The 144179-nt window shown below is 38.2% G+C and overlaps 3 protein-coding genes across 3 annotated transcripts; 1 reads left to right on the top strand and 2 right to left on the bottom strand.

Annotated features, from left to right (window-relative positions):
• Positions 1-8424: 8424 nt before the first annotated feature.
• On the top strand, positions 8425-19273 carry LOC104560407 (T-cell receptor-associated transmembrane adapter 1). The gene is made up of 6 exons (XM_061988696.1): positions 8425-8531; positions 13534-13644; positions 14734-14770; positions 16086-16144; positions 17450-17508; positions 18586-19273. The coding sequence occupies exons 2-6, from the start codon at positions 13542-13544 to the stop codon at positions 18850-18852; spliced, it is 525 nt and encodes a 174-aa protein (XP_061844680.1). The 5' UTR covers positions 8425-8531; positions 13534-13541; the 3' UTR covers positions 18853-19273.
• Positions 19274-24905: 5632 nt separating this feature from the next.
• HJURP (Holliday junction recognition protein) lies at positions 24906-46614 on the bottom strand. Its single transcript, XM_062007322.1, has 11 exons — positions 46537-46614; positions 45264-45330; positions 43155-43219; positions 41780-41807; positions 33322-33383; positions 32165-32263; positions 31426-31486; positions 28931-30495; positions 28331-28391; positions 27070-27157; positions 24906-25047 (listed from the first exon to the last, which is right to left on the bottom strand). Exons 1-11 carry the CDS (start codon positions 46612-46614, stop codon positions 25008-25010), a joined length of 2214 nt encoding a protein of 737 aa, XP_061863306.1. The 3' UTR covers positions 24906-25007.
• A 17292-nt stretch (positions 46615-63906) lies between these two features.
• Positions 63907-101277, bottom strand: GUCA1C (guanylate cyclase activator 1C). The gene is made up of 4 exons (XM_010203596.2): positions 101074-101277; positions 71839-71988; positions 68994-69081; positions 63907-66001 (listed from the first exon to the last, which is right to left on the bottom strand). The coding sequence occupies exons 1-4, from the start codon at positions 101275-101277 to the stop codon at positions 65871-65873; spliced, it is 573 nt and encodes a 190-aa protein (XP_010201898.2). The 3' UTR covers positions 63907-65870.
• Between the last annotated feature and the right edge of the window lie 42902 nt (positions 101278-144179).

Here is a 144179-nt window from a genome sequence, read left to right as displayed (position 1 = left end):
TGATCCTACTCCAGGATAACAAACATCTTCATCTCTGAGCTACAGTAAGGCAGCTGCCAATTAACTCAGTCTCAGCGTGCTGGTGAGAGGAGGGAGGGATACAGCTGATTTGTACAAAAAAACCCTGCAGTACAGTAATACAGGATCCCTCTGGCTGTTGAAGAAACTAGTTCACTCTAAGAAGTGCAATTAGCACAGGTGACATCTCACTGCTTGGCAATAATTTTCTAAGTTTTAAACATTTGCATATCCTTCGATCCACCTCCTAACAGGAGGCATCAGTGACATACTGCTAAAGGCTCTTGCATGCAGACAAGCCTCTGTTCTTTCTCTTCTTAGTGCTGCCAGGTTGCTCATATGGAGGAAGACAATCTTTCCCAACTGTCTCCCATCACAGGTAAAGTCTTAAGAGCTTTACCTAGTGAATTAGTGCAGAAGAGACACTCAAGCCCTGAGTTACAGCTAGGGAGGCAGGTCATGACAGGAAAGACAGTGCTCAAAATATAGACTGGCCATAGCAAACTACTAACTGTGCAGTGCAGGGTGGGAGTCTCTCATGCACCTCAGGACGAGGATGATGAAAGCAACAGGTGTGACATGGGTAATGCAGAGACATAAAAGGATGATATTGTAAGTACTGCTAGCCGCACATTACTGAAATTCCTTATAATAGTACTCTGCTCCCCACCTTTACTTCTCCAAACCTGAATTTTAACCATCTAAATCATCAATATAACATCTTTAAAAACATTGTCATCAAAGTGAGAAGTACTGGTAGTATGTCATAGTTACTTTTTCAGACGCATTACAAGCACAGGGAAATATTACTGATTTGATACGTAGGTGGTGTTATAAAACACAAGCCTGCTAGTTAGGGTAGAAATTCTCTCACTCCAAGAATTTTAGAAGTACTAGCCTAACACCCTTCCTGAAAACTTGGACACATTTAGTTTTAAATGCATTAAATCTGCATATTTCTCCTGTGTTAAATTAGATGTGATTTAGTGCTTTCATCAAGTCGTTGGTTGTCTGAACTTGCAAATATAGTAATTTTTGGGGGGAATTCAAAGCCAAGACTGTGCATGTGTACCATAGATCTGTTTGCACAAAGAGAAAAAAGTATACGGAGGAAACTGGGTGCGACCACTTTACTCAGAAGACAACCAGCATTCCTCATCTGATCGCATCCTTCCATCATGGCTTTAAACAATCTCACAGAGCTGCTGCTGCTGGGCTAGAGGTATATTCTGTATCAGAATTGACTGCAATTCAGTGTTGGGTGTATGATCATGCTGTGTATGATGCACGGCAATTTTCGTTTTCACTTTATAAAGTGTTTTGATAGGTTTCAAGTGTTTTTAGGTTTCAAGGATAGACTGTCCTGTTAGAAGTCTTTTATATTAAGACTTCAAAAGCACTTCAATACAGATTCATTTTCGTACAGCTTGTCTCTGGATTTCAGTATTGCCCAAGCTGAGTTGATGGGCACATTAAAATATAGAATTCCATTACATGATAGCAAAGAAAAAAAATTAGCATCAAGTTATGACATTAGAGTATGAATCATGCATCCAGTTATATGTGTTTAACTAGTGAAATAGAAACTTTTGTGAGCTACAAGTGGCCTCAGTAAATTTTTTTTCCTCAATTAAAAAAATTAAAAAGTTATCAACAGTTTCTTTACAAGAACCTCCTTACCCTCTAACTATGGAGAAAGGAACTCTGAGTTTTGCAGGTCAACACTGCACGTTTGTTTACCAGTGCCATTGGCGCAAATTTTTGATGTAGACTGGAAGTTACCAGTGGTTAAAAGAAAAGCAGTCATACACATATGGAGAAAATTCTGGCTTTCCTTTGCACTCCACAGTTTTGTTACTGCTACTAAGTTGTGGCACAACTCCAGAAAAACTGGTGGAAGGCACATCAGAAGTTACCATCTCTGTGACTAAATAACTCCTTGTAAACTGTCCCACGATGTAAAGTCACAATGTGTATGCTTCAAACACAGAATACAAACATTTAGTAGGAGAAAGCCACAAACCAGAATGGTCAGCCTTTACCACCATTTTTTTCTCAAGTAGCTGCAATTCCCAGGATGTGACTGTTGAGCTAAAACAGAGCATTGTTTCTGAGAATCCTATCAAGAATTTTATCAAGTTTCTGAACTCTATTTTACAACAGCTTTATTTTTAGCAGCTGCAAAGCACTGCCTAAGGAGAATTCTATGAAGTATATAGTTTTAGCACACTTTCTGATAAAATGACAACCAATTTTAAAGACAGAAATGCTATCTGTTTCTGCAATGCTCACACAGAGGGGTAAGCACTGCTGGCTGTTTTGGCATCATTCAACTCTCATCCCATTCACAATGTCCTTGCGCCTCCGGTCATATCCAAATGAGAGCTGAACTTATGTGGACATGTACATCGATGTAATGTAGAAGGATCTGTGGTTTTCACTCACCAGTTAAATCAGCATCTGAACAGAAATTTCTAAATAGCAACCAAATCACACAATTGCCTATCACCTTTAAATAGTATTTAATTTTGTTCTTTAGATTATAGAAGAAGAGAAGCCACTCATACAAATGTTTCTGCACCCCTGGATGTTGCTTCAAATCAAGTACTGACTAAGCAACATCAGCAAGAATTTATTTGCACTGTTAGTAGCATACAGACTAACTCTTTCCTAGGCATCAACTATGGAAGTGACAGTTGCAGACACACAAAAAATGAGACACTAAGTCCTCCTAAGTAGGCTGTTTTCATAAGAGAAAAAAAAAAACTTTCTTAAGTAGTCAGACTCAAAATAAGAGTTATAAAGCACAGGACATGAATAGAGAGACTGTAGTAGCCTAGATAAGAAGCAAAAAACCCAAATAATATATAAAAATCTAAGTCATGGGATTATTCTGGCAGTTTATAAATTTGAAGTAGCAACGAGAGAATTTGCTTACTGTCTGGCAGTTTATCAGCAATGCCATACTTTGGAGAGAATATGGGGTTATTAGCCAGTAATCTTGGTGAAACATGCCATGACACTTCTGTTGGTAAAACTCCTCCCACTGAGGACGCAGCATTTGTGCATGAGATTTAGGCTGCCCATGATACCTAATATGGTCCATGGCTGTGTTTTTCAGCTATCATATGGAGATAAAAGTTCAGTTCATGTTCTGCCTTCTCCATGCACAAACTTTAAACCCATGCTCTCATGCTCAAAGAAAACATTTTAAATATATACAATACTTACTTCGGCCTCTGAGAAATGCCAAAATGTCCATGTCAATGTAGAACAATCACTTTATAGTGATTGTTACAACATTTTGTGGGACAGGACTTTTTCCATGCACCTGTGCTCTTTGTTTCCACAAATGCTAACAAGTCACTGACAGTTCATGCTACAATCAAATTAGCACACACTTTGCGGCACCCAAATACGCTGCTGAACAGGAAGTAGTGAGAAAACAATGTTTGCGTACAGTGAATGCGGTGAGACGAGCACTTTTATCTCTTTGCAAGATATTTCTTTAAATAGAGATTCAGCTACCACACAGTTAAGCTGAAAGGTTCAGTAGAGTAATTCAGTTCAAATTCACTACTCCAATGTGTACCTGACCAATTTTCAAGGGTTAGCTTCACAGTCATTATTTCAAACCTTCATCTTAACCTACCCACACACTAATTATGTCTAAGTGGTCATCCAGCTGCACTGCAGAGATACTGTAGCTTGTTGGTAAATATGCAATTATAGATTAAGTTGAGGTAGGCTCATTCAGTTTTTAATTTCCTTATCACTGCTTACTTTGCAGTCATGTGCATGAACACTGTCCTTGACTCTCTCTGTGTGGTTCTCCTGCTCTTCTCTGGCTATTGTGTCATGTTAGGGGAACAGTGTTCCTCTGGGATGAAATGCAGAAAGGATTTTAGAGGAGAAAATCATGTAGCTCAAATGTTTTTTACCAGCATTGCCATGGTAAAGGGAGATGAGAACCAATACATACACAGCAGAGTCTGACTTCTAACAAGAACCACCAAGACAACCTAACCCAGGTCTCCAGAATCTTTTAAAGACCTCAGAAGTTCTGTTGTGTCCACAAGGACAGGCTGTGATAACATAGGCTTAGAGAAGTGGTGGAAGAAACTTAGAGTTCAAATGCAGAGATAGCAGCCTGAATTATGATGATTCATTAGCTGCAATGTCAGTCATTCACTAGAATACAGGTATTGTTTTGCTCAAAGCAAGGGCTATTTTCTTTCCAAATTGTATTGAGGAAAACTTCACTGAAAGCAGAGACATTTTAACTGATTGCAACAGCAAGGACAAGCTTCTTGTTCTCACTTTCCCTTAGCCAAGCACCAAAGCCAGAAGCAATGGATGAGAAACTCTTCCATGAAGGCTTAGCCAGTTAAAGGACACACTGCAGAACTGGAATCAGCTTAATGATTTTGTCAATAAGCACAGTTGAGGAGTCAAGTATATTAGCTCAGCCTTAGCACTGTAGGAAGGAACAGACTGGGGATATTCTCCACAAGGCTCCAGGCCACAAACACATGTGTTTGGGTTTTCTATGCCAGCTTCAACACAGCCAAATGGACATGCTTGCGGTAGTCCCAAGCAAATTTTAAAAGCATAAGCTCAATATTTTAGGGACACTATCTCGCTCACAAATCATTCTTGCACATTGGTCAAAGTTGATAGAGTTGCAGGCTTGCTGCAAGCACAGAGTGGGCCCACTGGCTTCACTAGGGTGTCTCACATGAGGAATAGTTGCAGGATCAGGTCTTTGGCTATCCTGCAGAAAAATGTGTCCACACTCTTTATATAAGTGCATCAAGAGGAATTTTTAAAATCCTAAAACAAAGTAAAGGAATTATAGCAATTTTAGTAGGAAATTCATTATTGTTGTTGCTACTGAAAGAAATACCACTAGAGCTACATCTCTCCCAGGATATAACATGTATCTGAATAGAAAATAAAATCCACTGAAGTCAATGGATAGGCCACACTTTGCTTCTAGAGGTTTTGGATGAAGTGGCATCTGTTCTGTTTTCTCTCTACTAATGATGCAGAGACTGCTCAGCTATCTCACAGCATGCAACACAAAACTCTCCACCCAAAGATGCACAAGTGTGCAATGTTAGTTTTCAATGGAAATTTTGACAGTGCAGAATTACGAAGATAAGAAATTTCCTCTTTACAGTCCTTGATAATAAGGTTCTGCAACATTCAAAAAAAGCTAACCCCTGTGGTTGCCCCACAGGAAACCCATGTTACTGCTTGTACTAGGAGCCGTAATTTCAGGGGTAGTTAATGAGATTGCATTGTGCTTAACACTGGTTTAAGTAAAACAGTAAAATTCAGGACTTTGTCTACAGTGCAAAATGACATTGATTGGGTTTTTATTTTATCGTTAAATACAACTTTCACTGTAAGAGTCAGAAGAGCTCTCTGCAGCATTTGAGAGTGGTTTGAAAGGCCTCACCCTCTCTGGCAGCTATTTTATGCCAACCTCTTCTGTAGCATCGTTGCTCATTTATGTTCACAATACAAGGCACATCAGCCAGGTCTGCACCTGCAATCTAAGCAGAGTGCCATGTGCTAAACTTAAAAGAACAGTTCTACTTTTCCGATGAATTTGTGAGATTAGAACCAGAGCGGCCTTCACTTCAGCATAAGCTCAGGTGCAGGTGCTTTCTCCAGCAAATCCTAAAAGATTCATTATTTAAAATATATTCTGACTTCAAACAGAAGTATCATTTCCATCTTGAAGGGATACCTACACTTTTCAAGACTTACTACAGTCTCTCTTTCATTCTTTGCAAGGGGGTTTCCACTATACCACTTACCATTGAAAATTACATCATTTTCAAAGAAAGGTTGTAATTTGAGTGGTGATAGAGAAAGTAGGCCTTTGAGGCCTGATTTTCTTGTCTATTGCACAATATATTTCATCTTCAGGAAGTTAGAATAAATATGCATTTTGCGGTCTTAGAAAAGTACAATTTGCTGGCAACATGCATAGAGTGCAAAAATATACAGAACTAAATGACTTCTTAAGTAAATAAGAGATGTAGGTTTATTAAGTCAAATGCATTGGAGACTTGTGCCAGCTGCCTGATAGACTTGCATTTTCTCCAACTACATTTGAAAAATGTAATATTTAGTTTTAATACTCCTTTACTAAGAAATAGTTAAGGCACTCCCCAAAAGTCTTCTTTTAGTGGCATAGCAAAGACTTTCTAATTGGAAGACAAAGGAGAAGGAGTCAAGAGAGCTTTTCAATTTCTTAATGTGGGGGAAACGTTGAAATTACTTGCAGGTCAATAAGGCCTACAATTATTTTCACTTGAGCTTTCCAGACATGTACAGCAAATTCTAGGCTTGGAGACTGCAAGAATCTGCTAAGATATTATTACCTTTCTAGGAAACCACAGTAAAATGTTCCACCCTGGCATGGTTCCTCGAGAAGAGAAAAGCACTTTAAATATAAAAATACTAGCAATGGTCTTGCTCTTGGAAACTTGGTGACCTCCTCTGTTGAGGACTCAGCTATATTATATAATCTTTCTTTGGTCAGTCAGTGTCTTAGCTCTATATTCCATGGAAATAGTCTGCTATCTCATCACATAAATTATATATATAACACATATATCTACTGCCACTATCTCCTTCCTCAGAAAATGAGTATAAACCTTCCAATTTCATATATACCAAAATACAAGTTGAAGGAATTTCATGGTAAACATCAGCTACTGTGTCCTAGAACATGATTACTTAACACAGGCACTTCCAAGTTTTCCAACTATTCCATTCTGCAGATAGTATTGCACATTTTCAAGAAAAAAACAACCCTGCATCCATAACATACTTCCTCCCCAGTAATAGCAAGCCTAGGAAGACTCAGCTAAGCCCAAAGAAAGAAATTCAAGATCAACCCTCTCCCTTTCTAAGTATGGCTTCCATTCCCAATGCTTACTTTAGGATGCTTCTGCTCGTCTTTCCCTAAAACAACAAGCAAAATATTACTTTATAAGTTCTTCTTTACTTTGTCAAGTGATGTCTCAGTCAGCTTTGCTCAATCATCCAATTTCCTCTGCCAAACAATACTATTTGTTTGACTCCACAGACTTACTCCTTCATATACGTTCGTGCACATCAATATCTTCTTCAAGAACTTGAATAGCAAGACCTATTCCCAGTCTAGTCAGAGGTCCACTTGACATGGATTCTTATCTTGGAGAAAAACAGAAGCATATATGTACCAAAGATCACATAAGTAATTAAGCATTTAGTGGAACTTTCCCAGAATATGCAACCAGTAGTTTACAGCTTGGAGATTTTCAAAAGAAGATGAAACATCTTTGTACACAATAAATGTAGATGGAGTAGCATTACCTGATGTCCTATCTTTCTGAAATTAGGCATGATTTGTCCTTGTCTTTGTTATCCTGAATAACAGCCCTCTAAGCAGACTCCAGGCTCACTACTTTTCTAATGTAGCACTGATAGAAAGAATAAGAAAGAAAATTAAGTCTTTCATATTCATGATGGATTTTGCAGCCTGTAGCAAATAATTTCTTGCTATCTAACAGAGGCTTCAGCCTGTTGTAGGCTGCCCTAAAACAGCATACCAAGCTCATGTCCAATCCAATAGACTTTGCTTCTGCAGCCAGTCAAAGCTGATACCGTACAACGATTTGCTCTTGGAGAACAGATTTATTAACTCACAACTAGGACTACAAAGAAATCTCCTGCTGAATTCTCAGTGTTCACCTTTCCATTATGCCCCTAATTATCTCCAAAGGAGTTTATTCCTTGTAGGCTTCTTGTTCAGGCTGATAAACATTTTATTCTGAATACTCTGCAGATCTGAGATTTACTCTGAATTTTCATGCTCTGAGCTGAGAAACTAAGCATCCGTCTCTGTTTTTACAATGCATATCTCCCACTCTCTCCATCTTCTCTCAGTTCGGGATCCTTCTTTGTCTTAAAAACTGTAGACTGTCTCAGCAAAGGACTTTCAGACTTGATTTAGAAACCTCAAAAGATAAAGAGTTAAATAGCATTTCTGGGTAAAATAGTTCCATAACTGACTTTACGAGGTATCTAAATGCTTTTGTTGAATTCAACATAACATCACAAACAGGAAGACTTAAGAGTATGGGTCTCATATGAATATTGCAATATAGTTCTATAATACAGTTCCACAATATTGTTCCACTGTTCTGTGGCAAGATGAGTGGATAATAAATGCAAATGCGCACATAAATATTTTATCCCTCTCTTGGTGGCAAACACTGAGGAAGAACTGTCAGTTTGCTAGCGAGGTTGTAAAAGCCTGAACCACATTTCCTGTTTGTAACAAATCTGGTGAAAAAAAGGAGACTGGAGACCTTTAAGACTGACAGTAACTGTAGAGATAGATTCATGCTGCCAGGTCCGAAACAAAAGAGCATCTAAGGTCCACCAACATAACCTGATTTCCTGCTGGATAAAGGGGTGGGGAGTATTCCTAGAAACAACAAAAACAGGTAAGCCATATCTTTTTAGTATTATAAACTTGCAATCAAAGGAGCAGTAAAAACACATTATGGTAGATTATCAGTCTTTAAGTGGGTTGCTCAGGGCTCTGAAGTAAAATTATTAATAATAATCATAACAATGAGTCATTGTCAACAGCTTAAATCTCAGTTAATTAAGGTTTGTTAATGAAGTCTAAGCACTGGCATTAGTTTTGTGCTTAAAACGTTTACTGTGATGAGGGCTTCTTATTTTATAACGCACTGCTTCCCTTCTGAAGTATTAAGTTGATATCTTACACAGCAATTACTTGTTCACTAATTAATTGCAATTTAAGGAATCCTTTCCAGAGAATTAATCCTGTATTAAAAATTCACATAGGTGAAAGCATCTTTAATGCTAATTTAACATTCATCAGTCTCTTAATGAGTTTCTTTTTCTAAGGGTCATTACTACAGAATATTATTTATCTCACCATTTAATAGGAGAGGGGGAAAAGATAATTTTATCTCATCTTTAACAATTTTGGAGACAGAAACAACAGGAAACAAACCATTTTGTGCTCCAGATCATCATCTTAAATCTGGTAGTGACCAAAGTAATTAATCGGCTTCTATGAATAATAAGTTGATACCATAAATGGCCTGTCTATCTAGATATATATTCCCCACCTTATGTTCCTTTTCAGTAAGAAGATCTGGTAGGAGTAATGTATCTTCCTGTGATACTTTGTGATGGATTCTCTGAACAAAATATGTTGGTTCAAGAAGGAACAAAACCTTAGTACTTCTGCTACCTATTCTTATCCTCCTAGGAAAAATACATATTTCTAGCCCCAAATTGTTAAATCTGCCCCCTTTCCCCAAAGGTACATACACGATTATGACCACTCCTTTGAGTTGCAATAATATTGAATTGCAGAATACCATACAGGAAAGACTAGAATGGTTTGGGGGAGGTGGGGGGGTTTGTTTGGTTCGCTATTTTTACTTCTCCCCTCTCTGATGACAATAGAATGAACTCTGCAAAGACAAAACTCAAGAACAGGTGACCAAAAGTCTATCTATTCCCACTTCTTGTTTCTGTTGGTGGAGAAAGCTGTCAATAGACTTGAAAAGAAAAAATCCCACAGTTAACTATATCTTTAGAAATGTATTTGGTTGTGTGGATATAGTACCCTTAGTTTATAGCAGTGCAAAATATACTAAGAGGAGGCAAATAATATCACCCCTACAGTCAGAAAACTAAAAACATCATCCAATTTATGCTGCTAGTTACATAAGGTAGATGTTCTTCTTAGGTGCAACTCTAAGTTTGACCTTGTTTCTAAATAGGAAAGAAGGAACAGGAGAATAAGAATGTATTGTTAACACTTGAAAGATTCTGGTATTAGGTATTCAAAATACTGCTGTCTTTTAATTGATTAAATATAGTACTTCCCCCACTCACACATCCCAACTTCTTCTAAAAATAAACAAGAGTAATTGTCCTTCTCATGAAACCTTTGCCTGTACAACAAATCCTTTCACGGAGGAGCATGTCAGTTTAAGAACAGCATCAATGTGATTTCTCACGATCAAACTACTATCAGTCTTGAGTTTTCCCATAACAGGTAGACTACCACAGGAAATCCTGATGCAATTCGAATTTATATTATAATATAGTGCATTGTTCCCAGGGGCCTTATTTTTTCTTAGGATTTTTTTCATGGAAGATGTAACAAAATTTAAAAAAATACTCAGTTTGACAGCAATTGAGTGAGAATGCCCCTAGAGTCAGTGCTATGGGTTCTTTGGAATAAATATGTAATATGTAAAAAAAACCAACAAAAAATATGGTTTTGTTATATTTGCCAGTAGACGACTTGGATAGGAATTAAAATTAGAGAAGAGAGTTAACTACTCTATTTCAGAACACACATAGTTAGTGCAATACACTTTTTCTGTTTGTTTCTCACTCTCCATGCACAATCACTTTATCAGAACCAGTTAAATGTAGCAAGTTTCATCAGCTATTGTACATATAGGGACAGAAGTGTAATTATCTGAGGAGGCAAATTTACTCTTCACACAGGTATTCAGCTTGTCTTCTACTGCTGCTGTTGTCACGTGGCAAATATTTAAATAATGCAGTTATAAAGATAAATTGCTCGCATATTGCCAATGATAACCATAACAGTAGTGCAAGAACACCTGGAAAAGAGCTGGGAGTTGCATATCTGTAAAGGTAAAATTTGTAATAAAAGTCTCTTGTATTTTGTACTTGGAAGGTAAGATTAACTTGAAACTGACATTAGAAAAGCATAGAGCACTCAGAGAAGCACTAATGTGTCTCTGATTATTTGCTGTAGTTTTATGGGGTAAATGAAAACTTCTCTGATTTCCGAAATATAAGTACTATTATCTGACAAACAGCCCATATTGCAGAGACAAACAAAAAAAGATACTCAAATCACATGTACATTTGTATAAATTCTACTGAAATACAAGCAGATGTTTCATAGAATCATGGAATGGAATGGGAATCTATTATTACAAAAAAAAAAAAGATTAAAAATCATAGAATCATAGAATGGTAGGGGTTGGAAGGGACCTTTAGAGATCATCTAGTCCAGCCCCCCTGCCGAAGCAGGTTCACCTAGATCAGGTCGCATAGGAACATGTCCAGGCGGGTCTTGAAGATCTTGAAGGAAGGGTACCAGGGAAAAATAGGATTCCTGAATCAAGATAAAGGACATCATACATCATCAAGAAAAAGGTACAAACTTGGGTTGCAAATGTACTTGAGGTATCTACTCACTTTTTTTTTTCCCCCTAATGAGTCACAGGATTGTAGTTTCCATCAAGTTATACGTGGTTTCCTTCTCTTAGGCCAAAATACCGCTTTTACTCCCCAGAAAAAAAAAAAATATTTGTAGGAAAAGAAATAAAAAGTTAACACAAGAAAAATGGAAAACAATCACGTCAGTAAAAAAGGATGGAGAAGGAAGAAGGGTGACTTATTATTTAGGCACTACATTGAAGACTTCAGTTTTTGTCTCTGACACTGACTTCTTGTAGTGTTGGACAGGTTGCATAGGATGCAAAAGTTGAATGACTAATTGTAGAGTAACCAGGTTCCAAACCCTGGTGGTTGTTGATGTGGACCAATAACATCTTCTCAAGGTACAGTCTCCCTTTAATTCCTTCTCTGGAAAACTTGAATATATAGCTGCCTTGTGGAGGGGTCTCTCCTCCTGAATGTAAGCATCTCATTGCAAAAAGGTGCCACTCAACATGAGAAGTGTTGCAGCGATCAAGAAACCTCAGACATCTTTGGGAAAACTTCAATAGGAGAAGAGAGGGAATGGAAATTGGAGATTTAGTTTAAAAGGAAGGATAAATGGCCGCTGGAAGTACTATGTGCAAAAAGCAGTTAAAAGTCTGTCAGAAAATTGTAGCTTACTTGCTCTGTTTTGTTCCTTTGAAAATAGAGTTCTGAGCAGGAAGGAAACCTGCATCACAGAAGCCCGTGTGATTTGTGTTTTTTTACTTACCAAGAATTTTCACCATCATCATCAAAACATCTGTGGCTTGGAATAAAGCAAAACTTTATTCATAACTTTTATTCAAAAACAAAAAAAGGAGCTTTTGGAACATCAGCATAATTAGGGAACAAAATCCATAAGTGGCTGTTCCTAAAAAAAGCTGGAGCCAGTCAGACAAGGAACAAAGCTCTGCCTTCTCAGTAGGAGCAAATGCACCTTGCCCCACCGCTATCTGCAGCTGGCATTATGGGAATGTGTATTCCTCTTTACCCCAGATTTTCTTTAAGAAACACACAAAATATCAGCCTCCTGAAGGAATCCAGCTACAACAAAACTAAACGAGTGTATTAAAGCCCTGCTTAAATCTCTGAGAATATCATCCAATCTTTCCCTTTGGCTACTCTGCTCCAGCTAGGCTTTTTTTGCCTGTTATTAGTGGAGCTCATCAGTTTTGGCGACCAGGCTTTATTTCAAACTCTCCAAATCTAGAATAAAGTAGAATATGCTCCTGGGCAATGGGAAAAACCTAGCTTTAAATTCCTTTCACTCATTTATTTGGCTCAGCATTTCCTCTGTCAAGGAAGGGTTTCACTGGCCATTTGCAGCAGCGCTGATCATTTTGTCCATTAGACAGTCAGAGACAGACTTCTTTCTTCAGTGTGGCTTTGTGATGTAAAACTTGTATGATCTAGGTTAATCAAAGAATTAATTAAATGACAAAATGCATTAGGTATAGGGAGGCTCCTTCTTGTGTTTCTAACAAGATTCCAAGGAGAGACAAGTTCAGTGCAAAAGGAGGCTTTGTTCAATTAAGTTTATTCACCTTTTACTAAGCCATTCTCCAGGAGCTGTTTGGGTTTTTCTCTGCAGTAGTTCTGGGGGGTTCACTGTTTTCCAGTTACTGCTTATAATTTACCACTATATCCTCTGTTTTCTTAGGAAGGAGAGTGAGGATATGAATATAAGTGATTTTCATACGAGATGCAAGAAAACATATAACCAGACTTTGAAATTTTTTGTAGGAATTATTAAAGCTTCATGGTCTTCGCTATTATTCAGAAACATTTCCAGTGAAATAAATTGCTTTGACTGAAATAATTTTCAGAACTATATTAATGAACTCTAGAATTTAGCCAAAAATCTACTGCAAATAGTAATTTAACTAATTATGAAATTATTTTCAAAGCTATTCCCTAAAAGGATATTTTTTTCTTTCATAGTTTCTGGTTTTTACTGCATCTTACAGGCAAACCCACGGAGTAAAGTTTGTCTGAATTCCTATGAAACAGTAGTTCTGCTAGCAGTTTATTATGTTGCTTTCTTATTATTATTCAGAATCTGGTTTTTATTTATTTAGCTTGTATAGCAATGGCTGTCACAGAGTAAATAAAAAAAGCTTCAATTACAGAAAACAAAAATTAAGAAACTACAAAGAATATACAGCAAAACTGTTAGACAAAACAAGCTATGAAATTATTTTCTTTCAGCTACAGAAATGGACTGCCATTTTTCTGTCTGGGGGGTTCTGGCCTTTCTGAGTTTGGCTCTGGTTGTTTCGTTGGTACTGAACATTTGCCACTATACAAAGAAGAAGCAAGGTAAGTAAAGTCCCACTATAAAGAATGTTTGAACATTTAAAGTGTCTGCAGAGAAAGACATAAGTGCTGGGAGATTTCAAGCAAATAAATTGATTCTTTTGAATCTTGAAGTCATCTTCTGGCAAGGACGATTCTAGGAGAGAGCACGTAACTTTTAAAGATGTTTAGGAGAGTCAGGTATGAATACAGAATGATTGCTTGCTGACCAATCTGCTGCTAAAAGCAGCTACCCAAATACATTTTCTGAAGACAAACCAACACCATGTGTACAAAGTGAAGAATTTAGTTCTGGTTAAAGTTTTCTATTTAAGGCATATTATTGACATCAGTAATTTATTTTTTTAAGTGCATTTTTCATGTAACTGGTTATTATTTGTACTTTAAATTTTAAGTAGCTGCACTGGTACAACACTTTAGCAAATTTTCTCCTCCCCAAATTTCTGAATTTTAGATTTCATCCATGTTTTATACTTAATCAGTTTATCTGGGGGAAAAAAAAAAAACAAACAAAAAAAACCCAACCCAAAATGTTATTGGAGCTTACTGTGGTAAATTCTGGAGTTCTAGAGCAGAGGATAGAAAGTCAGGAATTCCTGAGTTGTTAATCAAGCTCTTCGTAATTATCTCTTTGTAATCATCATGCCTCTGCTTTAGTTTCTTTATCTTCATGAATCACAGGGTGTCTCTCTTTTAGAGATAGGAGCAACAGAACAGAACTAGTAAAAAAATAAACTCTTTACTTTGTACTATAAACACATGATAAACCTCCCTAGGCAGAGAAGAAGATGAGGTAGAAGCAGAAAGATGAGGAATTAAAGAATTAATTGCACATGTTAATTTTTAGGGTCTTGTAAACTATCATAGACTTTGCAGCCACAGCACAGGGTCATAACATAAACATTTCCTGGAGAAGTCAAAAGTATTTGAGAAAAGCAGAGCGACAACTGAAAGGCAAGAGAGACAAGAGCTTTCAATTTTACTCTCTGCAGTGAAATCAAAAGTATGTCAGTTGAGAAAATTATCTGAAGGGTTCAAAAACAGCATGCTTCATTTTATCTTAAGTCTATATTTTTTAACATTTTTTTCCAGCTAAAATGTATAAAGACTATGAAGACAACTGTCCAAGGTAAGTTCGATGAAAAAAACTTTCTTTCTTCTAAGGGTAAAATAAGCAAAAGTTTCTTTCTAGTAAGGGTAAAATAAGCAATAAATGACAGATAACTTTGGAGGAATGGCACAGAGGAAAATCCAGTATCTCCTGCAGCCTGTCTGGAAATGTCAGAGGGTGGGATGATTGTAGAAATAAAGTTTTTCAAAGAAAATGGGGGAAAAAAAATCACGCATACTTCAGTTATTTCATCAACAATGAAATAATTGTATGCTAATATAATAATTTTATATGCTGAGGTGCAAGACATTGACTTAAACCATTGTTTACTATCATTCCAATTCAAGAAGTGTAAAACAATTTTAAAATCCTCAGAAAACAACAGTAAGTTTTAGTCTGATATTTACTACTTGTGGAGCAATGATTTATGTTTTGTACCTTTCTTTTACACATGACATTCAAAACTGATAAACTGGAGTGTGTTTACAGCTGGTGGATATCTGATGATCTGATACAAATCTGTTTCTCTTATTCCTTATACGTCTCTTGCCGTTTAGAAAACAAGGATGGAAAGGGTCTCACCTCAACAGAAATATAAAAAAACCTTTGAAACAAAAATCCAAATGCAAACTCCTGTTCCCAAAATCAATCCTCAATCACAACTTTAATGATGTTGGGAAGTTTCTATTACTGCCTGTTCAGCTGAAAAATACCACTGAAAAAGTGGTGTTAGATGGCATTAGTTCGTATCCTTGATGAAGCACAATACAGTGATGCAATAGAAACAAAGTTACACAGTGTTTATTGCTAACAGTTGCCATCTAAAAACATTTTCAAGCAATACCAAGTGATGAAATATACAACACGATTAAAAATCCAAAGCTGAACTTTGCTTTAGTCTTCTCTGGTTGTGTTGACTAAGTATTTTAGTTAAATCAAGAATGGTCTTTATATGAACATCATCTCAAAAGACTCATTTAGTGCTTTAATTCATATTGCAAAGTGGTCTCAGATGATATAAACTGAGTTTCTCTTGATGAACATTAATATTTCTAGAACTACACCAATCAGTATCTTAGTAGTCTTGAGATCAGCTTTATACTTAACTAAATAAGAGGACAGAAGGGTTCAGTTCTTGGTCAGAGAAAAAAAAAACGCTTTTCAGAATACAGCCATTGCTACATTTCTGCCCCTCACCCCCAGTATTTTTTGTCTTTTAGATTACATACAATCAGCTATTGCTGTATGGGTGTAAAATGTTTAGAGTAGAATAGTGGGGTCCTAAATAAAGCTTATTATGTGAATGAAAAATATTTTTCCATCACCCTTCTAGCTATGACTATTACACAGAAGATGACCCAGTTTATGGCAATCTCAATCAACAAATTTTAGGTAAGAGTCTCTTTAACATGTTTGTTCAGAGGTTATAAAAAATCCATGGTTAAAAGCAGACTAACCAACACTGTCTGTGTTTCTCAAATAGCAAAATTGAGAATCTACATGTTTTCAATTGTTCTATTGAAAAATTTCTCCATTTTCAAAAGTTCTATCTCCTTGGGACAGAACGGCACACCATCATACTACACTATGATCTGTAGGACCATATCTCATCTGGAATTTGGGTTTTTTTACAGTCCAAATGGCCCTGTTCAGTCAAATATCTTAAACCCAAGAGCTCTTCTACGTGTAAAGCTGCATCAATTAAACTAATAGCTTGATCCATACATGTTAAAGCAATCTAAGACAAGAATTCCTCACTTCCCAAAGCTGGCAGAAACAAACATATATCATTTCTCTCTTGTGGCTATCCACAGATCACCAGTCACATTGACAAATATGCCGAAACAAGTCCAGTAGCTGAATGGTGGGCAGATGTAGTTTTTCCCTGCTTTACTGGGCTAAAATTGTTAACCCTTGCCAGATTAAGAATTAAGGTGATACCACAGTAAAGGCAGTAGGATCACAGAACTTCAGATAGAGACAGATATGCTGAGGGTGAGTCTCTTGAAGCCCACATGGTGTTAAAATAGTATTTAAGTAATATGAACACAACCATTTTATCAGCCTTATTTGGGGTTAAGCAAAACTAAAATAAAGTACTTCAACTGTGGTGAAAGAAATCCAAATCCATTTTTTTTTTTCACATAGGGTCTGCATAAATTTAACTAAGACCACACATAGATGCACTGAGACTACAAAAGTCTGAAAATTGTAAGGAAGTAATCTGTTTTACTGATGCCTAAAATGAGATATGGGATGAGAAAATAACTTGCACTAAACTTACACACAACCTAAAATAGGGTTAGGAATAGAATTGAATCACCGGCTGCTGCATCTCACAGCCTTTTTCTCAGAGAAAGCAAAGACGTCCTATGTTGAAAAATACACCAGCATGTGGTTACACCCTAATTGCAAGATGTTCTCTTAGAAGTCTAAAATGGTGTCCAACAAGTGAATAATGAGAATCTTTTCATCCGTATAAACAGAAAATTATTTTGATTTTCACTGTGTGTGAATTTCTAAGCTATTTGCCCCTCTATAAATAGGAGAGATCTCTGAGTGATTTCAAAACAAAATAAAGTTCTACCAAAGTAAACTAGGAGTTAGTTCTGTAACAAATTTGTTGATCTGATCTTTGAGAAGACTCACTAGTCTGTCGTATTAACTAAAGTATTTTTCTACTTTGATAAATTATAGACCAATGTTGTTATGAACAGATGAAGTCCCAGCCTCAAAGGCCGGTTAACCAACTACAGGTAACTTTATTTCCGGATTGCTGAATTAGGGTAATGTGGTCTGTCTCAGAGTTTTCCCATTTATCCCATGACAATACATAACAGAAATCTTCATGCTGCTCAGCATCAAATTTACCATGTGCTAGTGTCTCATTCCACACAGACTTGACCTTTCTTCAATCTGGGTGACTTTAAGCATGAGAATTATAGACAGTTGATTTCAATCCTATGGCATGATAAAGCTCAGTCATAGGCATGCAGTTAAGTCTGAATTAAGCCTACATCTATTGTCATAGCTTATGTATTGAATTTATTTATTTTTATATCAATCAAGTGAAAACACAGGCTGCATCACATGATAATCATGAATTTGACTCTCTCCTGCCCAGCACAAAATCTATATGCTGTAATAAAGAAAGATGACTATCTTTCAATTGATTTGTATTTTGTCAAGATGCCTAAAAGCATGCAAGTTTCAACTGAAGTTGGTCTGCAATTTCTGTAATTCCAGCTCCTCTCTCAGGATACTTCCAGTAGATACAAATATGTTTTTCTTATCTAGATATTTGCTTTCATTAACTTCACAGAAACAGAATAATCTGTGAAAATCCCAATGTCAAAAGTGCCTGACAATTAGACTTGAAAAACATAGAGAGTAGCAGGAGAAAGACATGTAAAGCATATATTTAACACTGGAAATGAGATCATATGCACAGACAAGAATCACACATCTTTGGTTTTCTGCCTGTGAAAAATATTGTTGCTATTTTTTTTTTTTTAACTGGGGAAGAAAATATCAAATAATGTTTTACATAACTTGAGCTAATTATATAATATATAAATTCCATAGAGAATCTTTCCAATAATATCTTGATGAATTTTTCCTTACTACCACTATTCTTAGAACATTAGCCATTTATTGTTTGGCTGTGCTGCCACAGTTTAATCCTTAGCACTTTTACTGAGTTCATTTACAGCTAGTTTGGGTAAACTTCAGCTACTATTGTGATTACAGTGTAGACATACTCAAAGTCTTTGATGGAATTTTAAAGCAAGCATAACTACTGAATGTTAAATATAAAGTAAATTTCCTTCTAGGTGGAGTCTGCCAATCAGATGTGTTATGCCTCACTTGATCACAGTGTCAAGAGAAAATGCAGAAAAGCGAGGAGAAAGAAAGACCCTTCGTTAGAGGAGGATGAAGACGAAAGATCATCAAATCACACCATGATGACTTCCAAAGTTAGCATTTACCTCAATAGTGAGCAGCTGGCTGCTGAAAACACGGCAAACATAGAAGCTGTTCATGATGATCCCATCAGATTGATGAGTTTGATTCATACTACAGCAGGCGAAAACATTTGAAGTGGCTTTACACTCCAAATAGATAATCATGAAGTGAGATCTGATTGTTCATTCTGGAGGAACAGTGAGTGATTACAGATAATATCCTGGCAAACTGACTTACCAAACAGTGGTATAAAAGAGGTAAGTTAGGTGTTTCAAAGTGTCTTCCAAGGAATATTTATGCACAAAACAAGAAATAAGTATAGATCCAGCCTGACACTTTGAAGGACATGCCCCTGTGAAGACGTTTTGAAATAAAGTTGTAGAAGGTGCTATCTCAGCATTCACATGACAAAAATTAATCCTCTGTTCAAAACAACCATCAACTTTCAAGCAGTCTGACATGCTTGTTGTTTGTAGAACTCTAACAGTACAACTGTTCTTCTATATAGGTTTTAACAATACTTCTGGAAGGAAATCATCTTTCATACCTGCACATCATGATTTAGCTATTTTCCCAATTAAAAATTGATTTGCTATTCAACTTTGTGTATTTTCTTATGGTGATTGGTCTATGATCATAACACAATATAGCTAAAGCCAACTAGAGAATAATTTGACAGCTTGCTTAGAGTACTAATTGTACATCTTGCAAGATGTAACAATATCCTTATGTATCTTTATATCATCTTCTGAGAGTGATACCAGAAAACACCTCAAATCTCAACTCCTCTACTAATGTAACGTTGTATCCAACTGTATTCAAGACTCCACAAAGATATTAGCAAAGGATCAGTAACAATAAATCTAGTGAGGACTTTTTCCTTCTGTAATCTACATGATGTTTAAGTTCTAATTGGGTTTCACATTGCCATCGTTAACAACTATTTTATAAAACTAGAGCTTTTCATTTCCCCAAGTAATTCATACACTATGTGCACATTCATCTTAACAAGACTTTAAATTCATCAGATGGTAAGCTTTTATAGAGTGGGGATTTATTTTTATATTCTCAAAGTTATTAAGTAGTAGCAGCAGGAAACAGTAAAGCATGTTGATGTAATACGTCACCTCTAGGTGTCACACAGTTCTGCCTTCTCAAAAAAAAAAAGGCTATTAGTGTCTTTAAAATCCACACAGAGCAGCGTCACAGAGCTTGAAACTCTCAAGCACATGCAGAGCCCTGCAAGTGTTTCAGGTCCTTGAAGATGTCCCTGAAAGCAGTTACAAGAAACAAAATAAACAAAAAGCCCATAATACAAAGTGACAATGCCTCTTCTAAAAGCAGAAGTGGATGGATACATCCAGAGTTGAGGCAAATTTATGAAGACAAAAAAAACTATGTAGAAGAAACAGTTGACAGCATAGTTCATGTTTATGAACTATGTTTATGTTTAATTTATACTTAATGAGCATCTTTAACATGCCTTAACTTTTATACTAGACCAAAAGGAAGCGGTCAACCCCTGCAACCAAAGTTGCCCAGTGTCACTACCTGGCTTTTGCTAGCATTTGTTTGCAGAAATCAATGTTTGGTTGTTACATCCCAGAAACAAAGACTTGGAATTAAAATGACTGTTACCGTAGTCTTAGATCAAATACCATTGGGTATGCAAAAATAAACACTGTTGAAGAATCAATAACAAGCGTTTTAATGGAGAACCATGTTAAATGATAAACCTAAGATCCTAGGACGGGAAAGTAGGAAGGCAAATGCAAAGTCAAACACCAAGATCCCAGTGCATGAAATGCTAATTTAATGTGGTTAGATTAGAATAGCACTTTGTTCCATAGCAACAAAGTAAGTAATAAAATACATATCAATATACTGTAGCTCAGACTCGCATATCAAAATTATTTGAATAGCATTAGTATGTAAATTATTTATATCATTTATTTAAATTTAACTGTCACTAATCAGATACAATATTCATCCCTCAGAGATGATTAGAAGAGAAAGCTTAAAAAAATTGAAGCAAATAACCAAACCAGGGAGGAACCTCCTGCACCTGCCCAGGGAAACCTGTGTGTTTGAGTAAGCCCCTGCGCTGCCTCTACACCAATGCACGCAGCCTGGGAGCAACTGGAGATGTGGGTGTGGATGTGGGGCTACGACCTCATTGTGGTCACAGAGACGTGGTGGGACAGCTGCCATGACTGGAGCACAGCCATGGAGGGATATGTATTGTTCAGGAAAGACAGACTGACAAGGCGTGGAGGTGGAGTTGCTCTCTATGTGAGGGAGCAATTAATGTGTACCAAACTGTGCCTGGGTGGGGATGAGGAGAGAGTAGAGTGCTTATGGGTAAAAATTAATGGGCAGGGCAAGGCAGGTGATATTGTTGTAGGAGTTTGCTACAGGCCACCTGATCAGGAGGAGGACGTGGATGAGGCCTCCTACAAACAGCTGAGAGCTGCCTCAAGATCACAGTCCCTGGTCCTCATGGGGGACTTCAAGCACCCTGATATTTGCTGGGATGGCCACACAGCCACGCACACGCAGTCCAGGAGGTTCCTACAGATTGTTGATGACAACTTCCTGTCGTAGATGTTCGAGGAACCAACAAGGAAGGGTGTGCTGCTGGGAAGAGCATAGGAACATTGGCAGGGCATGCAGGGGTGCAACTAAGAAGGCTAGAGCCCTTCTAGAATTAAATTTAGCCAGGGATGTTAAGGACAGTAATAAGGCATTTTTCAAGTACATCAGCAGCAGAAGGATGGTGAGGGTTAATGTGGGCCTGCTGCTAAACACAGAGGGTGCCCTGGTGACTGATGATGCAGAGAAGGCCAAAGTACTGAATGCCTTCTTTGCTTCAGTCTTTATGGCCAAGGCTGACCCTCAGGAAGCCCAGTCCAGCAAGGATAACAGGATGGCCAGGACAGCAGAGGACTTGCCCTGGGTGGAAGAGGAAGAGGATAAAGACTTGTTGGCCAAGCTTAAGGCTCGTAAGTCTATGAGTCCCGATGGGATGTATCCGAGAGTGCTGAGGGAGCTGGCTGATGAGATTGCTAAGCCTCTTTCTATCATTTTTGAACAATCATGGAGGACAGGCGAGGTGCCTGAGGATTGGAAAAAGGCCAATGTCACTCCAGTCTTCAAAAAGGGCAGGAAGGACCACCCAGGAAACTACAGGCCAGTCAGCCTCACCTCCATCCCTCGAAAGGTGATGGAACAACTCATCCTGGCCAGAGAGGAACCTCATGAGGTTCAACAAGGACAAGTGCAGAGTCCTGCATCTGGGAAAGAACAATCCCATGCACCAGTACAGGCTGGGAGTTGAACTGCTGGAGAAGCAGCTCTGCAGAGAGACCTGGGAGTCCTGATTGCTAATAAACTAAACATGAGTCAGTAATGCGCCCTCGTGGCCAAGAAGGCCAATGGTATCCTGGGATGCATCAAGAAGTGTGTGACCAGCAGGTCAAGGGAGGTTCTTCTCCCTCTCTACTCTGCCCTGGTGAGACCTCATCTGGAGTCCTGTGTCCAGTTCTGGGCTCCTCAGCTCAAGAGGGACAGGGAAGTGCTGGAGAGAGTCCAGCACAGGCCCACCAAGATGATCAGGGGACTGGAATATCTTTCATATGAGGAAAGGCTGCAGGAACTGGGGCTGTTTAGTCTCGAGGAGATTGAGGGTAGATCTTATTAACATTTACAAATACCTAAAGGGTGGGTGTCAGGAGGTTGGAGTATCCCTTTTTTTGATGGTATCTAGCAACAGGACAAGGGGTAATGGGATGAAGCTGGAACATAAAAAGTTCTACTTAAACATAAGAAAAAACTATTTCACTGTGAGGGTGATGGAGCAGTGGCACAGGCTGCTCAGGGGGGTTGTGGAGTCTCTTTCCTTGGAGGTCTTCCAAGACCCACCTAGACATGTTCCTATGTAACTTGATCTAGGTGAACTTGCTTCTGCAGAGGGGTTGGACTAGATGATCTCTAGAGGTCCCTTCCAACCCCTACCATTCTATGATTCTATGAACCACAGGCCTGAATCTATTTGTTACTGCTTTCTGATGTACATAGGAAACAAGGGATGCTCTATTTTCATGTAATACAATTTCTGTAGAAGCTGTAGAAGTTATAATTTCCCAATTTTATGCACTTCATGATCATCTTTAATGGCCTATCAATTGTTTCCAAGGCACTTCTAATGCTGCCATAGTCCAGATTTACTTTCATTTCTTCAGCTCTTCACTCTCTGTCCACTTAAGTAAGCAACTGAATGACCTATTTAAATCACTTTTTGGGATAGTTTTCAATAGCTACTGAATTCATACATGAAAGAGCATGTTCAACACCGCTCCATCTCTAAAGCCCTTAGTGAAAGACATACATAAACACTTTACGTACAAAGAAAGCTTCAAGTAATTACAATAAAATAAGATGATAGGTCTAGGTTTACACTGTCTCAATAACCTAGGCTTTTTTTCCATTCTTCTTCACAAAACTTTTGAAGCAGAGGGAAGCAGTATGGAGCTGTTTTTAATGGTAAGTTTAGCATGCAAGTATCAGTTCAGTGGAAGAGTAAGGAAAGCATAAGCAATATTAAATGTATTGGAAGAAGCAAAACTCTTTGGAAGGGAAGAACGAAGCTCAAAACAGAAGTGAGATCAAGTAGCACCATGAGATCCTTCTAAGTCTAGGACAAGTAAAATCCAGTAGTCATTACAGCATCTGATAATCACTGCAGATGCATCTGATTTGTTAGGAAAACAACATAGACTTTTGGTTATACCATATTTTTAGGACTCTGCTGACTCAAGTGAATGTTGGAGTATTAGGTGCTAAAATTGTGTAATGTTCTCCATTTTTTGCTACTGCTAGTGTCAATAAGGTGTCACTAGGATGAGTTTATCTTCCAACACCTCGAGGTTTTCTAAGAGGTAGCTCTCAAAATTATGAAGTAATTTTCCTGGAGACAATGAACTTTAAATAAACTTACCTTCCTACCTGGGTAAGCCTGCATTCAGGTTGCTGTGCAGAAGTTATATCTAGAGTAAGAACATGTTCAAAATCCAATTACAGTTTACCTTTAAGTTACTGCCTAACAGAAAACATTAACAGAGTTATGTAATCTCTCAGTATTGGTGTATCAAGAAATATTGGGAAATAATTAAATCAACAAATCCAAGAGGAAGGTAGTTTATAAAAGTACAGCTTATAATATATACAGCTCATCCATGTCTGGAACAGGATGAAAAATGAGCCATAACGGCATTTGTAAGACAATCTTTTGTTGCTGTTGTTGAAGGAAACATAATACACAAATGCTGAGGGATAGAATGTGTGTCTGTATATTGCGCAAATACTTGTCTCATCACAGAGCAAATCTTACTGAAGCTGGCTTCCTCTTGCATTCAAGAGCAACACTTAAGATAACAAGACCTTGATTTTAAGAGCTAAAAAAATCCATAAAAATATTCATGTGTGTACAGAAATGAAGTAAGGAGAAAGGAAAAATATTTCTTCCTTTTCTGGAGCTCTGAAAGCCGACAAAGGGCATTGCCAATAGAACATTGAACTTGACCTGACATGACTAAAACAATCTCCTTGCCAAGAAGCAACACACTGATGAAAACCTGTGGGACCCTGCCACCTCATTCTCATGTATTCGCTGGAGGTATACAAGCTCCTCCTGAGAATTCATATACCTGAAATAGAACGTTAAAAGCAGGAATCTCTTCAGAATACGTTTTTATTTAAAATATGTATTGTGTCAAGTAGAATTTTGTCTGAATACAGAGTATGGCTATCAAATCCACTAAAATTTACACAACTTGATTGAATAATCATCTTTGGTGACATAATTAAAAAATTTAATCCCGAATAAGTGCGATTCAGCAAAGAGATCATTTTTTATCTTATTATTAATTCTTTAAGAGTAAAGGCTTATTAGCAGATAAGAATATAATACTGATCATGTTACTGTAAATACTACTAAATTAATAATTTAAACTTAGCTGTAAAAAGGAGGCCTGACTCCTTGCAATATCAGATGAAGCCAAAGGAGTAAGAAGTGTTCTTTCAGAAAGACAAAAGCAGTTCCTGGAGATGTATACCACAAGGAAGTCTAAATAAGATTCACTTTATATTACATACATATAATACTTCCTTGATTCTTGGAAGAAGAAAGAAAAACAAAACAACATTTTATAAAATTGTTTTCTCTGTAGCAGTCTGTGAATTCTTCCTGGTGACTCTTGACCAGGCAGTTGGCCAAGGTATTGCTAGGATTTCAGTCTTTCCCATCAGTGTAGCTTAGTTTTCTGGATACCCTAGAGAAAAGAATTGGTTAGACGATGAAGTAAATTACACAAAAATATTACCTTTGCTGAAACTCCAATAAACGGAACGAAATTTAAAGAAGTCATCAAAGCAAAATATCTAGACTGTGAACAGCAGTAGGACTACTTTTCTGCATTCCTACGTGCTTTCAGCTGGAGAGGAAACTTTTTATCCTATGTCATTTTAACGTCTCAGTAATGTTACTACATAAAACTTAATTATATAAATATCTACAAAAATTTGAGATGGTATCTTTGAATGTATTTACAAATAACTAAAATCAAAAGACACAAGTGAGAACAAAATTATACCTTTGCATATTACTTAAGAAATGGCATATTTTTTAGCATCTATTTAAACTATTTTGGTTTATATCTGACCGTTAAGTAAGCAGTACAGCTGTAGGACAGCATTCACACAGAGCTGAAGAAAGCTTATTAGTTACGAACATTTCCTTTTCTGAATTCTCTTTCATCATCATCTTCTAGATAAAAGCAACCAAGTTCCAGATAGGAAGACAATATTATTTTCCCCTACACAATCGCTGATTACAACATACAGCATTTTGCTGCATGGCTTAAGCATAAAACTTTCAAAAGCTCAGAAGCCATTAAGAGCAGCATCACTTCTGGCAGCCATTGAAGGCTAAGAATATCACAAACAGGCCTAAAGAAGCTCGACAGCTGATAGTCCATTTTGGCTACAAATCAGCAAACATGCATTTGTGTAATTTAGGAACAAAGAAATAGGTTTTATTACAGGTGGCTTGGCAAGAAAGTCCTCCATCAAATCCCGATTTCTTACTCTGTGAAACTTATTTGCTTACATGCATTAAGGAAAATCTTTTCCTTCAGAACAATTACTAGTCTCATAGAGAGAGCTATTTTGTATACAGTCAGGAAAAAGAAGCAAGGGAAAAAAAAAAAAGAGAATCCAAGAACTGAGCAGAAATTTGCTCAGCTAAGTGGGCATACTTGACATCACAGAAACACCCTTGTATACTCTTCAGCTTGCCTCCAATCTTCCATTATATCAAAAATAATCTCAACACAATCTTTATTAATGTTGTTATATATTTGTAGTACAAGCCTCTAAGCTTTAATTCCATCTTTGCTGAAACTAAAACCTTTTCCTTTAAATCATGTAGCTTCTTTTCCAGTTAACTTCTCCATACAAGTAGTTTAAAAAGACATTCAGACTTCCTTTAAGTTTTAATTTCAACATTGTCAGAAATTTTGGCATCAGCTGTACAATCAAGTATAGTGAAAATATTTCTTGACAGAGTTTAGGAAGGCATATTTTATGATGACAAATTAGACTTTTTGCCAAAAAAGCATGTAAAAAATGCTTTGGAAAAGTAAAGTGAGAGAGCGTTTAGAGAACTTTTAGTGCTTTTTAATCTATCTCCCTATTACATTAATTTGTAATTAAAAATCCAGGAGATTTGCAACTTGAGAATTTTTTTTAAGTCTCAGGTTTTCTAAGAAAAGCAGATGTGTTAGGCCAGTATCCAGGCATCTAGAAGGGGTGCTGTCCTTCCAGAGTTCGAATTACACTGCCAATAGCAATAAAGGCTGTAGAGGATCTAGGATACCTTCCTAACAGAGTCACTGCTTGTTTACACAGAGCCAAAGTGCAGGTAACTGTGCCCAACTGCATAGAAGCTAACTTTTCAAAGTCCTTTTAAGTGACAATATACAACACTCTTCACAGCCTAAGGATCTGAGAGGATTTGTTGGCTCAAACACACAACCAGAATCAACACAATTCTATAGTTATGTTTAAAATAACAAGCACCTCTATAATGAATATGAAATAAGGATTACAAGGATTGCTAGAGTCTGGCTAGTTTTGGCCATAGTCCACGTGTCTGATTAGCATGGGCTTTCCCAAGTACTAATGCTGATTTTCTACCTAGAAGTGCACATTTAAGTGAGAACCTCCATACCTCTAACAAAAATGCAGAGCAGCAAAGATTTCTTTTGAAATTTATTTTCTCAAGAAGTACTTACCTCTGATGACACTTCTGTCTATTTCCAGGTAAGCTGTAATTCTTCATTGCCTCCAGCCAGCCAGAGTGGGCATCTGTAATCCCAGATTCTGCTGATGAAAACCAGTAGTATGAATAGGGCAAGAGCAATGCTCAGTAGCAGGATCTTGTTAAAAATATTAGCCTATTAAGACATTGGTAATACTTAATTGGCATACTTCAGTGAGAAAATTTCCCTAAGAAAACATTTGAAAAGATTCATACAAAATTTAATTTTAAATACATTTTCAACACTGACTATATTAGAAGTAAAAGCTGGGTTTCTTCAAAATACTTACAATTTATAACCATTAGAAAAAGGTAGAAGAAACTGTTGACCAGAAAAAGTGTAATTCATAAAGTATGAATTAAAATTTGAGGAAGACAAAATAAGACAGATGGGACAAGCCCATCTCAAATAATCTAATTATTTACTATTTATCAGTAATGAAAATGCAACAATGCAAGAACCCTGCAATCAAGTGCATTTCTTCTGCCATCTTCTTCTTGTATACCAGTTGACAAAATTTCAGTCACCTTCTTCAGTATTTCCCTTTATACTTTAGTAAGTTGTTAAACTGATGACAAGGTTTGTAAAAAAAAATTATGGAAAATAAACATTGGTGATTTTACTCAGCAGGAAAAAAGTTCAGGTCATGTTATAAACATGCTTTAACCAAAATCATCTTTTTAAAAGGAAATTAAGAAAATAGCATCTAAACCCTTAAACTAATGTAGTTTTAGGTTCTTTTCAAACAGGAAAATTCTATAGACCTGAATTAGCAAAAGTCTCTTTATCTAGATTAATAGTCTCATTTGCCTAAGCAAGTGACAGTAGCCCTGCAGCAATTCAATTTTTTTTGCAGAACAGAAGAATCAAAATAAAAGCACTTGGTTATTCAACTGTAAGATTAACTACGTATTTTCTGCTGAGCATTTAGGTACAGAAAAGCACAGCAAACTGTAAATAAAATAAAATTAAAAAGGAGAGAAAAACAGCAGATAAGCAGCAACACTTTAGTAGGAAAAGTCCTAGTTAATCTAAAGAGCTTCTAAATAGCTGTTAACGTGTAGTTCAGGAAATCCTTTCCTGTATAGATTCCTTACTTAAAAGAACACCTAAACATACCCAATTATTATTGAGGAAAAGCTGTTATTGACAGAGGTCTGAGATTTGTAGATTTACCCTTTGAAGAAGTGCTTGTGATTGTTGAAATAGTAATTTATAAAGTCTCTGTACTAACCTTGAAGAGAAGTATGAGGAACAATAAAAGTTTTATCTGAAGAAGCATGACATCCAGAGTCCTGAAAATAAAGCATCAACAGATTACACAGATGGAAAGACTCACATATTTCAGTTTGCCTCAGAAGAAACAATCTGGAACTTCAAAATAAGGGTCTGATTCAGTGTTTAGATCAACAAGTCTAGTGATTCCAATGGCATCCTTAATTTGTTTGCATCACTTTATCCAACTACATAAAATGAATGAAATATGATATTTTCAGAAAGAATTTTTAATTAGTAGGGTCACTGTTTGAGATTATTTTCACCAGTGACATAGCCAATCAAAACGTTAAAAAAAAAATCTTTTACTGGACACTTTATAACTATTTTCAAGTTTGTGAAATACAGTGAGCTGCCTCACAGGATCCAGAAGACCTGATACAACTTTTATTTCAGCAAGTAAGAATCCCCAAAACCCCAAACCTGTAAACCACCCTACTGATCAAACAGAACTACAAGTATGCTGTCACTAGTTGAAAGTTTCCAGCTTTAATCCATTTTTTAAGCCATTCTCCAAATATCAGAGCATGATTTTTTTTTTTTAAAGGTCCTTACATACCATACTCTCAGAGATGTGACTGTCAAAAAAGCTGGAGTTACTGTCCTTGTATGTGCTCAAAAAATCGGTATCAACACTGTGAAGTTTCAAGTTTTTTCTGCGACAAAGCTGTTGACGTTTTGTTGAAGGAAAATAACATTCTGGTATACTTTTCAGTCGCTTTACTGGTGAACAAAGAAGACCATTTTGAAAATTTCCTAGTCTTTTAATTCTGGAAATTGCAGAAAAAGTTTGAATGGGTGAGTTGACAAGAGCATTTACAGTTTCAGACATCTGTACTCCTTCGTATTTCCTTAAATTTGAAGCTCTTTGGAATCCAGGAAGTTTTCTAACAGCCTTACTACACAACTGCTCATAGATCCTGTCAAATTCTCTGTCATACTGTGTATCGGACCTCACAGAAACACTTAAACTACATTTCACTTGTCTTCCTTTCTCTTCAAGGTTCTGTGAATTTGAAAGTGGTCTTGTTGATGACAAAGGCTTTTGGATTTCGTTGGAACTTAGTTTGTAATAGAGGTTTTCAAATGCATCTTCATATTTCTGGGGCATCTTTGAAGGACTCTGCTTCATAGACAATGAGGAAAACGAGTGTTTGCACTGGAGAGAAATCTGTCTTTCGGGAATTATTTTTTCAGGATTTATGAGCAAAGTATTTGATGTTCTTGTAAGAGAAGAACTTGAGACAGGTGTCAAGCTGTTACTACTGCCATAGGAACTGCAAGTAGATGAACACAATACTGTGGTAGCATCACAAGGAAAGTCAAGTTTTTGAGTTTTACACTTTTCTACCAGATGAGGTGCTGTTGGCCCTGAACTGGCAAAACGGTGTTCTGAGGAACATTTGTAAGCCAATTTTTCACTTCCTTTGCATTTTGAATTCTTCAGCGAGACAGCAGTCTGTACCTCATCCTCAACTAGAAATGTCTCCCCCATTCTCGCTATACCATTAGGAAAAACAGCCTGTTTGGAAACTTTTTGGCCTTTTCCAGAGAAAAAATGATGTTCTAAACTTGAGTCTGTATAGTCGATTTTTATTTCATCAGTATCAATGTAAGAATGAGGCACACTGGATAAATTGTTAATGGAATTAGGTTCTCTGTTCTCATTTCTAAAAGTTTGATTATGAATGTCTTCACTTCTACTGCTGCATATGCTGGGTAGGGCTTGCTTCAGTTTAAAAGGTCTGAGCTGTCTTATTTTGTCTATAGTGAAATTGAGCTTTGGTCTTCTAGACCACCACTTTCTATGCCGTAAATGTCCAAACGCACATCTTAACTCTCTTCTCTGAAACTGCTTTGTCATGAGCCTTGTAAAGATCTCTACCATCGCCGGATACAAGTCTGCCAGAGTCGCACTGTTCCAGGAGCATTCCTCATCTGCAGACTGGTATTCTTCCACGATACTATCCCAGCAAGTTTTGTTCATTTCTGGAGAAGGTCGATGTCTGTGTAGGGTTATGGTATCTGGTGGAATTGGAATACCAGAAAATTCTAACTGTAGATGTCTAGATGAAGAACACTCATTTGACAACTCTTTTTTTCTGCAAACAGCCTCCTGGTTGCCTATTTGAAAATACAAATGAATCACAAAACAAAATCAGTGGAAGAAAAAAACCAACCCAAGCCTATCAGGGCACGTCCATTACTGTATTACATGACTCGGAAACAAGTGCATATAGTACATAGTCTTACTGCAACAGCATGTTCCATTAAGCTTTTTTTGCCAGGCTAAATGGATAATTAACATACAGTACATCAGGAAAACATGAAAAGATTTTTCCTAATTGTATTGAATTAACAGACTATGGAAAATAAATTAAATGTTTTGGAAAAAACCTATTTTACAATAACTTAATATATAGATATAAAATATTTTCATTGTAGAGGCAGACTGCTTTGCTCTTTGTGATTTCTGACCAGGATGAATAGCCTCATCCTACAGGTTTTGTTACTCTATTTCTGCATTACTTGGCTACTACCGGTGCAGCTTTGCTTGCCTGTAAAGCATGATGATTGAGCAAGCTTTTTGTAGTTGTTAGGCTTGAAATATTTACACCAAAACTCTGTCGTAGGTTTGCATCAAGTCTGGAGAGCTCTGCTAGTAAACTTTCTTTCTTCAGAGGTACCACTTACCAGGAGACCCAAAGTCATTAATTTACAATTGTTGATATTAAAATAAGCAGAACCAAAAAAATAATGCTTTCCTTTAATTGAGCTTAATGCTGTTGAATTTTGTAACCACACAATTTACCCCTGGGGCTATTTAAGAAAAGCTGGCACTATTTATACATGTTATTAATTTTCTATTTTTCAAACAGATTTTACCGTAAGCAAAATCATGTCAAAATTCTCTTCAAGAATCCAGCTTATTAAAATTCTGTTGGATAAATGCTGCCTCTGTGTTTTCAATTAATTAAATACTTACTTATAATCAATTTTAATAAAAATACTTTTTCTAACTATTTTACTAACATCCAAAAGATGTATTTGTACCAATCAGTTCTTGCAGGGGTAAAGATAAATGAAGATCTCCTGATGAGCCTTGAGGTGCCATCTGAAAAAAAATTAAAAAAGACATATAAAGACACATAATCTATCTTTTTGCAAAGTTTTTTGCATGTTAAGGGTAACATAAAAATCTTGTTTGTGTCTCCCTCTACTCTCTCCTTTCTAAACTAGGTCCTGTACAGAATTATAGTCCTTAGTAAAAAGAGAATTAAGGTGCTTAGTAAATTTCAGACAAGGAGGAAAAAGTCTAGTCTAAGACTTCAGTTGGAATCTTTAAATTACCAGTTTAATTTTGGAAAGCTATTTATCATCTGTACAGCTTTCACATTATGTATCATACATGGAGATATATGCATATGGAAAATCTCTAGCAACTCTGGTAGGAAACAGAAGCCATACCATGTAACATAACCCTTTGTCCCCAATCCCTCTCCCCTCCAAAACCAAGGTAAAGCGAAACCTTGGGGTTTTTTTCTCTACAAACCTCAAATTTAGGCATTTTAGAAAACTTACTGAAGTGAAGATCATCATATTCCCTGCTCTGTTGCTTTCCTATCTTTGCTGTCAGAGACCCGAAACACTGTGATATTTATGCAGATAGCAAACAGGAGAGGAATAATGATGGAGCAGCAGAGAAGTTGTATTAGAATTCATTGTGCTGCACAATTAGAGTTCTTATTTCATTCTAATTAGCTAATAGCTTAAAACAGGAAAAATATGTTACCATAATCCACCTGGGAATTTCTCTAGTGTAATCTTGTACTATCACATCCACTTTAACTTGTCCTTTCTCTTGATTTTTTCCATCTTCAACACAGGGATTCTTGAGTGTGAAAAAAAAAAATCAGTGAAATATACAGAAGCTTTTGACACTGACAAACACAAACATGTTTCTAACTACTATTGTTTAGATGAAGATATCCAGTTAGCATTAACTTACTTTTCATGTTAAAGCCCCCCAAACAAACGAACATTAGAAAAATTGCAAGAAGCAACTGTACATGCAGACAAACAAAGAGAAAAAAGAGAAATTAGCTACTTTGTTAATGCCACGAAAAGCAAGCAAACACCACCCAAGAAGACCCATTGGCAGAAACAGTTTTAGAGTTAGGTTACAAAGCACTGGTAATTAACTCCAGCAAGTCTTTATACGTATTATTAACATCCCACAAATTCATATACAAGTTAAGGTCTACTCTGTAATGCACCACTATGTAAAATCTAAAAGCATTTCACGATAAATGGCAAATGCTTTTCACTAATGAAACTCACTTTCTGAAGTAGTTTGTATTAGCTGTTGTCAGAGACACGACAATGCCCAGCCCTATGCTAAACAAGTAAGGAAGGTAAAATAACTCCTGGTAATTGCATCTGAGCAAGCAGAACACAGGATTAGAATGGCTGACACTCAGTCTCCTTTGGGAAACAGTAGCAGAAGATTCCAGCATGCTTTTGTTATGGTAGTCATTATTTCAGATTTACTTATTTTAAAAAAAACCCAAAACATAGTATCTGTGTATGCTAGACTCTCAGGCAATGATCACAGTTTTGTGGTTTTGCTTTGCGATTCACCTGTTACTCTTTTTCCATACCTATAACCTATAACCTGTCTCTCAGGGTTGTTTGTCTCATACGATACTATTGTTCTATATAATATTGCTTTCTCTGGTATACTAAACCAAGACATGGTATTACTTAATATTGGTCTTCATGACTTTATTGAACCTCTCATTTGCTAAAAATATGCATTAAGATATAGACAACACAGAGTCTCCTGCTGACTGCATCAAGTCATCAGCCACGTGTAAGCTATTCAAAAAGTTCAATAATTTCTATTGAACACAAAATTGTTCCATTCTATTAGTCACCAGAATTTTTTACCTGGAAGTGAATGTCTTCAAATTTTCTTCTTATTGAAACTATATCAGCATCACTTTCTTGATCTAAAATTTGAAGACAGATACTAAATAAAATATAGTTCTACTCCAAACCGAAACAGAAATATTTTTAAATGCAACACTGTATAACTTACTGAAATTGAACTAAAAGTTTTTAGCTGTATTACATTTGAAGTCTAATTGAAAAGCATGGTTTATGGGTTCATAAATTACCTGAGGGGATCAGAGAATAGTGATAACTTGTTTGTAACCAGTTCAAGATTTGTACTAACCATTAGAAAAAAAAGATTTGAAAATCTTTTCAAAGCATTGCTCTGCAAGAGTCACCATTAAGGTATCGTTCCCTCTTACTTCCCACTGCATTCCTAAATATCCCAACAAAATTAGTAAGGAGCTTCTACCATGCTTCCTTTTATTGTCAAGATTGCCTTAGAAACTGCAAAGGTGAGAAATAAGACAGACTCGATAATATTAAAAAGTAAGTCCCAATGTTCCAACTACATTCTTAGGTATTCTATGGGTATTTTTCTGAATGAAATGCAACAAAACATCTTTTTGTTAGAGGTAGCCAGACATCACAAATAATTTTTAGCTAAAGCTTCAGTCTTTCATGATGGAAAACTTGATTTCTGAATTTCCCTGACTGTTGTATCTTTCTCCCATAATTGTGTTCACTGCAGGGAAGGAAAGAGAAGAATTCTGAAAAAGAAAACAATGAGTGAAAAAAAAAAATTGTTATGATACCTATCTTCTCTCAATTTACTAAAACCACAGTGAAAATCTTTTCCAGCTAATCTCATCTTCCTTTTTGTTCACTATCAGTGCAACCATCATCTAAAGCTCTGGAGACAGTTGCTGTCATAGAATTAGGACAAAGATACATATGGTAAGGAATGCCATTTTTGTGGGTAGCAACACAATTTTGCATCTTCTGGTGAAAATTTTGAGAAATCAGAGGGTTGGCTTTGACAATCTACCTGATCTCCGTAGAATTATTTTATAAGAGCTGAAATAAATACCTGTCAGATTATCAAAGTTTCTTCCCATATGACTAACGAAAGAGAAAGCTGTGGTCACTAAATCCACAAGGGATCAGTTACTAAGCATCAATAGCAGAGGCAGAAGTAAGAATGATAATGTTTTCATTAGAAATTTCTCTTTTAACATAAAATGATAGAATGGTAGGGGTTGGAAGGGACCTTTAGAGATCATCTAGTCCAACCCCCTTCCTGTTAATGCAGGTCCACCTAGATCAAGTCACACAGGAACGTGTCCAGGTGGGTTTTTAAAACCTCCAGTGAATGAGACTCCACACTCTCCATGGGCAGCCTGTGCCAGGGCTCCCTCACCTAAACAGTAGTTTTTTCTTATGTTTAAATGGAACTTTGTGTTCCAGCTTCTTTTCATTATCCATTGTTCTGTCATTGGATACAAAAGAAAAAAGGGATGTCCCAGGCTCCTGACATCCACCATTTAGATTAATATTAATGAGATCCTCTTGCAGTCTCCTCATATCCAGACTAAACAGCCCCAGCTCCTGTAGCCTTTCCTCATAAGGAAGATGCTCCAGTCCCCTGATCATCCTGATGGCCCTGTGCTGGACTCTCTCCAGAAGTTCTCTGTCCCTCTTGATCTGGGGACAGAGCTAGACACAGAACTCCAGATGAGGCCTCACCAGGGCAGAGTAGAGGGGGAGAAGAACCTCCCTCAACCTGCTGGCCACACTCTTCTTGGTGCATTCCAGAATGCCTTTGACTTTTTGTCACAAGGGTACATTGCTGGCTCATGGTTAGTTTACTGTCAACCAAGACTCCCAGGTCTGTCTTTGCAGAGCTGCTCTCCAGCAGGTTAATCCCCAGCCTGTACTGGTACATGGGGTTGTTCCTTCCCAGATGCAGGATTCTGCACTTGTCCTTGTTGAACCTCATGAGGTTCCTTTCTCTCTCAAGCTGATACTCCTTTGGCCATGCTGTCTTCATCCAGAGGAAAGAGACACAAAACTCTCACACTGCTCCCTGAACACTCATTGAGACAACCAGACTAGACTGCTACCAAAATGAGGGGTTCTGGAGATAAAGTTACGAACTCCAGGTATGGTTGATCACATCAACTGCAATTAAAAAATTAACTTGTATCATAGAATGAATTGGTCTGTAGACAAGTTGAATGATCTTCTAGATGTGAAACCTCACAAAAGTGTAATTTTAGAATGTCTTCAATGTATTGTCAATCATACTTCAAATCACTCAAACTATAATTATTAGGAGAGGACCACGGCACAGTACAGAACAGAATAAAGTGAACTAAGTATCTTTTCTGAGGATCCTTAAAGTGTTTTTAAGGGCCAAAAGGGAAATCTGAGAACACCTTTGTTCCTCAAGTGCAGATCAGTAAGGAATAATGAAAACCACCACTTTTCTCTCCAGAAAGCTTGACCTATAATACAGAAAGTTATTTCACTGGAGATGCACTCAATACACTCTCAAAACCCTACAGGTATATCTAATTTAGTAAGTAATGTTAGTAAGGAGGTTACTGTAAATTTTAAGTTCTGACTTTGATATGGTCACGTAAACTTAAATAAACTAAGATAAATACACAATTCAGATTGAATTTTGCCCTTTCTCACCAAAGAATTTTTTTTTTCTATGATCTTCTCCTACAAGAAATTGTCCAGATATTACTATACTTTGCCATGCTACTTCCTGTGAAACCAGAGAAGGTAGACTTAGTAATTTCCTCTATTAAGGGCAAAAAAGTACTTGCAGGTAGAGGTGAGAGCTGTTTCACTTTATTTGTATCTGCTGTTGATATGCTTTACATACTTTTAGAACAAAAATATTGTATAATGCCTGGAAGAAACACTGTCTTCACTAAGAAATGCGATGCAATTTGTATGAATACTAAGATGCGAAAAGAACTACTAAAGTTCTAGCTAAAGCAGCTGAAGGTACGCTTTTTTCTCAGCAGTTAGAATGATTTATTGCTAACCTTTATATTAAAAGGTTAATTTTAGAAAAAAAACCAAACCAATAAAAAAAACAAGAACAAAACCCCCATAAGACCTAGGTGAATTCAATTTTTAAGTGAGGAATCCAATCCCACATGTCTAAGAAGCTAATTTCTAGGTTGTACTGAATTTGGAGATAGCTGGGACTCACCGAGTCTGCTATAAATCATAGAATCATAGAATGGTAGGGTTTGGAAGGGACCCCTCTTCAGTCTCTTCCTAGAACATTCACAAGAGGATGAGTGGATAATTATATTACTGTATAATGCTATGAAAATACCAGAGTGTGAACTGCATCATTTATCCAATGAGTGCAAAAGACCAAAAGGACACTTATAGAAAGCAAGCTACGGATACCTCTTTTTTTTTTTTTTTGTATATTTAATTGCACAGGAGGATAAAAACCAAAGCCATATTTTCTAAATTTGCAGAAATTATTTTATAATTCAAATAGATATTTGAAATTATCTCCTTAAAGGACAGGAGAATAAATTTTAGATTGCTCCTTTCCCTCAACAGAGAGGTAATCATCTCCCTTGGAGACAGATACAGCTATACGTATAAAGCACCTAATTTATATGAGCTAATTCTATTTTTCCGCAACTGATCTTTTGCTCATCAAATCCTGGTTACCACCTAGCCATGGTTGAATTTTTGAAAAATAGTAAGTCTTTATATGCACAAGAATCAAAAGATCTTGAACAATAAAAGTTTTAAATATTATTTTTTTTTAAATCACTAATAAATTGTTACTGTTAATTAACACAATCAATTATTTGGGAATACAAGGTCAAAATCACCCAAAACTGTGCACACAGGCCAGAAGACTGATGCTGAAATTGTTATAAACCATACCTAAGACTTATAGTTGCAGCTGAATGCAATACTCATGCTTACCAGACCACTAGAAATTAATGTATATTTTGTAATTATTAATAAAACCTCCATTGTGACTTATGTAAAAATTTTGGTTTCATTGTTTCTTTCCTTGTTAAGTAAAGGCAATTGAACATATTCTACATTGACTTTCCAACATATCAAGAACACAGGACTGATGTTTTAAAGGCAAATGTGGACATTAATGAGTACCTCAATCTCTTGTTATTAATACTCTCTCCTTTCTGAAACGGTACAGAACATACTCTAAAGTCACGACTATTATATTATTATACTAGGAATTACCATATATATATCTTATATAGTATATATTACATAGTATTCCTAAATTGGAAAATTACAAAGTTATTTGCAATCTTTTTGAAAAAGTTAAAAAAGTTAGTAAAAAGTAAATTAAAAAACCTACTTCTGTCAGATGTATCCATATGAGAGTTCTCCGGAGATTCCTGAAAAGGACATGAAAGGATTTTTAAGAGGTGGGGGTAAAACAAATCTAGTCATATTCCAAAAACTATGTCCAAATGACACTACCTTTATTAACAAATCCATAAACAAGTCTATTTTAATTCACATCCCATTACACAATGGGGAAAATTATTTTCTTCCCAACCCTTCTATATTCAAATAATGTAAGTTGAAGCTTTTATACAAAAAGAAAAAAAACTAGTTGACAGATGAATTCTAATAACCAAATCTTTGTCAGTACGTACATGGGATATCTCTGTGTTCCAATGTATAAGAAAAGTTTCTGAACTGCCCATTTCAAATCATTTTAAATTATCTACTTAAAAAAAAAATATATATACTATTTCAAATATGTTTTTTGCTCTATTTTAGAGGTCTTGATAACATTTCTATGGATAAAGAGTCTCTTCTAAATCTTTATAATCTACATCTGACCCCACGTTCTTCAGAATTTCTTTTTAAAGACTAATCTTTCCTGTCCAGTTCAAAATAGGTGCAATACGGGTTAATTTTACATCAATAAAATGAGAGAAGTCTACCTATCATCTATGTAGAACAAATACTGAGGAGTGATCAGTGAGATATCTGATATTACCCTCCAAATGCTGAATATATTCTCCTTAAAAAGAATTTATTCTAGATCACCACAGATTTTACAAGTACTAAAAATGTAAGACTCACATGTTATATAACTAAAAAGACACTTTGTCAAACCTATTACCAACTGCTCTCTTTCCCTTTGAATAAACTCAAAAGAAGAGTAGAATTCAGCTGAAATTCATGGCTGATATCATGGCTGTTATTCAATACTCCAAATATCACAATGGGAGGATATATAATTATATGAAACATACATAAATGCTGCCACACAAGCAACATGAATAGGGATATCATTATTTTTTTTTTTTAATGATATGAATCAACCATCACAAAATGTATTAGACTACCACACACAGAGGCCCAGAACTTGAATTCATTATGATCTCAAAACCCAGAATCTACTGGGAAATGAAACAATCAAGGGAAGTATACTAGATGATCAACATCAACTAGAACACGAAGATTTTCATTTTATACAAACATCCACCTGGTAAGTAAAGACAAATCTTTCCTAAAATAATGTAACTATGTGCAGGGAACTACATGAGGAAAAATATAAAGCAATTGTTTAATTTAGTATCTGAAGTCTGAAGAACTGCAGTAAAATACTTTAAGTCCTCATTGTTTTTCAGAAGTACTTATTTAAGGTGATTCGATTCAGCAATAGTAGGTCTCTAAAATCTAACCTTACAGCAATGGCACAAGACCACCTGCTAATGATTGAATTCTTAGATTTTGACTATATAAATACCTTATCCTAAAAAGGCTTTATAAAAGTAGGTGCAATGTGATGCCCATACCTGATGTACTGTTGAATGTCCATCTTCAAAATCACTGATTTGCTGCTTTGATATTTCTTAGCATGCATGGGAGGAAAAAGAATTTTATTTCAATTTGATAGGTCACAGATTAACTTTGTACCTAAACTCTTTAAATTCTCCATTTCTATTTCATTCTCCCTTATTTTGAATTATATTTAACATGAACATTCAACAAATAGAGAACATACATAGAACTGAAAAAGAATAGGCAAGTCACAGAACAACAATCTAGTCAGATATAGCAGACTAATTTGATTGATAGATATACATTACCACACTACATGTTTTATTCTTAACCCATGAAGTACCACAGAAAAGAAAATTTGTTACTTTATCAAGTGTGTTATCACTTGTAGAAAAGAAAGACAACTGCAAATTTTGTGCATTTTTCTTGGCATATGTTGAAAAGGATAAGAAAAGGATACGAAAAACACTTAAGTAACCCTGAAGCCTGAGGGCAGAGCCCTAAATGTTTGTTGCACTCCAAAACTGCTGTGCCTGTCTTCCTGCACAGATAGAGTCACCCATTATCTTTGTGCAGCAGTCCCATCTCAATTATTTTACAGGAAGCAGAAGAAACATATATATTATATATATTATAGATATCATATATATATATAATATTATATTTTATATATATATAATATATAATACATATATTAATATATATAACATATGTATATTATATATGCATATATAATACATATATTTTATTTAAATAAAACCAAAGACATACTAGACCCACAGAGAAGTAGCTATCTTCAACTAAATGTGACTTCCACATAAGCTTATTTCACAATTAGGCTCTAAGCTATTAGAAGATCAATATTACCCACATTGAAAGTGTTTTGAAACCCCTGAAAAAAGTTACATTTCTAACTATTGTCTTGTTAGAACTAAAAAAGGTATGTATAACAAGCTACAGCTTCTCATGTCTGAATACAATGCATATGATTATGATGTGCATGTAAAGATTGTCTCAATCTATCATTAATACTGCATAAATTATAGAAACTGAATCTTTCCCAAAAGAGAAGATCTGTCTCTCCAAATGTAGGACTCTGATTGGATGTACGTGAAAGACTCAAAGAATAAAAATGATGATTGTGCTTTAACAGACATGTTTTCCCTGATCCTTCATTAAACAAGTTTCTGTTTAATGCTGAACTTGTCGTTGCTGTTTTCTGCATTACAGTTTCCAGATACATTCATACCAAATATCACAAGCTATTTATTCTTTGTGGTTAAATGGTAAAAATACCTCTAATACATAATGTGGGCACATAGGTATTATTTACTCCTATAAATACTTAATATTATTTAACAGTGCCAAGTATATATCAAAAGATTTCAAATTTGCTAAAGGCTTGATGCATATGTAAAGGAACCTAAAGATGTAATTTATTTTATTTTCATTTAAAAGCAGGAACAACTATATCTAACTTAACTCTAGGAGGAGTTTAAGTCATTTTTAAGAGTAAATCCATAATCTCTATATATATTTCAGGACGTTCTTGTGTTTACATTTGGAAAGCTTTTCTAATATTTAACCTAGAGGCTCTCTCTCATTCTTTCCCTCCCTCCATTTAAGTCCTATCAACAGCTGGTCTAGTAGGTTTTTTTTTCCTGACTCACTCCAGCAAGTCAAACTACTTTGAAACAGAAAAGTACTCAAACAACTTAGAACATAAATAATATAGAATCATAGAATGGTAGGGTTGGAAGGGACCTTTAGAGATCATCTAGTCCAACCCCCCTGCAGAAGCAGGTTCACCTAGATCAGGTTGCATAGGAAAGTGTCCAGGTGGGTCTTGAAGACCTCCAAGGGAGGAGACTCCACAACCCCTCTGGGCAGCCTGTGCCAGGGCTCCCTCACCCTCACAGTGAAATAGTTTTTTCTTATGTTTAAGTGGAACTTTTTGTGTTCCAGCTTCATCCCATTACCCCTTGTCCTGTTGCTAGATACTATAGAAAAAAGGGATGTCCCAACCTCCTGACACCCACCATTTACATATTTGTAACTGTTAATAAGATCTCCCCTTAGTCTCCTCTTCTCTAGACTAAGCAGCCCCAGTTCCCACAGCCTTTAGTAGTATCACAATTACACTTCTGTGTGCAGTCTTGATTTGACTTTCATGATTACAGTTAATGTTTAATGAAATAACTATACACTACTTTTTCCTGCAGGCAGCCCAATTCATTCAGTGTACAGAATAATCCATTAGATTTTTGATATCTCATCATGTGACTTCATGAGGTTCTTTTAATACACATTTTTAACACGTCTGCTTATTTACTTATTTTTAAGCCATCACACTTGTACACTCACATTAGTTAGGGTTAAAATTTCCAGATTCAAAAAACATCCATCAAAATCAACAAATACAACAAAAAGCTACTTAACAGATAAGGAGAAATTATTTTCATCAACTTGTGACGAGAGCAGTATCAGTTATAATGTATTTAGTCACCTTAAACATTTTAAACTGCAGTTTGGAATCCTTTTGAACATAAGTATGGAGTTTTTGGGTGGTTCCTCCCAAAAAACACAATGAATATCAAGGAGTGTGGTATAAACAGGACATCTTCTACTAAGTCCAGACTCTTTGTCTTAGATAATTTATAGCACTTATTTTTTAACACTTTACCTGCATTCCTTTGACTTCCTCTATCATGCTGCAATTAGAAATAGGGGAAAAAAATGTCAGAAAAATCTTAGAATAGTAAAATTATTTTATGCAATGCCTTTATTTGCTTTCTCTCACAACTAGGTACTTCCTAAATAACCATTATCTTTCAGGTTTCCCATGGCCACCAACACATAGTAACACCTGACCATCTACTTCTTACCATATCATTGTGGCTAAAGTCACTACAAGAACATAAACTGTAGCTACCTTTATCCACATAAGGGACTAAGACAGAGAAAATCTCTTACAATCCTTAATGAGTATAGTCTGTAAAGTTGTGCAGCAGTGCTTAGTAGAAGATGCATAAGGAATTATCAAGAGTAGATAAGGAAAGGGAAATACAACCCCTTTTCTGTCTTCATTAAATCCACTTGTTCCCCAAGACTTCACTTCTCATCCCCTCAGTCTGTGAGGTTCAGAGCGGCTTGTTAACTATCAAGGCATACTACGTAACTTAGGTCTTTAGGCAGATATTAGGATTGTAGCAGCAAGGTGAGTTTTGACATTTGTGTGAGAAACAATGAGATTTTGATCTGTTGAGTTCTTATAGAGTAGTTTAGGAAACAGAAAAAGAAGCAATTGTTTATTTAATGTGAATACTCAGAATAAAAAGAAAAATGCAGATCACGTGCTCGCAACAGTAATGATTTTAGCCTGACACAGACAGCGAGTTCTGAGGCTGCCAAGATATTTTAACTACTTTAGCATTATTTTAAAGGAATAAAAAAAAAATCTAAAGATGAAACCAGTAAGCCCTTCAGAATTAAAAAGCTGATTATCCAAACCAAGACAATTCAATTCCAAGCTTTTTAACTTCAATGATGACATTTTCATGAGATCCAAAAGCACATATCCCCTTTACACAGCACTTAAAAACCCCCAAGTGTAAAAAAAAGTGGTGCTAAGCACTGATAAGTGGTCTTTTACTTCAAGTCTATCTCATCTGATAGTCTTAACCAATCAGTCTTAAATTCCTATTTTAAAGTAGATGTTGACTTCAGTGATTAATATCTCTTGCAAATATTATATGGCACAGAAAGATTAGAACGTATTCCTATATATATTATATATAATAATCTCAAAAGAAATACTGCCAGGGGAGGCTCAGATTGGATATCAGGAAAAATCTCTTCACCAAAAGGTTTGTCGAGCACTGCAACGGGCTGCCCAGGGAAACAGTTGAGTCATCATCCCTGAAGGTATTTAGAAGATGTGCAGATGTGGCACTTGGAGACGAGGCTTAGTGGTGGACTTAGCAGTGTTAGGTTCACAGTTGGACTCTACGATCTTTAAGGTCATTTCCTACCTAAATGATTCAATGACTATTAGATACCTTCAGTATTTTCTTCCTCCATTTTTTAAGCTTCCTGGTTGACACTTCTCCCCATGTTTTTGGTCCTAGAAATAACAAGAGATACCAATATAAACATAGCTCTTCTTATAATACTATTTATACTGAGTTTCATTTCAACAAACATAAATATTTATGAAGAACGGTTCACATAGTAACAAAACATTATCAACTTTGAACATCCTCCAACACAATTGCTGAAACAAAAATTTCTAGGAAAAAAACCCCAGGAGAATATTGTAATTTCAAGTTAATTCAGAGGTCAGGAAAAGAAAAAAAAAAAACCAAAAACACAACAACCCAAACCAAACAAAAAAAACCACATGCCAAATCTAACACTGAGATAAAAGGCAAAGAGCATTACTGCCTCAGAGGCTACACAGTGGACAAACATCAAGCAAATGATTTTACCTTTAAATTTTATTTAATGTAAGCAGACTACATGGTACCCGAGGTTAATTAAAGCTGTAATTATGGATCTCAGTCCTATAAGGCCTCATTAATTCCATATTGAATAGAAGTTACTAAACTAAAAGCATAACGAAACCTCTACATATCCAAGATTGTGTATTACAGTGCTGTATGCATGTTTCCTTCCTCTTTCTGTCAAAGGATAATGTAAACAAAATGCCATAAAATCCAAGCTTCCTAGCCTGTAAAAGCCTTTAAAAAGTAAATCATATTTAGTGTGATGTTCGCATTGGACTTGACACTATGGTAGTACTTTATGTGTACGTTCAGTAAGTTCTACTTTATGAGAATTGATATGGCAATTTATGTATCATAAACCTTACTTAAGTGATAATAAAAACTGGCAGAATATTTCAGTTCCCAGTAAAGCAACCAAGATACTAAGTCACGAGTCTCAATAAAGCCTTGAGCAATGTATTTCAAAACAAGTTTTTTTCACAACAAGCTCTTCATGAGCATTATGAACTCTAGAATGGATTGACAGTTACACTAGAAAAACATGAAACAGTACAATGTTGCATAGATTTACACTAACCACAAGAAATCCAATGAAAAGTTAAAGAAAGCATCTACTGAGTCCACCCTAACATTTGACATAAAAGAAAATTATCAGAGCAGCCTTCAGATTACTAAGTGGATAGAACTATCCAATTAATTCATGTCTGTCAACTTCCTGCTTACACCTCCATTCCTTAATTTCCCCTCAGCCTTCTACATTTTGATTCTTCTTCTCACACGTCATAAAAATATTATCATTACCCTGAACTTTGCTAACAGTCTAAAACAGAGCATGCAATGAACTAGATGAGGCATATAAATAAACACTACAGGTATTATATATTACATATATCAAAGTTCACAAATGAAATGCCATACCAAAGTGGACAGAATTCAATATTTGTTGCCATTAAATGTTATATAACTGCCAGAGTTGCATGCTTTACCAAATATAAATATAAAGCATGTAAATATTTATTTATTGAGTGTATAACTGGCTGGCTAGATGAGGGGAGAGCAGTGGATGTCATCTACCTTGACTTCAGCAAGGCTTTTGACACTGTCTCCCATAAACATCCTCATCAGAAAGCTCAAGCAGTGTGGCTTGGATGAGTGAACAGTGAGGTGGATCGAGAGCTGGCTGAATGACAGAGCCCAGAGGGTGGTGATCAATGGCACAGAATCTAGTTGGAGGCCTGTGGCCAGTGGAGTTCCACAGGGATGGGTTCTGGGGTCAGTCTTGTTCAACATCTTCATCAGTGATCTGGATGAGGGCACAGAGTGTATGTAAATGGCGGGTGTCAGGAGGTTGGAGTATCCCTTTTTTTGATGGTATCTAGCAACAGGACAAAGAGTAATGGGATGAAGCTGGAACACAAAAAGTTCTACTTAAATATAAGAAAAAACTACTTTACTGTAGAGTGATGGAGCAGTGGAAAAGGCTGCCAAGAGGGGTTGTGGATTCTCCTTCTCCTGGAGGTCTTCAAGACCTGTCTGGACACGTTCCTATGTGACCTGATCTAGGTGACCCTGCTTCTGCAGGGGGGTTGGACTAGATGATCTCTAAAGGTCCCTTCCAACCCCTACCATTCTATGAAATACTGAAATTTAAGAAGTTCTTACCTTCAGGCGTATTGTAAGTGAGAGTTTCCATGGAAACAAGGAAATCATCTTGAAAAGGATGATTATACTAAAGAAAAAGGACCATTAAAGATTAGAACAAATGATTCAAGTAAAACTTTTAATATGCCTTTTAAATATTATTTAATACAATTTTGTCTTGATCAAAACATTAAATTAGTTGTATGTTGTTTTATTGGCTGAAGTGATAAGTCAGCAATCTGGAAATATAACATGTTGGAGGAAATACATATGTTTTAAACACATAGAAGTCATTCAGTTTCAACGAATAAGCCAGTCACTGGCAAAATGGGGCTTCAGAGTTTTCAAAAGTGTTTGTAACTTATTACAGAGTTTCTTCTAAACTTCCTCTGTAGTAACTGGAAGCAGTCACTTAGCATTGACCTACAGCTTATGACTTATAAAAATATTCAATCTGATGCTAGATGAGAAAGACATCGTAGGACCAAACTTAGCTTTAAGCCAGCACCTAGACATCAGCACAAAACATTTCCCTGAACAGCAAAGCTGACATCCCTGATACATATATGCATGTATCTTGGATGAAGATGGATGGTGTCCACATCTTTAACACAAAATAGCTTTAAAGGAAGATTTGAGAAGGAAGTCTCCCACTTCTCTGTAGTTTCACTGAAAATACTTTATGTACTACTAGGTAATTTGGGTTAAGGGCACTATAAAGACAAATAATTAATTACAATAATGAATTAATTCACTTAATAGTGGAAACCCTGGATCTAAGTGTTATCAAGGAAGTGACTCTTTACCAGAACACTTTACCAGCACAGGGATGCATGGGTCAGCACAAACTGCAAAGCTGCAGGAGGCCCTAGATGACAGCTGCTTTATGCAGCCAGGAAAAACAGGAGCTTGTGACACCACGAGTTGAGAAAACTCAATGTCAGCTAGGATGAAAATTGAACCGACGTCCCAGGACTTAGTGGTAGTCAGAAGAGGGTGGGAAGTGAAACGCGCTGCCACATCGTGAGGCGAGATGGTCAGAGGGTCGTGCTGCCTCGCAGCCTTCGGACAGAGAAACGCACGAAGGCGGCTGGACCTGGCCACGCTGCACAAGAAATCATAAGCGGACTGCGCTTCTGAGACAGACAGGAGCGAGGCGAAGTTGCGCGGCGGCAGCCCGGAGGCCCCTCGAGTGACGGAGCCTCCTCACCGCCTTCACCTCAGAATGGCAACGAGAGCCCCGGACAGCGGTCCCCTCCCAATGGCCAGGACGGCGCGCGAGTGCAGCCCTCACCCGCTCCACGATGCGCTTGATGGAGGCCACGAAGCGGATGTTGCTGTGGCACAGCCACTGCTCCAGGTCAAAAGCCATGGCGTGCGGACCGCTCTCCGCCGCTACGCCGCGGGACCGCGGGCAGACGGGCCGCGCGCGCACAAACACGCACACACGGCACGACCCAGCTACAGCCGCCACCGCACGTTTTGGCTCTGCCTCACACCGATTCAAACTGCGCACCACCTCCCTCCCTCCGCCTTCTGATTGGGCCTTACTCACGTCAATTCAGGCAGTGGCATGCCTTTCTGATTCTGATTGGTTGCTAACGCCTGCCGATGGCCCACCCCATCCTCTCAGTCAAACCGTCTTCTGAGTTCCCCCATTGGGCTGGCGGTGTGTCGGTGAGTGGACAAGGTCGCTCTTCCGCCTAGTAACGGAGGCTCCCGTGAACTGCCATTGGCTGCAAGACCTGCTCCCCGTGTGGGCGCCGAGCTGCGTGCCTGGGGGGAGCGGTGGCGGGTGAGTGCCTTGCGCTGCGTCCCGGCTGCCGGTTTCTCCTGCTGGCTGCGGTCAGGAGCAGCTCCGCGGCTGGGGGCGGCCGCTGGCAGCGGGCCGCGGTGGGCCTGGCGGGCGGGAGCTCAGTAAGAGAGCTCCCACCGCCGACCGCTGCTGGAGTGAACGTGGCGGCCCTTGAGCCCCGCGGGTAGCGGCAGTGAAGGCAGCAGGAGCCGCTGTTGCTGATGCGTAGGGGCTTAAAGTGGAAAGTTTGTTTCTTGACACAATTTTGTAGGCTTCAGATTTGCTTCAGTGTTTGCTTCAGTTTCATCAATCTTTAAGGCATTCAGGATACAGATGCCAACTATCTTGAGACCTCCAGGATGCACATGTAGATGCAGACTAAGACACAAACTAAAATGCCAAAACTTTGTGGCCAAGGGCTACTAACTGTGAGAAGAAGGAATGAGTTATGTAAATAAACGGATAATGTGAAGATTCTGGACTGAAGGAACATCAAGATGGTGATAACTAGAGGGTCCTGAAGATCCCCTAAGACCCTCTTTGTGATTAAGAGCACAGGTCTAAAGGGGATGGAACCTATGTAATAACTTCTGAGACAATAGTATGCATACACATTCTGAGAAAACTAATGCATACCTATGTAACAGGGCAATATAAACATTACTGGAAGCAACATATGGTATGCGTGATAGGAGGAACTATCCCCCATGCACATCTAGTCCTGCAATAAAGAATGCCTGCTTTCTAAAATTCCATGTTGGAGTCTTAGTGGCTTTTACATTATCAGTGCTGGGACTGGGCATGCTGCTCTTAGCCTGCAGGGTGTTGCCCTGGCCTTGGCAAAATGCCAATATTTAAAAAAAAATAAACAGTATGAACTGCTTCATGTAGAATAGATACCAACTTCTGTTAGAGGTCCTTGGTGATGCTCCCTGCAGCCAATGACTGGGGAGCAGTGCAGGCCGGGCAGCTCTGGGGAAAGCTATACAGAATAAAACCTTTCTGTTGGACTGTTCTGGCAGAAAGGGCCAGTAGTTAAAGACTGGAGAATTTAATGCTAAAATGCTGCCAGGAATACCCCTTCTAGTCATTCTCAAGCTGGTCCTGTAGGATTGCAGGCCTGAGGCCACGGAGGAGGAGAGCTAGAATTGAACCTCTCACCTCAAGAGGAACACTGAGGCGCTGGAGTGTGTCCAGAGATGCGTACCAAAGCTGGTGAAGGGTCTGGAGAACAGGTCTTATGAGGAATGGCTGAGGGAGCTGGGGTTGTTTAGCCTGGAGAAGACGAGGCTGAGGGGAGACACAATTACTCTCTACACTACTTGAAAGGGGTGTGTAGTGAGGTGGGGATTGGTCTCTTCTCTCCAGTAATGAATGATAGGACAACAGGAAATGGGCTCAGGTTGCTCCAGGGGAGGTTTAGATTGGAGATTAGGAAGAACTTTTTCACTGAGAGGATTACTAAGCACTGGACCAGGCTGCCCAGGAAGGTGATGGAGTCAACATCCCTGAAGATATTTAAAAGAACACATAGATTAGGTGGTTTAGTGGTGGGCTTGGCAGTGTTAGGTTAGTGATTGGACTCAGTGATATTAAAGGTCTTCTCCAACCAAAATGATTCTATTAACTGGCACAACTGAAAGCATTAGCTGTCTCCTGGGAATGATATTTTGTTTATCATACCATTCCTCTCCAATATTCTTCAAGCAGCCACCCCTTTTCTAGAAATAAAGATTTTTTTTTAAAGAAATGCTATCAACATATCAAGTTGCCTGTACAAAAGCATTTGCCATTTTGCCAATGTAAAGACATAGATGCATTTTCATCATGGCTTCTTGTCTAAAGCTGATTTGTTTGTATTAGTTCAGTTGTAATAAATCTTATTTTTTAAATGGCAGAACTAAATAAAAGTACATTATTTCATCAATTTTTAAGCATTCTTACTACTATGTGGTTGTGAAGTTTCCACAGCTGACAAGTTCTGTATTAAAACCTTACCCTTCTTCTAGTTCTACATTAAGTCCTTACTCCTTTTCAAGATAGGATTTTCTGCCACCATGAATCGCTTTGCTCAGCAGTTAAGATGCATCTAGGTGGTGAATTCCAAGACTAGTGAAGTGTTGATTTCAGCTAGCAGGAAAAGATGAGAGTGGTAATTCAAAGCTGATGAACTAGATCCCGTTCCTGCATATGTCACCTTCCTCCTACTGGGATTAATGCAGGACAAATCATCGAAAAAACAGAATCTCAATGAAGATCACCTAACTGCATATTCTTTATCTTCTCCTTTTTTTTCCTTGAGTTTCTTTATTCTTTATTTTCCACCTGGGAGTGGATTTGCAGAACCTCTCAGTGTATTCTCTTGCTATTCGCTTTGATGGAAACTGTGCTTTGAATATATAACAGCTTATATAAGCTTCCTAAGATTAGGGGGGAAAAAAAGTGAAAATCAGATATTATATATCTCAAACTGAGTTGACAAAATTGGTCAAATTGAACCAAATCCCTATAATCTTTCTTATGGGTAAAAGAGGAATAATACTACTACTTTTACTCCACTGAATACTGAAAATTAAATTCTTCCAAGATGGTAAAATATTTGAATTAGATCACAATACTAGTAGGAAGTTTATTAGTAGACAAGTAAGTCTATATATTTTCAGGGCAAAGTTTATATGATATATAGTAAAAATGAAGCCCCACACTAAAAACCGTATAAAGGAAAGTACTGAATGACTAACTGTTCAGTTTGTTCAACATAGTACTATTCCCATGGGAAAAAAAAGGGGTCGTAAAGTCACTGTTGGAAAAAAAAGTGTCATAAAATCTGTTTTTTTCTCTAGGGTTTAGGATCCTCATGGCCTTCATTGTGGGATTTTGTCATTCCCCCTTGCAGAGTTTTGATAATTAAAGATGGAAATACAGTGCACACATAGGATGAGATTAATTACTTTCTTCTGAAATTCCCTAGCTTAAGAGTCACTCACTTTACAACCTTATTGTCTTGTCATTTCTTGATGTGTAATTTTATACTAGAAATCATAGAAATAGCCCCAGACTGATTCTGTGTTTGATATAATCACTAATGCAGGAAAATATGGATATATTCCTGTTATTTCAGTCTTCCTGATAGAACATCAGTCTTTCAGCCAAACTATCCAGTAGTTACTTTTAGCTGTTTTCAATTCATGCTACATTTCACTAGAGGTACAGGAGCACTCAGCTGCACAGAATTCCTTTTACCGACCCTGTCAGAAAAGGAGAGTGGCATATTTGATATGTTATATCAAATATATATATTTGAACTGGAATATCTCATAAGGTATAACCTAGATTTCAAACTCCGTGATTGTTAACAATGAACATTGTGACTTTTTTGTTATAAAAAAGAATATTGTCAATACATATGCCACAGAAACAGAGATTTCAAGAAGAAAACTTCTTTGGCGCCTGTATAATGCTTGAAGCTCATTCTCTCTTCTGTCCAATCTCTATATCTTCTGCAATTCTGTGGAAGAGATCAATGCAGAAATGTTTGACAGAAGATTTAACCTCAGCTTATTTTTGATTAGTTCGATGTATAGAAGAAGAATTTGTGGGACTGAGTTGTTTGTACCATTGCTTACCCTGTGGTATAGTGCCATATGTAATTGTTTTATTCATGGTGTTTATTCATATATGGAGAGAGCATGTCCTCTCTAGCTCATCAGTTAGCCAAGCCTCAAGCTGCATTTTAGCCCTTTAATGTTTGTATCACTTTTTTATAAATCCAAACATCTGGACTAAGTGATTATTTTTACTGTTCTGCTCTGAACTCTTTCCAGTCAGTCAGTATCTTTTGAGTATGTAGGCATCTGGAATAGTAATTTTCTGAAAGCAACCTCTGAAGAACCATATAAAAAGTAATTTACACATCTATTCTCTGTAAATGTTGATCTTCAGATACAGCCAAAACATCACATTGACTATTGAAATGACAAACTCGTCTCTCTTCAGTATATTTCTTCCAGATTGCATGTTGCTCTCACTCTTTGTACAAGGGGGAATGAAAAGATAGAATAACTTCTCTTTTCCAGAAACCCTTGCACAGCTCAGCTTGTGTCAAGTCAGTGAATATAATTGGAGATTCTGAGGCTGTGAAAAACCATGCAGAAGTGTGGAGGAGGGAGTAGCATGTAGGCATGCAGAAGAGCTGGCTGCCTGTGGAAAAGTGAACGTGAGCATCCTGGGGAAAAAACTACAGTATGTTAGCACAGGCCAGGTGCTGTGGCAGGTGCTATGTACCATCGCCTTCCCTGCTGTCCTAGAGGTGGGACAGAAAGTGGAATTTTACTCGTCCTTACTCACAACTCTATCCAAAGTCACAAATTATTTTCTTCACATAAGGCAGTCCCTGCCTGAGTGTCTCTATTGAAACAGAGAGCTGTTTCCAAACCTTATGATTAAACACAGCCAGCCACTCCATAACAAAGACTATATAAAACATAAAAGAAAAAAACCACCAAAACTCCCACACTTGGCCATCAGGAAGCCATCAAAAATCTTGCCCATCAAGTGAAATACTTTGTTGAGCTCCCAAGCACAGTACTCAGTTGACTAACATTATTTAGCTCTCTACTTCTGAATATAGTGTGCAGGCCTGCTGGAGGGGAATTGGAGCAGGCTCTGAGGCTGTGCTTGCTGGGTTTCTCATTCTCTTAAGACCCTTTATCATCCTCAGTTGTTCAATGTATTTAATTTTGTGGGAGAAAAATTTAATCAGTTCCAGGCTAATTAGTCCTCTGCCAGATTGGGACTTTGCTATTTTAATTTCTTTCCTGGTATACTGGGTCTGGCCAGGATGGAGCTAACTTTCTTTGTGGCAGCCCTGTGGTGCTGTATTGGTACAGTATTGGTAAGATATTATTTGGCTATTGCTGAACAGTTCTTGCAAATATGAGGCTTTCTCTTTTTCCCCACTCTGCCACCCTTCCCCAGTGAGTGTGAGTAGGTTGGGGCTGTGCCAGATGTTGTGAGGGAACACAGCAAGACGGCTAATCTGAATTGACCAAAGCAATATTCCATGCCATATAACATCATGCTCAGCAATAAAGCCTATGATAGAGGAAGAAGGTGAGATTTTCACCATTGCTTGGAGACCTTTGCTTGTTGGAGGTAATGAGTCTTGGCCTTTGCATCAGTTGACTTTTATAGGGTTTTTGTTTTACTCTTTTCTTTACCTACTCAACTGTCTTTATCTTGACTCGTGAGTTTTCTTGTATTTGCCCTTCCTGTTTTCTCCCCTGTCCCACTGGAGTGTGTGTGAGTGCCTGGCTGCTGACGGGGCTTAACCCACAGCACCTGGTTACTTCTGAAGCCTTTTGATCTCTAAAATTTGTTTGAGTGTAAGTTCATTTTTAACAGCAGGTCTCAAGTTCAGGCAGCATGTGTGTGAATAGAGAGATAAGCAATGACTAGGACAGCCATTACCGTGAAATAGTCAGTCTTTTCCATTACATGTTGTCATGGTTTTGCCCAGCCAGCAAAGAAGCACCATGATAGTCTCTTGCTCACTACTCTTAATCTACCCCCACTCTCATTAGGATGGCAGAGGCCTCTGTGAAATGGGAGGAAAAAAAATAACTAAGGTTGTTGGGGATTGAGACAAGGGCAGGAAGGGTGCACTGCCAATTATGGTTCCAGGCAAAACAGACTCACTCGACTGCTCAATTTAGAGAGGAAAGTAAGGATAGTTTATTCTACTACCTACAAGAAATAGAACAAAATGCAAAACCAGAGGAGGATGATGAGAAAAACACAAACAGCACTTCAAGATCTCCTTCCCCTACCTCTCCCTTCCTCCTAGGCTCAGGTCACTGCTCCCAGTATCTCTACTTCCTCCCCATTCATCAGCACTGTGGGGTGGGGAATGGGGGTTGTGGTCAGTCTCTCACAGATGGTCTCTGCTACTTCTGTCTTCTCAGAGGAGGAAGACTCCTCACATTTTTCCCCTGCTCCAATGTGGGGTCCCTCCCACAGGACACAGTCCTTAATGAACCTCTCTGGTGAGAGTTCTTCCCAGCAGCTATGGCATTTGCTAACAAACTCCTGCAGCATGGCACTCCTCTGCAGCAGCAGCATTCTGAGCACCTTCTGCTGCAAAGCCGCCCTCCCACAGATTCACAGCCTCCTCTGGGCACAGTCACCAGCTCTGGCATGGGGTCCTCTATAAACCGCCAAAAAATCTCAACTTCACCACTCCTCTCCACAGGTTAAAGGGGGGACAGCTGCCACCTCCTCATGGGATGTAGGGGAGTCTCTGCTCCAGCACACCTCCTCCTCTCTTCCCTCACTGACCTCTGGGGTCTGCATAGTCCCTTCTCTCTCCTCCAACTCCTTCCACCACCACCAGTGGTAAGAAAGAAAGCAAGAAAAGAACAGGAAGAACCATCCTCTTCCTGCTTCTTCTTTATATAAAGTTATTGTGGAGGCACCTAACTGGCTCAGCCCCAGAAGTTTTGAGCAACTTCTTACAGGAGCCATCTTTACAGCCCTTTCATGATTACCAGAAATGGCTCCACACAAAACCATGACACACATGGAAATGGGAAGTGAGAAAAAAATGTAACTTTATATCATTGAGGACTTGAGGCACAAAGCTCAGGAATCAGACCTAGGAAAATTGTACAACTATTGAAGTCAAGAGTGATGATTTCCTTGAAAAGGAATGAGCAATTCTTGCCCCTTTCCCCAGTTTCACTACTCAACACTTTCCCCAGTTTCTCAGCATCAGCTGAAACTGTCTGGATTGACTTTTGCTCCAAACCCGTCACTATCTGGCATTTTGTAGAACCAGCTTCTGCCTGGATTGGCAAAAAAATGAGTGTCACCAATGTGCTGAATGAGTGCCACAACTCAACAGTTGCATCATACTTCTCTTTCATAGATGTCAAACTATTTCTCAAAACACAGTAAGAATTATTAACCTTGCTTGATAGATGGAAAACCTGAGGTGCAGAGCAAAGTGATTTGCCCAAGGTTATGCACATGTTGGTGGCAGATCAGTGAATGGGTTGCAGGGACATTCTAAATTCTAGTCTAGCATCCCTCTGCTTGGCAGTATTAATGTGTAGGTAATTGTAGCCATTTCCCCTGAGTGCTTTAACACACGTAGGTATGGAAGGCTTGGGGTCTATCCCCATTATGCTGGTCTTCCTAAGGAGCACAAGACTGGCTGCCATATCTCTTTAGGTCTTCTTTTGAAGAAAAGAAAGCAACGATTCTTCATGACCACATCTGTTACTGCCAGTTTGCACAAATGAATGATCACAGTTGGATACATTAGAGGTGATATCAAAGCATATTCATCTGTAACAGAGGCTACTAAAAGATGTGCTATGATAAGCAGCGCTACCTAACCTCTGTCCTGCATGAACAGATTAAATTGTTTTAAAATGTTTGAACACAGCACTCATTGTGATCAATGTCACTCAGTTGATCAGATCAGTGGGAGTGAAAAATAAAACCACATTTACTTGACAACAAATATTGGCAGTGCTTCTGAAACAGGCCAAGGGCTTATTGAAGAGAGTATTGATTGAGCCAAGAAAACATCAAGCAGTTATAAAAGTTTAATCATATTCTCATTCAAGCCTGCCTTCAGTGCCAGGAATTAAAAATCTCCCATCTCCTGAGGACAGAAGAGTCATTTCCATAATGTTCTGTAACTTCCAACGCACTGCATCTGTACCAAATGGTGGGATTATTCATTGCAAATGATTTAGCTGAGATACATAGTCCTTTCTACTGTGAGTGTACAAATTATGCATAAACAAACTGTGATTTTGTGAATGTTTCTCATTTGCAATTGTTTCACAAAGTTCTGAGCAAACCAGTGTTAGCCGACAAGGTATTTTTGAAGTGACCAAAATAAACATTTGGACTGCATGATTCAACAACATATGCCTGGTCACTTGAAACAGATGAATATAATGGTTCCTCAGCTAGAAAAGATTGGTTTCATTAAAGGGATGTGTCCTTATTAGAAAACATAAACATTTGCAGTTGCCTGAGAGAACTGCTGTATGCAGAGAATGAAAGGCCATTTTTGGAATGGCATATTTTGGCACAAGTGTTGTGTCAGTGTATGGTTATAGAAGCTGTATGTGGTTTAAGAGCACAGAAGTTAGTACTTGCCAGGAGAAAACAGGAAATGGTTTTCCTGGGCATCAGTTGTGAAGATTCACACCATTTTAAACTAGACTCACTGCTGTGAGAAGAAAAAATGAAGATAGAGCTATGCCTGAGCTATTATTTCCTCTGCTCTTCCAGCCTTCTGCTTCTCTTAGGTCTGTGGCAAGCTTTATGGAAGCCCAGTGCTGCTGGATCTGTCCTGCAAAGGGAGATGTGAATACAGCAGGGGTAGTATTCAGTTGGCTTCGAAATAGCTGAAACTGTGGCATTAGCAAGGGCAAAAGTATTGTGCAGGGCATGAACAGCCCCTGCACACACCTGGGAGCCCTCAGACATGCTGCTGTATTCTCAAGAGCAGTTATCTGGCTAAATCAGAATTACGTGGCGTGTACTCTCATGTGTTGTAAAACTGACTTCTACTTAAAATAAGGTGTGCTGGGCATCCTTTTCTGTTGCAGACGGAAAAGAATTCATGGCTACAAACAATGTCAATAGGCAGTATAGCTTTGCATTGGTGCATGAAGTTTTGAATTTCTGACATTCTTCTTCTTGCCCCTCATCCTTCAGTTGCCTTCTGTGGGATCTTGTCAAGATATTTGATACATGAAGAAGACTTTAAAATGAGGATAGAGTCTGTATGAAGTTGGCTGAAGGACTGAGTTGCAGAAAAAAAAAAGGATCAAAGTGGATGAATTGACAACAATTACTCTAGCAGAAAATAAGAAATGGTGATGTATTGGTGGGAGTAGCTTTAGTGGAGATGGATACAAATAGGAACAAGGCCAAGCCTCAAAAAACTTACTTGAACCATCAACAGGTGCACATAATAGTGATGCAACAGGAAGATTAACACAATTCCGCTCCCCAATTTCTGTGTGAAGAAAATAGTTATGAGAGTGCAAAGCACAGGGTTCTGCAGAGCTGTTGTGTCCTGACACACTTTGCCAATGTCCACTTGTCTGATCTGGTGTCTAAGACTGATGGATTTGTAGTAGATTACCCCTAGCTCCAGCTGTACACCTGCTGCACAAGGCAGGACACTGCTTGCTGATGACATCTATACTGTTAATATCCTTGTGTAGCGGTTTAGCCCTGACTGAGTGCCAGATGCCCACCAAGTGATTCTATCACTCCTCCTCCTAAACTGGACAGGGGAGAGAAAAATATAATGAGAGGCTCGTGAGTTGAGATAAGAACAGAGAGATCACTCAGCAACTGGTGTCATGGGGAAAACATACTCAGCTTAGGGAGAAATGGTTTGATTTATTAGTGAACAATCAAAACAGAGCAGGGAAGATGAGAAATAAAACTCAATCTTAAAACATCTCCCCCTACTCCTCCTTCTTCCTGGGGAGAAATTGTAGGGGGATGGGAGGGTTACAGTCAGTTCATTACAGGTGGACTTTGCCTCTGCTGCTTCTCAGGGGGTGGCCTCCTCACACTTCCCACTACTACAGCGTGGGGTCCCTCCCATGAGAGATAGTCCTCCACCAACTTCTCCAATGTGAGTCCCACCCACAGGCTACAGTTCATCACGAACTGCTTCAGCATGGATCCTTCTTAAGGAGTGTAGCTCCTCACACCCTGCCCCAGTGTGGGTCATCCACCAGGAGAACAGTCCTTCAGGTACTGACTGCTCCAGCCTGAGTCCCTCACAGGATCCCAAGTCGTGATAGCAAACCTGCTCTGGTGTGGACTCTTCTCTCCCCACAGACTCCCAGCTCCTGCCAGAAACTTACTCCAGGGTGAGCTTCCCACAGAGTCACAGCCCCCCTTCAGGCATCCACCCACTCCAGTGTGGGGTCCTCCACGGGCTGCGAGTGGGTCTCTGCTCCCCGGTGGCCTCCGTGGACTGCAGGGACACAGCTGCCTCACCATGGGCTGCACCACAGGTCACAGGGGAGTCTTTCATTCAGGGCCTGGGCACCTTTTCTCCCTCCTTCTCCACGGACCTTGGTGTCTGTGGACATATTTTCACATTCTCACTGGCTGTTGCTGCTGCAATTTAGCAACTGCCCAGCAACTTCTCAAATCCGTTATTCACAGAGGAGTTACCTCCATCACTAACTGGCCAGGCCTTGGGCAGCTGCAGGATCCATCTTAGAATTGATTGGCAATGACCCTATCAGCTACAGGGAAAGCTTCTGGCAAATCTTTGTTTAAAGAAGCCACCCCTGTAGCCCCCTGCTACCAAAACCTGGCACAGACAAAACCTACTACACCTGGTCCTTCACACATCATGCAGCACCCCTAGCTGCCTGTGTTCATCACATGGCTCAGCTGTATGCGTGTTCATCATCCTGCTTTGACAAGCTGAACGCTGAGCTACCTGTCACTTAACCCAATGTTTAGTGTCACACATCACCATGCTCAGTTAAACTTTTTGGCACAATACACCCAAATAATTTAGAAAGAAGAAAATATTGGTTTTGTGTTTTTTTCTACCTTACTGTTATGATGCATGAGGTTAACATTTGGTTAGACATTTCTCTGCATCTAGAGAAGGTCTGGTAAAGCAGACACAGAGCTGGAGTATCCTACTGTGAGCTGGAGGATAAGATTGTCTCAACAAGGGGATGGATGCTAAGAGGGAGCACAGTAGCTACTAGTCAAGGGGTTTTAATTCTTGCTTACAAGTTTTAAAGGTAATACAATACATAGATTAGCAGCATATGGGAAAACAAAAGCTGATCAGGAATCATTTGCAGATAGATATTAGGATTACATTTAGAGTAGAAACTAGAGCTGGATTTATATAGCTTACTTTATCCGATCACCATACTACTACAGAGGTTACAGTGAAACTGACTCTCAAGAAAGCCTCCTTTAAGAAACATTTGTGTCTATTCTGACCTCTATATACCTCTTCTGTCCTCTACCTTAGATCTCTATATCTTAAGATCAGTGATAGGCATTTCCCTTTAATCCTAGGAACAGCTTCTTTGGTACCACAGAAACACATGGAGATAGATCTGAATCCAAAAACTAAGCTCATAAACTCTACAAACACTAACTAACACCATCTGTGACAATTTTTACTGCAAATAACCACAACATGTGAAATGTTTCTCTTTGTCTGAGAAGTAGAGCCTTGTCATAGGAATAATGTCACAAGGCTCCTTGCACCATGGCTATCATTTCCAGATGTCTCTGTTTTAGACATGTAGGAAAAGATGCTTTATTATATCTCTCTAGTAAACATAAAGGTTCATCTTCTCAGTGTGCCTTGAATGTCAATGCAAAGCAGAAATGAAAGGAATCAAAACAACCAGCAGGAGTAGCACATCTGTGAGTAAACAGTTTTCTCCAGCACAAAGCTACTCCCCAAGTGCCAGAAAGCCATTTTTATCTGTCCTCTCGTACTTTTTCTGGGGATCTGACTCTCCATTGAGCTTCTAGTAGTACTTTGGACAGGTAGAAAAAAAGCAGAAAGAATTTGTAAGGGGGAAAAAAGCTCCTCTCAGCCACAAGCAGACCAAAACAGTAGGAACAGAAAAAAAGACATGGACAAACAACCCATTGTATCCAGTTCACATGTGATTTTTTTGCTTATCATATAAAGTATTATTTCCTGCCAGCAGCAGACCATCTTGCTACAAACATACTTTACCATTGCCACTCTCAGGAGAAACTGCACAACTAGAAGGATTTTGTTCCAAGGATTTATCTTCCACCTGAAACAATTATATACTTTATTTTTTAAACCATTTCCCCCTAACTTTTGTACCTGCAGGACACTATTTTGTGTCCTCTCTCACTTTGGGCTGTCTTAAGTCACTGATGGGCATTTCTCTTTAGTCCTAGGAACAGCTTCTTGCCTATTGTGGCACATGTGGCTTCTCTTCAGGGAGCTGGCAGCACTTGGCACTTTTCTAGACAGGAGGCAGAGAAGGTGACAGCAGAACACATCCTGTATCTGAATGGGGGCAAATGTGCTTTCTGCAACAATCATACCCACTAGGAAGTATCAAATTAAGATTTATAATTGTGTTCTCCAGAGGCCTTTACTAACCCTGGCAGACAGAACAGTTAATTTTTGAAGCTTCCCCTTTTGCCGAGCAACACTAAGCCTTTTTTTTCCTTGTTTATGCATATCAGCTTGTTTAGATGGTAGATCTGATGTGTCGACTTACAAGAGCTTCTTCTTTCTACTGACTAAGGGAAGTCAGCTTGCGTGCTTGGGAATCTCACCAGCCTAGATAGTCAGGGAAAAAAAAATAAAATAAAGACTGGTAATTAAAAAGCTTGGATTTTTTTTTTTTTTTTTTGATGTGGATTTGTTTTCCCTGGGCATTTTGAAGTTATAGGGAAGAGCCCAAACTTTCTTCGAAAACAGCAAAAGTATTTTGCTTGAAGGTACTTCTGGTCATAAGTTATAGCTTGTGTTTTGCACATTGTTTGATGTTCAATCTTTATGGAATGTTATTAGAAGTCATTGCATTACTTAGCAGATGACTAAGTTGTGATCTTTGCCAGAAGTTGATTGCTAGGTGCCACTGCCATTAGAGGCTGAGCTGTTGAACAGGATGTCAAAGGAAAGATTGACCTAATTAAAAGAAAGCAAGGGAATAAAGGTCCTCTTCTGATATAAGTACCTTTCATAAAATAAAGGAACAGTGAAAGAACAATAAAAGCCTGTTTTATTGCAAATGTTCAACTCTTCCTCTAAGTGTTAGCAGCTCTTTAAGAGTGAGTTGTATTTTAAATCTGAGGGGATTTGAAATCCTCCAGGATAGTAGCAGTTTGTCAAATATTTGAAATTTAAACAAAATGAGAAGGAAAAGTGCAAACTCTTCCCATGTTCTCCAGAACCATTAAAGCTATGTGCCAGAGGTACGCTGCCAGTGTGAAAAACCCACATAATTTTTATTGCTTTGGGGACAGGGATCAAGGAACATGTGAACAGATGCTGAGAATGAAAAGTTGTGCCTGAAGCCTCATGGGAGTTTAATTTCTTTTGATACACTCAAAACTATGTCAGCCCTTCCCATGAATATTTCATTGTTTTTTAAAAGGAAAAAAAATGATTGTGGTGCTAGTACATTACCTTTTTTTAAAGTGTTTTCAAAATATTTTTTTTTCCTAGCACCTATCTGCAGTAGTTCACAGAAATACTGTGCTGCATAAAAGGTTAATAAGATTCTGCAAAAAATCAAGAATTTGATACATTTTTAGCCATCAGTGTGAAGAAATTCTGTTCCGATTTGCAGTCAATAATCTTACTGACATACACGTGACTACAAACGGTCCATAAATGCACATACATTTGTCATCCTGAGTGTGCTTCTGGTTTTCCAGGAAAGGTAGAGTTTGAAAGTTAGAGTTTAAAAGATCTGTAATTTCTATGTATATTAAAAAGACCAGATCACTCATGGGATAGAAGAATGGAATACCAACCAATTTCTCTTTAGATCAGTTGCTCAGGCTCAGTTGTGACAAACAGGGCTTGAATACCATTGCCATTCTGAGGGTGTTTAGAGGCCTGTGAGGGGAGAAATTACTGTTTCCTAAATAAACAGCTTTCCACAGCATGCCGACACACCTGTTGGTACTTTGCTAACTTGGACAGTTAATGAAAATAATTTAGAGAGGAACAATGAGAGGTACATTTGTTTTGCTGGGCTGTTGAACATCCCCTGCAAGGAGACAGAAGACTTCTTGAGTGGTTAATTCCATTGTTATTTGAGAAATCAGGTGCAATTGTACCTCAGGCAGAAAAAAATCAGCTGGTGTGAATTGTCATTGCTTCAGATTCCTTAATTGTAGCATTACTAATCTGATTGCTACACAATCTCAGAAGGCAGTTTTGGTTTGTATCTTTGTACAGGAGATAAAAATATACAGGATAGTGTGTATGACCTCTTTTAGGTGCTTCAGCAATGCACTGTTAAAGAAGGTTTGCAATTCCATTAGGGCAGCAATGAAAGCCAGATATCAAACAGTGACTCAGGTGAAATACTTTCCATTTAAGGTTTCATTGAGCACTTGTAGAAGCAACTGAGTTGTAAAGTATCATCTGTGGCACAGAATTGTCAAGGTGAAGATGGTTCTTCATACCCTTATTCTCTCCTTTTTGTCTTTTCCATACTTTGATATTTGTACTTTCCTCTAGAGCACGTCCCATAGGGCCAGGGGTTGTCATACCATGATGTCCCTTTTATGGGGCCTGAACTCCTCTTCCTCCTCTCGTTCTACACATTTCTTCCCCTACTTCTTTTCCCCTATGGTCTTTTTGAGTGTTCTGTGACTCCCTCCCTCTACCCTCCCAGTCTCTCCGGTATTATGCACAGGATGTAGGTTAGTCTACTTTTTTTTTTTTTTTGGTAAACTGGGCAGATTTAAATCAGACAAGTTCAGGCCTTTCTAAAAGCAGCCGGACATTCAAACCAGAGCCAGGAGTATATGACGATTTATCCACTGAAAAGCTAGTATTTCATTACAGTGATGTTTGTAAGCACAGTAACAACTGTATAGCAAGCTGTATTAAATTCTCTTACAGTTCTACTGCAGAGGTGGTGAAAATAAAAATTAAGTAGTGATACAGGAGAGCTTTTAGAAGTACTATCTTTGGCAGTTAGGTTACCTTTGATGGCTGAACCTTCTCTCACATTGCTGCCATAAAGCAAAAATCAGTGCAGGTTTAAACATAAGAAATCACTTTTCAGGTTGATCTATCTTCATTCAAAGCCATTCTGTGTCTCCGTTGGGCTATAAAAGTAAAGTATTCCCTGCCTGCTACATGTGCCATCTCAGCAGTGGCACCTTTCCTAATCTTTAGGTCAGAAAAAGTTGTCAGGTCAATAAAAGTGGGGAATAAAAAAAGGGTTCATCGTAGCCTGGTTACTAATGTAGAAACACCAGTGTGAACAGTTCAGGCAGGGACTGGAGAAAAGAGCCTGTTCCCATCAGACACAGGTTAAATTTGTTATTTCAGGCAGAGCTTTACAACCTATAGTCAGCTAGATTTTTCCATGTCATATACATAAACTGTTTGCTGCCTTGGCTTTCTAATAACTTTCTCATAAGTGTAGGTCAAAAAGTATAGTGTAAAGCTACATAAGTTTCCTATTTTGGAGTTATTCTATCATATTTAGCAGAAATTTTTAAAAATATGCTCAAAAAACCCTCCCCGATATCTTCAGCAATTCTGTAACCATGCAAGACTTGTAGAAATCTTTCAGTGTGGAAAATCTTAATCCAATATCAAGTAAATGGACACATACCCCTGCACACCAGAAACCGAAGCTTTCTCTATTTAGTTGAATATTTAGCTGTTATGGTCTATATGGTATAGCTAATCATACATATGGTCAAAAATTAAATGCAACTATGAGATCTTTCCATGCCACAGCAGGTTAACCTCCCACTTTGTCAGAGATGCATAGCTATAGCATAAGGTTTAATGATGCCTATTATTGCTTAAGCAATTTCATATCTACAAGAAAAGGCAATTTACTTGTGGTTTTGAATTTCCAGATTCTTGGAAGAAAAAGTACCTACTTGGTTTTCTAGCATATTAAGCTACTAGAAAAGAAAAGGAGGTATTTTTAGGACAATTTAAAAAAAAAAAAAAGCAGACTGTCACACTGATTACCTTCAGCTATTTAGATGCAATAAAAGGAACATAAAGCCATTTTTGACAGTAAAAGAGCTTATATTAGAATGGAAGCTACAAGTTACCCCATTGATTGCCAGAACTCTCCCAGCTGCATAGAGTGAATTTGAAACCTGTGATTCTTTGCAAGGTATGGTGGCAAAATAATTAGCTATTCTCAGTACACATCTGTCTTAATTAAAACTTACCCCACTGTGATGATGATATAGGCAACCCTGCTTCTCCAGACACTCACAACTGGCATCTGCATCAATCTTGTTGATAAAGACATTTCTTGAGAGCATGTGTTGTAACATTTTTTCTCTCCCAGGCAGGGCTTTGAAGCAATAGCATTCCTGTGGGCTCTGGCAGCCCCCAGGATTAGGGGTTTATCACTGCCTCTTAGCCACTTAAGTATTTGCTAAGGTGTGTATGTAACATGAGCTAATACTGGGCTTTCTTTTTGCTTTTTTGTTGTCTATTAAACTACCAATAAACATTTTGGCAATTAGGTCAGCTTACAATATTCCTTCACCATTACAAAGCAGCTCCACCACAATGAGATGTGGTTTCAGAAGATTTTGAGGTGTCACACTTGACATGTACCACTTGATTTCACTAAGACACCTGATGAGTGTCTGACAAATTTATAAGAATGATATCAATAGAAAATTGTGGCCAGAATGGATTTCTCTCAAGCTGTTGTGAATCAAATTGCGCTTAAGTAGTTAAAAGAATATTCTGTTAATCAATTTATTTAAAAACACCTAGACAGAATCTTATGAATAGCCCCAAACACATGTGGAGTTACTGTAGGTAAATATTTTTGAATTGATGTGCTAGAGTGTTTACATCAGACAGCAAAGATACTTGCTTCTTAATTACATAAGTTTCTGGTAAATGATCCTAGATTGAAGTTTAGAAAATGAGCATGTCAGCTACTCCTGTAAAATTTAGTTTAACAAAAAAAAAAAGGAGCCTAGGAATTTCCTTGCATGCATCATTTTAAAAAACAACACAACACTCCTCCTGAATTGGTAATTCGCTTCATATAATTAGAGTTACACAGAAAAAATAGACAAATTTAAATGGAAATACTCTCTTTAAAATCCCTTTATAAAAAAAGTCTGTGTTCATAGTAGTCAGATTCCAAAGTGTAGTTTTATTCATTTAAAAGCAAAAATCCAAAACACAGCTGTTTCCCTATACCTAAATTGCTTAGACTGGACTATTTTATTTTAAATATTTTCAAGTAAATTCTGAAGGACACCACCTTCATAGGATCTAAATCCAAAAGTATTAGATTAAGAAATGGGAGTTTTTGAAGTCTGGGTGTGAGAAAACTGATACTGACAATGACATATTAATGTGTCAATAATGAATACGTACAAGAACTTAAAATTCAAACCACCAGCAATCTTGTACATCATTCTTTTTTTTTTTTGGAAAGGTATAAAAGATTCAAATGTCAGAACTGTAATGTCAGAACTGTTTATAATGTCAAGTGATGCATGTTGCATACTCTTAGTATATTCCATTGATCAAACCAGAACCTGGGAAAATAAGTACAGATGATGTAGCACATTTCATGTGCAAATGGACATGGATTTGAACTGAATTTGGAAGAAAAACATTTTATTGTTTCATTCAACCTGTATGGATCCATGCACAAATTATTTTACATAAAGCTGATGCTTCTAGCCATAACTAATATGAGTGTGATGCCTGCAGGGCACTGTCAGCCAAGTAGAACTTATTCTTCTGATATAATGCAGTAATTTCATAAAACTTGTTGCAGACTTGAAGGATAATCAATTCCAACAGAACCAAGAGAACTATAATTTTCTCTTTGCAGACGGTTCTTGCAGTCCATTTCAGTTCATAGAATTAATCATGTTATTTCATAAAGCCATACTGAGTTGTTTTTAGGCTGGTTTCTTAAGAAAATGAGGCATATGTGATCATGTCATCTGGGAATGTCTCCCCTGCACTCCTATCAGCTACCAGTTTCAGAGACAATCACAACCCAGTTTGAAAGAAGGTAGAAATCTCAAAGAGACTAAGTTGTTAAAAGCTTTCACCCATGTATCTGAGCAGGGCAAAGATACCTATATTAGTACTCCCTGTCAGGGAAATACAAGAAGATTTCAACTGTTAAACAGTCTTTTTGGCAGAACCTAACAGTCCCATCAACAGGAACTAGTCACCACACCTCTTACCTTTTGTCTCATGCAGCTGTGGCAAAAACCCCAGTGAAAAGGAAATGTTTTCAAAAAGGAGTACATATAAGTCAAAGGACAAAAATCTCTGGGAAAACAGAGTCCTTACAAAATGATGTGGTTTTAGCTATTCTTTGAACATCTAATTTTACTCTGCAAAGATAACAAAAATTAATTCCAGTGCTTTTGTAGAAGGTTAATTTGAAAGAAATGTATCTGAACCCTGCCAAAAACATCAAACCATCACATTATTTTAATTTACAGATGTAATAAAATGAAGAGTGTTAGACAGCTTGTTAAGGAGGATGCACATCTCAAGGATATTGAGCTGACTCGGGTGTTTACCAGAGAACCTATTCCAATGCTGAGTACCGATAGAGCAAATGTTAACTTAATACAAACCAGGCTTTGTTCTTAATTGATCTGGATGGAACCCAGTCCTACCTAGAAGTTTATATCCACAGTTTAGATAGTAGGTTAAAGAGCCTGTGTGTAAAAGAAGTAGTGTAGTAATTCCGTGTCTTTTAGAAAGGTTGTATTTTGTGATTTTTTTCATTATTTTACTGATTACTCTGAATAGCGTTCATAGAGATCAAATAAGTTATTTGTACTGCATCAAATAGCTTCTGTTATATATGGGCAAAGGTTTGTGTTCTGTGGCTGCCACAGTCATTAGTGAGGAAAAGAATAAAGAAAAGGAGAGATATCAAGTCAAGAGTGAAAATTGTTACTCCTGGAGAAAGCTGTTCAATATTGCCTGGGCAGGCTTTGACGAGATCAAGCTCTCTGTAACAAATGTTATCTTCCTCGAGGTGATGACACAGATGCCGTGTCTGTCACTGGATCCTTCAGATGCTGTGTCTCCTGCCATTCTGTATGACTTTGAGTACGTTGGAAAGGTCAAAACTTTTTGTAATCAATTCCATTAGGTCCTCATCTCTCTCCACACCACTGATGAATTCTTCTAAAGTCAGTTCCCCTAAAAGGAAGTCAGATATTCCTTAGGAATTGAGAAAATCAGTGAGCTCTCTCAGCACAACACAAGGCCATTACTGACAGATTGAATGCTTCAGAAAGGTTCCTGTTCTCAGTTCTCTGCTGATAGGCAAATGCAAGCAGAATACTTTCTATTTTTTTCCCAATTTGCATAAAATCCTAGAATTTAGATTTGCTTTTTATTTTTTTTCCTGTTAAAAGAAATCAAACACCTTTCACAAAAGTCTAAGACAACTATGACTACTTAGCATGTATGGTGATAGAAACATGTGAAAAAAGATGCTAATGAAGCCAGTATCAAGGCTGAATTAAGATGTATGTAAGATAACTGGAATTTATTTTATAGCTGGCTTTAACAGAGATTAGGGCATGATTTTCTGAGGATTACCAGGCATACTCCGTGTCTTGACTACTAGGATTATTTAGAACCACAATAAGATGTATAGAAAAAAGTGTTTGGTTAGGTAACGGTCATTTGGAGTGGGATTTTTTTTTGGTCTCATGTTGAAATCAGGTAATATCTTGGAAGTTGCAGGACAACTATAAATTCTCTTTTATTGAGGATCAGGAATATTATTTAGAGTTTTTCCTCATTTTCTGTTCTCTTCCCTGTCAACAAAGACAAAGGCCAGTCTTAGGCATGTGTCTACTTGCATGGTACACAATGCATACAGTTCTCCAGTTAGAAGTTATTCCAGTGACAGTTTTTCTCTGAGAAGGGAAACAGAGCTTGGTTTGATACGAAGAGCTTGAATAATTTATCTGAGAACAGTTAAAAGTTTCTTGTAAAAATCACTGCAATAAATGATTTCTCCCTGAAATAAGAAATGACGAGAGGCCAGGCAAAGAGGAAGATGGATGACTTAGAGCCCCAAGATGCAGGGGAGCAGCAATTCAAGTCACTTGTACTTCTGATAAATGCTGAGCTAGATGGCTTTTGGCTGCTTTTGGATTTAAGTACTCCCCAGAGGGGTTATTTTCTGTTTTGGTTTTTGTTCATGGCAATCCCTGGAAAAAGGAAAATGATCAGCATTTCAAAATCTTAAAGCCACTTTCTACCCATGGGCAGTGAAAGCTGCTTCATCTTTAGTCATCTGAGCCCTCACTGCATGGGTAAGCAGGCTTGTATACGTACCTTTAAAGTGGGAAGACTTTGTTTGACAGAAGTCTTGGCTCTTAGCCTTCAGTGAGAGGGGCCTCTCCAGGGGCTGGCACAAAGCATCCTAAGGTTGTTCACACCTCCTCTTTCAGTCCCACTGCTCTTATAGAATCATCCCAGGAGCAGAGACAGAACAAGACATCTCTAAACATTTGCCTGCCTCCTCTGGCTTTGACACCCATCCATTTCCTCAGATATCTCTGCCTATCCCAGGCACTGCTCTTACTTCCCATCTCCTTCCCTCTGTATTGCCTTTGACTGAGGTCTTTGTGTGGATGGGGTTTCTGGACTTGTTAGTTGGACACGCTGCATCATTTTACTGCTTATGCAGGTCAACTGGTCTTGAGTTCCCTTCTTTTAATCCCACGCTGTGTCTTTCAAAGTAGCAGTACCAGAGTGCAAGCATACAAAACCCACTGCAGTTACCAGTGACATGTGGTTACACTGGCATGTTCACACTCACTGCAACCATGATGGGTGTCAGGTTTTCTCGAGCTGATGAAAAATTGCAAAGCCATCAGGGGATTTGTTGTAAGAATTGGTCCCTACAACCTTGGCATTATTTCTTGTATTGTGGTGTGAGAAAGGACACTGCAATTCATTTGTCTATAAGAAGCTAGAAGGAAGTAGCATATTTTTAAACTAAACTTGGCAAAATTTATGCCATTCCTTAGGTGGAGCTAGTCCTACTGCTTTGCAGCTATTTTAAAATATCTAACAATGGAAAGCACTTTGAAATGGGAGTATTACAAAGATAATTCTGATTAGTTCATGTTCTGGCATTTCCATGCTAAAGATACAAAAGTTATTTTTTCAGCTGATGATATAGCTCAGATACAATTATTACTTGAGTAAACATACGGTCAAAGTAGAGGCCAAAGAATAAATAATCATAGGATTTGGGTTAGATTCTAGAGTATGTGTACATGTTGTTTGGTGTCCTTTGGTAATTTGCCTTCACCCAAAAGGTGGGTCAAGCAGGTGGGGAAAAAAATTCTTTACAAGTTATTCTCACACATCACAAGAACACTGTTTATTCTTTGATTATATATTGCAAACAGGTTTTTTAGGAAGTGACCTTAATACACCAAAGAAGACCAGAACAATGAGCAAAGAGAAAGGTGAAAATTCCTGCCTGGGACCTAATTTTGCTCTGTAATGTTTTCCTGATATTTCTAATTTGCCAGTGATTGCAGTAACTGATGTAAGGAGGATCTTTATTATTAGAAGTATGAGGGAAGAAATTCACATATGACAGGTTTTCTATTAGAAATAACTCAGAAACAGTGAATTAAAGTTTTTCTTTCCAAGTGCAAGTACAACTGGTTTAATCTAGCTATCTTGAGAAAAAAAAAAAGCAGTAGCATGTGTCTTAGCATGTGTTAACAATCAGCCTTCAAGAGACATCCAATATACTGTCCAATCTTTAGAACATTTTAGAGCATGTGCAACCATACATCTTAATTGGTTTTCTTACTTGTTTTAGATACATTAAGCCAAAACAAATATACTAAAAAATCTCCTCAATCATGCTTTCTTTTTGCTGTGAAACCAGAGTCCTGGCATTTTAGATGAACAATGCAAGAGCTCCATGTTTTAGCCCCTGCTGCATGTGATGCCTATGTCAGATCAGCTGAGTCAGTTGATTTACACATCACTGTAAAGTGGAAGTAAAATGAATAAAGAAGAGTAGATTTAGGCTTTCAATTTGACCAAAATAGTCAGTTCTTCAGTAGTGTATTAAAATCTCCTTTTGATCCCATAATTCCTTATGGGGCAAAATACCTGTGAATGCCAAGAAAATCTAGATTCTTACCATCATTGTTCACATCTATCTTCTGAAATATCATGTTTGTGAACTCCTCAGCAGTCATACTGGTGTAGCCGTTAATAGCCTGGATAGCCTGAAGGCAGAAATGCAGAAAGTTCTTTCAGAATTTTTTTCCCATCAAGTCCTGAAAACAGTATGCTGGCAGCTGCAATAATTTCGATGCAGCTCTTTAGTTCACCAACCCTTTCAAAAAATCGCTAAATAAATAGCTATTTCAAGTAAATCTTCAGTAATGAGGATTGGAAATTTAATTAACATAACACAGCCTGAAGATTACAGACTAATTTACATATCTGTGAAGGTCTTCTGAAACCATTTGGCACCTCTGCTCTGCAATACACTTTGAGATTCCACAGCAACATTTTTATCTTGCCCTAGAGAGTTCTGTGTCTTTGGAGAATGTCCTATGGTCTGTGTGATTTAAATACAGTACTATTTTTCACAGCTGAAAGCACAAGAGGAGAAAGACTAAGTAATTTTTCTATTAAGATGTGTTTAACTTAGTAATGGCAAATAAAGTCAGATCAGTAGTCCTGCAAGTTGGCAGAATTTGCTTGTCCTACAAAGAAATTAAAAAAACCCAGAAGTCTCCCCTCTACTTTTTTTTTTTTTTGGTGGAAAAAGAACTGTACTTGGAGTAAAGGTATAAATTAATATTTTTGAAAACTATGTCCCATTCACTGAGATGGTGATTTTTACATTATCATGATCATTCGGGTTAAGAAAATAGGACCCTATTTGTTAATAGCCAGTTGTTCAGAAGTGAAAAGCATATGTTTACAGAGTTGGATTAAAGCTCAATTTCCCAATTAGTAAGTAACTGGGAAAATACATGCATATCTATTTGTAAATACACATACAAAGATGTTCTATTATGGGCATACTATAGAATTTATTTTTTTATACTTGAATTATCTTGAGATGAACTGTGTTGTGTAAGATATTTCACCATATGTGCCAATTATTTCTTTCAGTACTCCTGATATTAAACTAGGATTCATATTTTAATAAAATTTTAAGTTAAACTTATTTGGCACTGATGTGGAATTCTTGACCAACATTACTTTTTTCTTACTTTGCGCAAACAGGTTCCAAAAGGCAGCAAGAATTTTAGGAAAATAGGTATATAAACTTATTTTTATTACTAGTTCATTCGGTGGGTTTTTTTTGTCTGATCCTGATGCTGTCTTCAGAGGAAGATTGCACCTTTGTCACAGTTAAATTTCTGTACTGCTAAGAGTAAAGCAGTGGTTCCTGAAGTCCTTGAATTGCTGACTACCACAGAATCACCTTAAATACTAAAATAAAATAACTAGACATTAGAAGGCACTGAAAGGGTCCATGGTTATCTGGAAGGAATTTTGACAGTGGATAATAATCTGCTGATCCAAAGTTTGCATAGCTGTAAGGGTAGATGATGTTTTAAGAGGACTTCTGTGATTTATATTAATGTCTACATATATCTTTTTGGACAAGCTCTTCTTTATTGATGCTTAGTATAAGCAAGGCCCTTAATTGCTGTGAGCCTGTATTTTAATTTTTGTTTAGATCCCACCAATTTTTATCTAGCTTGGGTCAAATGACTTAGGCAGGTTTAAGTTAAAGTTCTTGTACACCAAAAGAGAAGAAAACATGCAGAGGTTTAAACTGATTTCAAAACCAAGTAAGCTGAAAAAGAAGTCTTCTTTACATTTTAAGGACTTTAATTCTCTTTTTGGATAAAGCTCAACAAAATAAAAAACAGTCACCTCATTGCCTCTGAGTGAAAAATGTTGGAGAACATCTACAAAAGAAGGAGGTGATTAGTCTTAAACAAGGAGAAATCTGGGAGATGTAGCTTCTCCTTCTACCTTTAAGAGATGCTCTTTAGAAGGTGATGCATCAAGTTTATTTATTTGACCCCATGGCTCTGGCTGGCTCCAGTTTGCTTCAATTTGGGCAACAGCTCTTGAAAGTCTCTGACAGTGACTCACCATCAGTAACCATCAGTAATGTAGAATACAGAAAAACTAAATTCCCTGTTTATTATGATATTAAATCCCTACTTAGATTTTATGCTCCCTGTTGCAGAATCTTGATCTGTTATGAGTGCTATACATTTAGGGAGCAGTTTTAAGTCATATTTACAAGGAACCCTGTAATACCTTTTGGATGAAAACAGCTACTGAAGTGCAAAATATTTTTTCACTGCAGCAAGTTGAAAAACACAGAAGTCATTTTAAAGAAAGAATGACAGTACTTTGGTTTTATGGCTTTGAAATGGACCCATTTCTGGCATAACTTTCTGTAGTATTTGTATCTGCATGTCTCTGCATGATTTACTGATAACATTAAATTTCCCCAATTTAATTTTAAAGTAGGTGTAATGGCATTTGCAATAAAAGCCTTTAAAAAAATTAAAATATTGGAATATTTTCATGACATCTATATTATTTCTCGCATCAAGTTCAATTTGAGAAGCCAGTTTTCCACAACACACTGGCACAAACACTTGTAACCATCTCTTTTATTCCTTATACTGGTTTCAGTTCCAGGCTGCCTTATAGTATAGTTTATCACAATAATGTCTCTACTATTAATACAGTTTTTCACTTTCAGTAAAGCATTATATCTGTAGAATTACGATTTGAAGTAAAATACTTTTTAGAAATGTTTACTTCAATAAGCAAGAAGCTAATGACAGGAGTGTTACTAGCTGGAACAGTTCTGGTTTTGCAGCTACAAAACATTAGGTAAAGTACAGGCAATCGATTTACAATGTATGATGAACCACTGTTTTGGGGCAATGCACTGTGTCAAATGCCCTTGCTATTGGTCAGAACTTGCTTACCGTGAATATGCTTAATAGTTCTTTTTTGTCAATACATCCGTTTCCATCAGCATCGTATAGCTTAAAATACCATTTCAATTTTTGGTCAATCTTCCCTCGTATAACCAAATTTATTGCAGCTATGAACTCCAAGAAGTCTATAAATCCATCCTAAAAGAGAGGAAGAAAAAAAAAAAACAAAAACCATTTAACAACATTGGTTTTCTGTTCAGTCTGTCAATTTCACAGAAACAAATATTCAAATTCATTGTAATACGTGCTGATTTATAAAGCACCTTAACACAGAAATCCCCTGTGGTGTTTAAAAACATGAGCTCAACTAGAATCATAGAATGGTAGGGGTTGGAAGGACCTTTAGAGTCCAACCTCCCACAGAATCACAGAATATTAAGGGTTGGAAATGACCTTGAAAGTTCATCTAGTTCAACCTGCCTGCCTCACATTGCAGCCCACATCACAACCCTAAATCCCTGGTCATTCACACTGCCTATTTGTTGACTCATCCCCAAACTGGAGAAGCAAGCTGGCTTTCCAGGAAGGAGTATTAGTATAGATAGTTTTGTTCTCCCATGAAAACTAGAGGCAGTGGAGGTGGGGGCTAAATCCATTCTGAGGAATTGTTATTGACATTTCTTAAGGAGATGAGATGTCTACAGCAAAGTTGTTGATATTCATATGAGTACTACAAAACTATGGATGATTTCCAGTGCAACAGAACTGCTCCAGGTGTTTTTCATCTGAGAAATCACTTAGTAGGTGTTTTACATGATAACCAATAACCTGACATTGACTCCAGATACTGTGGTTTATCCATATAAACATCAAGTCTTTCTGACTAATACATTTTACATGGGTTATAAAGCCTTCAAGTCATAAACTGTTTTCTATGTAGTGAAGACTGGGGGATAGTCACAGGGAAAGAGCATTTCAGATCAATTCCATATTTTCTGCTTCCTTCTCTGAAGCTACTGATGGAAACTTGTCAAGGACAGGCCTCCATGGTCAGATGGTCTAAGCTTCTCTGACAATTCCTCTGTTTCTGTAAAAGTGTGGTGACGATGGAAGAAACAGTTGCTGAATTTGGAGAGTACTTGCTCCAACTGTTTCTCATGTACATATAAAAAGAATTAACAGCTGGTAAATTTAATCTTGTGTTCTTTACATTGGTCAGAATCCAATCACTTGGAAAACCTTGGAAAGGCTGTCATCAGTTTCAGTTGGCCTGTGATGGAATGAATATCTAGTAGGTTTAGCAAGTTACTTATTTTTATTGTCGTATATCAACGCACATCTTGGCAGTTGAGGTTTTGCAATCAGCAGGCATTAATCTATTCTCAAGACCGTATTAGACTAATAGAAAATAAGTCTTGTAAAAGTGCGGTGCCATACTTGCCATACTTGTTGTGCTTGTGTTGATTGTAGCACCTAAGGGGCAAATCCAGTGTTTTAAACACACTGAATTTAATGTACATGCAGAAAAGGTACATGCATAATTTGTGTAGACTGATCATTGCTTTACAGACTCAATACAGGTTCTGCTGTGGTTGCTGGAGTTATTCTTATTGCAATCACAGCTGCAGCGAAGGCAAAGACATCATTCAACAACTGTTTGAGATTAAATGAAATTCGTCAGTAACTGCATGTAGCTTTCAAACAAGATTAGGCCTAGTATTGAAAGCAGATGTTTTACCAAAAAAATGACATATCATGTACCACAAACTGTATCCTTCTTCTTGTCACACCAGCTAGAAGTTAAATTTTGCAAGTATTAATTCAAGATGCATCTCATCAAATATTTTATTGGAGGGCAAAGTTTGTTTTGCTGATTACGTTTCCATCATCTGATTTGATAAATCTATTAAAACCACGGTCGGACGCATTTCACATTGCTGCTTTGTTATTGCATTTCACAGTCTTTATTGAAAATACAGATCCATTTTAGACTTGCTGGACATCCTTGACCAGATTAATTTTCTTCTTTCTCCCTTACATTTCACTTTGGATTTTGGAAAATGGTATTTTGTTTGCCTTTTTCCTACATCTTGGTGTCACTGTTGTTACTCTGACAAAATACCAGAAGTTTGGACAACATAATAATCAGCTTTATGTGTTTGGGTATATAATTCAGACCTGGTGGATTGTTTGGCCTCTCCCAGACAGGAAGGGTCTGAAGACCAAAGTAAAAAAACTTCTACCTCTGAAAAACACTTGAGAGAAATTGTAGATGCCAGGAAAACCCCAGCCAAATTCTGTAGACATGGAAAGACCACCTATGACATTAACCTCAGCAGCTAGTGCACCAGGAATAGAAATACTGAGAACGCAGACCTTTCTCTGCGTGAAGTGAAACCAGAAGCATTGCACAAAAGCATTGATGAGAAATGTACTGGTGTTCCTTTCTACATTTTTTCATTTTTCTACTAGTTTTTCTGTTTCCACAAAAAACGTACATAGTAGGTAGAAAGGGAAACATTTATGTGATGCAGAAGACTATGGTGATCTTTACATATATACAAAGCTTTCTCAGGTAAAGAGAAACACTACGCTTTTTACAGTTACGACAGATGATCCACAACAACAGTGGCATCCAAGAGCTTCAGAATATTACATTAAATGACAAAAAAAATCATAACAGTAACCTATGAAGATAATCCTGTGGTTCTGTGAGTACAACATATAACATAATAAATGTGTTATGATGTTATTAAAAGAATACTACCATGCTGATTTACCCATCTGCTGCTCTATAACCATTCACAATAAAAGTATCTAGACAGGTTCTTATGTGTCTCCAGGCTCTGTAAAACTTCAGTCTGTACGGCCATGCACAGTAAAGTATCTGTTGGTTGTTAGGAAGTCAGTAATTGAAAAGCAAAGGCCTACCATAAAAATAATAAAATAACTGAAAATAAAACTCCAGCAATGTAGGAAGCAGAGAGCAATCTTCAGTGGTGGAAGATATAGATAATTTACTTCTGAGGCTTTGCTCTGTTATTCCAAAGGGCAAATTTCTACTGTTTTTATTAAGTGCAGTTAACACTGATGAAGCCTGCTTATTTGGCAGCTTAGAATACTGGACAGATTTGGATGCCACTTGTACTTCCTGTTTGTGAAGGTTTACTTTCCATGTTTATATGGCTCTGTCCCCGCCTTCTTCAGCTCCAGCACATTACAGTGGGATAACATGGATGTCTGGAAGGATGGTGAAGTGTTCCCCTCCCTGTCTGACTGAGCAGAGCCAGTGGGGTAAGCTCACAGTGTACTCCCTCTGGTTATGAGTCTGAGGAGAAAAAAAGAGTTCGGAACTTCTTTTAAGTGCCCCAAAGTCTTCTGGACTTTCTGATTAGCATGGTGGATTTTATAAAAATATATAAGTTTTTTTGTTAGTCTCTTGATAGCTCAACCAGATGAACTAGAAGCTTAAGGACACATTATATCTGTGCATGTGTTTGTGCCCTTTGATTCTGTGTTTTTGTAACTTGTTTTGATTTCACTGGTAAGTGGTTTTTATAAGCAGCTTGGAACAGTTTGATGCACAAAACAGAGACAAAAAAAGGCTTCAGAACTGGAAGGAGAATTTGCTAGTCATATAAAATTGGTCCTTACAGCCCTGAAGGCACCACCACCACTACCTCTGCCCTGGGCCTAGGCCCCATTTCAGTTGTTCATTAGCTACTGGATCTCCTGAAGAAAAAGCAACTTAATTTATCTTTTTATGATGTATTTTTGTTTCAGAATGTCAGCCTATGTGTGGTTGCTGGAGGCTGCTCCCTTTTGTTTGGTGAGGATGGGGACGTGTGTCCTGCGAGTACAAAGCTGGGCAATGAGGGACCATAGCATTACACAACAGCAGTTAATACCCCTGGTCTGGAGCTGAAGGAGGGCATTATCCTTCAGTACCCAGAATAACATTGCTAATCTTCACAGGTCCTTAAAAAACTCTCACAGCTTCCTACTGTTTAAACACAGATTAAAAATAATTGACTTGTCAGCTATGAATACACATCAAATTTTAAATAACACAGTAATTCAAGGTTGGGCCAGAATGATCTGAACGTGGCATTTTGGCTGCCTACCTCTTACGCAGTAATCATTTCCTAGCAGTGCTGATGCAGTTCTGGAATAGCCAACCATTTCCCACCACATACCGTTCTTATGGAGGTGGAAATGGACAAAACCCTGCAAAACCCTGTGGTGAGTGAACCCATCGCCTTACTTGGAGCACTGAAGACTCTACCATGAGTCTATACACAACAAACAGTCTCTTTTTTTCAATGTTTGTTCCTGAAAAATCTCTAAACTCAACCTGGAGAGTAGCTCAGCAGGGTTTTTCAGGTTTAATAAGTGTGCAAATATAGACAGTCTAGCAACCTAGGGCTTAGGACATTAAGCTACCTTCCCTCCCCATCCCTTGTCTTTCAGAGTACTACTTAAACCTTGTAAGGCAGAGGGAGGAGGCACAGGTCAAAGAGCAGATTACAACAGCTCAGAATAACTGTGAAGTTTATAGCTAATCTTATGTACTTTTCTCTTTCTCTCTAAACCCCATTTCAAATATAGTGCTGCTTTCTCCACTCTGAGAAACCTGAAGGAAAGTTTGTTTTGCTCCATTTCCTCTTCCCCCATTTCCTTGCTTTCTTTTTGCTCGTGAAGGCCTTCAGACATTCCTCAGAGGTTACATAGGCATTATTGAAGAAATACAGAGTTATTCATGACTATTATTTTGACACATCCCAAAGGTCTCATATTGGAGTTTGAGCGCTCAAAAGAGCTCCAGATCTCCTACATGCTATGGTCACAATCACCAGTTTCCTAAGTAAACAAAGCTGGCATTTTGTCAGGGTGGGGCAGACTCTTGTCAAGGAAAGGCTATTAGATAAGGATGAAGGATGAATCAGAGAATTAGGAGCTGCAGATCATTAAGTGGTTTTGTGACAGCTGCATATGTCTTGTTATGTAAAGAGATGAAGCTATATTGATCATACTGTTACACAAGGTTCTGCTTTGCCCATGCAAAGAGAACTTGGGAGGTTTGGGGATTTAGAAAATTCCAGGATATTTGTGCTAGAGGAGCTGGAAGTGCAGAGCCAGCTGTCTGTCTCTCAGGCTTGTAGGCTACCCTGGTAAAATCCAAAATGTTAAGATGACAATTTTATTTCTTTAAAAATTAACAACTCTACCCTAACTCCTTGCCATCACTCATGATTTTCTTCCAAGATTACTGGAGAAGCAGGGAGACACGGAGATCACCAAGGCATGACCCTGAATTCTGTGCTTAGCCTGCAGCATAGCACAGTATTGCACAGGAGAGCTATACTAAAGGAAAGCATACGCTAAAAGACCTAGCCCCGTGCCATCAAATCCTGGATGGCATGGTTCAGCTTTCTGCACCCCTAATTTTGAGAATCTGCCCCTGCTTTTAGGACCATCTTTCCCAACTTAAAACAGTAGACAAGAGATAGAATGCTAGAAACACAGCCATGACCACATAATACATTTTCAGCAAATTTCTTGCTGACAATTTAAGGAACTTTTTCTAGTTTGACAAACCCAAGAATGAAGCAGGACAAACCTCCAGGAAAAGCATTTTGAAGACATACATGTTTTCTAGTGGCAAAGATGCTATGTTTGACAGATTGTCTTGTGTGCTCCTAGATAATGTTTTTAGGAATTAATGTCTCAAGGGATGTATGCAAGATGACTCCTAAAAGTTAAACACATCTGTTGTCATGCTCTAAACCACTTGGTGTTATCAGATAAAGGACCTAGCTGAGGGAAAAAGGGAATACTCTTTACCTTCTTTACCTAGTAGATGTTTTTCATTTCCATAAAAAAATGGAAAATTATAGGTCACGTTCTGTCACAAAAAAAGCAGTTCCCAATATATTGCCATTACATGAGCATGACCAAGTTAGTTAAAACAGATAATCCAACTTCTGCAGCATTTTTTTTCTGCAATTACTGTTTCCAAAGTATGGTTCATTTACACTGTCACCACCAAGTGTATGAATCGTGTTTCAAAGCAACGCTTAAGTGATAAAGGGGAAAAAGAAGAAAATGTACACCTGGAGTAGCCTCTAACTGCTCTATTAATAATTAATAAGGAAACATATTTATAAAAAGAGAGTTGAACTTCTAAAAAATACTTCTAATTTCTTTAACTACAAGAAACAGATTCCTGAAGTGTTTATCATTGAAATTACTTTCCCATTTACCTACATTGTAATTTAACAAGCAGTATTTAGAAGTAGTTATGATTAGTTGTACAAAGTTAATCTTCATTGTCTATTCATATAATGTGACAAAATTAAAATGTTAGCTGGCAATGTTAGTAATATGCTGCAAGTGCTTTTTAAGCTCGGTGAAATGTGGAGAGTATATGCCATTTGCTTACATGTAAATGAAATTTTCAAAGAAACCCTGCACATGTTGTTAGAAAAGTGCAATTGCTTCAGTTTGATGTGTAATTTTGGTCACTGAGTAACTGCAGAGATAAAAACTCTGAACCTTTGGTTTTAAAAACAGTCAAGAAATGTAGGAACCCAGGTAACAAAACTCAATGAGTGATTGGGTAGATGATGAAGATTATTTTTTAACAAAATTGAAATTAATCATTCTTTCCTATTTCTTTCTTCTATACTGACTCTCATTGAACTTTGCCACATTTGTTTCTGCAGGACATTCAGTAAAAATGTATGTGATACTAATTTAATCCATGTTAAGAAAAAAACAAGGAAAAAATGTCAAGCCAAAGGATTACTTGACCAAACCTCAAAGTGCTTGATTTTCATTGTCAGTACATTTTGCCATCATTTTTCTGTACTTTTTGCAGTGATTATTTTTCTCTGGGTTTCTTGTGCAGTGTAGTTGGCATTGCAGCTTCATGCAAGACCTATAGTCTGGGCAGTCTTCATCTGTGGATCTCAGGTGCTGGATTCTAGTGTGAAAGGAGACTCTTGACTGCCAAACTGTTGATGAATGCAATACATCTAGTCTTGCATTACACACAGACCGTGTCTCTGATATGAACATACTCTACAGTGTGATGGACATACTACCCAAGTTTAGGAAAACTTTGCTGCAAACGCAATGAGCCTGGATATCTTGTCTGCAGATAGCAAGGAAGAATCTATTCAATGAAGTGGGGACTGAAATTATCACTCCCCCATTGTATAGCTTAAGCCAGTCCAGCTAAACATCAAGACTGCAATGCAAGGAAAATTCAACTGGAATATTAATAGTACTTGCCACCACGGATATTTTGAAAATTTGTTTTTAAATAGAAGATTTTGTGGACATTCAGGTTACCTATTTTGAAATGCAAATAAAAGAAACTGAATTCTGCATTGCTGTAATAGAAATCTGAAACAGACGTCACTTTAACATCTCATGTAAAAAGAATCAGTCCTCCACACTTGATGACACTATGCCACTACTGAGGAATTACCTCTGGTCTAAAACTTTTAGATTGTAACTTGTACCATCAAATCATATAGTCAAGAATTCAACTGTACTGACATTAAGCAAGTGATGATTTTAATGATAATGTAGGCTTTTAGCTGTTAATGACACATTATTATAGCATAAGTTAGTACTACCAAGGCAGTAAGTCCTGTGCCAAACCACTAGAAAACAAAATTAAGATTGTGAAATTGCACCATTAATTGTGGCAAGTCCTTATGAAGTAACAGATTCCTTTCTTGAATCAATATGTAAAATTAGATGTAAAAAAAATCTAGAGGTAGTTAAGAAGTAGAACAAAGACATTCTTTATGGTAGTCTATGAATAAATAGTGTTTGACACAACCACGTGAAATATGCATAGAACATAGTTTCTATTCTGTGGAATTTTCCATAAAAGTACAGTACCTTTCAATGGCATGTAAGCATGCTGACAAACATGATATAATTACACTGCCTTGAACAGATCAGAGCATAATTTAACACCCTCCTTATTTACAGTAATTAGGCTAAGGTTACTTTATATTTAAGATAATTTTACACAACATTACTCCAGACTAAAGAGAAGCAAATGTCTTGGCTTTGTTGTTTTTATTGCTTTTGTTGGATAGTGTTTGGGACATTGTTGCGAAAAAGATTTTTACATGTACTTGTCAGCTTCAAAATGTCCAAATTTTGGGAAGTGAGAGCTGTAGATTTTTGTTTCTTCTGACAGAAGAATTCTTTCTGGCTAAGTGATATTTTTATTCCTATTTTCTTCCAGCCCTTGGTTTAGAAGCTGATTAATTTTTTGACATATAGGCATTTATTGCTGACTCTACAGTATGATAGCTATGACTGTCATGAAAAGGAAATAAGTTTTCTAAGTATTCTTGTTGTGGAGAATAGTTAGAGGCAATTACGAGAGTGAAAAATGGTTCAAAACCAGAAAAAGCAAGAGTTAGGCTTCTCTGGGAAAAGTGGCAGTGCTACCCACTTGTGCTAGGCCAACTGCAGAATAGGAACAGCATAAAATATAACATGCCTACCCAACTACCACACCAACTTAAAATGCTCTTGGGCCTATAGTGTAGTGTGTAACACACATGTTGCTGTGGCAACCTTACTGCCTCAGTTAAGCTGGCTGGTTAGAGTAAGATAAGTGTACTTGTCCAGAGAATCATTTAAGCTTGAAGACAACCATAAAATTATGTATGCAGCTGAATTTATGTTTGCACAACTATTTGAAGACTTAGGATTAGAAAGTTTTGGAAAAAATGCTTCTACTATTATCACCCTCTCTCATCCTGCTTTGGATAACGATTAATTTTGCACCCTATTCTATTATCCCCCCTTTGGTAAAGGCTGCAGACATGTAAGGATGCAACAGTTGAGGCAGTACCTTAGGCATCCTGGCAGTTCATATCACAGCAGCTATTCCTGGTCCTGAGGACATATCAGAGCAAGACAATCTGAGAAAGGAAGCCTAACAGAAGATCAAATTTTCTAGGAAAAGAGAGTTTGCAAAGATGCTCTGAGCCATTATAGTGAATCACACAGGAGGTGGAAACAATATTTAGGTTCCAGATAGAGTTTGAAGTATTTCTCACTATCAGTTATTTTATTTCATCTTTTAAGAGCTCTTCATGCCTTTAATAAGAATATGGAAGGCAGCTATCACATAGTGCTAGTTAACCATTCCATAGTTGGACCATATCAATCTTTAACAAAATAATGTCTTCAGTGGAATTTCTAGCTGCTAATTGCCTCACATCAATGAAAATAGTATTCCTCTGTCTCTCACAATTCTTAAGAAGAGACAAAAAGTGGAGGGATAAAACAACTGAAAGTCAAATGAAAAATGAACTACATTAATCAGGAAAACATCTCTGAAAAATATTACTTCTTCCTGTGAGCGTTTGCGTGCTTTTCTGGGAACATGAAGTGCAACCACTGCTTTCAGAGAGATTTCATGGTTAAATGGTTTGCATTTCCATCTACTACCATACCTGAGAAGATATACTTGGCTAATCCCATTCATGTGAGTATAAACAGAGAGGATAATGTCTATTTTTAGTGAGAACACAGAATCAGATGATGAAAAATCTACCTGAAAATTTGAACTACAAAGACATAGTACAGTGGGGAAGGAGCTAGGATGAGAAAGAAAGGAATGGCGGTCTCCTTTCTAGCACTTGTTAGCATTGTGGGAAACATTCTTCAGTAAATGAAAGAAAGAAAAAGATGTAGCTTGAGATTTAGTTTAAGTTGCTATGTAGTCATTTTGACACACAACAAAGTTCTATTGAAGTTACACATTTCTTATTATCTGTTCAACATCAAACAGCCTGTTTCAACAATCTTTTTTAGATTTTAAAATGGATTCTTTTAAAAACCTCTTTTATAGTTGTAATCTGCATAGTGATTTGAGTTGAATTCTATCACAGAACTAATTTAAATTTTACATGAAAAAGCACAAAGTTGAAAGATGATTAAAAATCGACATCAGTTGGTGGCTCCTTATCTCAAGATTTCTTAAGCTGTGGAGTGTCCATTTTTCTGCATCTACCAACTTTATCTCTCTATAAGAAGTGTAGAAGAAAATACTGTTCTCTGGTAAGGACTGTCCAATAGTTTAGAAAATGTTGACAGAAAATCCTTAACATTGCATACTTTTCCATCGGTGCCAGATATCTATTAATCATCTTTACTCTTCACAGTATATCCTACCTTTGAAAGTCTAATTTTCGTAAAAAGCATCAGACACTTATTCCTGTAGCTAGTTTCAATTAATGCAAAAATAAGCAATAAGAGAATTGCAAAAGCAGCATCCTATTTTCAGCACATTGCTTCACATGTTAAATATTTACACACATATTCACAAGTCATAAGAACTCAATCGATCAATTAATGAATCACTTCTAAGAGTGTGGTGTTCTTCTTTTTAGTAGTGGCAAAACTTTTGTGAAAGACAGTGGATGACAATGCTTTCTGATTTAGAGAGAGATTTTTTTTAGAATAAGTGTTACATAGTAGCAATGCTGACTATAGAATGTTCCCTTAGTTGTGTTTAAGAGCAAGTAACACATGTTATGGATATGTTATGGATATGTTATGGATACACCAGACATTATTTTTCTAGATACATACTCTCTAATATTGATGTAACCTCATTTTGAAGGATGTAATCTCTCTCTGAAATATGGTACATACTCTCACTGAAACCCAAATATACATCAGTATACTTGGCAACTACTGAAGTATTTTAGATAAACATAACTGTTTCCTCTCTAAAATTCTTCTGTAGGCTGCATGAGCTGGGACTGCATGACAGTTATGCGTGGACTGAGATGCAGAGGGAATAAAAAATACAGGAGGAATTCAGCTTACTTGTGAGTGGTTGCAGCTTTTTCATTTTTACATTACAAATAGTTTAAGGATGAAAAAGACTGAGATAATTTTTCCTTAAAATGACCTAATAAAGGGAGGCTTTTAAAAAATAAACTCTACTGCACTTGTATTTTAAAAAACCATTATTTTTTAAGGTTTTCATTGGAAAACTGTGGTGAGAGATAAACCCATCATTTATTATACTGACAATGCCATGGTATGAATAAGGCTTAGAAATATTAATGTATGAGTCATGAATAAAGTGTTTGCTTAAATGCTACCTCCTGCACTCCTTGTGATAATCTCAAGGAGAGTTAACTTTGCAATTACGTTTCTAAATGTTCAGCATCTTTATTTTTTGCTTTGCTTGTGTTTTTAATGATTAGCAGATCATACCACAGAGGTCAAGGAAGGGATGAAAAGTCTTGACATGGAACCCTTGTTTTTAAGAAACATGGAGAAATTGGACATCTGCATACTTAGTGTATAAGGTTCTTTGACTATGAAACAGCTAGTGTTCTGCACAAGAGAAACATCAGAAATGGTTAACATTTCTTTAGTACGTTCCTGAGAAGAAAGCTTTTAGACATAGCCTATGACACTAATCTCCAGTAGAAACAGGAACTGACTGAAATCAGCTTTTATACATTGAACTGGCAAACTCTGTTGAGACAGAAGTGTGGTTACCAGTACAGTGCTATCCTCTGCCACATATAAACATGCAAGATAAATTATTCAAAGAAGCCATACAGTCATGGTATCATTATTATTTTGGCACAGTATGCTAGTGTAGTGCTCAGAGCTTACCTGGTATACCTGCTGCCAAGACCAGAGGTAAACTAAATCTTTACATGGCATTGAATTGTGAAGATGTATCCCTCTCTGTCACATGTCCACTGACCATAGTAATTTCCATAAGTGAAAAGCCAAACTATTCTATTCTTTCAAATGTAAAGAAATACAGGGAGTGCTAAGGTTTGGCTTGCAATTAAATTCCTGTTGATATTTGTATGGATGACTTGAGTGAAATAAGCTTCCACTAGACTTTCAATCTGCCACAAAATTTCAGTAAAACCTACCATGCTGCTGTAATTCCTTTTTAACTGTTTTCATTTTACTGGCCAGTTGTTTTTATAAAATGGAAATCCCAAGTAGGAGAAGGATGTCTGTAACTGAATTCAACTGGAAGCAACAAGGCTAACAAGGAGGTGAAATGTAATTCGCAACTGTAATTACTCCCATCCCCAAGTCCCATTGGCATCCTATGAGATTACTGTTCCACACTTTACCTGCTAGGGATTTAAAACTGTGCATACACGAAACACAGAGAAGAAAATCTGTGCATCTTTTAAGAATGTTTTTTCATCTTATGCTATGAAAGAATACCTCCAAGCATGGGTGACCTCAACTAAACTCAAGGAGCATTAGGCCGCTATAATTGGAATTGTAAATTAATCTCACACTAACACGTTAGCACAGTCTTCTGAGCAGATCCCTATTTGTGAGAAAACAGAAGCATACATGAGAAAAAAAAAATATTTTATGCTGAAAGTAGACCTTTTTAAATGATTTAAGTTTTACAGAATGTATTTCTTTAGATTTAGATAACTGTAAACTAGTCCCTAAACTATATGCTTTTATATATAAGCCTCAACAATAAAAGTCACAACAGTTTTATACTGTAAAAGCCCCACCATTAAGCCATGGTATTTTCTGGCCACAAAAAATTAGATAAGGAGAAATTCAGTCCATATATCTATAAAAGTCAGCTGGTGGAAGCATGGGAGAAGGTTCGGATTTGCTAGCTGTCTAGTTTAACAGCACTCACTGTATAAAGGGTACTATTAAGAGAGAGGAAATAATTTCTATCGAGAAATTTTGTGTATTTCACCACTCACTGGGATAATAGCCCCTTTATTAGAAAGCAACAACCAGACAAGAGTACAATAGAAAAAGAAATAAAATTTTGATCTAGAAACCTAAGAAGATGCTGTATTATTGAAGGAAAAACTGAAATGACCAAATTATTTCTGAATTCAGGTGTTACACATACAACCACTTGCATCTATTAACTTCTGTGGCTCGGAGATGAAAGATTATCATCTGTTTAATCTTTCACAGTGCCTAAGTATTCCACCTAACGTCATGGAAAGATAATGACCCCTTATTTGTACAATCATAGCTGCTATTTCAGAGCCCACAGTGTGATACTCCCAGTCAGCCATCCATTGACCACTCTTCACACATCAGTACTTAAATAAAAGTACTTTTCAGGATCAAAACCTATGTTTCTGCCAAAAGCCCTGTGGAAGAGAAAAAGCTATAGGAAAGATACAGGACAAAAAGCGGACATATGGAATAAGGAGATCCTCTTATTTTACCTCACCAATAGCATATAACGTTCCTTTCTCCTCCCCTAAGGCTGATCTATCACCACTTTACTTGCAGCAAAGTGTTTGTTGCTTGTTATTTCTAAAAGTATACCTTAAAAATAGCAGTCACTTGTCTTGGTAATAAAGGAAAAAAATACAAGTAAACTGATGAAAACAGAGTACTGTTAACAATGTTAGAAACAGAAACAAAGCCTCCATGGTAACAGAAATGTAACCATTATACTGATTAGAGATTAAAATACAATAAAACTGCAAAGCTCTGTAAAAAGTTGTTGTGGGCTCAGGATATAAATCTTACATCTTAAATTTTTCCTTTCCATTTTGCTTTTGAATAAAAATCTCTGCTGTTCTCAAATATGCCAGATTTAGTTTTGTTTGCCTGACATACTTCCCTAGTAAGGCTGAGCCTCTGAGTACCCAGCATACTCACAGAATAGTGATCAGCATAGATTTTTGAGGTTTGCTGCACTCTAGCTTGATTCCCAGCTGTTGTATTGTTTAATACCCATTCTTACTCTTAATTTTTCTTTTTGCTTGGAAGTTATTCTTCAGGTTGGGATCTCCTTGCTGTAACCAGAGCTCACTCCACATTACGCAGCTGAAATTTCAGCAGAGGTATGAGACACCAGAAAAAAGAAAAAATTAAAAAGTCTGTAGGGACTGGAACAGGTGCTGTGCTAAGATCGTACCAGAGATGTTCAAAGATCATAATCTCCATTGATAGCCATGTATGTGATAGTCTGGAAAAGTCTTTAGCTGTGAAGGCTGGCAAATGCATAGACTTGCTCTACTTGAGTGGGACAGTGCCTGTTTGGCAGATGGTGAGGTGCTGGACACACACTTTCTTCTCTGGTGGAGGGACTGCTGTTCCAACCTGTCCAGTTTGCTGCAATCAAGCAGGCCACCTCTCATTGGACTGCTATCTGTGACACTGAGCATAGCAAAATAGAGAGACGGGAGAAGATAGTAGGTGAAAATGCTTTCTCTTATATTTACTATACAGCCATACCCTCCTGTCTCCCAAGAACGTGTTCCCGAAGGGTGTAATGGTTAGAAATGGTGGTGAAGCAGTTTTTCTGTGAGAGTGAATTCCTAGCCATTACCCCGTTTTTAAATCCTTTAGCCTTTATTGATCTTGGTTCATCTGAGGAAAATGAGGATGAAGACAATGATATTAAATTTCAGAAAGATGCACATCAAGAAAGTTCCTGATAAGAGAGAGTTCAGTCACACAGATGAAACAATTGAGATGTTTCAAGATAGTGATCCAGAAAGTCATACTGAAAAGACAGCTGACAATTCTGATGCAGCTCTTCCTCCTCTACATACTGCCCCTCTATATTTAAATCACTTGTACTAAGTCACCCTAAGCATCTGCCCCCTACTTCTTTTGGAAAAGTTGTTTTGCTACTAGCAACTTGACTGCTTCATATATGAGTGACAACAGCCTGCAGGGGAGGGTGACACAACTCTGAAACACCAGATAGAGAAGCAAGAATTAACAGAGGGTTCCCTTTTAACTATGTTTTGGCCACTGGCACAGCAACTAAAAGTGAACACATACTCCTTCTGAAAGTTGTTTTTATACCACTCTCCTCACTTTTACATTCATCCAGAATCTGAAGGTCTCACAAATCTGAAGCTTTCGTAGTTCTGTGGAACATGTGCCCTGACAGGCAATGTCCTAGAACACTCCAGCATTGCAATGAGTGGAGGGCGCAAAGTGGCCAGCTCCAGGAACTTACGAGCATGAGGCTCAAGACAGACCTAGAAAACACCCCACACGTAACTGCCAGTCTGTCAGATGTTAGATCCTCTCATGTGTTTTGCCCTTTCCCTCCACAACCAAATGGTCTAAGGTGTTCCACACCTAGTGAAAGGTACTACACACAAGTACTAGGAGACAATGTTTTTTGCCTTGTCTATGCACCTAAGAAAAATATATGTTGTCTGTCTGGGAGACAGCTATGGTACAGAGAGCTGGTTGCATTCACAAGCAGTTAGTGCAGTAGCAGGGAGGTTAAGTTAGAAATATAGTCTAGAAAAAGTACTCGGCCACTTCATTCGATAATCTGTTTGGTTTATAACTTGGACATTGTGTATCATCTACTGAGTTACATTTTCCTCTCTGCCACAGATTCGATACATTACTTTGGGCAAATCTGTTATCTGTGCTGCTCTTCATCATTGGTTAAGTGCAGACCATATTTTCCCCACTCTCTAATTCTGTTGTAAAGATCTATTAACTTTGTATTTGAGCCTAATGGTGTTTTCATATGCTTGTACACAACTATAGGATAAGCAAAGGATAGAAGAATAACCAGTGAACTGCAAATTACATCTCATTTTCAGAATTGTTTCTTGACCTTTTTTAAGTGCTCCTAGAAAGTACTAACAAGGGTCGTACTCAAAGCCCTCAAAGTACAGTCCCGTTTCTTCACCTCTAATGCACCATAATGGAATCCTGTCCACAACAGCAGTTTTGTGAGCAGGGCACAAAGAAGAGTCTACAGGCTACAAGTCACAAACAAAACAATAGTATGAGATTAAAGAAATAAAGAAAAGTTTTACCTGGTTCAGATCAAAGATATCAAACACTCGTTTAATGTATAGATCTCCCTGTGGATCCAGCCCTTGCAGACCCAAGAGTTTCTTGAATTCGTGCAGACTAAGCTGCCCAGACGGACATTCTCTCATAAATTTGCTGTAATAGTGGTGCATTTCTACAGTACTATCAATGGGTACTGATTCATTGGCACCCATGTTATTATGCAGAAAGTGTCTTTTTTTTCCCTATTCACGTTTATATCTCTCAGGTTCCGAGCCTTGCTCATGACCAGAAGTCAGACAAATGCTGTATTTAAGTGGCCACAGTAAACCTCTTACAGCGTAAGTTTCTATTTTTATTTGGTGACTATCCGTACTCCTGTGAGATTACCTTTAATGCTTAGTTCTAAACCAGATGAGATTTCAGAATGTGGCTAAAGTAGAAGTAAAGAGAGCCACACTCAAACTACAGTTTATGAAAATACAGACTCTCCCACTGACTACAAACACATGTATTAGAAAAAGAGAAATGATGAGATCCCCCAAATGATTGACTTTGAAGTATATGCAAACCGTAAGCGCCGTGTAAATGTCTGAATCTGGATTGGCTACAAGGAATAGCAACAACTATTGCTGTAAATAAGGATAGAAAAGTTTGAGAGTGCAAATAGACGTGCCTGTTATTCCATTCTCTCAATTTTACACCTTTTAGGAGCTGAATTCTGAGGTCAGGGAAGGGATTAGGTATCAATAATACTTCTGTACTGATTAACTTCTATACAAGGAGATGAGCAGCTCAGGAGCATTACTATGGCACAAACAAATTTGGAGCTATAAATATCAATGTAAAACTGTAGGATGCTAGAGATGCAGGAACAAGACACTCCCACTCACTTATCCTTTTCATTTATAATCACATGCTGGAGTTAAAGAGCAGTCCTGCAAGGTGCTGAGTGACTCATAAATAATGATCACCTCCCTCCAGTCCAACTTAAGTCAGAGAGCAATCAATATTTTTGATAAGGACTTTCTATGTTGAAGCCCTATCCAAAACAACATAATACAGTTTGATATCATGCACATCAAAATGTGGCGTACAAGTAAGGAAGCTTGAACTTGAACATCCTCTAGAGCCCACAAACCTCTGAAGATTAAACAGGAAGATACAGACATTGCCATCACCTTAGCTAAAACTGATTCCATAGGCCAAGAAGACACGGTGAACCAGATAGTCGGTTTCTTGTCTTTCCCCTAGAAACCATCTCTAAGCCCAGAAGCTGTTGTGTGAATCCAGTGATGGAGAGACAGTGGTGACACATCTTACACGGGCGTCTCTTCTGCAGGCAAATGCCCACTGGAGGAATGGGAGTGAGTGTAAAGGAAGTGAGGACAAGGAAGGTGAAAGGAAATAAGCAGACAAACCTCTGAGGTATGCATAAACTGTCAAAAATCCTGAATTTTCTTCTTCAAATATCACATCCTGCTTTTAAAACAATGACGAGTCATTGTGTCAAACACCAGAGAAAGACAAGGCACCAGGAACATGAATGAGGCAGGCTGCAAACTTTACATGATATGATTTGGTTAAGAACTCTCCATCAGTAATTGACCCAGTGCTAGTCATCATTCCTCTCTTACCTTATCTACTTGGACAATGACAGCTCTCTTGCATCTCTTTCTGTGACCTTGCACAAATGCTGTTCACAGGCTCTCACTTAGGCAAAAGGAACTTGGGAATTGTTCCCATCTTCTGATCTCTTTCCCCTCCCTCCTATTTTCTCCTCCCTTAGAAACACGCACTTCCTCTGCTACTTGCTTCCAAGTAGCGAGTACTGGGGAAGTGTACCCATGGTGACTGAGCACATGAGTGAGATCTTTGTTCTAACATAAACACGCAGCCCTAGAAATTATTTTTTTGCCAGATTATCTACATTCTGTTAAAAAACTTACAATACAATGCTAAAATGAAGTGAGAATGTTTTTAAATACCTGTTTTCAGGATCCCTTTAGTTTAATAACAATAACTAAAATGTCTGTAAAATACAGAAAAAATGCCTGAGCAAAAAGTGATCTGATTTATAGTTCAGTTTCACAGAATCCCTCACCTCTAGTTGGGGACTGGAACAGTACCTGATAGCTGATATTACACCAGAAAAAAAAAGGAAAGTAGGTTTAACATGCCACGAAACCACTAAAATTTATAACCTGCTGCATAGTTTGACAGCACTTAATAAACTCACAGAATATGTGTTAAGACAGTAGAAATTCTACAGAAGTCACCAACAGCAATGAAGCACTTATACTTTTATAAATAAAAATTGAAAAATTCATAACAACATGGAACTGAACTACAGAAATTAAAATAGCAAAGTAATTTCAAAGAACACTGAAGCAATGGGTATAGAGACTAGTTTGCATATTAGAGGCCCAGGGAAGGAGTTCCAAATGACCTATCTGGTTAGCAAACTGAACTGATATTGAAAGATGAAGATAAAATTACAGTATCTATTGAGATCTATATTAGAGATGACAAGAAGCTTTCTGGAGTCTTTATAATATTTTAGGAATTAAGAAAAAGATACAAACAGGCAGCAGTGGGACTATGCACTTGCACTGAAAATTACTGTTCTGTAATAAAGATTGCTGGTTCGAGGACAGACTTGCTAAACTGCAAGAACATGGAGCACACAGAAAATGCACACTGCAGGTAACACAAAGATGTCTATTTAGGGAAAAAAAAAAAGAGGTAGTCTTTTGACAGAGTTTGAAAATAGAGGTTGCTCCTGGTATTTTTTTTTTTTTTTAAACAAAACACTTCACAGAAAGGTGATCAGGAACTACCCTGATACGAAAAATGGCAGAAAAGTAAAGTAATAAAGTTGACATTCTCATTCTCTTGGGTATTGTGAAAGGAGCAGTAACTTGGCTGTAGGCAGCAGATACAAAATCTCTGTGTTGTAAAACAAGGAGGTCACACTTCTTTCCACTGATAGATTCAGCTGAATGTTACCTGATTGAAGTGTGAGACAAAAAAGACTGCAGCTACTGCTTGAAATAGCAAATGCCAAGTTTTAAGTGCATTCGGATAAAAAGCTTAACTACAGCTTTTCAGTCTAAAGATATTTCATCTTTGACAACTAGCTTTCTGTCTTTTCCTCTTGATTTTTGAAGCCACTTTGGTTCACTCTAGTCCCACTCTGTTTTTCCTTCCTCAGCAATTTCTTTGTGAAGCTTTCTCTGAAAATTATATTTCTCTCTCCTGTGTGACTCATCTTGTGATTCTGGATTTTGCCCTGTCCATCTCTTCTTCCTTCCTCTCCTTTCTTCCCTGCACTTCAGTACTACTAGGTGCTAAGTGCATACAGAGATCTGCTACTGCTCCTTTCTGTTGCAAGGGGGAGCTGTGTGGCTGGGAGCAGAAGTGCCACTGCGGGCTTTTCTGTCTCCCTGCCCAGACAGCTGACTTAACATAGTTTCCTTCCCTCTATCCTGCCAGCTCCCTCTATTTACTTAATTGCCAGCTCCTCACAGGCACATGGCTACTCCTCATCTCTAGACAGCTTCAGAGTCCCTAAGTTAGAAGCAATCTACTTCCCAGATCATGCAGATCTGGGTGAGGTGTTTTTCAGAGGGGCTACCTAGACTGCTCAAATGAGAACAAGTCATCTAAACAAGATAGAAAATTGTAAAAAAAGGAGGTTATCTTCCAGGAAGAGCTGGAATAGTCTATTCTGGTCAGAAAATTGACCCCATGAAAGCTTTAACTTGTTTTTGTTGTTGTTGTCCGAAACTATGAGGTCCCAAACATCAACGTCTTCTCCCTATGGCTCAACCACCACTTTCCTAACTATTTGAATGATTATTTCCTAGATTCTTCTTTCTTCCTCCTATGCATGCTACAAGGAGGCCAAGCTAGCCTTTCATCCTCCTGTATCATCGTCAGAATGAGAGCTTGCTTTTAAGGATCATTTTCCTTTCCTTCATAAACAAGAAATCTTTTGCTATACATTCTGTAGCACACCGGAATCTATAAATAACCAGCAGACCATACATAATGAAATAACAAATCTTAAACTTCCCAGAGAACCTTTTGCTGTGCAATTGTTTTGATTTTAATGATTATGAGAAGTACTCTGAGATACTGACCTTACGTTTTCCATTTGGAGTTAAAGATGTAACACAATGAGGGCCCACTCCTGAAGCTATTATTTTTATCAAGGTTTCTAGTTGCCAAAGAGATGTATCCTTCTTTGCCAGAGGGATAAGTCAGGAATACTTTCTTTTTGTCTCTATTGCAAATTCATTGATTTTCCTGAACCCAGGGTTTACCAAAGCTTGCTCTGTGCCTTGCCTTGCCAGCATCAGGGAAGTGCAAGTGGGGCTCACAACCTGTGATAAAAGGCAGAAAGCCAGTGTAATGATTATTGAACTGTTACTTTTAGAGTGATCTCACTAGAAATGAAAGTAAAAAGTTGAGGGAAAATCAGAGAGGCCAATGAAATGTCCTGACTCCAATGGGGAGAAATCAAAAGGAATCAATTTCCTGAATTTTGCATGCTGATAATCTGAGCAGGGAGATGGGGCAGGATGGGGAGGAGCAGCTATTAATTTAAATTTAGAAAAAGGAATTTAATACATTCTTGTTTCAAAAGTCCCTAAAACGTTTGTGTTAATATCTCTGAATTAACCCCCATCCCAACTACATTTTTGATACCAGGGGCTGTTTTCATGAAGGATTTCAGCTTAGACAAATTAGATTTTTCCAGTTAAAAATGTTACATATAGATCCTTAAACAACTCTAAATCCCAGCTTCCTATTTTTATCTGCCTATGCAGCACAACTATTTGTAGGAACTTTGGCTATTAAAGCTTCCCCTCACCTCGTCCCATGCCCCAGCAATAAAATCCACTGAGTTAAGTTAAGCAAAAACGAGAGAGAGACATCAGTAAACATTTAATTAAAAGGAGAGACTGTCTTCCCTAATTAGGTAGCATTGTTTTGATTCAATATATTCTCCTTGGTGCCTGAAATTTTTCCCAAACTGAGCAGGCAATGAACAACTTGCATGTCCTAATGGCCCCAGATCACAAGGCTAGGGCTTGTTTGCAGTTGAATCATAGAATCATTACAATTGGAAAAGATCTTTAAGATCAAGTCCACTGAGTTGCTACAGACTGTGGTAATCTTTCTGTCCAGTCATCCCTGTCCAAGTGCTTTTCTGGGCCAACAGAGACAGGCCCTGTGGTGAGACAACCCTAGAGACTTAATATTGGGGCTGCCATTGCCAACCTTTTCTCCCTCTTGCTGCAGCTCAGAAAAATTACAACATTTATTCCTGTGTATTCTTTTGTTGAAGTATCATCTCTGTTTCTGATGGAGAATGAATTTCCCACTAAGATTTTAACTATCTTTTCAACACTTTTTCTTCACAGCTTGCATTTCAGTTCCACAAGGGTTTCAATTAATGTACAAAGAAAGGATGAGACACTATTTCCTCCTTCCACTCTTTGAACATTTATTTCCATCTCTTTGTATTTGTGCCTTAATTTTGCTAGTTGTATTTTTTGTTTGTTTCATTTACATTTCACTTATTTCTTCCCTCTCTTGTAAAGCTGGTATCTTCTTATTCCTGCATTTTTCTGTTTTTTGACTCTATTTTCACTACACTTCTTGATTCTTTCCATTTATATTTTAGAAGTTACCTGGTCTTTGGATTTCTGATCTATGCAATAATTCAAGTCTACCTTCCTTTCACTGCTTAGTTTTTAAAGTTGCTTTTTTTTAAGGAGTGGGTAGGAGGGTAAAACAGCTATATTACTTTTATACAAAGTTTCCAAATAAGAATAAAAACGGTGATGATAAAATAAATTAAAAATTCTAACTGTCTAAATATGCAGCTTAATAGATATGAGCAGGCTTTGCTTTGAAAATGGTGGGGAAAATAATATTTTAAAAAAGAGAGTGAAGACAAAAATATTTGTACAGCCTTTCAGTAGTGAAAAGGTGCAACATGAGGGTTTTAAGACTTGTCCAGCCTCACCTACAAAGCAACCAATCTTGTTCAGTAGATTTATGAAAAGCACTTCTATTAAATAACTGAAATGACATTTAAGAGTCCAACAAATTCAGTTTTCTCAGTTTAAGTAATGCTCCAGAACTGCTGGAAATTAATGAGAATAAAACCCAATTCCTGGTTACCTACTGCTTCTCATTTGAAATCTACTGTTGATGCTAGTACATATGTTTCATGATGAAAATAGTCCAAGAAAATTTCTTACCTGATTCCTGTCAAAGGTGTGAAATATCTGTTCAACATACCTTTTACCCGAGAGTTCATATCACATAAGTCCAGTCTTGTCTTAAACTCACGGGGAGTAAGTTGCTTGAGGGGGGGCACTAGTTCATGAATATCTGATACCAATGACTGGTTTTTATTGCAACAAAGTAATCAGCTGATTCCCTGGCACCCACAGCACTGTCCACCCTTCCTGTCTGCCCATGCTGCACTGTTTGCCTTTGCACAGTGCTCTGATATTCCCTGGCTCACCTCCAACTGCAATTCAACCACAAATCAGGAGCTGTAAAACTACCATAACCCTCTTAAAGTTCCCTCCAGATCTGGATTAGGTAAAAATAGAAACTCCATGAGCTCATCCTTCATTACATTTGATTGCAAACAGGTTTGTCAATAGGTGAGTCCTTCTCTCTGGAGTTACCTTGATGTGTTCCCAGGGCTCAACCTCCTGCAGGGGCTGTCTTCAAGATAAGACATGACATTTGTGCTCATGTTGTGTAACATCTTCTCTCAGGTTTGCAGCCTTGGCACTCTTGCTAAATTTAAAATGCTTTGTACTAAATATGCACTGGCCAAGATAGCTTTGAATGCTTCCCAAATTGTTGAAATAGTGTTGCTATGTTTTTTTCGGAGGACTTTGCTTTCAGCTCCTTGGAGAGCAAGGAGAATCAAAGATCCTGCAAAATACTAAGTGTATAGTGACTCTGATGTGTGCCTGTAAGTATTCATGCAGCTGAAAGAAGACAATATCTAAACAGTCCATACAGCATCATAACATTACCATGGAAAACACATGCTCTAACAAGCTCTCACAGAAAACACTAGATTATTTAAATACAAATCTGGTGAAATTCATACATCAGAACCTGAAGAAAGGATATAAATCAGAGATGGTGAAATTCGGGAAGGGAATTTTTTAACTGAAGGCAGACTTTTCACGTCTCTCCCATTAGAAGTCTATGTTTTGAATTTGACTTAACATCCCATCTAAGCCAAGCATATGCTAAATAATTTTCATATCATCTTAAGCTAAAAAGAACTAGGAACATGTCCTTATGTGTTTAATTCCAAAACAGTAAGACTGTGGGGAAGCATTAAAAAGTAATTATATTTCTTCATTTGCATGATCCACTTAACACACAAATTCTGTTCACACAGGTCTCAGTGATGGGTTTTCAGGTAATACAGTGATAGAAATTTGAATATTTCAACCATTGGAACTTTCAGTATTATAGAAACTGGAAGCTGATAGAGGCACCTTCAGCAGTTTCAGGTTCAGGGAAAAGCTTGCAGCACACTTAAGTCTATTGTTTTCTTGCAATCTCACTTCCTAAATGCCAAATACGTGCTGAGAGTAGATTCTAAATTCTTTTCCTCATCTAGTAATGTCAAAGACCTGGCAATAGTGTTGTCAGTAGACAAAATCTGGTCCTCCAACAAAAGAATAGTAACATACAGACATCAGAAAAAAAGAAGAAAAACTAACCCTGCCATTTTCAACTTTGAAATATAGTTGCAGTGCAGTGGGCAAGACAATCTGAACAATAATGACTTTTTGCATCTGTAAATGTTATGCCACTTCAGGATCTTGATTTATGTGTAGCTTCCTTTCACAAACTGATAAAAAAATGTCTGTTTATTCTGTTATGAATTCTGTTAAATATTTGACACTGACCCAATCAGCTAGATTGTTATTCTATGGAAGTATAATAGAGGGCAGAGAGACTTGGTTCAAATAGCTTGCAAATTGCTGAGTCATCTTGAAACACTATCCTTTGGCTCTGCTAAGCATGGAAAGGAGTCTTGAGCTGGTTTTCTGTATTAAGACCAGAATCCGTAAGACAAATCTTTTCTGACTGAACTAAACGTAAGTCATGCTCATGTTAGAGAAATGTCAGTTTAGTCAGAATGATCAAGGACACTATGAAGATATTGTTACTGAGAAAGCTGGTGCCAAGCCATAAAAATCCCAAATGTGTTACTCTTGGCAAGATGATATGCCAACAGCTCATTCTTCTTACATAAATTGGTTCCCTTAGCCAGCCTGAAACCCCATAGAATGACTTCACAGGAAATACACATTACAACAGATAGATATACACATCTTATCAAAGGAAACAGACTTTGTGTGAATCCCAAAGGGAAAGTTTATGAAATCCTGGATTGAGAGGTTCTGGTCCTCATTTGCCACAGGCTTTTTAGTGAGGTTGTCACAAGACTTCATTCAAGGAAACAGAAAAACAAAACTGAGCTATAGCCTGTCTAGATGCTATGTGATGCTATAGTTGTTGTAATTTCATTAAAGATTGTCCTGTTACTATTTCATTAAAAATAGCTTGCCCTCTGCTCCCCTGTTACTAAAAAGGAAAGAGTAAAACATCCAGGTAAAATGTTCTGGTTCACTTGTGTGGTGGGTTTGCCTGGGCTGGGTTTTGGTAGCAGTGGGCTACAGGGGTGGCTTCTTATACAAAGATTTGCCAGAAGCTTCCCCGGTAGCACTATCAGCTAATGCCAGTCAATTCAAAGATGAATCCTGCAGCTGACCAAGGCCTGGCCAATTAGTGATTGAGGTAATGCCTCTATGATTAATGTGTTTGAGAAGGAGAAGAAGTTGCTGTGCAATTGCTAAACTGCAGCAGCAACAGGGAGTGAGAATGTGAAAACATCTCCACAGACACTAAGGTCCATGCAGAAGGAGGGGGAGGAGGGTGCTTAGGTCCTGAAGGAAAGAATCCCCTGTGACCTGTGGTGAAGACCATGATGAGGCAGCTGTGCCCCTGCAGGCCATGGAGGCCACCAGGGAGCAGAAATCCACTCATAGCCCATGGAGGACCCCATGCTGGAGCAGGTGGGTGTCTGGAGACTGTGACTCTGTGGGAAGCCCATGCTGGAGCAAGTTCCTGGCAGGACCTTGGAGTCTATTGGGAGAGAGGAGCCCACGCCAGAGCAGGTTTGCTGTCAGGACTTGTGATCCTGTGAGGGACTCAGACTGAAGCAGTTGGTAGCTGAAGGACTGTTGTCCTGGTGGATGACCCACGTTGGGGTAGGGTGTGAGGAGCTGCCCCCTTGGGAGGCCCCATGCTGGAGCAGCTCGTGAGGAGCTGCAGCCCATGAAGAGGACCCACTTTGGAGAATTTTGTGAGGGATTGTCTCCTGTGGGAAGGACCCCACAGTGTAGCAATGGGAAGTGTGAGCAGGCCTCCCCCTGAGAAGAAGCCGTGGCAAAGTCCATCTGTAGTGAACTGACTGCAATCCCCATCTCCTGCACTGCTGGGTGGGGGAAGGAAGCAGGTCCTGGGAGGAGGAATGGGTAGGATTTAAGATTTGGTTTTATTTCTCATTTTCCCTTCTCTGTTTTGATTGTTCATTAATAAATCACACCATTTCTACCCAAGTTGAGTCTGTTTTGCCTGTGACACCAATTGCTGAGTGATCATCTTGTCCTTATCTTGACTCTCATATTTCTCTCTCCCCTGTCCAGTTTAGGAAAGATGAGTGACAGGGCACTAGATAGAGCACTGGAATAGGCTGCCCAGGGAGTTTGTAGAGTCTCCTTCTCTGGAGGTTTTCAAAACCCGCCTGGACATGTTCCTAAGTGACTTGATCTAAGTGGACCTGATTGAGCAGGGCAGTTGCACTAGATGAACTTTAGAGGTCCTTTCCAACCCCTAACATTTTGTGATTCTGTGAGTGATAGAGCAACTTGGTGGGCATCTGGCACCCAGCCAGGGCTAAAACCATCACAACTTGATTCATTTATCTATGTGTTTAAGGCTTTCCAGCCACTAAGTTATACAAATAGATTGGACAAGGAGAAAAACCTGGCAACCTTTTATTTGGGGTAGGTGCCACATTTTCCATGTGATTTCCAGCTGCAAAAGGATACAGACTATACAATTTCATGTATATGACTCTTCTAAATGTGCCATTCCAATCTTGCCTTCTAAATAACTTTTCCTGGGTTTACTGCTGCAACAGCTCAATTAAAAAAATATGCAATAAAATCAATACCTCAGATTACAGCAGCCAGTGGAGGATTGTTCCAACATGTTGCAGAACTGGAAATTAATATCGGATCTTTAGCTGGAGCTCATTATTAAATAATGAAGTTACAAGCCTAGGATAAGCAGTTTTATAGTGGATTTTATGAAACCCTAAAGGCCAAGTTGCTGTTTAGTTTCATTAAAATGAGGGGAAAACTTCCAAATGGATAAACCATAGAAACATCTTTTTTTCTGTCTAACATGGAACGTTAATTAAATAAGCTCTTCTGGGAACAGAAAAACAAAAGCCTAGATTCGTACAGACTGTCTTTTGTCCCCTAAATCTCTCCACCCTGGTACCCCATCTCCACCCTGATTATTTTGCCAGCCAGCTGTTGCTTTAAACAATGAATAAAAATTGAATTCTGCATGAATGAGACATTCATTGTGGGTGTGTCCCTGCTACCCATTTGCCAATTTTTATGAAACTTTAGGAACTAATTAACTAAAATGCCCACTCTCCGAAATTTCGTTGAAAAATGGAGATTGATTTAAAAGTTAGGGGAAAATGGGAGAAAGAGGATTATAGATTGGTGGACAGGTCTATATAACAGCTAAACTCTGATATGTGTATAATCTGGTAAGTTTAAGTCACATGTCTTAATATTCACCAGATAACTTGAGCAAACTGCTCCCTGGCTGCTAAGCTATTTGTCCTGGGAGGAAGATCCCATGATTAATAACTTGTAAAAAAACCAACCAACAAAAATACATGACCCCTCAGACAAAAAAACAAAACAAAAGGAGAGCCAACCCAAAAGCTAGAAAAGCTCCCCACCTATTTGGTTTGGAGACCTTTCCCTATTTAGACAGGTCTCAGGTTCATATAAGGCTTGTCTTAATACAGAATGACAAGCTACTTTTGTAACATATTTATGGTAATCTAAAGGTAATCTAAATAAACTACATATGGGAAAGTATTCTTCACAAGTATATAAAATACAAATGCCAGCAGCTATGTGCACATTCTCAACAATGCAAGCAGTCTAAACAAGCAAAGAGAACCATTAGTTGTAATTATGCTCTATATTACAAGGACTAGTAGAGAAAGCTGAATGGAGTAAAGTGGTAAAGAGGAACCATATAAATGTTCATGGTATGTAATTTATTCTGTACTTTCTGCCAGTACTGGATGCATCATTTGCTGAATATGATATCTTTCAAATGTGTAGATCAATACCAATAGTGGTGTCAAGTTCTCCTAGGCATTTCTGTTGGTGCAAAACTATTTGAAGGGTAACTTCTTCTCTCTCCCTGCCCTCAGTGATCTCATGGAAAACGCTCAGTTTCCCTATGCATGTGGCTGGTCCTGCACTGGTATGTTATCATCCACACAGAAGCCTGGTTTTCAAGAAATGTTTTGTTTCATGTTCCAGTTTCCTGAGAAGTAACTAAAACCAGCTGCATGCCTCAATTTTCTCAAACATCCCCGAGTCCCTAGTTGCTTTAAAAGTATTTGTCTAAAATAAATGTAGGCATTTTTTCCAAATATTTCTCAATAGCACTGAGATGCGAAGGGCTTTTGCAGCACATGTTAAAGCTAAACTGAAAAAGCTTTTAGATGAGCTCAAACATGGACTGGGTGCATTATTCAAGAAAGCTAGCATTGATAAAGCATTACTGAGGAACATAATGCCTTGATTTATTTATTGAAAAGAGCACAGTAAGCTGAGAGTTTCTGACAGTCATATTTCATATTGATAGACTTGAAGTTTGGTCATTGACTATAATTAGCACATTTATTGAATTAGGTGATTCTACTTAGTCAAATTTCATTATATTTAACCATCTGGTAATTGATGGGGGGAAGAAAAGAACATGTGATGAGTGTGATTTTGTAGTAATGACACTTGAAGACTATGAAAGAAGGAATTTCATAGTATCAAAAAAAAAGCTGAATTGGGGGTGGTGTGTGTGGAAATAAATGTAACAAGAAAATGGTGTAACTGAAATATTGACTCTCAGAATCCTTAGTCTCCTAGGCACGATAAAAGAAATTAAAGGTTGAATGTGAAAACACAGAAGGTAACTTATACTCTCAGCATTTTCTAAACCAAATAGAATCAATTTCATAATAAAGAACAGAAATGCCATTTCTGGAAATTGAAACTGTCTGGAGTAGTTTTGGCTACAATTTGGACCAGTTTTAACTTGCTGCTGAAGTCATTCATGTAATGTAATAAAACATTTTTCATTACATCTCTGAATTAATTGAGATCAATGACGTGGATAGAGAACAGTAATGTGAGATTTTGTTTTGTGGTGGTTTTTTTTTTTTTTTTAAAATAAGGCTTTATACCATAATGGGCCCATCTGTTCTATTAGCTGGGAGCAGACTGATGATGTAGCATTGATAATTCGTCCTAAACCTTATTTCACCCAAGGACAAACACTTTTATAGAAATTACAGATGACTTGCCACTTTTTTGGTACCATTTGATAGAAAATGGGATTTTGACTTAAGGGGAAAATAACCAGGCACAGTCTTCTGGATGGGTCTCATGACTAGAAAGAAGCTGTATGAACATTGAGTTGGAAAAATGTAACAAAGCAATGCAACTAAACAGCAGCTGGATGCCTTTGGGATGACCTGGAATGTTAAGCAGTAAAATTGGAATGATGGATCAAAACCAGACAGATATGTCTTTGGAACGAGGGGATTGACTGATATCAAACTAAGCCACAGAAGGAACAATATTTTGTTTGGTGACAGAAGGAATCATATTCCGTCTAAGTTGCATATTTTTAAAGTATTAACACCTGTGGACCCAGACAAACACTTATTGCTTTAAAAAAGGATTTTTCAAGCAGTGTTATATAAACAAAGCTTCCAGTTATTAACACATATTTAATAATAAAAATCTGTGTTTCAAAGATGAGAAAATATTCAACATGTATGAGAATGACTGTATGCAATTTTCAATATGGCAAAATGTACTTGGAATAGAGCATTCAAAATTGTTTGCCTGACAGTCATGTTTATCTGCCTATAATCTTCTGTTGAATTATCTCTGTATTGCTTCTTTTACTCCTGAACAGTCAGCGTTGCCAGCCCTGAGACATGTTGCTGAACGCTTCAAACGATGCAGCCATAAGAAAACCAGAAAGTTAAGAATGAATTCTTACCTTATTCATATCAAATGTGTGAAATACTTGTTCAACATAGCTGTTAGCTTCAGGAGTAAGTCCATGTAGATCCAGGACATGTTTAAATTCATGCAGACAAAGTTGTCCAGATGGGCACTCCTTCATAAATTTTGTGTACCAGTGGTGAATTTCCATAGCATTAATGTCATCTGCTGATCCAGCAGCACCCATAGCGTCAAACATACCAGGTAATCTTTTTCAGTATTTATTCATTCAAATGTTCATTCTTGCTTCCCAACAATGAGCATTCAAACATCAACTCTGCCTTTGAGAGCTACTTTAAACCTCTTACAGATCACTACCAATATAGACTAAGTAAATATAGCACCTTAGCAAGATTACTGGCACCCAGTTTTAGTGCACCATGGTTTTATCAGCCGATTACAGTCTTTGTGCACAGTCAGTTTGCAGAGCCTCAGCAGGGCATGAGTAGACTGATTATGCCGATTCTTATCTTGCATTGGCATCTGTGGTGCTAAACCTATGTAAACTGGATGAATATTGAATAAGCAATATTGAAGGACTTAGAGAGTAGTTTCTAAAACTTTATTTTAATAATTCACAAGGCTTTAACTAAACTTTCAGCTCCATTTTAATACTTGGATACCTTTGTGCACGCTTCCTTGTAGCAGCTGACTTTTAATTTTTATTACTTCTGTATATACCGTGGTCCAAAACTTGTCTTACAGGCCAAAACTGCAACAAGATTTGACTCGTATAACATGAAAAAACTGCAAGAAGTTATACACTTAGTACTGAAACCTTGCCATTGTCATTAGACAGCAGTTCTACAAGCATCCGAGATGCATAAACCAAATGTTCTCCTAAAAACTGCTACCCTCTCTGACATGGTATATTCAATCTCATGCTCTCCCTTTACTTAGGCCAGGATGAGTGTTTGCGGTTGTACCTGAAAACAGTTGTAACAACCAATCTAGGCAGTCTTGCAATAAAATTACATATTAATAAACACAGTTAGCTTTAGACTACACTATTTAAATTTTTCATTGCCTTGTCTCACAAAACAAGAGAACAGATTGAGGAGGGATGGAAAAGTGTGGCCAACAGTAGAGGGGTGTAGAACTACTTATTTTGCTGGTTGAAATTGTTTATGAAAACTTGTAGTGTAATATCATAATGTCTGTGCTGTATAGTGGAACATAGCAGTTTAAAGTTTTACAGTATTTAAGCCTTACAGTATATATTATGGCATACAGTAGTTAAAGACTAAACTGTTGGAAGGGAAAAATACAATTGTTACATTTAAGACTACTGTAAAGATGTAGTCTCTCCAATGGCACTCTGGTGGTGTCTCACAAGAGGAAAAGAGAACACTACCTGAGCAGCATTTCTGCTTCACTTTGCAGAGCAGAGTCGAGTCAGGCTGTTCCTGGAGTGCTGTATGGCTGCACAAGCTGAATTTTCATCTGGGCCAAGATTCAGGCTGGTTTAGTTGCAAAGATGGTATCAATAGCCATGAGAGACAAATTTAATCTCAAAACTGCAACGGAAATGAATCTGACTATTGGATATGTCAAGAAACCTGGTTTTCTGAGGGATGAGCAGTGGTGCAGTCACTGGTTGTGCACAGTGCATAACTGAACCTGTGCAAGATGCAGCAGAAGATTTGGGGCAGGATCTTTGTCACAGCATACAGACTCATGTAGTCATCCAGTGTTTTGAGCTCTATTTAATTTTTTAGGCAAATAAAGAACTGGGATATGCTAATCATTTAAGATCAGAATTGCAAAATATTTCTCAGAGATAGATACAAGCCTTCATTGCAAAACGTGACAGAGCTGGAACAATCTGGGCTGTGACTGGAACAGGCTTCCAGCATACAGCTAGATTGCATAAACCAGAGTCTGCAGCCAGTCAAGGCAATGTTATTAGGGGAAGGAGAGAAGGAATAACAAGCACACCTGGATGCCTGGAGAACTTCAATAGTGATATACAATTTAACTATCATTAAAAAAAGGTTTTTTTAGTGTTTCCTTGCACCGCTTTCAGCAGTCTTCCCAGAGCAACAATAGCTGTCCAGTTACATGTTATTCATTGTAGGATCAAGGCCTTCAATTCTGAGAAGTAGAAGGGATTACCCACGTGAAGTATTGAATAAAACCAGAATAAATCCAAAACATGAAGTGGTGTTGGGAAACATTCTAAGTTATCACTATCAGGCAAAGAATGCTCTATTTGTAATTACAAAGAGTAAGCTAAAGAAAGGTATCTTGAGGTACCCATATTCAGCCTTCTATCTTTGTTCATTGAATCTAAATTTTCAATACCTAGTAATTGGAAATGCTGGTAGAATTTTCTAAATGTATACCTATCAAATTTCTTATTTTATGAAAAAGGAAGTGTCCTGAAACTCAAATGTTACTCAGACATTCTATTTTTTTTTTAGCAGTGTTCAAAGGAAAAAAAATAAAGGCTGCAACCATAGCTTTCAGAAGCCATAGGCTTCTGATTTTTTTTTTTGGTAAATACAGGAGTCTACAGTATTTTTGGGGTACATTTTAATTTTTAAATGAGCTTCTGAAAAAAAGTGCCAACATAAATGTCAGTATCAAAGACTAAACCATCTCAGATCTTGAAACATGCATATTTCTTTCATGTGGCATAGAATAATCCCCTAACTCTGTTGTGTTTGTCCTTATGGAAGACAGGATTAAAACTCCAGAGAAATCCGCATTTTATGTAATTAACTCTGCAAAATAATGATCAAGATGTTCTAAGTTGTCTATTTGAGGAATTAAAAAAAAAACCTTAAATTTCCCACATCATTTGACAAAATAGTCATATGAACAAATATGACGTTTATCAGCAAAGATCACAATTAAAACAGAAATAAGAAAGAATACTCAGAAAACTTGAAGTAGCAGTGCAATAGCCAACAATAAAATGGAAACATGGAAGCTAGAATTAAGTTCAAGTAGAAGAAACTGTTTCTTAAGGAGTTCTTGTAGGCCATGTTCCTGTTAGGATAGGTTTACTGGGATATTATAGTGATGAAGTACTTGCAGATTAGAAGGGCTGTGCTGCGGCACCACTATTCTTTCTAGCAATTTATACTATCCTTGCTTTCACTCAGAGGAAGAGGTACTTCTCTAGTTAAAGCACAAGAAGAAGGAGTGAAGAACTTGCACTAAATCTGCAGGCAATGTAATATAAAGCAGAAGGAAAGCAGCTAGAAAAGAAACAGTAGAGAGATTGACAGGATTTTGAGAATGTAACGCCATCAAAGAAATGTGAGGTGTGGGAAGATGCAGCTGAAATTATGCATCACAGTGAAACATAGATTTTAATTCCAGAAACTTAAATCCAGCATCAACAGTTGTACATAGAAACCTGTCACAGGAGTAGTGCCTGTATCAAAGATATACTGTGGGCTTAGTTTCCTCTGAACGCGATTGGAAAAAAAACAAACCCAAAACAGGTCACCTGGAGGCTTTCAGCACATAATCAGATGGCACTTGCACTTAGACCTTCATAAGTAATAGAAGTGGCTCAAGGCTACTAACACAGGTTATGAAATAAAGACCTTGAGGCTCTGATAAACTGTATCTAAGAAATTTCTGTTTTTCCATGCGTGATGCTATGAAATATATAGACAAATGTAATGAAGCATTTGAAACGTTAACATTGCAGACAATGAAAACAGTGATATCAGAACAGACAAGTCAACAGCTATTTTAAGGAGAAGCTTCAGAGGACTAAACTCTGAGTGTAGCTTTTTCCCCATAGCAAAATTCTCACTAATTCTCTCTTAGTTTTATATACTAACACCATCAGTCTCTGCAGTGCACAAGAAGATGATGCTTGGATTTTAATGAAGTAGGAAGATGGTACCATTTAGAATTTTTTTCTGATCCCTTTGCTCCAGTGATGAGCAGTGATCTTAGCTATGGCCATAAGAATTGCAGGCCACAAAACTGAAAAGCCTTATTTTCTTTAACCTCAAGACAGTTTTCTGGAATTCTTTTAAATATTCCTGCAAAATAATTTTAGAAAGGATCAGTTATATTTCTTTAAAAACAACAACAACAAAAAGTTTGTGTAATTGTACTGTGGAATTGATTACCACAAGGTGGTATGGAGGCTAACAGTAAACATGAGTTTAAAAAGCAGTCAGACAATTTAATGAAGGAAAAGCCCTATTAATCTCTTTTATTGAACTTTTTATTTGATTGAGAGGCCACAGGCTGCTGGAAGCAGAGGACTCTCTAAGCACATGCTCCTGGCTATTGCCAGAGACAGGAGAATGGACCAGAAATATTTTTTACCTGACTAGTGGCTATGATCCAAAGAATGTTTAATTGGCTTAACTTTATCCAGTTGGTGGCCAGACTGTCTGACTGTTAAGAGTAAACCACTTGAACTCTAAGCTCTGAAAATGTAGATTCTGACTTGCAATCAAAATTTGAAAAGAAATAAAGGGAAAAAAAAAAGTGATTTGGGTTCCAAAGCTATTTGAAGGTTTAATTTAATGAGGGGGAAAAAAAAAAAGTGCTCTCTAGCTTAAGAAATGGAGGTTATGTATGCTGTTTGTGAAACTAAGTAGATTTCTCTCCATCATTATGCTTAGTTGGAAATAGAGACCTCAACTGATCTTCCAATTTCACGAGCTGGCATTTTTAGAAAGTCTCTTACCTGTTCCAGACTTTCATTTTCTTATGGAATGCAATAACCATTGAAGTTGAACTAGTAGAAAGTCCGGGGAAGATATGGGATGACAGGAAAAAAAAAATAATTAATTCCTTAAAAAGATCACATGTTCAACATGCAATGAAGGTTTTACCACTGAAGTACAAATGAGAGAAAGTATTGTAGGTACTTCAAGTTCATTGACTTACTAAAGCAGTCCTCATGTTTGAAAAGCACATCAGAGTAACTCTATATGTGAACTAGTCCTGACAGCAGGTGCTGTTTGCATGAGCCTGGAAAACAGCACTTTAATAGGCCAGTATTGATTCTCTTACAGTTCTTAAAAATCACCATGTTGATGTGATTTTTCTGAGACACAAGATACACCTTCTAAAGCAATTCCTCTAAATCAGAAGATTTACTCAAAGAAAATCATCCTGGTTTTGCAATAATAAGTTTGAGACCAAATTTTCTATCCTGTTATTAAATAAATTAATATATTCACACCTCCCCCTCACCCAAATTTCACAAAAAACATTTCATTGAACTAAATTCTTTCCATATGAATCTTTTGAAAGTCTTTGCTGCTGCTACAATAGTTTCAGCAACAAGTACTGAAAGCTAAACCTGTGCTTGGGTTTTCTGAATCTGGCTTAACCTTTTTGTTTTCTTCCCATACTATAAGAAAGCTCTCTGAAGTATTAAATGTACTTTGGTTAATAAATTCAATAATACAAATCAAAGAATGCTCTTTTTGTTGGGAACTAGTATCCATGATGAATAATTACACCTGTCTTGTGGCACATAATCTCAGAATAGAAATGAATTTTAGATATTATGTTTAGCCTGGATGTTGCATCATTCTGACTCCTTTAACTGTTCAGGAGGAATCTCTCATTGCTCTTATTTAGAAGGAAAAATAATTAGTATTTACATTCATGAGGTATTATATGTGTGTATAAAAGGAGCTAAGAGGAGAATTTTGTAAAGGAGTAACTGCTAAACAAAAACAAATAGAGAAAGGAAAGAACACCAATTAAACTCAGGAGCATATGGAAGCCCTGGATGAGCTAACTAACTCTTCACTGTGTGACTAATGACATTTTCACAGCTGAATTATCCTCCTATGCCTTAAAGGTGACATTGGAGTATTTAAAAATAGTAAGTCTGCAGTACTGGAGAGGAAACCTGGAGAACTGATAAACCTATTCAAATCCTTTGATCTAAAATGAAACTCACCAGAAGAGCCATAACAGCTGTTTAATTCTGTAGATCAGTTCCTGGAAAAATATGGAAAACTGAAGTTTATTGCTGTGAAAAACCTCAGAGAATGTGAACTTGCACTTTGGACAATTGGCCACTGGCATCTTGCACTGATGCAACATCCCAGTAAACATGTATAGGTAGTAAACTTTCCTGATGCTGCAAGACAGCGTGGGACAAAATGTAAAGCAATCCCTGAAAACAAATCTCTAAGTTTCTTGGGTTTTTGATAGTGAAGGAATTTAAATCTCACATGAATGTATCTGATCTTTGCCTTTCACCTTGAAGATGTCTGAAAGCTGTTCCCTTTCTAATTTGAATTAAGAATATGACGAAGCTGTAGGAAAGCAGCTTATTGACAGGGGCAGAGTGAGCTGCAGCTTCTCTGAGTTAATAGTACACCAGCAAAGTTTTAGAAATAAATGGGTAACAATTTATGCACAGACAAAGCAAAACAACTAAGAGCATGTTACGTGGACTGGTAAAAATAATCAAGCCAAGTAGCCATACCTATCAAGAGTGATTATACTTAATAAGCATAAACCTTTGTGAAGTATTGTGGTGGGTTGACCATGTCCAACTGCCAGATGCCCATACAGCTACTCTCTCATTCCACCTCTCTATCAGGATGGGGAACAAAATAAGTTGACAAAGCTCACAGGTCAAGGTAAACACAGGGATATCACCAATTACTGTCACAAGCAAAACAGACTTGAGTTGGAGAAAATGAATTTCAGTTTTTCCCAGTTAAAATAAAAAAAGAAAAAGAATATGAGCACATATATCACAGCCTTCTTCCCCCCCCCCCCCCCACCCCATGCTCAACTTCACTTCCTCACCCGTCTACCTCCTACCACCAAGCAGTTCAGGGGATGGGAAGTGGGAGCTGGGGTAGGTCTGTCACCGCTCCTCTCTACCTTTCCTTCCTCTACACTATTTTCCCTTTCTCCAAGGTGACTCCTTCCCACAGCCTGCAGTCTTTCAGGATAAACCTGTACCAGTGTGGGCCCTCCATAGACCCTAGCTCCTTCAGGACATATCCACCTGTTCCAGTGCAGTCCTCTCCATGGGCTGCAATGTGGACACCTGCTCCAGTGTGGTGTCCTCCAGGGGCTCAGGGGAATCTCTGCTCATGCACCTGGAGAACCTCTTCTCCTCTCTCTCTGACTTTGGTGTCTGCAGGGCTGTTTTACATGATCTTCCCCTTACTCCTCACTGACTGTAGCATTTTGCCCTTCCTTATGCAGGCTTTCCCCAGGCTCCACCATGGTGGCTGTGGGGCTAAGCCATGCCCTGAGATGAGTGGATTGGAGCTAGCTGGAACCACCTGTGTCTGACATGGGACAACCCCGGCTTCTCCTCACAGAGACTGACCTTACAGCCCCCACACCTGCACCACCACATCGTATATCACTTCAAACAGTATTTCAGCACAGCTGAGGACAGAAACAAAGGCAGACATTGTCTGCACTGAAAAACAGGAGAAGTCAATCACTTCCCTTACAAAACTCACTGGGAAAATTGTGTTCAGGTGTGCCTCAATACCAGTTGTGTAAGATCTCCACATATCTGTGTGTCGATCAGTATCACTGTGGTTTCCAGTGAAATAGGAACCTTGCCTGCATCTGTAGATCAGAAGTAATTAAGAGAGCAAGATATTCCCCTTATTTAGAAAGCTTTTTTTTTTTTTTTTTAAATAACATCTGTGTGGATCTTTTATAGTGAAAGATAATAATTCTCAGTGAATACAAACAGGTGGCTATATGTTACCATTCTGTAAACATAGATGTAAGATCCCTTACAGGCATCCAAGCAAGCTGCTCTTAAGTCTGGCAAAAAAAAACTACAGCAGAACTTTAAGAAGTTCAATGACAATAGAAGCAAATATCCATCAGTTACAAAGATTTCTAAAGCAATAAGTCTAAGAAAGTCATCTCCTGGTCTCTCAGGGCATTTTTACTGGACCATGGCTTGTAGAGAAGCTCTGCCTCTATACAATGTAGGAAAACAAAGTACATGTAACAAATGAAACTCTGCTTTTAAATACTGCAAGGCTTTAACTTGTAGCGTGGGTGGAGCTTCTATGGAGGAAGATTAAAATCATATAGACAAAGTGTGCTTGCAAGACTTCAGTGCACACCATTCCATTAGCAGAACTAGCAGAAAATTTACTTACTGGGCAGTTTCCAAGTCAGTACACTTTTAAGTAGGAGAATTTCCCAATTTTATGAGAATTAATTCTGTTATTTCAACCGGCTGTATAAGATGATACTAAACCATCTGGTAGCTGTGGTGTGTAATTTGCTGTACTTAAAATTAAAGAACTGGACTACAGGCCAACTATTTATGCTATCCAATGTATCTTCACTATGTGTCTCAGTTATTCAGTGCCATCAATGTGTCTTCCACACAATGCCAGCAGAACAGAAAGCTTTTTTAATTCTACATCAGTGATGGAAAAAGTCCACGTTTTACAGATAAGAAGGAAAGAAGGAGGTTTGTCTAAGAACTGCTGGGGTCAGAAATAGTTCATGCAGATCTGACAGTCAATTGGCATCTCAGAGATAAGGTTCCCTCCCACTCCACTGTTCTGTCCTTAGGAGGGGTGCAGGAGAGCTGCCTTCTGCTGCAGAGATGTGATAGCTTTCACTGAACAAAGTAGATGTATTTATTCATGTCACTGCATGCATGGTGGTCTATCTTTCAGATAGAATATTCATGTTGCTTAGTCTGCATTACCTAATAACACTATTTGAATTATTGAATGCCTTAAGATGGATGCAAATCAATGTGAATGTCATTTCAATGAATGAAGTGCAATCCAAATCACAGACAAAATCTTAAAACCCCTGGAATGTGACACCCTAGCTTACATATTTGATTATTGTGCCCCTGCACTTAGAGAATAAAGGAAGATGGTTTCTAACAAGATTAATTTTACATGCAAAAAGTTTGACTGTAAAGGCTGACATGGCATTTCAGATGACACTATTTCTGGCCTTAAGACAGTCGTGCTTGTCACACAAAAGTGTTGAGAGGCTGAGTTTAATGCATTTCTTTCTGTTGGCAGAAAAATCACCTTTGGGAACCATTGTTACTTCTGGCAATTTTATTGGACATCTGCTCAGTTTCAGGGACATAATAATGATTAGGCTGCTATATCATGCTTGTAATACACATTTGAAGAGACTGTTTAATGTATGAACTAAAATCTGACAGTTCAACTGCAACACACTCATGGTCTTTTATAAACTGTATCTTTTGAACCAAACAATAACAAAAAAAACCACAACAGTTTTTCCTCTGGCCAAGTTATTAAAAGATTTTTGGGTGATTTCAACATTTTTTTTTTCTAATTTAGGAATTGTTTTTGTCATCTAAGAAAATGACTTAGAACAATTGTATTAATAATCTTAATGACTTAGCTGGACACGGCCTCTATATTAACTGAAATAGATTTTGCGAAAATTTGCTAACAAATATCTTTAAAAATTCTTCATATCTCTACTTTTTACTTCACAAATTTGTAGTCCTTAAATAAGAATCCTAGTTAAGTTTTGTCTATTTAATCCTAGTTTCTGCTTATACATTTTCTTTAGTTTAAGAAGAGTCTACTAATCTATGATTTAGCCAGTGGTTGTTTAATGCAAAAGACTTCTGGAGAGCAGAAGCCTACTATGGGACTAGGTGCTCTTTATACCTGACCTAGTGCTTCTTAGTTTTAATAATTCATGTAACAGGACTGTGGAATATGTCCCTAATTCCGTCATTTACTTAGTACATCACTTTTTGTTTAAATAAATAAATGATCTGAAAATATCTAAATCTCTTTTTGCTTCTGTCTTCAGAACCTGACATAACACTTTGCTTTTTTACTGCAGAGAGAAAATCTCAGAAGCCAAATCTGCAAGTGAATAGGTTTAGTGTTTTACTCCCTTTGTGAAACACGTAGTGCATGAGAAGCTAAATTAAAAATGAAATAAAAGTGAGAACTGCAAAGAGAATTTAGATAGCATTGCTACTACAATGCATCTAGTTTAAATTCTAAGTGAACGTTTCAAAGTTATACTCTCAAACCTTCATTCCTCTTCCAAATTCATTAGAAACACAGCATCTGACAAAAATGTACATATTCAAATTATGCAATTTCCTACCCACTGGGTTCAGCACTAAACCAAAGACTTCCTCTCTTGTCCAAAGACAAACTACTTGCAGCCTCACTCTCAATTCACTGTCCAGAAGAAGGAACAGTCTTTCACTCTTTGCAAAACAGTCCTGGACACCCGCAGGGGGTATGGCTATTACTGGCTTTGTAGACAGACATAAGAGGTAGTAAGAGAGGAAAATCCTCATTTCACCCTGCTAAATCCACCATTACGCTATGGTGATGTGACAGGAAAAGAGCCAAATACCTGCCACTTTCATCCTACTGAAGTGCTGAAACCAGGATTAGAGTTATATAATGTTGTAAAATAAGAATTCAACTTGAAAGGGAGGAGTCTCTCAGTTCCCTTCCTTATTAAAGTCGCTACTCATGCAACTGATTAGCATTGCCTCAACATTAACAAACAACCTGGAAGCCAAGTCCTCAAAACTGTAACTTACCCAAGAATAGTTTTATGAAAGCATACTCCAGGTGACCTGTGTGCACCCAAAAATTTCTACTTGGAGTAAAACTTCAGGGCACATATCCTAGACTGGTAAAAACTTGATTGTATATTCATGTTTTTTTTGGTTTTTTTGTTTTTTTTACAGTGCTCAAACTTTGTTTATATTTCTGCATAAGGCTCTGAAACATAGATTGAGATTGGAATCAAATCTACCGACATGCAAGATGAGCCCAGCAGGATTGCTCACTCACCATAGAAAAGCTTACCTTAAATGAGAGGCTGGCATTTCCAGCATCATCTCCACACTCACAGGCAATGCTGTCCCTGCATTAGCATTCCATTTAATGGTGCAGACTTCTTCAGTACACTTAGGCAGAGAACAGAATACATTTTAAGAAAGACAGAAGTATCCTTCCTATTGCCTTCTTAACAGTTGACATGTAAAGCTGCCAGAGTAAGTGTCAAACAAAAACCTGAAATCAGGGAGACCACAACATCCTTATTTTTGAGTCAAGGTTGTGGAATCAGGTGAAATCTCTGCTGGGCTGAGGGCACTGGCCCCAGGGTGTTGGACTGAGTGGCTCCAGCTTTCTCCAAATCTGCAGCACAATCATAAAATCCACTCTGTCTTGAAAGCAGGGAGCAAGGAATGGCTTCTCCAGCATCTTCAGCCAGGGAGCAAAAAAATTCATTTAGAGTTCTAAGAGCAACGTGAAATTAAAGCCTTGACAGAAACAGGGTCAAGATCTTTCAGTCTGCCATCCCAATGAAAACAGAATATGTAGATCATTGCAACAGCAAGGATGCAAGGGTTAATGTGTTGAAAGCCAGAGAAACCCCTGCAAATGGTCATGTAGGAGTTAGGACTTCTTCTTCCCAAAAGGTGGCTTAAAGTGTGTCTCCACCACTGTACACAGCATGAGCAACAAACAGGAAAAGCTCAAAGCCATTGTGCATCAAGGAAAATATGATATAGTTGCTATTATGGAATTATAGTGGAATGACTCACACCACTGGAGTGCTGCACTGGATATCTATAAAGTCTTCAGAAGAGATAGACACGGAAGGAGAGGTTATTTCTGTATCAGGATGTGTCTCGACTGTTTAGAGATCAATGATGGCAATGGTAGGGTTGAGTGTTTATTGGTAAGAATGAGGGAGAAGAACAATAAGGCTAGTATAATGGTAGGAGTCTGTTATAGACCGCTTAACCAGGATGAGGAGGTAGATGAAATATCCTATAGGCAGCTGGGAAAAGTCTTGAAATCATTAGCCCTTGTTCTCATGAGAGAGTTCTACTTACTGGATGTCTGCTGGAAATACAGCACAGCAGGAAGGAAACAGACCAAGAGGTTCCTGGAGCATGTGGAAGATAAATTCCTCACACAGTTAGTGAGGAGCTGACTAAGGATGGAGTCTTTCTAGACCTGATATTTGAAAATGGAAAAGGACTTGTGGGAGATGCGATGTTTGGAAACCACCCTGGGCACAGTGATCACAAAATGATTGAGCTCCTGATCCTCAGAGAAGCAAGGAGTGAGTGCAGCAGAACTGCTACCTTTGATTCTGGAGGACAGACTTTGACCTGTTTAGGAAGCTGGTTGATTAAGTCCCTTGGGAGGCAGTCCTGAAGGGCAAAGGAGTCCAGGAAGGCTGGACATTCTTCAAGAAGGAAATCTTAAAGGCTCAGGATCAAGCTGTCCCCATGTGCAAGAAGATGAGCCGGCAGGGCAGAAGACTGTCCTGGGTGAACAAAGAGCTTCTGCTGGAGCTCAAGAGAAAAAAGAGAGTTTATGACCTTTGGAAGAAGGGTTAGACAAATCTTGAAGACTACAAAAATGTTGTGAGGTTATGCAGGGAGAAAATTAGAAAGACCAAAGCCCATCTAGAACTTAAGCTGGCCACTGACATAAAAGACTAGAGAAAATGTTTCTATAAATATAGTAGGAACAAAAGGAGGGCTAAAGGGAACTTCTATCCTTTAATGGGTGCAGGGGGAAGCATAGTGACAATGGATGAGGAAAAAGCTGAGGTACTTAATGCATTCTTTGCTTCAGTGTTCAATAGTAAAACCATCTGTTCTCTGGGTACCCAGCCTCCTGAGCTGGATGACAGGGACAGGGGAGGGAATGGTGTGTCACCTGCTGCCTATCTTGACTCACACAAGTCCATGGAGCTAGATGGTATTCAGATGAAGGTGCTGGAGCAGCTGGTGGAAGTGCTTGCCAAGCTACTCTCCATTGTCTACCAGCAGTCCTGACTCACCAAGGAGGTCCCAGTGGACTGGAGAATGGAATCTACAAGAAGGGTTGGAAAGAGGATCCTGGGAGCTACAGGCCTGTCAGCCTGATCTCAGTGGCAGGGAGCGTTATAGACCAGATTATCCTGAGCACCATCATGAGGCACATATAGGATAACCAAGGGTTCATGCCTAGCCAGCATGGCTTATGAAGGGCAAGTCCTGCTTGACTAATCTGATGTCTTTCTATGATAAGGTAAACTGTTTAGTGGATGCGGTAAAGGTTGTGGATGTGGTCCTCCTGGACTTCAGTGCAGCCATTGACAACAATGCCCTGAGAATCCTACTGAGGAAACTGGCTGCCCATGGCTTGGATGGACATGCCCTTCATTGGGTGGAAAACTGGCTGACTGGCTGGGCCCAGAGGGTGGTGATGAACAGAGTTTAATTCAGTTGGCAGCTAGCCAACCAGTGATGTTCCCCAGGGCTCAGTGTTGAGGCCTGTTGTGTTTAACATCTTTATCAATGATCTAGATGAGGGGATTGAGTACATCCTCAGTAATTTTGCTGATGAAACCAAGCTGGGCAGGTGCATAAATCTGCTTAAGAGCAGGAAGGCTCTTCAGAGGGCCCTGGACAGGCTGGAGAGATGGGCTGAGGCCAACTGGATGAAGTTCAAGGCCAAGTGCCAGGTCCTGCACTTGGGCCACAACAACCTCAGGCAACACTACAGGCTTGAGGATATGTGGCTGGAGAGCTGTCTGGTGGAAGGATTGTCTGTCCAGGAGGTTCCTACAGATTGTTGATTACAGCTTCCTGTCACAGGTGATTGATGAACCAATGAGGAGTGTGCTGCTGCACCTGGTACTGATAAATAAGGAGGTCTGGTTGGGGCTGTGAAGATTGGAGGCAACTTTGACTGCAGTGACCATGAGATGGTAGAGTTCAAGAGCCTGTGTGGAAGAGGCAGGACATAAAGCAGGACTGTGACCCTGGATTTTAAGGTGAGCTGACTTTGGCCTCTTCAAAGATCTACTTGGAGGGATCTTATGGGATATGATTCTAGAAGATAGAAGTGCCCATGAGAGCTGGTCAGTCTTCAAGCACCACTTCCTCCAAGACCAGGATCAGTGTGTCCCAATGCACAAGAAAGGAGGAAAAGGAGGTTGGAGACCTCCATGGATGAGCAAGGTTCTGCTGGGACAACTCAGGCAGAAAGCAGCCATCTATGAGAGGTGGAAACAGGGGCTGGCTTCTTGGGAAGAGTATAGGAACATGGCCAGGGCATGGAGGGGTGCAACTAAGACAGCTAGAGCCCTTCTAGAATTAAATTTAGCCAAGGAAGTTAAGGACAGTAATAAGGCATCTTTCAAGTACATCAGCAGCGGAAGGATGATGAGGGGGAATGTGGGCCTGCTGTTAAACACAGAGGGTGCCCTCGTGACCGACGATGCAGAGAAGGCCAAAGTACTGAATGTCTTCTTTGCTTCAGTCTTTATGGCCAAGGCTGGCCATTGGGAAGCCCAGTCCAGCAAGGACAATAGGATGGCCAGGACAGCAGAGGACTTGCCCTGGGTGGAAGAGGAAGCGGATAAAGACTTGTTGGCCAAGCTTAAGGCTCATAAGTCTATGGGTCCTGATGGGATGCATCCTAGAGTGCTGAGGGAGCTGGCTGATGTGATTGCTAAGCCTCTCTCCATCATTTTTGAACAATCATGGAGGACAGGCAAGGTCCCAGAGGACTGGAGAAAGGCCAATGTCATGCCAGTCTTCAAAAAGGGCAGGAAGGATAACCCAGGAAACTACAGACTGGTCAGCCTCACCTCCATCCCTGGAAAAGTGATGGAAAAACTCATCCTGAATGTTATCACTGAACATACAAAGGACTAGATGGTTATCAGGGGGAGTCAACATGGATTCACCAAGGGAAAATCCTGTTTGACCAACCTGATAGCCTTCTATGAGTGCATAACCAGCTGGCTAGATGAGGGGAGAGCAGTGGATGTCATCTACCTTTACTTCAGCAAGGCTTTTGACACTGTCTCCCATAAACATCCTCATCAGAAAGCTCAAGCAGTGTGACTTGGATGAGTGGACAGTGAGGTGGATTGAGAGCTGGCTGAATGACACAGCCCAGAGGGTGGTGATCAATGGCACAGAATCGAGTTGGAGGCCTGTGTCCAGTGGAGTTTCACAGGGATGGGTTCTGGGGACAGTCTTGTTCAACATCTTCATCAGTGATCCGGATGAGGGGACGGAGTGTAATCTCAGCAAGTTGACTGATGATACCAAACTGGGAGGACTGGTTGATTCCCCAGAAGGCTGTGCTGCCATTCAGCTGGATTTCGACTGGCTTGAGAGTTGGGCAGAGAGGAACCTCATGAGGTTCAACAGGGACAAGTGCAGAGTCCTGCACGTGGGGAGGAACAACCCCATGCACCAATACAGGCTGGGGGTCGAACTGCTGAAGAGCAGCTCTGCAGAGAGAGACCTGGGAGTCCTGATTGATAATAAACTAACCATGAGCCAGCAATGTGCCCTCATGGCCAAGAAGGCCAATGGCATCCTGGGATGCATCAAGAAGAATGTGGCCAGCAGGTCAAGGGAGGTTCTTCTCCCTCTCTCCTCTGCCCTGGTGAGGCCTCATCTGGAGTCCTGTGTTCGGTTTTGGGCTCCTCAGCTCAAGAGGGACAGGGAACTTCCTGGCTTTGTAGTGTAGAATGTTATATGCACAGTGCAAGCCAGTAAAATACTGTTAAAATCAACTGGTTTGCCAGCTGGCGTTCAATAGTATCAGATAGGAATGAACAGAATGTGTCTTTCAACGTAGTCTTTCATCCAACAGGAGACAGGTACTTTTATACTAGGAAGGCAAGTGAATTAGAGTTTTAAATTTTCCTAAAGAAAAAAACCCAAGCGATTGGTGGTGCAAAACAGTAGAACTTATTTAGCTTAATTGTTCAAAATGAAAGTAGTAACAGGTGAATAAGTACTTCTGCAAAGAAATGAGGAAGATGGGAAACAAGACTAAATCTTTTCAGAAACAAATAGTGTTCTGTATTTTGGTGTTTGGTTTTTTTTTTTTTAAATGTTGGCTATTTTAGTACTGACTGTTGCCTTCTCCCTAAATATTAAATTACTTTGAGAAATCTGCTAAAATTAAACTTTATTCAGTGGGCTTCCTTTGACAGAGTTTTAAGAGAAGGACCTGAGAAAAGTCAAAGCATAATTTTCACAGTTTTGATGCATACTGTAATGTGCAGAAATTGATACTGAATGCAGCAGCAGCCCAAGATATCATATAAAGATAAATGATTGATGTACTACAGAAAAAATACTTGCCCAGATACTATCATATTCTTATATATGGAATTATTATAATGCTTGCATTAGTGTTACCTAAGTGTCTTTTCAGTTTATCTCACCTCTGTGCAGCAACGCTCTACATGTCTTTAAACACATTTATCCAACAAGGCCAAGACAATTGACTGAATGCTACATTGCATTTATCCATCCTGACAAGACTGGGGTAAGGCATCCAACAGTCCCAGCCTAGGGAGTCTTATTAGAGCAAATTTATGAGTGCAGATGTTGCTTCAGGCTTTGCAAGACTACTTGTGTTTGGCACACTGGAGTTAAACACCTACAGTGGTACAAACATTTTCTCACAGCTGCATAAAGTAGTAATTATATTGGTCTAAGTACATGCTTAAAATGTATAACTGAAGCTAAGCTAGCATGATTAAGAGATATGAAACCTTGGACAAGTCCTTGACTTTAATATACTGGGTAAACAGCAAAGTCTTAGAAGAATCCTTTCTAGTTTCTGGCAGTTTAGGGAATAGGTGTTTAATCACAGCTTTTAAAGCCTTCTTTCTGAAAATAATTGAGGCCGTGTTTTCATTGGGAATGTCAGATTTACTATATTAACCCCATATTTATCAAATAAAGTACTACAAAATGAAGAACAAGAAAAATAAACAAGATTTCTATAGATATAATTTACATTAAGAGTCATGTATTTACATGAAAATGTTGCTTGCAATATTATCACGCTTCTCAAAATTTACTGGAATTATTTAAATCTTTAAAAGAGTAAAAGAATCAGTTCACCAGGTAGGGAAGGCAACATTTCATACATAAAACTCAAGATCACAGATAAACCTAGGAAAATTTTGCTAGCAATGATACGGTTTCTTTTACTTTTGGTAAAAGACGAGGCTGCTGATCATATGTGGCACTAAAAGATCTTAACAGGTTTATAAATGAACTAATATGATATGGTTGAATCTAGGATGAGGAGGTGGGAAACTATCTCAGAAGGATACTCCTAGTCATGTAATCCTTAGATAATGCTAATACTCTAATATTTATATTTTGCAAATTAATTATCAAACTGAAGATGGTCCCAATTAACCAGTGTACCTGCTGACTGGAAAAAGTTTTGGAAATCAGGACATTTCTACCAATTGTATCAGTGTGTACTAACGAAATAGATTTAATGGTTATACAGTCACCAAAAATAAAGTATAAATACAAGACATCAGACCAAATTCTCCAGGGAAAGTCTCATGACTGAAACATTAGGGGATTGTTAGCACCTGTTTTTAACTCGCTCTTTTATATGGAACAGGCTGTGTTGTGCACTGCATCATTAGCCTCAGCTAATCCAAATATCATAGTCAGTCTTCTCACCTCTCTGATTTAGAAGCAGCAAGATACAAATACATGCTTGTACATCATAATATTTTCACTCCTCTCAGATAAGTCTGGCTGAGAATATCAGCTGAATTGTTTGAAAATTATGTCTTTAAAGAACTTTTAAACATGTCTGCCTTTAGTAAGGATGTACATACCTTATCATTTAAAAAAAAAGTTACAGTCATAAAATCATAGAATGGTAGGGGTTGGAAGGGACATTTCTTCAAAAGAATTTCCACAGAAGAGTCATATTGCTCTGCATTGAGTGTAAGAAGAATAAAAGGCTCTTCAGGATGATTTTTCTTTCAGGTAAACAATCTGTAAAAGGCAGATGGTGTTCAGATTGGCTAGTTGCCATTCCACATTATATACTAGCAAGATAAGGTGTTAGTCCTGTTACAGAAATTGTCTTGTTAAAAAATGCTTAAATGCAACAGAATTTCACAAATGCAAATTAAAGCTGAGAAGACCAATTTTTCCCTCCTATCATCAATGAAGCTGATTCTGAACTTTCCTCATGCCAAAGTAAATCTTCAATCTTACCTTGCAGCAAAGTTTAGGAAATGTCATATACAACAAAGTCAAGTTTTATGTGTGTTGATCTACCTAACTTGATAAAAAGCATGAATATGGCTAATAAGAGACAGATGTTATTGGTTCATCATGTGTGATTGCATCCTACTCTACCTGTGCTTTTATTTCCATCAGAAATAAGTCTACTGGTGTTAATAGATTCTAAATGGCAGAGCTGAACTAGAAGTATTTCCTTGCTAGTTGTTTACCATTTCAATCCAATACATTTTCAGACACCAGCTCATCATTATTATCAAACAGATTAGGAAACTGTTATCTTGAACCACACATTTTTCCCACTTTTGCTCTTCTGATTGTCTCCCCCATCTTCTAGGGGATGGAGATGGGTGGGGGTGTAAGTGGCTGGTAGTGCCTCAGTTGCTGGCCACAATATAGAATAAAGATGTATGTGTGCACAGACAAAGTATTTGACTGGAGTTGGTTAAATAGACTGGGCTTTCTGCAAGCTCTTCAACTGACTTAATTACTTAAATATGTCTATATCCTGACACTTACTAGATAACATGATAAGTAGATATACAGACCTTTAAGAGAAGTTATTGAGGCAATGCTAGTGGAACAACTCTGTTAACAAGTGCTTTGAAAAGCTGAGTGAAAGAGCTTAAACTCCCACCAAACAGCCTGAGAAAAGGGAGGTCAACCTCTTTGCTTATTCTGCCCTTCTACATGCAAAGTCCAAAATGAAGAAGCAGAAGAAAGACTGGTTTTACACGGAAAGCACTCGGCTGCATGCAGGCTATTTGAGACAAAAAGTGAATATCCTGTTTGACCAGATGTATAGATTTGTACTAGCCTACAATTTCCTGTCAATTTTATACAGCACACAATCTCTTCAACTGCCCTGTTTTATTGCCTACTGAAAAGTGAGTGGGTCTCACTTGCTCTTGGAGTCTTGTTTGTCATACCAAGCTTTATCTTAGGGTGTACTTCGGGACTGTTATATATTTTAGAAGAACGGGGATTTGTAACAGAGCTAGTAGCAGGCCCTTATTATAGCAGTGATGGGAATTACTGTCTGAGAACAGGAGAGGCTTTTTCACAGAGTAATTGGCATTAATTATCTCACATTGTAACTTATCAGTATAGATGTTTTTATGAAATGTTTGTGTACAGTATTGTAACTTTCTTTGCAGTAAAAGCAAGATGATTATCACCTATGATCCAATCAGACCACCCACAAAGGTTAATCCCAAGTCTAGATGTCCAATATAGAAGTCATGGAAAGTCAAGAACAATTAGCTCACAAAAGGACACAGGCAAGCTTCTATCTTAAAGGAAAAAAAAAACCACCCGACTTCATGAAATTAAAGCAGGTGTAAGAAAAGAAAACAAAGACCTTCTGAAAGGCAGGTTGTTAATGGATCAGAAGGGGACATCAGGAGGAATAGCATGAAGTGCTCTTATAAATCTGTTGCAGCTGCAGTAAGTTCTCAAGTCAGTTTAGACAACCCTATGCCATTTCCCTGAAGTGTGTTGACATAGCTAATAGTGACAAGACCCAACAGATGATTAAAGAGGTAAGGAAAGGAAACATTGTGCTTTCCAAGAAAACAAAGGATCAAGACAGATGTAACTTACTCCACTACTTAACATCACATTCCTACACATAGAAAACAATATTGAAGCTATTATTGTCACCATTCAGGCATGATAAGAAGTGTAAAAAATAATGAACTATCTATCTGAACACATAAAGATGAGGTAAAGCATGGTATAATGTATAATTATTAGATGTTTTAACTAACCCTGAAATAGGGATAGTATATGTTCTGCAAACTATCACACCTAGCCTACATTATTCTACCTGATATTAAATTGCTGATCTTCAGAACATTTAAAATTGCTAGGTATCCAGCAACTGAAAATGACCCAGGCTAGTTTTCACAAACAAAATGTGTGAGCCTAGTAGGAATGAAAATTACTACCTTCTTGTATTCTGCCAAAATGCAGAATAAAATAGTTTTCATGGCTTGAAACACAAAAATGAGTGAAAGACTGTGCAGATAGCTAAGCAAAGAACATGGGGTTAAGAAAGACAAAAGCAGGTTGAAAACTGCCAGCTTTAGGATAACAGATGCTGCTAAGGGAACACAAGGCAGTTAAATCTTACATTAATTTTCTAGCACAAAACATCGCAATTGAAAATCAATTAAAAGTAAATGACCGGGTTATTCACCACAAGCCTAGATTGTCAGCTATGATCATGTAGTCGTGACTTTGGCATGTCACAGTGTAAGACGTGTATATGTTTTAAACAAATTGAGACATTAGCATAAAGGCTAAAAGAAGCTCTCAGAGAATCAGAAAAGGTAAGTATTGTAGTGGGTGGCATATCTGGAGAGAATTATGCAATAATTTTCAAAAGTTAATGTTTCAAGCATTACCATTTGTATGGAGTTTACAGCTAGTCATCATTTATAAAACAAACAGAATAGTATCTAAGCAGTAGTTAAACAACATATTAGGATCAAATGAGACGGTGTGGGGTAACTTATAGCATGGTGAATTCTTGGTCAATAAAATCAAAATTTCAATGTAACACAAAAAAGTGCCCCCACAAGATGTCATCGACTTAGCAGCGTTGAGTACTGTGTATGGACTCTTGGTTGAACATCAGCAGTATAGACCCTCTAGCATGGAGAAGAAACACCTAGCAGGCAATTTAATTGGTAACATGACTAATTTATATTCTAGTCTATCACACATGCTGCCTCTTAAAAATCACTGTATATGCATATAGACACCTATTGCAGGAAAAATGTGGAATACAATGTAAGTGAAATCAACATAGCTATAGTTCATCTTGACCAAAGGGACTACAACCTATATAGCATCCTGCCATATCACTCCAAAACAGAGGAATTCCAAGGTCTGACAATAAATGACACGTACCTTTAGCACCTTGCTCAGTGCCAGACTTCATATCCCATATGAGAAGCAGTTGTGCACTGTAAGCACTGAAAGCTTTACTGACATTAAGATTAATGGAAGGAAACTATCTTTCCTTCAATCAGTTCAGGAATATTCTTCTGTTAAATAGACTGCTCATTTCTAATACAAGCCTGCTATCCATCCATACTGTTATTATAGAACTGTCTCTTAACTTGAAAGTCCCTCTCTTTCTCCACCAAAGGTGGCATAAATTGGCACAGATTTCTTTTGTTCAATTAAATATTACATTAGGATTTTTTTTTAATACTCTTTATACTCTAAAAGGCCTGTTCTGCGCTGCAGTGAAGTGATAACAACAAAATCCTGAAAATAACCTACTAATACCTTATAAAGTTTGCCTGACTTATCTTCTGCTTATGCTTTACTCCCTCGATTCTGGGATGTTCAATTCACACTATTTTCAGGAAATTACTTTTCCTGTAATTCTTTATAATTTTTCCAATTAGCTTCTGGCTATCATATTTCCATTTCTAAAAGTTAATACATAATACATATCTTCACCTCCTATACACTATGTCAGTGGATTTTCTGTCTTTTTTTTTTCTTTTTTTTTTTTATCCTTTCAGAAAGGGAGAGAGAGAAAGATAAACCTACTACGTGGAGGATTTGGTATTATTCCAAGTTCACTATGTTTGTGTAACTAGTTGTAATGAATTATTAATAGAACAGGCTTGTGAGTTGACTTTCACTGCATCACCAATATTATGATTTCAAGAACGAGTCAGCACTTTAAGACAGATGATCCACAAGTAATTAAGGCAAATGATATACCAAGCCAGAGATTTAGAGTGCTCAGTCATCATATTAAGAGTATTACTGGAGTTAATACAGCAAAAGTCCATCCATGCTAGAGCTCATCCATGCTACTTTTCCTGCCATGGCACTGTCTTTTATCACGGTTACAAGAAACTTGGTAAATTTATATTTATACAGAACTGCTTCCAATTCAAGTACAAGACATTAGGTTTTTAAATGTTTTTTTTTTTTCTTTTTAAGCAACCAGAGGTTTATGATCACCACTGTGTTCAATTTTGATATGATTTTTTTTCTCAGACAACAGCATCGATGCTTTAAGGATATTCCTCACACAGATAATTTCTAGATCACTATCTTTCACATCATTTGTAACAACACCTAGTGTACACAAAACAGGCGTTTTCCTTTAGATTGAGGAGTACATGCAAAATTATATAGAAAATAGCTAACCTGGAGGTATTTTTATTTTAACAACATATATGTTGAATGCCTTCACAGTCTGAAAGAATTCCTTGGGATACCTCCTTGTGTGTCACACTGCAGATTTTTTTTTTTTTTTTAAGTTATTGAGATTGTTGTTGTATGTTCCAAATGTGACATACACCACTATGCCTGGTGTGCACAGAGAGGTATTGCATGTACCTTTCTAGAATGTGTATTGTGTGACTGCTTGTGGCTGAGCTGGACCATGGAGACACAGAGCCGCCTGTCATGGTTTGACATGACAGCCTTTTCTGGTAATGGGGGAGGGGTTGTAAAGATGGCTCCTGTAAGAAGTTGCTCACAACTCTCCCCAGCTCTGAGCCAGACCCACTGCTGGGGCTGAACCAGTTAGACGCCTCCATGATCACTTTTTAAGAAGAAGCTAGAAGAGGAGGTTTTCTTCCTCCATCTTCTTCCTTCTTCTGCCCTTTCTTTTTCTTCTGGCTGGTGGTGGTGCAAGGAGTAGGAACAGTGAGAGACTGACCACGTCCCCCACTCCCTGCCCCCTTGAACTGTTGAGGGGGGAGGAGGTAGAGATATTGGGAGCAGTGAGCTGGGCCTGGGAAGAAAGGAGGGATGGGGGAGGGAGATCTTAAAGTGCTGGTTGTAATTTTCTCATCATCCAACTCCCTTTTTGCTTTTATTCCATTCTGTTTCTTGTAGAATAAACTTTCCTACTTTCCTCTCTAAGTCGAGTACTGGAGTCTGCTTTACTCAGAATCATAATTGGCAGCGAGCCCTCCCTGCCCTTGTCTCAATCCACAACAATCTTGCTTATCTTTTTACTCCCATTTTGCTGGGGCCTCTGCCATCCTAATGAGGGTGGGGGTGAATGGGGGCACCGAGCGAGAGACTGTTGTGGTGCTGCTGTGCAAGCTGGGCCAAACCATGACACCACCTTCTGCTTGTTTAGCAGCACAAACATGTGTTTAGAAAGATATCATTAAATTGTCCTACAAGCCACTGCTGTCGTAAAGTAAGTTACAAAAATTAACGTTAAATTGCATTTCTGGGGAACATACCTCTATGTTAAACTGACCTGGTTCACAGTTCTAGTTTCAGGGCCAAATTTTCAAGAAAGTGGGCTCTATCTTTAAAGCATCATTTTTTCGTGTAACATCTTGCTTGCAGTTTTTGTAGAAAAATGTGGGTGAAACATTGCTTTTATTTTTATCTGAGTGACTATCATAGAAAAAACCAGATTGTCAATTAACAGCTTATTGGCTTACAAGCCTTTATCTTGCTGATAGCACTTAGCTTAATGACAGGTTAATCTTCCAAAGACTGAGATCTGACACATCTCTTTTTCAGGAACTCAGAAAACAAACAAAATGCTAATCAGTTCACCTGTGGTCACATAATTCCTCACTACTGCTTGCTGGAGATATGACCAGGAACTAAACCTGGTTATGAACCAGGTTAAACCAGTCTTTCATGTAATCTTCAGCTGGAGTCAACAACAGGGAAAAGTAAATTAACCAGGATGCAAAAAACCAACACAATCATAGAATCATAGCATCACAGAATGGTAGGGGATGGAAGGGACTTACAGAGATCATCTAGTCCAATTCACCTGCAGAAGCAGGGTCACCTAGATCAGGTCGCATAGGAACATGTCCAGGCGGGTCTTAAAGACCTCCAAGGAAGGAGACTCCACAACCCCTCTGGGCAGCCTGTGCCAGGGCTCCCTCACCTGAACAGTGAAATAGTTTTTTCTTATATTGAAGTGAAACTTTTTGTGTTCCAGCTTCATCCCATTACCCCTTGTCCTATTGCTAGATACCATCGAGAAAAGGGATGTCCCAACCTCCTGACACCCACCCTTTAGTTATTTATAAATGTTAATAAATCTCTTTTCTAGACTAAACAGCCCCTGTTCCCACAGCCTTTCCTTGTATGAAAGATGTTCCAGTCCCCTGATCATCTTGGTGGCCCTGCACTGAACTCTCTCCAGAAGTTCTCTGTCCCTCTTTGAGCTGAGGAGCCCAGAACTGGACACAGGACTCCAGATGAGGCCTCACCACGCAGAGGAGAGGGGGAGAAGAATCTCCCTCGACCTGCTGGCCACACTCTTCTTGATGCATCCCAGGATGCCATTGGCCTTCTTGGCCACGAGGGCATATTTCTGGCTCATATTTAGCTTATTATCATTCAGGACTCCCAGGTCTCTCTCTGCAGAGCTGCTCTTCAGCAGCTCGACCCCCAGCCTGTACTGGTGCATGAGGTTGTTCCTCCCCATATGCAGGACTCTGCACTTATCCTTGTTGAACCTCATGAGGTTCCTCTCTGCCCAGCTCTCAAGTCGGTCGAGATCCTGCTGAATGTCAGCACAGCCTTCTGGGGAATCAGCCAGTCCTCCCAGTTTGGTATCATCAGTGAACTTTCTGAGATTACACTCTGTCCCTTCATCCGGATCACTGATGAAGATGTTGAACAAGACTGGCCCCAGAACCCATCCCTGTGGAACTCCACTGGCCACAGGCTTCCAACTCGATTCTGTGCCATTGATCACCACCCTCTGGGCTCTGTCATTCAACCAGCTCTCAATCCACCTCACTGTCCACTCATCCAAGCCACACTGCTTGAGCTTTCTGATGAGGCTGTTCTGGGAGACAGTGTCAAAAGCCTTGCTGAAGTCAAGGTAGATGACATCCACTGCTCTCCCCTCATCTAGCCATCTGGTTATGCACTCATAGAAGGCTATCAGGTTGGTCAAACAGGATTTCCCCTTTGTAAATCCATGTTGACTCTCCCTGATAACCATCTAGGCCTTCGTATGTTCAGTGATAACATTCGGGATGAGTTGCTTCATCACTTTTCCAGGGTTGGAGGTGAGGCTGACTGGCCTGTAGTTTCCTGGGTTGTCCTTCCTGCCCTTTTTGAAGTCTGGTGTGACATTGGCCTTTCTCCAGTCCTCAGGCACCTCACCTGTCCTCCATGATTGTTCAAAAATGATGGAGAGAGGCTTAGCAATCACATCAGCCAGCTCCCTCAGCACTCTAGGATGCATCCCATCAGGACCCATTGACTTATGAGCCTTAAGCTTGGCCAACAAGTCTTTAACCTCTTCCTCTTCCACCCAGGGCAAGTCCTTTGCTGTCCTGACCATCCTATTGTCCTTGCTGGACTGGGGTTCCCAATGGCCAGTCTTGGCCATAAAGACTGAAGCAAAGAAGACATTCAGTACTTTGGCCTTCTCTGCATCGTCGGTCACCAGGGCACCCTCTGTGTTTAGCAGCAGGCCCACATTCCCCCTCATCATCCTCGACAAACTTGCAGTGAAAGGAGGAAGAATAGTTTGCGAGGAGAGAATTTTTTCCCCACTTTTTTGAGTCATGATGTACATCCTGAAGCATGAAGACTGACAGCATCAATAAGTTTTTATCCCAGGCAGTTTAACTACAAGCATTACTTATGCCATGTCTTGAAATTTAGATTCATATTAACATACAGCTTTATTTACTGCTCTCTGACATTCTATTTCTTCTTGCACAACACAGAGATATTGGGCAAATTCAATTATAGGAGCTATAGTGCCACAATGGTATTTTCTCAATTGTGTATACATTGTCATTCTGATCCCTTTCTTTTGGGAAAGAAATCTGTAGTGCTAGGCATCTGGTCTCTATCCAAGCCATTTATTTAGTTCACCCCCTTCCCCCCCCCCCCCCCCCAGTCCCCCATCATTGAAGATGTATATGACAGTGAAATTTTTAGCAGTCTGAAATAAAAGTGGCTCTGTCTTTGGTGCTTGAGGGAATGTGAGAACATTCTAATTCAAGAGTAGTTGCTTCTTTTGTTCTGAATAAAAAAAAGGAGGCAAAGTACTGTGAGGTAACTCTAAAAAATGGCTTGGGAGTTATTTTAATGAAAAAATAGAAATATAAACAAACCTTCACAGGAGCAATGTAATTAGTCCTCTTGTCAAAGGCATGACCTGCAATATCACAATGTAAGAGGCTATTGCCAACTCCAAGAAGCATTAATCCTGAGTTGATATGATCAGTGTAGCAAAATTACCAACACAGGTGATGAGCTCCATCATCATTCATGAGCTAAAAGATGAGTGGAAATATTTATGGTTCAGCATAGAAATGTCCTTTTCCAAAGAGCTTGCTAACTATACTGCACGTACCAAACATGAGCTCCTGAACCTGGTATTTCACACAGACAGTGTCAAGGGCAAAAACAACTACAACAACAACAACAAAAAATAATCTTGTTCTGAATTGCTACAATGGTTTCAAAATAAAGATGTTAAAACCTGTTTTAAACATTAATTTGAATGAAACTTTTCATTGAGAAATGAGATATAGTAAAATTTCATCAGCATAGTTACAATCCTAAAAACACCGTGTAGGGTAAAGGTCTCAAGAGAACAACTTTTTAATAGAAAACCAACTTCTATATGCTTGAGGGAAAAATATTGAAGGTTCCCTGAATCACCACCATGATAAAATCACCAGTAAGAATTAACCACACATTTGTGTTTTGTTGTGTAGTTAATGTGAGTCAAACACATGGAGAATTACATTGAAATAGGTTTGTAATAACAGCAGGAGTACCTATTACTGGAAGACTTGGAAATTGTTTCAGAGAAGCTAGTATCCATTTTAATGCTAAGCAGTGCTATCATTTATGTATTAATACTCAACCAAACCATCTTAACATTAAATGTGTTAATTCCTCCTGTACAATCAAATGCAACTTAGAGTGGACACAAGTTTTTGTAACTGCCTTGCATCCCCGGCTGCTCTTTGCTTGATCTAATTTTTTTGAATCTTCCCTGTGTGGTATTTAACTGAACGGATTTTTGCTCCTCTTCCATGTGCCTCTGGCTCTCAAATGACAATGGGAACACTTGTGTTTCAGTGACACAGTGGCCTGTGGACACAAATGCAGATCCTCTGGGCAAAAAAATCGATTCCTTACTTATTTGAAAATTGCATCAGAACCTGAAATAAGGTTTCTCATGTTGTTGGAAAGGAAAACACAAAATACTATTTACTATTTAGTCTCCAACAGTATTTTAAGGCCATTTTTTTTTGAGCAAGAACTCTTTTAAAAATACTGAGAACAATCCCTTCCTCAAGAAACTCTGTAATGTGTCTAAAAGCAAGTGAGATTCAGTGCTTTGTGTCCCTTTATATCAGCCTCTCATACATAAACAAATATCTTTTTGAGATTTGTTTTGTCTTAATCTCTTGGCATTTAGTCAGCAGAGTGAAGAAACTGGTTCACACAGCAGCTAGTCGCCAGAGAGCCCACAGGCAGTTGCTTAAAAACACAACTCAAATGTCACCACAGGAAATGTCTGAGGCTCCTGTGTGGACAACTGTGTGATATTTATCTGCACACATGATATGTGTGTTAGCCATCATACTGAGGTAACAGGGCTCATAAAGAAAGGATAAATATTTTACTTCAAATTAGGTCTGGTGAATCACTTTTTGATAGTATTTGCACAATATTTAATGTTTCTGAAAGCACACTTGAAGTTGCTTGATAAAAAATAAACACTGTGTAGACATAGGCCTAATATAAGGAGGGAAATGAGGGATTACCATACTGTACCTCTTGAGCTTGGGGATGCTCCTCATGGTTCAAAAAGGAAAGAGAGTATGTTTGGCACCTAAGTGATCTAGTTTTCTTTGGGGATAGAAGACTCTGGAAGTACAGCATTTTCTAGGGTCTGCTTTTTGCATGTGTCCCTTTTTCCCTGCAGTTGCCTTGGCACAGAAATGATTGAACTAGTCCCTCAAGGAAATTTAGTTTTGATGCACTCTTTTGTGACCATTCAGTTGTTCCCTAGAGAAAGGAAGAGATCTGCTATACTGAAACCTGCACTTCTGCTTTTGTTACTGCATTTAAGAACTCTTTGTGTTTGATTTTACAGTATTACCCATGAATAAGTGTAAAGTTTGACCTTTTCTAGTTCCCTGCTAAATGCTAAATGGGTTTCCAATCAGGTAGACTGTCTCCATAAGACAAAATCTGACTTTTTCTGGGGGCAAGTTTCTCTTTTGCATGATGTAAAGGCAAAAGTTGACTGTGTGTATGAGGCATTTTCATTCTTATTCTAGCACTGTTTTGCAGGTGTTTGTCAGAAAGCATGAAACCAAACAATGAAATACATTTGTTCCTGGGGCTCTGCTCTCTCCAGAACAAAGAACTGTTTGTGGTCAAAACAAAAAAGCCCGCTAGGAAAAAAAGGTGAATGAAATTTAGGTACTTGATGATATATGCCTGTCATTAAATGGTAAATTCTCACTGAATAACTGCTCAAAAGGTTAGCAAATGACATTTTAGGTTAATGCTCAGGTTCAGTATGCCCCCTGATGTAGCAGCACAAAGAAATGACTACAGAAATAACCTGCAATCCTCTCTTCAAAATGACTTCTAACTACCCTTGCAAGCCTGTGGAGAAAAAAGCTGGCTTCAACTATGGACCCTTTCTGAGATGGTGTATCCTGGGCATGTTTAGGTGATAATTTGGGATAGCATAATGGACGTTACCAAAGACCTAAACTATATTTTCTGGTTTTGGAAACTCAAGGAATAAGAATACAAAATGATCCTTCATTTTTTGCTTCTCAAAGGACTTGAGGATGGGCATTAACTAGACTCTTCATAAGACTGCAAGATAAACAGAGTGAAAATTTATTTACAAATGAAAAAGTAAAAAATAGGAATAGTAATGTGTTTTAATACAAGCAGTTTGCATAATAAATTATCATACAACATTAGATCAACATCTAAATAATTTTTTATGTGCAGAAACTATTTATATAATATTCTTTGCATAAGGAATGCAGGCTTTTTAAGAGTAGTCATTCAACATAAGATTAGGTTTGGACCTTCTTGATGGAATAAATGGATGCATCAATTTCATAAATGCAAGGCCAAAATATGATAGATAAGCTTGTTCAGCCTAAGAGGCAATCTTACCACCTATTCTGTTCCCAGAAGTGCTATAAGAAAATGTTGAGGGAGAACAGGAACAGGGCAAGCCATATGTAATACTTCTGCAACAGTTTTCAACTACTTTCAGCTGATTTTTTTTACAGGATTTTTTTCCTATATTTTCTATAAATAGCTGAAGTGTGCTTATGCATGGAAAGAAATACAATTTTTCAGAAATAGGAAACCATTTACACTTCCTGGAAAAAAAGTGTTAGTATCATTTAAATGATGTGTAACAATGATTATTTATTATTTTTTTTTTTTTAAAAAGAAAGATTTGTACTGCATTTTGAATGTATATTATGCATCTCTTTTCTGCATTGCACTATCACTACATTTTAGGAATCTATTTATCGTTGTTTGATAGATGACCTGAGTTCAAGAAGCCTCAAAAAAAGAGCTTAACCCTTCTTCACTTGAAAATTATCAAAAGATTCTATAGTTTCAGGGAAAATTTTGCAAAAAATGGACTCTAGTGCTATCAATTAGGCTTTACTAAAAAAGCTGCAGTGTAAAGAGGCAGTATAAAGCTGACACAATGAACTATGTACGTTTTTCAAAATTCTATAAGATTTATACACAACTGAAGTATTTTTCCATATTCATTTGGATAGTGAAAAGAATGTTTATTTTACCTGTAAGAGTCCTTTGAAGATATTACTACCAAAATAAAGGCAAATTCAGAGGATCTAGTTATATTTAGATTTGTCAAAAGCACTTGGCACTGGATTTCAATCAAAGAAACACAATGTACAATAGAATATGGGATAAAAAGCCACCTGAAGAGCAAAAGAAAAAGCTGCATAGCTGGAAGATTTTCCATTTGGCAGAGACAACTAAAATGCCTGCACTGTTTCTGCTCTCTGAAGAGGCAGTTCTAGGGGCTAGTTAGAGATTGCCCACAGATGAAAAGCCGATAGTTTAGATAAGTAAAGCAGTAACACAAGTATATTGAATTAAAATTCAAAGTAATTTTCAGCATTTGTATGACAGCTGATTCATGGAGACTCATAAAATATTTCTTTGCTACATTTATGAACCATAAGTGAATTAATATATTCTATATGTTCTAAAGCTTTTAACTTTATTTTAACTTTAACTCCTTGTCTCATATTCCTTTTGAGAGAACTAGCAACTTAGCATAAATGAAGCATGACTGAGTAAGCACTCCAAGCATTGAGTTAAATAGAATGCAAAGATTATTGAAATTATTATTTGAATTATTAAATAATTATTTATCACTAAATACCAAGATCAAGAAGATATACAGAAGACCAACAGGCATAAACAATGCTGGAATAGACAAGCTTCAGAATACAAAGAACACTAGATGAAGACAAGAGTAATCCAATTGGTTAACTTGCTGAGAAACAACATTCCCAGAAGAATTTTTAAGAAAATAATACTAAGAACAGAAGAGATGTTCATTTAGCAAAGTAAAGGAGAAACACTGAATCACAGAGAACTTCCAATTAATTTAATGGTAATTTCAAATCAATTTTTTAACTATACAGGGAGACATAATTTGTTCTAGAAACGAAAGACATATGAAAATAAAATGTCTTATTTGATATTAAGTAACTTGTTTATAAATCTGTAGAGGAGAAAGGAAAGTGGATAAAAAATACTGAAGGAGATGCAAGGAAATAAGAAAAGATTATTATCAGTCTTACAAAGAGCATTACAAGACGTGTGGGCAATGTGCCTTCCTGTTGTTGAAGTGATTTCAGTTTTGCTATGAAGAACAGCTTTAAAAAAATCCACACAACCCCTGACTGTCCTTCTGTGATTGCATTTCTGACTGGTAGCTTTTGCAAGACTTAAGATCTGTTCAAAGGTCTTATTCTTATATAAACTGCAGTCAGAAACCTTTAATAAACCAAACAAATACTGCCCAGAGTGCAGTGGTGAACCCCAAACAAATCTAACTTCCTCAAAGTAGAGTGACTTGGATGGAAAATCGAATGAAACAACAGATATCACTACAGAGATACAAAGCATTTTGACTGTGAAATTGGGGACAGACAAAAAGAGAGACTGAAAAATCACTATCAGCCAAAAAATGCAGTTAGACACAGAGAGTGATGTAGAAAAAAAGCCTGATCTTCTGAAGTGATACATAATGGATTGAATGGAGTTGGGAAGAGAAGATGAGGGTGAGAAGGCGTCAAACCATACCCTGCAAAATACCTGCAAGTCATGAGGGAGTCATGCAGGATGGTGCACTGTTTAATTCCTAATTCATCAAAGACCTGGAAAGAAAGCAAATATTTCAGAAATCCTGCATACCTGATTCAACTGTTGCATGTGTCAAAAGAAATAAAGCACAAAGGAGCTCCAGCAAGGGAACAGGGCTCTTGAAAAGAGAATGTTTCCCAATGTGGAAAGTTTAAGGTAGAAGAGTTCTTTCTTTCAGAAGGAAACTCCAATAGATTGCTTTGTGTCCCAGAGCACACAGGGAGACCCATAGTCATGAAGGCATAGGCCTGTACAGCTGAAAAGCAGATGATCCCAAGGCATGAATGCAAGCACCACAGTATGCTTCAGCTACTGGACATGGGTCATCAGAAGAGAGGTTGCACACCTTGTGTGTTAACAACACAACAGACATATGAGAATTGATTTTATGAGAATTATAGAAATCAGCTTAATATACACTCGGGATGATATAAAGACAAATAAAACATGAAACAATTACCCATCCTTTTATCTCTGCACAGCAAAGGGTAGAAATCTCAACGTGAGGCACTATGTCTTCATCTCTATTAATAACAACACTGTCAAGTGCCTTCTTAAAAAACAGTAGAATAATTTGATGAAGAGCATGATGTGACAGAAAGATGGAATGAGGCAGTCTAAAAATGAACAAGTTAATTTTTAGAACTGTGCTACTACTGCATATCTAGTTGATAAGGAAAATTTCAATTGTTAAGATAGCGATTAGACGTTACATATATTTTGGGAAAGTCTTATGATTTCCTTTTCCCTCAAGACAAGACAAAATTGGAAATGAGGATGAAATGAATATTATGTATCATAAAGTGACCAAACAGTAATTTTCTGTTCCTGAAATATGGCAGAAACAAGCAGATGTCCTTGTTCACAGTATTAGAAGCTTCTTTCTGAGTACAAGCACTTTGTCATCTGAAGAAACACTATGCCATACAGTTTTGTGATGCAAAATCCTATAAACAGCAGATATTTATTTACTCCCTACCTATTCATCTAGCGCAACAGTTCTTGGTGCAGGATTTCTCCTGGGAAAGCAAATATTGGGCTTAGGCTCAAGATCCTGAAAGACCAATTGCCTTTAAAGTACCAATATATCCTATTCCTAACAAGTTATAATTCGTTATTACGACTTTGAAACAAACAATAGCTTCTAAATTCCAGATACAGGGGGAGGCAGGTCTACATCTTTCAAACTGATCCCTCTGTTTCGTTTCGAGCAAACTTGGTGTTTAGTAAAAATGTGTAATTATTTCAGATGTTACTAGCTTTTACATTGCATTTGAATAATGCAATGTAAAATTGCAGTTAAAGTAGCTGATTCCTAATGCTTATCTAAAAAAAAAACAAGTCAAGACAAACTTGAATAAAACACTACCTTAAATGTATCATGATTTTTAAAATGCTTTTAGAGTCGAGATATTTTATTTCCAAAATAAACGAATTTAGAGTTTTTTGGTGAATTTTTTAAACTGATTTTTTATAAAACGCATTCACACAAACAGTCTTTAACTAGGAAATCACAACACCTTAGTTCACAATTCATAGAACCATAGAATCATAGAGTGGTAGGGGTTGGAAGGGACCTTTAGAGATCATCTAAAGTCCAACTCTCCTGCCGAGCAGGTTGACCTAGATCAGATCACATAGGAACAAGTCAAGGTGGGTCTTGAAGACCTCCAAGGAAGGAGACTCCACAACCCCTCTGGGCAGCCTGTGCCAGGGCTCCGTCACTCTCACAGTGAAATAGTTTTTTCTTATGTTTGAATGGAAAGTTTTGTGTTCCAGCTTCATCCCATTACTGCTTGTCCTTGTTGCCAGATACCATTGAAAAAAGGGATGCCCCAATCTCCTGACACCAACCCTCTAGATATTTATAAATGTTAATAAGATCCCCTCTCAGTCTACTTTTCTCTAAAGAGCCCCAGTTCCCGCAGCCTTTCCTTGTATGAAAGATGTTCCATACCCCTGATCATCTTGGTGATCCTGTGCTGGACTCTGTCCAGCAGTTCTCTGCCCCTCTTGAGCTGAGGAGCCCAAAACTGGACACAGGACTCCAAATGAGGCCTCAGCAGGGCAGAGGAGAGAGGGAGAAGAATCTCCCTCGACCTGCTGGTCACACTCTTCTTGATGGATCCCAGGATGCCATTGGCCTTCTTGGCCATGAGGGCACATTGCTGGCTCATGTTTAGTTTATTATCAACCAGACTCCCAGGTCTCTCTGCAGAGCTGCTCTCCAGTAGGTCAGTCCCCAGCCTGTCCTGGTGCAGGGGATTGTTCCTTTCCAGACGCAGGACTCTGCATCTGCCCTTGTTGAACCTCATGAGGTTCCTCTCTGCCCAACTCTCAAGCCGGTCGAGATCCCACTGAATGGCAGCACAGCCTTCTGGGGAATCAGCCAGTCCTCCCAGTTTGGTGTCATCAGGGGACTTGCTGAGGGTCCCTCTGTCCCCTCATCCAGATGGTTGATGAAGATGTTGAACAAGACTGTCCCCGGAACCGATCCCTGTGGAACTCCACTGGCCACAGGCCTCAAATTCTATTCTATGCCATTGATCACCACCCTCTGGGCTCCGTCATTCAGCCAGCTCTCGATCCACCTCACTGTCCACTCATCCAAGCCACACTACTTGAGCTTTCTGATGACGATGTTCTGGGAGACAATGTCAAAAGCCTTGCTGAATTCAGTCAAGGCTTTTTTATCTTGCTGCATTTCTCTTATTCCCAAGAGACAGGGAGAAAAGGAAGACCAGAAAACAAACAAACCCCCAGTCTTTAGTCCTCAAATCCAGTCGTCAAATCCAGACTGAGCTCAGCAGAACTTTTCAAAGGCAAACCACAGATGTCTCAAAAGCTGGATAATCTTCAAGTAACTGCTCACCTGGGACTGCATATTTTCCATTTGCTTTTGATGTCTCTCAGTTGACTCTCTAAGGTGATTCTTTTTGTCATTTGACAAATATAGTAGTTTCTTCAAAGAGCTCAGAGGTATAGAGGGTAAGCACCCTGGTCTATCACACCTTCAGTATAGAGTGAATCAATATATGAGAAAGAAGCGGCAAGAAGGGAATATTATGTGCTGTCATTATCTTGCACTGCCTGAAAAGAAATTATCTTTAAAGATTTCAAGTACAGCACTGTTCTCATAAAGGTTAGTCTCCAGATTGACTTGGCTTTATACAATATATCCTTCTCTGAATGCAGTCTATATCATTCCTGCTAACATTAAATGAAAAAATAGACATTTTTAATTTTAGTAGTTAGCTCTAGGAAGCATATACTGCTCAGAGAAAGGCCTTGGCTGTTCTCTGGCATTGCTTACTAGATCTGTAAAAAAGGTTATTTGAACTGAAGGTAGGAGAAAGCCACTTTCTTGTAAAGACTACACTAAAATTATACAGCCAAAATAGAGCACTAATGTAAAGAGTTTGGCTGTGTATCATAGGGATAGCAGCTTTTCCTTGTCACTTTATTTTAGTAGAGCACCCAGAAGCAAGGTTTGATTTGAAATTTATTTTACAAAATTTTCAAAGTAGTTTTGAACATAGAATGCAGATTCTCAACATGGTTTTGTATCTTCTGCCCAAAGAAAAGGGTGGAAAGGATTCTCAGGTCTCTCCATGACTATGAAATCTGGCTATATGACTCCACTTCTCATGCTGAACAGGTTTTTGTTAAGATCTCATTGCTGCCTGGTTGTCAGTCACATAATCATTTGCTCTGACCAGGATGAAGTCCTGGGAACTGAAACCATGAACACTGTAGAAAGAGTGGGGTGACTTAAAATCTGAGTTCACTATTAGGCTGGGTGCAGTAGGAGCAAACATTCATCAATGTTTGGTGTATGTTTTCAAATATGTAAACCATGCACACTTATGCTAGGGAATTATTTGTCAGTTGTGGCTTGCAAGAAAAAGTTAAATATTATCTTCTCTACAGCTACACATATACCTATATATCAATATATATATACAATAACAGAGAAAGTCATAAACACAAAAAAATTTTCAACATTTGCTTTCTAGAGCTACTTTTATGATATGTGATTTATTACTGCAACAACACCGAAGGCAGCTAATGGAAGTAAGACTACACAAAAGGGACTTGACTGATGAATTGAAAGGTTACTTTTCTTCCAAGCCTTAGGAATATTTTTTGCAAGTCCAGAGAGCAAAGCAATTACCAAATTATGGTAAATATGGGACCTGATGTCTAATCTTGTGTCACATTTTAAAATTTCTTCTAGATACTATGTTTAAGTGCATTCTTCATGACAAATAATTTATTGGAGTTTGTATTAATTTCATGTATTAAGAAAAGTTAAAGCAAATAGCTATCCTTAAAAACAAAAGCAAACTTTCAAAGTAGCTCATCACAGAGGAGTCATTTTTCATCTGTCCTGAACTACCTCCAGACCCCAGAATGGGTGATATTCAGAGTAGATGAAGTGCCATGACTTGAGGTTTGAGAGATGATGCCCCATCCACAGGAGGAATGACTGAAACCTGCTGTCAGCCTTCTCATTAAAAAGTCAGGAACTGGGACCATAAATCCTACAAGGAGGTAAAATATGGTCCCATAGAAAAGAAATGACATATGGTAAACTAGCTGAACTAACTTCCAAAATGTTTCCAAGAGTAATGTCCCTAACTGGAATCACATTACTAAGGAAGACAACATGTATCATTTCATGGCTAGTATAGTGTAGCCTTGTAGCCCAGCAAGTACTGTATTGCCAATGCTAACAGCAATGCCGAATTTGCAAGGGCTCAGAACAGCAGCTTCTGAAACTTACTTTGTCTCAACTTCTATTGAGCTACCTGCAACTTCCCAACTGTAGTGGGTTTGTGTGGCCAGGTTTTGGTAGCTGGGGGCTACAGGGGTAGCTTCTTTAAACAAAGAGCTGCTAGAAGCTTCCCCTGTATCTGATAGGGCCAGTTTGGAGTAGGGAAAAAGCCGGTGGGCAGATGCTAAACTGTAGCAGCAGAAGGGAGTGAGAATGTGAGACCAACATCTCCACAGACATCAAGGTCAGTGGAGAAGGAGGGGGGAAATGTGCTCAGGCACTGGAAGAAAGATTCCCCTTTGAACTGTGGTGAAGAACATGGTGAGGCAGGCTATCCCCTTGCAGCCCATGAAGGACCTGATGCCAGAATAGATATATGCCTGAGGGAGGCTGTGACCCCATGGGAAGACTGAGCTGGAGCAAGTTCCTGAGAGGACCTGGGAACCCATGGAGAGAAGATCCCACACCAGAGAAAGTTTGCTATCAGGACTTGTGACCCCTTGGGGGACCCACACTGGAGCAGTCTATATCTGAAGGACTATTGTCCCTGTGGATGATCCATATTAAGGCAGTGTGTGAATCACACAGAATGTCAGACTCTTAAGGGTTGAAGAGCTGCCCGTGTAGGACGGATCTACATTGGAGCAGTCCACGTAGAACTGTAGCTTGTGGGAAGGACTCACACTGGGAGAAGTTTGTGAAGGACTGCCTACTGTGGGAATGACCCCACACTGTAGCAGTGGAAAGCATGAGGAGGCCTTCTCACTGAGTAGAAGCAGCGGCAAAGTCCATCTGTAATAAACTGACTGCAACCGTCATTCCCTGTCCCCCTGAGCCACTGTGGGGCAGATGATGGAGAATCTCGGGAAGAAGGAGAGATGGGGTAGGTGTTTTAAGATTTGGTTTTATCATTTCCCCTACTCTGTTTTGATTTTTTATTGAAAAATCAAACCATTTGTACCCAAGTTGAGTCTGTTTTGCCCTTGATGCTAATTGCTGAGTGATCTCCCTGTCTTTAATTCGACTCATGAGCCTTTTGTTACATTTCTCTTTCCTCTATTTGAGGAGGGGGAGTGACAGAATAACTTGTTGGGCACCTGGCACATAGCCAGGGCTAAATCACCACACCAACTTAGTTATAATAGCAATTTTTCTAATGACCAGATGGTTGAGATTAATTGTGTTTATTTTTGCTTATCTTTGCATGGTATAAACAGTTTTATATAGATATTGTCTATGTAGATATATCTCTATATAGATACGTTAGTACTAGAGAGGCCTTGAAAAGTGAGGACATAGAATATGATCCAGAGAAATGCAGACATAAGACAGTAAGAGATGAGGCATGGGCTGTCATTGGAGGCCTCAACACTATAAACAACTCACTGACAGTCAGTTGAAGAAATGCAGATTCAGAGTTGAGCAAAACTACGTTTAGAGGTAGAAAGAGAATGAAGAACAAGCATTCAACTTGCACTAAGTGCATCATAGGTAGGAAATTTGGTTGTACCATGAACTAATCATGGAAGAACAGGCAAGGTGTATGGTGTGTTCATAATCTCCTAAGACAAGGAGGGAAAAATTAACAACGTCATGTTGCTTATGGCTAAGGATATGATCTGCATGATCCTTTCTTCTTTCTGAAACCTTCAAAGCTAGAACTCCAAGGAATACTGGAAAGCTGGGTGTATCAGGACAAGCAGCAGAGACTGGGAAGTATGTGTATGACAGTTTTATGTTATTATACTTTTTCTATAAAGCAACTCTTTTTTTTTGTCCTGTAATAACTTAATCTGGGGTAGTAAATATTATTTAATTAGACAGTTAAGATTTCAATTGTACTCTACAATAAATTATTGCTTTTAAATATGACATGTTTCTTTTTTTACCCTTAATAAACCTTTGAGTGTAATGACTTGTAGATACAATTCTGCTTCTAGAGGCCAATTCAAGCCAGTATTTTACATAATTACTATGTATTATTCAAAACAATCATCATTCCTTTCCTTCAGCCTTCCAAATCCAAGAATAAAACAAAAACTCCTCAAATATGTGTTTTTTCTTTCCTAGTACAATTTCCATTAGTTCACCAATCATCTAGCAGTAGTTTAAACATTTACACTTGGTTCTTACTTGGTCAAAACTGAGTTCTTTTTTTCTTGTTTAGGGGCTGTTGTGGGCAGAATAAAGTGGACAGATCGTATGCAACAGAAGTCAATATTTTTCTAATTATCAATCCAACATCTTATTGATATTTAAGAAATGATTAACCAGTAAAACTGCTGTCAAAATGTCATATTGTGGACAAGGCATACAATTTATTACTCTATTAAATTCACATTGTTATAAATTACTATGTTTTCCACTCCCACTGAATTCCAACGCTTTCAGTCATAGAAATACACAAAGAATTATGCTAGTTTTGTGGAAGGAGCAGCTCTAGACAGCTTCATCTCTGACTTCATTTCTGTTATACTGGTTTTGCTGCAGAAGATAATCAATTACATTGAAGTGCCCTGGGGAAGCGAGAGAGATACTACATTTTAGACTTTTAATTTATTTATTCAAGGCATCTTCTCTTTCCAAGGCTGAAAATGAGTACTTGCATACTGCTTTGAAGTTGAGCAGCATAAGGTCCTGATGATCTAAGGCAAATTTTGATGAGTCTTGTTCATTTAATGTTTATCAATAGTTTTCCTGTGTTATGGTGGAGAGCTGACTGGCAGTAACCCAGGTTGAGCATTAAGCACTAAGTGAAATATTCAGTTCTGCTCTAATGATTTTGCAACCTTCAGTGTATGAAGATATATGTATGCAATGGGTAAGGAAAATAAATTGATATTTTTGACTGCACTGAAGAAGAACATAACTGAGATGACAGATAAATTTAAAATTTCATATACCATCTGTGTCTTTTTCCTTTTTAACTCTAAAGACCATTTAAATGTCATGTTCTTCACTCTTACTGTTATTACAGTAGTCTCCTTTGTGAAAACAGACAACTTAATCAAGAAAATACTGTATTTCAGAGACACTGAGGGAAGAAAACCTTATTATAGGAGCTTTTCTGTGAAGACACCTCTTATTAAACTTTTGGCTTGGAACATGTGTCTCTTCAGTTCTTCAGAATAACTTGTGCTTTACTTTAACTATGTTATGACAAACTGAAACATAGGATTAGTTTCCTATTAGAAAGTCAGAAGATCAAGCTGACCATCTGTAAAATAAATGTTACCATGAGATGACTGAAAGCTGAGAGAAAAAATATGAAAAATTAAACCTGAATTAAAATAGCAAGACTTCTTTTCACAGTGTATTGCTGGTATTAAGAGTACAATGAAAATTATAAGCCCAATAACTTCAGATTTGATCTTTCCCAACTGTAAAATATAAAGGGTCCAGCCTTGCATTCCCCTGGTATACAAGGAAGGAAGAGTAAACCAATTTTATTGGAGCACACTTCTGTATAATAATAGTTGTAAAAATAGCTTAGGAAGTTAATTCAAAAGAATAGTTAACCTACAGATTTAGATTTAAAATTTTGACTCTATTCTTCTTTTGTTGAAGTAAAGGGACCTGGTATACCACAACTCTCCAAACTGCTGTAATCCTTCTCATGTGTCTTTCGAAGCAACCAAACAAAATCTGACAAAAATGAAATCAGCAAATCAGCCTTTAGAAAATGTTGACACATTCTTTAGGCTAAGATGAAAACTGAAGCAAGAGAGCATAAGACATAGCATATGTAGAAAGAAGCAAATGCGAGCAAAGTAGGATATTCTCAAAGTGCTGGATAGAATTGAAGCAAGATATTTGATTTTTATGACTTTTTTTTGGTATTATCTTTCTAAATCCTAACTATACTTCACTTTATAGAGTTCCAATTATAATGGCTTACCACACTGAGCAACAACAGGGACTTCTACTGCCTGGCCTCATTTATAATGAGAGGATTTCACAGACCATTTGTCACCTACAAACTAAACATTTTCCACAACGAAGCTACCTGCTTTGGGCTTAAAAAACCCCCATACAGATAGTTCTGTTTTGTCAGAGCAACATATATAACTAGTTTGCAGAGCTTACAGTTAAAGAATGTACATTGGAGGAGGAAACTTTATCTGTATCAAAAAGCACACATGGACAAGAAGGTAACTGGAACTGGTAGCTGCCAGGACACAGGCCTGAGTGATGTTGTGTTGCCTGGTAAAAAGGTTTTCTTCCAGTAACTGCAAAAGCATCAGGGCTATCTCTTTTCACTTAACTTCATAAATGATATAAAGTTTGCAGTGACACTGACTACCTCATTTCTTCTAAGTCCTCTGAAAAGCCTTAAATATGTCAGAAAAACCTCTTCATCATTAAACTTCATAAAGTAAGTTGTAAACTCCTGTATACCTGTAATCTGGAGATAATGCTTTAAATGCCTAGCGTGTAAATGGAAATGAAGGTTTGTGGTTCGCAGAGCACTCTGCAGAAATATAGTGTTATTTACTTGTCAATTGCTCCTTGACACCTCAACTGTTTAACAGAAACAGCTGTCCTCAAACACTTTTCAAAATTAGAGCCATTGTCACCTTCCAAAAACACCCAGATACAGCTGTAGCAAAAAAAGAATCTTTAGCATCTATTTATACAATATTCTTCCTAAAAAGAATCCAATGTCATGGGAGCTTTCAAACTACACTTTAACAAAATTATTTTTCCTGAAGCTGAATACATTTCAATCTCCTGCTATGAAAAATGGTGACATACCAGGCAAGGTTTCTGAACACAGATGCATTTCAGATCCAAAAGCTTTACTGAAGCATCCAAAATACATTTTTAAGGAGTGCTTATCAATTTAATAGGCATATCTATTTGCAAGCAAATTATAATAGAGTCCTTATATTATGTAGATGCTTTGTATATTTAATTTTATGATATAATTCTGTAGATTGCAACTCCAAGGATTTGTAAACCTACCCATTGGCATTTAGGTTTGAAAAATGAACTATTAAGAATCTTGAGGCCACAGGAAAACAGGGAAACTGACTTCGTCCAAGCTCAAAGCAACATTCCCACGGAAGTAGGAGTATATGGATATAAAAATCAGAATGAAAGAAACCAGAATCCAAAGAAGTCCATATAGAATAACCAAAAAGAAAAAGCATGTTTTGATCAAGTAAGAGAAAGACCTCTTTGGGTTGTTCTGTTTTGTTTTGTTTTTTTTTTTTCCAAAATTTCTTAAAACATCTTTTTTCACATATAAACTTCTTTGTGGGAATAAAAAAAAAGAAAAAAGGGAGAAGAATCCAATGTTCACATATATCCATTTCTAAGAAATTCTTAGCCATAAATTTTTTACTCCTCTAGATGCTTTATGTTCTATATACTAAAAATTGAAACAAAGTCACAGTGCCATACATATGTGAAAATAAGCCCATAGCACCTTCTAATTCTGGCAGCTGTTGTCATGGTTTGCATTTCTGTATATTCTTGTTTTTCAATCTTTATCAGAGCTTTGGTCCAACCCACTCAGCATTTATAATAGAATGCTAAGTGAAAAGTTGCTTACTCTAGGTAGGTGAATCCTGAACTAACTTAAATAAGCTTTTCTCCAACCTTTTTTTTGGAATGACAAAAGTTCCAGCTCCCAGAATTGCTATGAGGAGGGCTACAGGAGTGGCTTTAAACAAAGAGTGGCCAGAAGCTTCCCTTGTAGCCAATAGGGCCAATGCCAGTCAATTCTAAGAGTCCTGCATCTGGAAAGGAACAACCCCATGCACTAGTACAGGCTAGGGGTTAAACTGCTGAAGAGCAGCTCTGCAGAGAGAGACTTGGGAGTCCTGATTAATGATAAACTAAATATGAGCCAGCAATGTGCCCTCGTGGCCAAGAAGGCCAATGGTATCCTGGGATGCATCAAGAAGAGTGTGGCCAGCAGGTCGAGGAAGGTTCTTCTCCCCCTCTCCTCTGCCCTGGTGAGGCCTCATCTGGAGTCCTGTGTCCAGTTCTGGGCTCCTCAGCTCAAGAGGGACAGGGAAGTGCTGGAGAGAGTCCAGCGCAGGGCCACCAAAATGATGTTCTATAGAACATCTTTCATACAAGGAAAGGCTGTGGGAACTGGGGCTGTTTAGTCTGGAGAAGAGGAGATTGAGGAGTGATCTTATTAACATTTATAAATATCTAAAGGGTGAGTGTCAGGAGTTTGGGACATCCCTTTTTTCTATAGTAGATAGTAACAGGACAAGGGATAATGGGATGAAGCTGGAACACAAAAAGTTCCACTTAAACATAAGAAAAAACTATTTCACTGTGAGGGTGAGGGAGCCCTGGCACAGTCTGCCCAGAGGGGTTGTAGAGTCTCCGTCCTTGGAGATCTTCAAGACTTGCCTGGACGTGTTCCTATGCGACCTGATCTAGGTGACCCTGCTTCTGCAGGGGGGTTGGACTGGATGATCTCTAAAGGTCCCTCCCAACCCCTACTATTCTATGAATCTATGATTCTAAGATAGACCCACTGCTGACCCAGGCCTGGCCAATTAGTGATGGAGGTAACACCTCTGTGAATAATGTATTTGAGAAGGGGAAGAAGTTGCTGCACAGTTGCTAAACTGCAGAAGCGACAGGGAGTGAGAATCTCCACAGACACCAAGGTCATCGGAGTAGGAGGGGGAGGTGGTGGTCAGGCACTGGAAGAAAGACTCTGCTATGACCTGTGGTGAGGACCATGGTGAGGCAACTGTGCCCCTACAGGCCATGGAGACCACTAGGGAGCAGAGATCCACTCGCAGCCCATGGAGGACCCCACGCTGGAGTGGGTGGATGCCTGAAGGAGGCTGTGACTCTGTAGGAAGCCCTTGTTGGAGCAAGTTCCTGG

This window comes from Colius striatus, chromosome 1, assembly GCF_028858725.1.
Source record: "Colius striatus isolate bColStr4 chromosome 1, bColStr4.1.hap1, whole genome shotgun sequence".
In the NCBI taxonomy this organism is placed as follows: Eukaryota; Metazoa; Chordata; class Aves; order Coliiformes; family Coliidae; genus Colius; species Colius striatus.
The sequence above is the reverse complement of the archived record's forward strand: the minus strand, read 5'-3'. Positions and strand labels throughout refer to the sequence as shown.

Bases quoted from the DNA above. Each gene is read 5' to 3' on its own strand.
- LOC104560407 (XM_061988696.1), top strand. From the start codon at position 13,542: ATGGACTGCCATTTTTCTGTCTGGGGGGTTCTGGCCTTTCTGAGTTTG. The intron at 14,771-16,085 runs GTAAGTTCGATG...TCACCCTTCTAG, and splicing joins TATGAAGACAACTGTCCAAG to CTATGACTATTACACAGAAG. The intron at 16,145-17,449 runs GTAAGAGTCTCT...GATAAATTATAG, and splicing joins TCTCAATCAACAAATTTTAG to ACCAATGTTGTTATGAACAG.
- GUCA1C (XM_010203596.2), bottom strand. From the start codon at position 101,277: ATGTTTGACGCTATGGGTGCTGCTGGATCAGCAGATGACATTAATGCT. The intron at 71,989-101,073 runs GTAAGAATTCAT...CCTCTCTTTTAG, and splicing joins ACACATTTGATATGAATAAG to GATGGATTTATAGACTTCTT. The intron at 66,002-68,993 runs GTAAGAATCTAG...ACTTCCTTTTAG, and splicing joins GATAGATGTGAACAATGATG to GGGAACTGACTTTAGAAGAA.
- HJURP (XM_062007322.1), bottom strand. From the start codon at position 46,614: ATGGCTTTTGACCTGGAGCAGTGGCTGTGCCACAGCAACATCCGCTTC. The intron at 28,392-28,930 runs GTATGTAAGGAC...CTTTATTTTCAG, and splicing joins GTCACATCTCTGAGAGTATG to GACTCTGGATGTCATGCTTC. The intron at 25,048-27,069 runs GTAAGTACTTCT...TCTTTTCTCTAG, and splicing joins AGACAGAAGTGTCATCAGAG to GGTATCCAGAAAACTAAGCT.